Source organism: Mustela lutreola, chromosome 7 (genome assembly GCF_030435805.1).
Source record: "Mustela lutreola isolate mMusLut2 chromosome 7, mMusLut2.pri, whole genome shotgun sequence".
NCBI lineage: Eukaryota > Metazoa > Chordata > Mammalia > Carnivora > Mustelidae > Mustela > Mustela lutreola.
The window spans coordinates 52,337,010-52,459,090 of NC_081296.1; the positions used below are offsets into that span (position 1 = coordinate 52,337,010).

The following is a 122,081-nucleotide window of genomic DNA, read 5'->3' on the forward strand; positions in this document are numbered from 1 at the left end:
CTCAAGTTCAATCTCTTAAGGCTCCTGTCATATGATCATCCTTTATCCATTCATTTCACTAACATTTTCAAAACTTTCATCAAAAATACAATCTAATGTTTTTTTCTCATGAACCCCACATACTGAAAGAGTTTTGCCCACTGCATTTATCAGGTAAAAACTTACTCATTTCCTATTTGTAATTTTTTTTAAAAGATTTATTTATTTATTTGACAGAGAGAGAGATCACAAGTAGGCAGAGAGAGAGAGGAGGAAGCAGGCTCCCTGCTGAGCAGAGAGCCCGATGCGGGACTCGATCCCAGGACCCTGAGATCATGACCTGAGCCGAAGGCAGTGGCTTAACCCACTGAGCCACCCAGGCACCCGTCCTATTTGTAATTAATCAAAAACATATTTGACCACCAGTCAGAGTTCTGATCAGCATGAAGAGTCTAGGGTGCTCTCTCACAGCGCTGGGGAGGGCCATGGGGAAGGGACCTATGGGTGCAAGAGGACCGGGCTCTGGGGGCCTCAGATCAGGTTTGGCCACTGACCACTGACAAAATACAAAGGCACCGAGACATGTGGCAGTGAAACAAGGAATTTGTTTCAATGAGGCCAACACCAGTAAGAACAGAACTAGCATCTCAAAGACTATCTCCAAAGTGCTGAAAATACCTGTAGGTTTATATAGGGAGAATGTGGGAGAAAGGTTGCAGATGGACCATCATGGTCAGGTGGATCATTGTCTTGGGGTCAGTCATGGGCAAGGTCTTACTTCCTTAGGGCAGTCCCTACTGCTTGAGGGGGTAGTTTCAGTTCCCATGGAGGCATGCTTGGCCTGCAGGATCCTTTGCCCGAGTTAAGAGATTAGCTGGAAAGAATTTATCAGTGAGAAAGCACATACTGAGGTCAGAATGGAGTAGCCGAAACCCTCTGTCAGCCTGGTCGAAGCTGCTCCCACCTCCGAGACTACCTTCTCTCTGTGTCAGCCCCAGCCTGGGAACCGTGGTCCTCTTATTTGCACCCCATGGGGCGGAAGCGTGGGCACTTGGGCTATAGCAAGAGTGAGATAATCTCCAGATTTCCCTCTAGGCTCTCACCTTTTATGATGCTAAACCCTGGGCTCAGGAGAGTGGAGGTAAGAGTAGGACAGAAAAACCACAGCACAGCAGGTGATCAAAACCGTCCCAGCTGGTCCCACTGGGCCAGTGGAAGACACTGCTCCCTGTGGGAATGGAAGACAAGCTGGGCCAGAGCAGGGCTGTCTGCTCACACCCAGGTGGCCGGGTTAGACATACTGATGTACCCCATACACATGCGCGCTCCTACACACACTCGCACGCACGTGCAAACAGCATGCACGCATAAACGTACATGTGCCCATTCATCTACACGTGCTTGTGTATGCACACACACATGCACAAACACCCTTATCCCAAGTGTTGTATGCTACACACCACCGAGTTTACAGACCTGCCCCTTCTTTGCCCTGGGTGACCAGCTACCATTTCTTGGCATCTGTCTAGGAGGCCGGGTCTGGGGCATCTTGGTGACCCAGATGTGTCAGCGTCTCTGGGGGTCCTGAGCCCACTGGTCAGCAGCCTGCTTTTTGAGAGCAGACATCAGGCGAGGGCTGCAGGCTTTCCTCTGTAACTGCACTGTTGGGGGTCTCCGTGGCTGCTTCCCATTTACTAATGGCTCATGTATCTTAATTCTCCCGTATCTGCTACAGGATGATGGAGGCCAGCAAAACGGGGGCTTGCGTCGCTGACAGGGAGGAGAAGGGGAGCGAGGGAGTGGGAAGGGAGGGTGGGTAGACGGCAGGGCTGGTGGGAGCAGCGGACTCCATATTGGCCCACCAGGGGAGAACTTGGAGCATTCACATCTGTATCCCCTCATTTACCCTGCACCTCCTGGGCTCGGGAGAGGTTTCTGGAAAAGATAAACAGATGCCGGGGCACCTGGGTGGCTCAGTGGGTTAGGCCGCTGCCTTCGGCTCAGGTCATGATCTCAGGGTCCTGGGGTCGAGTCCCGCATCGGGCTCTCTGCTCAGCAGGGAGCCTGCTTCCCTCTCTCTCTCTCTGTCTGCCTCTCCGTCTACTTGTGATTTCTCTCTATCAAATAAATAAAATCTTTAAAAAAAAAAAAAAAAAGATAAACAGATGCCTAACTAGATGAGGGAGATAAGGGCAGAAGAGAGGAAGGAGGGAAGCAGGTTGGAGGAAGGAAGATGAATAAACCTAAACTAGTGGGAACAGGCCTAGGGGTAGCTTTTCTTTTTACGTGGTAATTTAAAAGGGGCTGGACTGACACCATAGGGCCTGGTGAGAACATTACATTGTGGACATGGCATTTCTTTTCCTTCCTGTTTCCTCTTGTGATGAAATCTGTCTCTGGTATGCTGTGACCCTGGGCAATCTCTGTGACCCTCAGTTTTCCCATCACGAAGGTAGGCCTTCCTTTCCCTCAAAGTGTCACCAAGAGATTCAAGTGACATAATGGAAAAAGAAGAGTGCTTTAGAAAACGAACATGTGTGCCTAATTGCAGGGATGACCTGCTCACCTTAAAGCTGAAAGACAGTGTGGCACCGTGGTTATGGCTCAGGCTCTCAAGTCAGAATACCCGAGTTCCCATCCCAGCTTTTCCCCTTACTAGCTGTGTGACCTCAAGCAAGTTCCTTAACTTCTCTGTGCCACAGTGAGTTCATCTGTGAAGCGAGCAGGCTGATAACAGTATTTGCCTCATAGGTTTAGTGTTATGTGTGTTGACACAGGTGCTCACCCCTGGTCTGTGCTACCTGAGGGAGACTATTACAGTGTGCATTTCTGGCCCACTCTGTTAAACTGAATGCAAAACAAAAGAAAAACAGAGTCTCGGTTAAATGAGCTGTTTTATCTTTAATTTACCAATATTCCTAACGCTACCTATCTGTGTGCATGTTTTAGTTTCACTACGTCACCATTTCATCGCGGTGTTATGACTTGTTGCTTTGTGACTTAAGTATCTTAAACGTTACGTTACTGTTCTTGAATTGGTAATACCTCCGCAGGGCATGTGTTGCCGTGACAGGCAGGTGGCATTCCAGGGCACCCCTGTGCCTGGCTCCTGGTTGCATCCAGTGCCCACTTTGGGCAGAAGCAAAGGATGGGGATTTGAGTGGGGACTTGGCCCAGAGGTGGCAGGTTCACTCCCAGCCCCTGTTCTGGGGACACTGGCCAGCCTGGCTGAGAAGGGCTGCAGGGTCGGAGAGGCAGGTGGACAGGGACCAGGGGACAAGGAGAAAGAAGGACTCAGGAGGGGCGCCTGGGTGGCTCAGTGGGTTAAGCCGCTGCCTTCGGCTCAGGTCATGATCTCAGGGTCCTGGGATCGAGTCCCGCATCAGGCTCTCTGCTCGGCAGGGAGCCTGCTTCCCTCTCTCTCTCTGCCTACCTCTCCATCTACTTGTGATTTTTCTCTGTCAAATAAATAAATAAAATCTTTAAAAAAAAAAAAAAAAAAAGAAGGACTCAGGAAAACGAGAAAGAAGCCAAGTTAGTGTGGAAAAAAAAAAAAAAAAAAAAAGACAGCAAACCAAAAATGAAGTCCTTTAGGCTAAGCCCCATGTCTCCAAACCAAGAGTTAATTTACAGTTTTGGCTCTCCTGGAAATGGAATCTTAAATCAGCCAATCAAGAATTACCTAATGAGCACTAATAGCGAATCTGCCTGACAGACAGACCCCGGTCATCCCCTAAAGGAAAGTGACCTTGCCACAACCAATCCACTTTTTGCGCATACAGCCTCCTTGTTTGTATTCCCTTCTGCCTATAAAAGTCCTTCATTTTGCACAGCTCCTCAGAGCTCCTTTCTCTGCTGGACTGGATGTTGCTTGATTCATGAATCATTGAAGAAAGCCAGTAAGAAGGGCACCTGGCTGGCTCAGTCGATTGAGCAAGCAGCTCTTGATTTTGGGGTCATGGGTTCAAGCCTAGCCTCACATTGGGTGTAGAGATTACTTAAGAAAAAAGAAAGCAAGCCAGTAAGAGCTTTCAAATGTTCGCAGCTGGGGGCACCTGGCTGGCTCAGTTGGAATAGCATGTGACTCTTGATCTCATAGACTTTGATCCCACATTGAGCATAGAGATTATTTAAAAAGAATGTGCTCGGTTGAATTTTGTTTTTTAACAAGAGGATAATTCCAACCTGAAAATAAGAATTTATCTAGAGATTTAATCATTTCTAAATCAGCTAAAATCTATGGGGGGGAGGGCTTGTTGGGATCGAACTAGGTGTTTACCAATGGGAAAAGCTCCCAGATCTCTTTCCTTTTCAAATTGAGCTAAAATTGGCATATGACATTATAATTCAGCATTTGTATGTGCTACAAAGTAATCACCACTGAAGTCTCCTTACCATTATCAGCCTACAGTTGAGTCCCTTTATCCATTTTGCTTGCCTACCCCCTCCTTCTTCCTTATGGTGTAACCACCAATCTGTTCTCTGTATCTATGAGCTTGTTTTTGTTTTATTTTATTTATAGATTCCATATATAATGAAGTCTTACAGTATTTGTTTTTCTCCATCTTAGCATAATACCTTCAAGATCCTTCTATGTTGTCACAAATGGCAAGATTGCATTCCTTTTTATAGCTGAGTCATATCCCTACGTATGTATGGTATAAATACCACATCTTCGTTATTCATCCGTAGATAGGCATTTCGGTTTTTCCCATGTCTTGGAGATTATAAATAATGATGCAGTGAACGTGGAGGTCAGTTATCTTTGATTTGGTCTTTTCAGTTTCTTTGGAGAAATACCCAGAAATGGAAAAGCTGGATCATATGGTAGTTTGTTGTTGTTGTTGTTGTTTTTTTTTAGTTAAGGCATATCCATACTGTTTTCCACAGCAGCTGCCCTAGTTCATGTTCCCACCACAATGCAGGAGGCTTCCATTTTCTCTATATCCTCTCCAACACTTGCTGTTTCTTGTCTTTTTGGTTGTAGCCATTCTAACGAGTTTCAGGTGATATCTCATTACAGTTTTGAATGACAATTCCCTAATAATTAGTGATGTTCAGCAATTTTTTGGCCTGTTGGCCATGTGTAAGTCTGCTTTGGAAAAATGTCTCTTCAGGCCCTTTGCCCGTTTTTTAAATTGGGTTGGTTGGCTTTTTGTTGTTGAGTTGTATGAGTTTTTAAAATATTTTAGATATCAATCCCTTGTCAGATAATATGATTTGAAAAAAATCTTGTCCCATTCAATAGGTTGTCTTTTCATTGTGAAGCAGTTTTCTTTTGCTTTGTGGATGCTTTTTCATCTGATGTAGTCCCATTAGTTTATTTCTGCTTTTGTTTCCCTTACCTTTGGGGTCAGATCCACAAAAATGTCACTAAGACCAATGGCGAGGAGCTTACACAACTATTTTCTTCCAGGAATTGTATGATTTTAGGTCTTACATTGAAATCTTTAATTCAGGGGCACCTGTGTGGCTCAGTGGATTAAGCCGCTGCCTTTGGCTCAGGTCATGATCTCAGTGTTCTGGGATGGAGCCCCGCATTGAGCCCCACATCAGGCTCTCTGCTCAACAGGGAGCCTGCTTCCCCCTTTCTCTCTGCCTGACTCTCTGCCTACTTGTGATCTCTCTGTCAAATAAATAAATAAAGTCTTTAAAAAAAAAAAAGAAATCTTTAATTCATCTTTTATTTATTTTTAAAGATTTTATTTATTTATTTGACAGAGAGTGATCACAAGTAGGCAGAGAGGCAGGCAGAGAGAGAGAGAGGGAAGCAGCTTCCCCGCTGAGCAGAGAGCCCAATGCGGGACTCGATCCCAGGACCCCGAGATCATGACCTGAGCCGAAGGCAGCAGCTTAACCCACTGAGCCACCCAGGTGCCCGTTAATTCGTCTTAAAAAAAAAAAAAAATCTTCAACCTATTTTGAGTTAATTTTTGTGTATGTTTTAAAATAGTGGACTATTTTCATTCTTTTGCATGTGACCATCCAGGTTTCCCAATACCATTTATTAAGGACACTGTCCTTTCTCTTTCGTATTTTTTGGCTCCTTTGTCATAAATTAATTGGCCATATGCATGTGGGTTTAATTCTGGGTTCTCAGTGGTATTCCATTGATCCATGCATCTATTTTCATGTCAAACCAGACTGTTTTGGTTCCTCTAACTTTGTAGTATAGTTTGAAATCAGGGAGCATGATTTCCTAACCTCCAGCTTAGTTCTTCTTTCTCAAGATTGCTTTGGCTATTCAGAATCTTTTGTGGTTCCAAACAAATTTAAAAATAATTTTAGTTCTGGGAGCGCCTGTGTGGCTCAGTGAGTTAAGCCTCTGCCTTCAGCTCAGGTCATGATCTCAGGGTCCTGGGATGGAGCCCCACATCGGGCTCTCAATCAGCAGGGAGCCTGCTTCCTCCTCTCTCTGCCTGCCTGCCTCTCTGCCTACTTGTGATCTCTGTCTGTCAAATAAATAAATATAATCTTTAAAAAAAAACAATTTTAGTTCTGAAAAATTCCCTTGGAATTTTGATAGGGATTGCATTGAATCTACAGGTTGCCTTGGGACATTTTAACAATATTAATTCTTCCAGTCTATGAGCACAGAATATTTTTCCGTTTATTTGTGTCTTCTTCAATTTCTTTGATCAGTATCTTACAGCTTTCAGAGTACAGGTTTTTTACCTCCTTGGTTAAGTTTATTCCTAGGTATTTAAGTCTTTTTGATGTAATTGTAAATGGGGTTTTTCTCTTAGTTTCTCTAACAGTTCACAATTAGTGTATAGAGAGGTCTTAGATTTCTGTATTTTGATTTTGTATCTTACAGCTTTACTGAATTCATTTATTAGTTTGAGCAGTTTTTTAGTGGAGTCTTTTGTGTTTTCTCTATATAGTATTATGTCATCTGCAAACAGTGACAGTTTTACTTCTTCCTTTCTAATTTGGATGCCTTTTATTGCTTTTTCTTGCCAGATTGCTGTGGCTAGTGCTTCTGATACTATGTTGATTAAAAGTGGCCAGAGTGGGCATCCTTGTCTTGTTCCTGATCTTAGAGGAAGATTTCAGTGTTTCACCATTAGGTATGAAGTTAGCTGTAGGTCTGTCATGTATGGCCCTTATTATGTTTGGTCACGTTCCCTCTACACCGGCTTTGTTTAGAGTTTGTCTTGTAAGTGGATGTTGAATTTTGTCAAATGCTTTCTCTGCATCTGTTGAGATGATCCTCTGATTTTTATCCTTCCTTTTGTCAATGTGGCAATCACCTTGATTGATTTATAGACCTTAAGGCATCCTTGCACCGGGGTCCTCAGAGCAGTCTTGGGAGAGAAGGAAGCTGCCCATGGGAGAGAAACAGTCCTGCTCCCACCACAGAGTGCTGGTGGAGAGTGAAGGTACACAGAGTCTTAGCGGGGATCATTAGGCAGGCTCCATTAGATTCACAAAGCACATGCCCCAGACCTAGCAAATCTCATTTGTACTCTACAGAGACATGTGCTGATGAGCACAGGGAGACAGTGGAAGGTTCAGTGCAGCACTGGAAACTGGAAACATTATTTAGCATATCCAGAGATGGAAGTCTGTATCTCCTAGAAAAAGGCCTGGAGGGAACCCAAAGCTGATAATGGTATTAGCCCTAGCGAGGGCCCTGGGCTTGGGCAGTTGAGAGGGAACTTAAGCAACATTTTTTTTTTCTTTAAACAAAGAGACTGTTTCTGGGTATTGCTTGATCTAAATTAATACATTTTTCTTATACTTGAACCAAATTGATCCCCAAAGAGGTGGGACTTGGGCAAGAAGGAGAGAAAGCAGAGAGGTTTGGAGGTGAAGAAGGAGCCATGAGATGATAGGGAGAAAGATGGGTGAAGAGAATATTTAGGACGCTGGTGGATGACAGGCAATCTAATTCATCCTCCAGCTCCTCTTCCAGGTTGTTCTGCAAAGACTCAAACAACTTTTTAATTCACGATTGGATGTTGAGCTTTTCTTTCAAATGGAAAACTGAGATCACCCACAAGGCAGATTGGTATTATTTGGCAGATATTCATAGAGAACCTTCTGTGGTGGAGCCTGGACGTGTAGGGGGCAGTCAGAGCTCCACAGTGACCTTTATTTAGTTGAGATAAATCACTCAAGAAGCCAGAAACAAAGGGGTGTGGAAGCTGAGAGGAGGGAGTGTTGATTCTGTCTGAGAATTAAAAAAGGCCTCATGGAGGTAGAGATGTGACTCTTGAGCCCTGAGGCAAACATAAGAATGTTCCAGCAAAAACTGGGAAAAATGCATCTCAGGCTGTGTTTGGTGGACTTCCTCCCAAGGTTCTAGGTTGTAGTCTGTGGGTTGGAAGAGACCCAGAGAATGTCCTCGTCTGGTGGCCAGTGCTAAAGGTGCTCTGGTGCCAAGAAGCCTCAAGGAGGCTGAGAACAAACCTCAGCTGAAAACCCTGGGTGTCTCACCAAAAACAGTTGGCATCGTGGGGCTCCAGGAGTGGTGCCCTAAAAGGAACGCCCTAAAAGGAATTCACAAGTGAATTGTTTGGAGCAAAAAATAATGTCCGATTCTCTAACTAGTCAGGAGGAAACAAGACAAATCCACACTAGGGAGTCACTCACATCATCCCTTCAGAAATGTCATTGTTGGGGTGCCTGGATGGCTCTGTCCCTTAAGCATTTGCCTTTCCAGGTCCTGGGATTGAGCCCTGTGTCAGACTCTGCTCAGTGAGGAGTCTGAGTCTCCTTCTCCTTCTGTGCTCTCTTTCAAAAAAATATATAAAAATCTTTAAAAAAAGAAAAGAAGGGGTCCCTGGGTGGCTCAGTGGGTTAAGCCTCTGCCTTCAGCTCAGGTCATGATCTCGGGGTCTCGGGATTGAGCCCCGTATCGGGGGTCTCTGCTCAGCAGGGAACCTTTTTCCTCCTCTCTCTCTGACTGCCTCTCTGCTTACTTGTGATCTCTCCCTCTCAGTCAAGTAAATAAATCAAATCTTAAATAAATAAAATAAAATAGAATAAAATAAAATAAAATGTCAGTGTCAGGAAAAACAGAGAAGGCGGGGTCTGTTTTGGAAGAGCAGAGAGTGAAGGGACATGACAGCCGGGGGAGGGTGTGAGCCTCAGTTGGGTCCCGGATCTGGGAAACACAGTTAAGGTGGACGTTGTTGGGACACCTTGGGGACACTGGATTGTGGACTTCATGTTAGAAAATAGCTTTGACTCTTTTTTTTCTTTTAATGATGGAAATAAAAAGAACATTCGCATGATGTTGTTTCCCTGGGATGGGAAGATGCAGGGGAAGAGAATCCATTCTCTTACAAGAAGAATGCAAGTTTGGGCTCCGGTCTTGGCCCTGCCACTGCCTGCCTGTGACAACGGGGACCCGTTGTGGTCAGTGCCAGGAGAGCCCGTTTCAGCCGCAGGCACAGGGACCTGGGCTGCCCACCTGATGAAGCTTTCAAGCGCCGACTGCGCACGCGCAGGAGAAGCCGCAGCCCGTGGGTGACCCAACTTCAGTCCTCTGGTCCCACCAGAATCCTCCACACTGCCAGGCTTTCTGGGGTCTCCCTTGACCCTGTGTGGGGGAGGCAGACCGGGAAGGGGGTGGTAGCGTGCACCCCTTTGCTTCCCTCTGCCACCCCTAGCCCGGTTCTCAGCCAGCCCTGGAATAGGTGCTGTGCTCCCAGCCAGAGGTTTCAACCGCAGGGAGCAGCCTGGAAACATGGTTTAGATTCCCTTTGTTGGTTTCCAGCAAATTAAAATTTATCTCTCAGGGAGGAAATGAGGGGGTTGAGGGTTTTTTTCTTCTCCTTAATGGGTCCTGATGAAGGAAATGAATGCAGAGAGGGAACCAGAAATATGATCTGCCGCTCGCTGGCTTGGAAAGGTCTGGGGGCTCCCTGAACCCTCACAGGGGGCAGCTGGGCACAGGGTGTTTTATTGTATAATTAACCTTGACCCCTCTGGGTTCAAAGAGAGAGGTTAGTTGGAAATAAATCAATAGTCTGGTCTGGTCACTTCAAAGGCTTCAGAACCCGCTGGAAAATTCCATATTGTTTCAGTGTGTAAATTGAAATAGGGTGTGCGGTTCTTTTGGATAGGCAGGGAGGGTTAGGCTTAAAATTGAAATTAATTGTGTATCCACTTCCTTTAATCAAGCAATCATGAGGCTTTATTGTGTATCTTGTTGCAGGGGCGGGTGGGAAGGCCCCACGGAAAACACTTTGTGACCTTCGTGTGGCCACTGGGCAGGGCTCTGGGACAAAAGACATTTCTCCAAGCTTAGGAAGCACCTCTACTCCCCAGCAGAGAGCAGCCTTTTATGCGGACATGTCTGGAACTCTCCAAACCACCAAGCCATCACTGTCCTAACACATAGTATTTACTGAGTACTTACTATGGCCTCGGTGAAGGGGTTTTCCTGGGACTTTTCTCTTCTGATCCCCACAACAATCCAGTTGGGTTAAGTACCATTATTATCTGTGTTACAGAGGGGGCAGTGGAGCTTCAGAGGCGCTAGCTAGCCAGTCCAAAGCCACCGTGAGGTTTCCAGAGTCCGTTTCAGTGCTGTGGCTCAAGGAACGAACATTAGAGCCATGGAAAAGCAGCAGATCACTTGGTTTCCAGTCTCCTTGCCGAAGTCTTCCAGAGAAAGCAGCCCCAGCTGCATTCACCAGAGTCTCTCGGCCTTACATCCCAATCACCTTTACCCTCTCTCTCTCCTTTTCTCCACTGCACACCCCTCCCCCGCTTCCCTTCAGCTTTGCTTTCCTGCTCTCTGTCTTTCTTTCCACAGGCATGTGGCCGGCTCACAAAGAGGTAAGATACTATGCTTGTCCTGAGGAAACTCAAGCAGAGATGGCAGGCAGGCCCCTTGTGCTGATTTGATGCAGAAGGAAGTAGTTCTAGATGAGAGGGTTAAGCAAGGTGCAGAGGAAGGGCAGAAGCAGAAGTGGATTTAACCAGGGAGGATCAGGGAAGACTTTAGGAGGAGGCAGTTTGAAGGGATCTGGAAACAAGGGACCAGTGGAGTGGGATCATTTCAGGCTGAAGGACCATCTTTGCAGAAAGGCCTGGAGGCACCCTTATGCCTGGCACGAAATGGAGAAGCCAGAGGCCCAACTTGAAGGATTGGAGTACATGAAAGGAGCCAAGAAATTAGGCTCTGTTCTGAATAATAATAATAATAACAATAATGATAATAAAAGCAAGCTACCTGGGAGGCAGATGCTGTCCTTGTGCATGGTTTCTAGAGGAGGAAATGGTCCCAGAGGGTCACCCAGCTGGACAGCAGCTGAGTGGGGATTACAAACCCAAGCCTGTGTCTGAGCCACTGAATTACACTGCCTCTCGTGAGGGGGCCTTGAACGCCAGGCCAGAGGTGTTGTACTACCCTGGGAGCAACGGGAAGCCATGGCAGGCTTTTGATCTCACCTACATTTTAGGACATGCCCAACTTCCTCAACTCTCCTACTCTACAGTCTGACATCCCTGGGTCCTCCTCAATATTCAGGAAGAATATCTTCATCTCAGCCAGTTTAGAACATTACCCCACTACCGAGTTCCCCCAGTCCTCTCTCCTCAGCACCCAGATAGCAAGTCAGCAGACAGCATGGGCTTAGAACAAGGAAGCCCATATTCCAGCTCACTTCTCTGGGCCTCAGTTTCCATCTGTTAAGTGAAAGAATGATAGAGAATCCAGCCCTGACCACCGAAAGGCTTTGAGAAGACTCAGATGAGGCAATGGGGGGTATTCCACAAAATGCCACCAGAATTAGTAACAGAGGCCTCATCATTATCACTCAGGACTCCCCAGAGGCTCTTTCCTTTCCCTGAGGAAGGCCCTGGCTATTATTTGATGCTCTTGCTGGTTCCCTTTCCACCCAGAAGGCCACATCAAGGTTTCCTCAGACACATCAACTGTGCCAGTACTCTGACAATCTAGTAACCATTTATTCCCCTATTTCTTGAACATCTACTAAGTGCCCAGCGTCATGCCGCAGACGATAGCTTCCTGGCCTTCAGCCTCAGAGCCCTTTCCCACTTTATTATTCCTCTTCAAAGTCTTCCTTAATCCTGGACTCCTAGACGCTGCATTTTCTTCTGGTTCCACAGCTTGTTGCTGTTACCACCCAAGTGAGTATGTAGATAGTCTGCAGTAATTTTATTCACGCCGGGCAGTCAGTTCACTGAGGGCCTGGCCTGCCTCCCTTGTAGGAGTCTGAGCACATCTTAGCTGCGAGCCCCCATAGCTGTAATCCTCACCCATTCCACAGGGTGGCAGCAAAACCCTCTGGTCCCAGCCCTTCTCCCAGGAGACCCGCTTCCAAGCGGGGATCCAGCATCCAGAAGCTTCCTGGGCTGTACATAGGCCAGGCCAGGTGCAGAGGTCTGTCCCTTCAAGCTTACTTTCGTTTTTACCCCACTCTTCTTCCACTTGGGGTCACCTTGCCCTGCCCACCTCAATTTCTCTTCCTGTAACAGTGGGATCACTTGAACACAAACTGCACGCTTCCCCCTATTACAAACTCACTGAGTCCTTTCAGCTTAAAAAAAAAAAATTATTATTTTTAACTTTTTAATTATTTTTTAAAAGATTTATTTATTTATTTTATTTTATTTTTTTTTTTTAAAGATTTTATTTATTTATTCGACAGAGAGAGATCACAAGTAGGCAGAGAGGAAGGCAGAGAGAGAGGAGGAAGCAGGCTCCCTGCTGAGCAGAGAGCCCGATGCGGGACTCGATCCCAGGACCCTGAGATCATGACCTGAGCCGAAGGCAGCGGCTTAACCCACTGAGCCACCCAGGCGCCCTTATTTATTTATTTTAGAGAGAGAACGAGCCTGGGAGGGGCAGAGGGAGAGGGAGAGAATTTCTGGCAGACTCCCCGCTGAGTGCAGGGCCCCCACATGAGGCTTGATCTGAGGACCCTGAGATCATGACCTGAGCGGAAACCAAGAGTCAGACGCTCAAGGGACTGAGCCATTCAGGTGCTTCCATCTGCTGCTGCTTCTTTTTTTTTTTTTTTTAATGACAGATTATCAAAATGTAATTCATATACCATACAACTCACCCATTACAGTGGGCAACTTAGTAGTTCTTAGTATATTCACAAGGCTGTGCAGCCATCATCACAATCAAATTTAAAACATTCTCATCACTCCAAAAAGAAACCCTGTGTCCGTTAGCACTCATTCCCCATTTTCCCCTAACCCCAGCCCTAGGCAACCACTTGATTCTTCTTGGTCTTTATGGATTTGCCTATTCTGGGCATTTCCTCCAATGGAACCATACGATATGTGGTCTTCTGTGGCTGGCTTCTTTCACTTAATGTCACATTTTCTGGGTTCCCCCATTCTACTGCTAAATAATATGCTAGCATATGGCTATACCACATTTTGTTTATCCGTTCATCAGCTGGTGGACATTTATTTCTACTTTTTTATCACAGATCTTATAGCTATGAACATCGACGTATAAGTTTTTGTGTACACTATACACTGAGGAATGGAACTGCTGGGTCATCTAGTCACTATACGTCCAGCCTTTTGAGGAATGAGCACTGCTTTTCATAACGGCTGTACCATTTTACCCTCCCACGGGCAACGTATGAAGGTGTGGAGTTCGCCATATTCTCCACAGCACTTAACAGTATGTGACTTTTTTATTCTAGCTATGCCAGTGGGAACAGAGTGGTATCTCATTGGGGTTTTACCTTATTTTTTTTTAAGATTTTATTTATTTATTTGACAGACAGAGATAACAAGTAGGCAGAGAGGCAGGCAGAGAGAGAGAGGAGGAAGCAGGCTTCCCACTGAGCAGAGAGCCCGGGGCTTGATCCCAGGACCCTGAGATCATGACTGGAGCCGAAGGCAGAGGCCTAACCCACTGAGCCACCCAGGTGCCCTGGGGTTTTATTTCTTATTTATTTAATGTGCTATTGGCCATTTGCATCTCTTCTTTGCAGAAATGTGTATTCCTTTTTTTAATTTTTATTTTTTTTAAATATTAAGTAATCTCTGCACCCAATGTGGGGGTCAAACTAACGACCCCAAGATCAAGGATTGCATACTCTACCAACTAAGCCAGCCAGGTGCCCCACCTTTGCCCATTTTTAAATTGAGTTACTTGCCTTTTTATCATTGGGTTATTTTTATTGAGTTCTGAGTTCTTCATATATTCTAGATTCAAATCCCTTACCAGAGATATGACTTGCGAATATTTTCTCCCAACCTGTGCTTGCTTGTCTTGGTACTTTCTTGGTGGTGTCATTTGAAGCACCAAGTTTCTAGTTTTGATGATGTTCAAATGTATCTATTTTTCCTTTTCTTAACTGTACTCCTGGCATTATGTTAATTTTTGCCTAATCCAAGTTTACAAATGCATACGTCTATGTTTTCTTCTATGTGTTAGCTTTCACATTTAGGTTTTTGCTCACTTTTTTTAAGATTTTATTTATTTATTTGACCGAGAGAGCCAGAGAGAGCAAGCATGAGTGGGGGAGGGGCAGAGGGCGAGGGAGAAGCAGGTTTCCCACTAAACAAGGAGCCGGATGTGGCACTCCATCCCAGAACCCTCAGATCAAGACCTGAGCCGAAGGCAGACACTTAATGACTGAGCAACCCAAACACCCTGGGTTTTGCTCCATTTAAATTTTGTTTTTTTTTTTTTTTACATGGTGTGAGGAAGGGGTCCAAATGCATTCTTTTTTATGTGCATATCCACTTGTCCAATTGTTGAAAAGTCTCTTCTTCCCCATGAATGGTTTTGACACCCTTGCCAAAAATCAGTTTATATGTGAGGGTTTATTCCTCAGCTCTCAATTCTATCCCGTTGGTCTCTTTGTCTTTCCTTATGTTAGTACCCCACAGTATTCATTACTGTAGTAAACCTTTGTAGTAAGCTTTGAAATCAGGAAGTGAGCCTCCCAACTTTGTTCTTCTTTGTTCTTTGTATTTCTTTCTTTTTTTTTTTTTTTTTAAGATTTTATTTATTTATTTGACAGGCAGAGATCACAAGTAGGCAGAGAGGCAGGCAGAGAGAGAGAGGAGGGGAAGCAGGCTCCCTGCTGAGCAGAGAGCCCAATGCGGGACCTGATCCCAGGACCCTGAGATCATGACCTGAGCTGAAAGCAGAGGCTTTAACCCACTGAGCCACCCAGGTGCCCCTGTTCCTTGTATTTCCACACTATTTTTAGGTTAGCTTCTCAGTTTCTATAAAGAAGCCAGCTGAGTCAACAACCCTTTGAGGTAGGAGCATCTTATCCCGATTTTACAGATGAGAAAACTGAGGCCTAAAGAAGTCAAGTCAGCTCCTCATAGTCGCGTGATTAGGAAATGGCTGAGCCCATTGTTGAGACCTCATCTGTCAGATGCCACCTGGGCCAGACCCCCACCTCAGCTGCAGGGGTTGCCACGCTTCTCACTAAGAGACAGAGCTCAGCATTCTCAACAACAGTGCATAAGCTCTGGGCTACCTCCCGGGAGGCAAAAGGCTGTTTCTGGCCAGTGAGCCACCAGCTGGAGTTAGAAAAGGTCCCCCATAAGGTGGCACATGAGGAGAGCATGGCAGAGAAATCACTCCTTCTCCTGCGGCTCCAGTTCTCTCTACCCAAGCCGTAGCCCCAGTAACTGGGGGGCTTAGTCACGGGAGAGATGGCCCCAAACTTCCAGGCACAAAACTCCCCTGTTGTTTAACCCAAGTTGGTACCATACTAGCCAGGGATTGGCCAAAGAGTTTGTCCTTTGTAGCTTCCCGACAGCGTCCCCAGCATCCCAGTTAGATGTCCTGTTCCTGCTTGCCTGTCTCCAATAGTTCCTGAGTGGGTCGTGGGGATACAAATTGTGTTGTGGGAAGCCAGATCATAAGGCAAGGAAGTAAGTGCAGGGACCTGCACAGCACAGGACGTGATAGGCATTCAGGGGAGAAGGAGCCCTGGGCTGTGGACATTTTGGAGTGAGGGTCAGGGCCAGGCCCTGCAGTGTGGCAGTGGGCACATGGCACAGGGTGACTATCTGTGTCCTTGGGAGATCCAAGTCCAGGGTACATCCCTCTTGAACCCAAGGATCAAGGTCTTCCCCCTCTGGGCAACCTGGCTCCTGTGGGCCTTTTCTCCACCATTCCTCTCCTCTCCCCTTTCGTGCCCTGGGTGGCCCCAAGAGAGCCAGGGAAGCAACAGAGTTCTCAAATCAGACCCTATAAACCTCTTTGTGAGAGGGATGTGGGTCTAGATCTCCCCCTGTGTGACCTTGGCCTGAACCAGCTTTGGATGTTCCCACTCCTTCATTTACCATTTCCAATCCAGATCCCCCTTTCCCCCTCCTGAGCAAGACGACTCCCTGCCCCACCACCCTTTCTCTCCCTGTCCTTCCCTCTAGGCTCTGGAGCACAGTCCAGTTTTGAGGGTCTGAGTAGAAAGGGCTCCGGGCAGGGTGTAGCCATCCCAGGTCCCAGCCCTGGCCCTGCCTCTAACTTCTCTGTCCCCTTGAGCTACTCCTGCTCTGCATCTGTCTCATGAGAGAGACTGTGGTCCTTTCCAGTGCTGGCATTATGAACTCTACCAACCCAGGCTGGTGGAGCTCTTAGGCCCGAACCTGCCTCCTTGGCCCCTTTACTGCTTGTGGAGAGGGAGTAGGCCATGGTATTCACGGGGCCCCCCGTGGCCTCAGGACTGAACACCAGGATCCCTCTTCACTGACGGTAGGGATGTGACCCATAAATAGGGCTTGTGTAGGAGTCAGGAGCACCCCTGTCCTCCTGCAGCCCCAGCAGCAGCCCCTTCTAGCTGGGCCCTCTTGGGGATAGCTTCTTGCTCAGCCAGCAACCCCCCCACGGTGTCCACATGTTCTCCACCTGTCCCCTGAAGGGGTCCTGTGATAGTTTTAGAACTGGTTCATAATGTTGACTGTACTCCCATCGGATAGGGCTGGCCGCAGTGACTTCTAATGAATGGAGCAAGGCAGAAGTGACACCACGTGCAGTCCGCAGTTAGAAGTGATGACACAGCTTTGGCCTGGCTCTCTTTAGTCCCCTGTCATTGGACCCCAGCCACCATGCTTTGAGGACGCCCAGGCCACTTGGAGAGGCCACGTGGGGGTGTGGGGCCCACAGCCAGCACCAGCCACCTAACATGAGAGCCAGCAAGCCTTCAGATGAATCCAGCCACAGGCTTCAAGCCGCCTGATGCCCAGTAAAGCAGACAACTCTCCTGCTGAGCCCCACCCAGACTGCAAATGTCCAACCAAAACAGATGTTAGATCAAGCCACTAAGTTGTGAGGTGGACTGTGACCCAGCATTAGACCACTGGAGCTAGTTGCAAGCCCAGGCGGTGGCTGCTTTCTGCCCCAGGACTGTGTGTGTGTATAGGGACCCGTGTCTTCAGCCTGAGGCCATGGGACTATTTGAGATCAGGAGCCAGATTCCAGGCAGGCACGCCCCCCCTCACCCCTCACCTTCCACTCCCAGCTTTGATGCCTATTTCTGCTAATCTTCCTAATTGGAACCCTGCTTCCCTTTACCTTAGCTTGGAACAGGCCCTGCCTGAATTTGCATGTGATTTGTATGCAATTTGCATACATCTCGGGTCATACAGGGTGGTTTCTTAACATTTCCAGATGCCTCCCTGGGGAAGGTAGTAGCATCTTGGACTCTTGGAGGGAACAGAGACACTGGGGGTTCATCTCATCTACTCCCATCCCTGCAGGATCTGCTTGACCAGACGACAAACCCAGCACCTTCTCAGGCAGCCCTCGGATGGCTGGTGGTGTTGAAGAATTCCTGTGTTACAAAATTCTGCGTTAAGAAAGGTAAGGTATTATGTTGCTATTTGGGCTTGGTTCTTTTCTCTGGGAAAATCAGGGCAAGTCATCCACTTCCCCCAGAGACTCAGGACAGGTACCATGGCGGCCTCAGGCTTCTTTTTCTCAGTTCAATGTCCACACACCATCACTGACCTGCAGGCCTCTTCTACAAGTGCCAGGACAGGGACTTTTAAATGTTCTTTTAGGAGCAGAACCCTGTTTTCTCTCTCATGACCCTGAGGTCATGACCTGAGCCAAAATCAAAAGTTGGATGCTTAACTTACTGATCCCCCCAGGCACCCCCAGAACGCTGTTTTCAAATGAAATCTCACGAAGAGCCCAACATACAAGATACAAGTGGGGTTGTTCTTGTTGAGAATGAACAGGGAGAGTAGAATCTTCCTGCAGAGAGGCTCACCCCCAAACCCCTCGCCACAGCTGGAGAAGCCCAGCTTGCAAACCACTGTCCTGGTTTGCTCCTTGCAAAATGGACCTCTGGGTACAGAGCGCAGCCCTGTAGACCTGTGGAGATTCCCATTGGCCCTCCATTTGCACAGTAGAGGCAACACTGACATTCTAAGCAGTTGTATTGCACCATTGTCCTTTACAAGGCTTGAGGCCCACTGAGACCTCCAGATTTTTGTCAGCACAACCACCTTAAAGCCCAGTCTCTTTTGGCCTATCCTAAGCTTTGTCAGCTCCAGACACCTGACTTCAGGAGCCTGAACTGAGGAGCAGACAGGGAGGAATGGAGAGGCCTGGCCAGGAGTTATGGCTATATGGCCTGGAAAGAGTCACTACAGCCAGATCCTGCTCCTCAGTTGTAGCCTGGAGTCAAAAATAGTCCCTCTTGGGGGCACCTGGGTGGCTCAGTGGGTTAAGCCTCTGCCTTCCACTCAGGTCATGATCTCAGGGTCCTGGGATCGAGCCCTGTATCAGGCTCTCTGCTCAGCAGGGAGCCTGCTTCCCTCTCTCTCTCTCTGCCTACTTGTGATTTCTGTCAAATAATAAATAAATAAAATATTTTTTAAAAAATAGTCCCTCCTGGTAGACAATGCATGAGCAGTACCTGGCTCAGTATGGAGGGACTGGTCTCAGATTCCTCACTGCCAGCTAAGGAGGTACAGAGCTGCGGTCAGAATACAGACCCTGGCACTGGGTGGCCCGATCCGGACACAATCTCTGGTCCTGCCGTAACTGGCTATGTGAGAGTTTAGACATTTCCTTTATTTCTCTTATCCTTTCTCAGTTTCATCATCTGTAAAATATGGTGATGGTAACTAGACTGTCTACTTCCCAGAAAGGTTGTGGGGACCCAAGGACACTCCCTCCATGTGGAGGCCAGGGTGCATGGTGCCTGTAAGTGGTACACAGGGAGCGGCTGTTATTCTGGGCTCTGGCCTTGGGAGGGTCAGCCTGCCCCACTATGGGCCACCCTAATCCCAGCACTCCCACCCTTCCCCAGGACCTGACACAGCCATCAAAAAACTCAAGGTTCACTTTGGCAACAGGACTTTATTCAGTCAAAATGAGTCGAGTGTGACAAAAGTCAGGTCAAGTCAGGCCAGGCGGTTCCAACCCCAGACGACTCTTCCCATGGGAGAAGGGGTTTCCAGGATGCTGGGAGTGCCGAGAGGCCAATGCAGGGACAGAGGGGGTACTGTGTGGGAGTTTTGAGGGCCTTTGGCACAGGCCCAGCATTTGGGAGAAGGGGCAGACTGCCCTTTCCGAATCCACACGGACATGACGCCAGTCTTCTAGGAAAACACCACAAATTCTACCTTCTTCATCTAATTAACTAAACTTGGGGGAGGAGGGTTCCCTAGAGGGTTAGGGATCAGGGACTTTATGGTCTAATCTCAGACTTAAGGAATACACTTATTATTTTTTTCTCCTTTAAAAAAAAGTTTTCCTTCTATTTAAAAAAATGAGTTAACCAAAAATAGGTCTTTGTTTCCTTTTTTTTCCTTCCTACTTTAAGTATTTCAAAAAACACCACAACAGAAAAGAGAAACAAGAAGTCACAAGAACATAAATCTTTAAACACACCTTGTATAAAAATATCTTCCAGCCACATCTGCTGACAGTGGTCGTTCCACTGTCCAGGGGTTGGGTCAGGCCGGCTGTGTCCCATGGGCTAGGGGGCCAGGCCACGTCTGCCAGGGAGCCTCCCGACCCAACACCCACACACAGCGGTCACACACACAGAACATTCCAGAGGACAGCCTGCTCCAAGGGCTCTGGGGCCGGACGGGATAGGAGGCAGGCTTCAGGGCAACACCCCACCCTCGGAAGGCCCAGGCAGGGAGCCGGCTGTGGGGATCCCAGTCAAGGATCAGTTGGCCGAGAGGGTCGAAACCGGAGTGGGCAGAGGAGACAGGGCGGAGCGGTGGCAGCAGCCTGCTGGATGGTGTGTGGAGCGACAGACGTCAAGGAACACATTTCCTCTCATTTTTGGCTTTTTTTTTTTTTTTTTTCACATTTTCTTTGACTAATTCCATCTTTATTTCTGTAGGTCCTGAGAGGCCCACTGTTGGTGACTTAGCCTCTGGCCTCCTCTCTCGGGAAGGGGTAGAAGGTCTCGGGCAGGAAGAGGAGCCAGGAGGAGGGTCCAGTGATACAACACAGGCCCGGAGAGCTGGCGAGCCTTGAGGTAGATGTTTTCTTTCACACCTGGAAATGGGGAAGTGCTTTTTTTTTTCTTTTTTTTTTTTTTTTCTTTTTTCAATTCTGGATAATAATCTGGGGAAGGAGAGGGGGGTGCCCCTATAGGGGCTTGAGGTAGGAATGCATTTGGGGCTTTGTGGGGTGGGGGTGCTGAGGCCACAGCCCAGCTCCCTCAAGAACATTCATTCCGGCTGAGGTAGGTACTGAGAGCCAAATAGCAAAAATCCATCCTGAGAAAACAAGGTCGGTGGAGGGTGACAGTGCCAGGGGCCCTGCCACAGCAAGGACGTGTTTTTGGAGTCTAATTCATCTTTCTTTCTTTCTTTCTTTTTTTTAAAGGAAAACATTAGTTCAGTTCCATGTCATATGGATATGAGGCAGAGGTGAGCAGGGACATTAGTCCAAGGGAGAGGTTCCTGCAGGAACCCCTCCAGGTCCTGGGGGCGGGGGGGAATCCCTGCTGAGGCTACTTTTAGGTCTTGACCCCCTAAGGGTGTCAGGACAGAAATGCTGGGAAGCCCCATCCGAGTCCCACATGACAGGAGAAATCTTGCCTTTGACCTGAGAATGGGGGGTTGCCCCCTCCAGAGCCTGCCAGACACTGGCTACTGTCCCAAGCGAGCTGGCTGGGCAGCTGGTGCCATCGGAGGCCGGGTAGCCTGTCCTTCACCGAGGCGGCCATGGCATACATCCTGGGGTGGCAGGGAGGCTGCAGGGCCTGCGCTGGGGTCCTTGGCTTCTGACACCATCTCCTCCAGAAGGCTGAATCCCTCAAGTGGCAGCACAGAGAACTGGGTCTCCTCACACAGGGCAGGGTCCCCGGGATCCTGCTGGAGAAAGAGCCAGTCCGACCAGCATCAGCATGAGGGTCAGAGCCCAAAGCCCCCAGCCAGAGGGTCAGGCCCTGCCCCCAATCCCACTCGGGACTCTGGGCCACCCTGCCTGGTTCAGGCACTCAGAGAGCAGCACTGGCCCAAGCTCTGTACCTGGAGCTTAGTGAAGTCCAATGACCCTGGCTTATGAGCAAGGTGAAGGGAGGGCAGGACTGGGAGGTAGTCTGAACCTGGGATGGGCTCACTCACCATGGGTCTGGGGCCAGGTCTGGAGTCTGGCCGCCCTGCTGCCCCAGCTGGGGGGAACAGCTGTTCCAGTTCTTTCAAGTCCACACGCTTCTTATCTCGGCCCAGCTGGCCCTGCTCTCCCTGGCCCGCCCCATTCAGTGCCAGGATGCTAGGATCCCTTGGGCTCCGGGGGCCCTGAGGAGGGGAGAGCTGGTTTTCTACATCCTTACACAAGAGGACCCTAAGGGGTGAGCCAAGAATTAGGAGGAGGCTTTGGGGGGGAGCAAAAACAGAAGGCTGGACACAGTGAGCTCCAACTCTGCTTTCCCCTGCGCCAAGGCCTTCTCTGGGCTACCCCCACCCTCCTGCCTGGGACCCACCTGCCCCTTTGGCCGAACAGGAGGAAGAGGACACAGAAGATGATGCAGGTGACCCCGATGTGGATGCCGATGACAATGCCTGTGGTGGACGTCTGGTTACTGGGCTCCTCCTTCCGGCAGTCGCACGGTGGGCTCAGGGCTACGGGCAGGGGAAGGGAGGGAGCTGTGGCTCTCTGGCCCGAAGCCCCTGTGGACACCCAGCGTCTGGGGGCTCCTCCTTCCTCAGCTGTACCTGCCTCCATGTCTACATCCCCTTTGCCCTTGGGACCCCAGCCCAACCTTTTTTGGGGTCTCTTTACAAGTTACTGAGTACTAACTTTGTGCCCAATACTGGGAATAACACTTTTACACCATTGATGAAAGGACCATTTGATCCTTACCATGGCTTTATAAAGTCCCTGTTTTATAGAGGACAAAATTGGAGCTCAGAGAGGTTAAATAATTTGCCCACGGTCACACAGCTAGAATGTCATACCGTCGAATCTCAAACTCAGCTCTAGGCCCTTGTTCTCAAGGGCTCCATGTATGGTTACACTCTCCCACCTTCCCAGTATCCCTGTCCCCCTCCTGCCCCCGCTCCCTCCCAGAGCCTGGCCTCCCTTCCTGAGCACCACTTTTGAGTCCCACAACCCCTCCCCAACCTACCTGTCCTCTCAGAGGCTCCCCTCAAGGACACGAAGCGGACTGTGGCATTGCCCTCCCCGTGGTGGTTGTAGGCAAGCAACTTCACCTCATACACTGTAGTGGGGTCTGAGGGAAAGGCAGTGCTGTGCTGAGTGACCTCCCCAGGCCCCAGTGGCAGCTCTGGTGCAGCAGGGCAACAGAGGTGACCCCTGCACCCCACCTCCTGGCACCAGGCACTGCACTCCTGCCCGGTCCCCCAGCGCGGTCTGCGTCCGGCTCACCAAGCTGGCTGAGGTTGTAGGAGGAGGTGGTTGCAGGCAGCAGGATGGGGCCGGTGAAGGAGGCTCTGCTCGCTGGGCGGTAGAACAGCTTGAAGCCTCCCTCGTGCTGGGCCAGCCGGGGCCACGGCTCCCACAGCAGCTGCAGGGACGAGCTGCCCACGACCCGCACCGACAGCGGGGGAGGGGCAGGGGCTGAGGGCAGAGGAGGCTGAGATGTGAGGGGGTGGCCCCCCGGGACCCTGACCCCACGAGCCTAGCAGTTCCTCTCTGACCCAGGGCCTCTGCTTGCTCAAGGACACCTTTACGTGAAATGGAAAAGGACGCCCCTTCCTCAGGTAGCCCCAGACCCCACTCGGCCTCTGGGCCAGGCTTCCGCTGGTGGAGCGGGGTGAGCAAGCTTGCATGCACTGTTGCTGATTGTGCGGCACCCAGGCCTCACCTTCACCCAGGGTGCTGGTCAGCACAGGGGCAGAGGCGGAGCTGGCCCCCCTCGGCGTGTAGGCCTTGATGTAGAAGCTGTAGGCAGTGGAGGGCTCGAGGTCGCTCACCAGGTGCTGGAAAGTGCTCTTGCTGACTGCCTCCTGGTACTCCAGCTCCGGAGGGTCTGGGGAGGTGAAGGGGAGGGCAGAGTAAGCCACGTGAGGGAGTCCTACCAGCACTGGTGAGATGAGGGCATCCAAGGTACAGGGAGGACAAGGGAGGGAAGGGGTTGGGTCAGGACACTCAGGATTGAAAGGGATGATCAACAGGGACTAAAAAGAAGGGGCTACAGAGTTCCCACTCACCAGCAGCCTTCCTGATGTGCAGGACATAGCCAATAATCTCCTTGGTGTTGACCAGGGGTTCATTCCAGGACACGCGGACCTCAGTGGATGACACGGAGACCGCCTGTACATTGAGGGGGGGCCCAGGCAGCCCCTCAGCCCACAGCACGGTCAGCCTGGCACTGGCCTGGGAGGAGCCAGCACTGTTCTCGGCCACACACTGGTAGATGGCCTCGTCCTCAGGGCCAATTCCAGAAATTGTCAGAGTGCTGCAGGGGGAGGGAGAACCTTAGATCCCAGAGTATCCCTGAAGTCTGGCCAGAACACCCCATTTGAGAGATGGAGAAACTGAGCCCCTCCAGAAGGCAAAGAACTTGTCTGAGGTCCCTCTAAGTCAGGGGCAGACCTCAAACTCAAACCCAAGCCTCAGGATCCAACTTAGCTCTCTTTCCCCACAGAAGGGCAGAGCCTGCTCAGGTCATTCATCCAGGCCCCCTTCCCCACATCTTTCCCTCCATCTTTCCCTGTTCTCACCCCCCCACACACATGCCTGTTGTTGTTCTTGAGCCTGACGTGGCCTCCCGGCCCCAGCACCTGTCCGTTCTTCAACCATGTGACATGAGGGGGCGGCTCACCCTGGGCTTGGCAGGTGAACATGGCTGTGGTCCCAGCTGGCCTGGAGATGGACTGGGGGTGCTGGACAAACTCGGCTGGAGCTGGGGTGGGGGGGCAGAGAGAAGTAGGAGCAGCCATGAGGGGTAGGTGGACGGGGACAAGACAGCCGTGAGTGAGGGGATGGGGAGGGTAGAGGGACAGGGCGGGCTCGTGTTGCACAGGTGTCCAGTCAGATCCTTTGAGAACCCTCCAGGTGGGGCCCGCCCTCCATCCCCTGCCCAGGCTGCAGGAGATGACAAGACAAGCCCCACCTCAACTGGCCCCAGAGAGGCAGACCCAGGAGAAGACTCCATTTTAATGACTATTTAAAAGACTGACATTTATATCCGAAAGCAATCAAGCTGAGCTCCCTGTTCAGGAAATTGTTAAATAAATAAATGTGCTAATAGGTTTGGCTGCACCTCGAAGGCTGTAATGACGGGGAGATGGATGAGCCTCAGCACCAGCTCCCCTCGCCCCTACATGCAATATCCCCCCCTCCTCCAATCCCAGGCCTCCAGCTTCCATTAACACCCGAGAAATGAAATGCTCCATCACTTTCATTTGGACAGATTAACGGCACATGGAATGCTAAACAAACAGGCATTTAAGTTCCTAATTCCCCTATCTCCCACCCCTTCCCCAGCTCTCTGGGCGGCAACCACCCCAGAAAGCCCCTGAATTTGGGATCCCAGCCCAGTCCATGGGGACAGTTGAGCCCCAGCGCAGGAGGATGGACAGGAGGACGTGATCAGCTTCAGAGGCTGACGCCCGCCCCTCCCCCTTTGCCCCCTCCCTTTGCATTGGAGACCAGCCGTGTTCGGGGCAGGAGCTAGGGTGTGAGTGTGAGAATGACAAACACCTGAGAGTGTGCAGGCAGGTGTGAGCGTGCAGGTGCCACATGTTTGTGAAGGAAAACAGGGACACGTGTGAAGAACACAGGGGTGTAGGAAGCAGGAGATTATAAAATGGGAATGACTGGTGGGGGAAATGGCACGGGCACCCAGAGAGGCAAGCAGCGGCCGATAACCTAGACAAGACCTGCATTCCCCTTCTCAGCACACGCCTCCCTGGGCAAGAGGAGGGAGCTGCCTTTTGGCCTGGAGGCCTGGGGAGGGGCAGAGGTCAGGGTTGGGAGGTGTCCAGGGCCCTGAGCTTGGGCCAGGCTTGGTGATGAAGCCAGGAACGAATGGGGCAGGAGGAGAGGGCTGTGGGGCGGGGGAGCTCCGTACCTTGTACCACCAGGCGGCCCTGCGCTGTTCTCCTCACCCGGGTGCCCGGCCTGTTGGCTGCGCAGACATAGACGCCAGAGTGCTGGACCGTCACGTCGGAGATGATAAGATTTCCAGTGCCCAGCACCTGGATGCCCTCCACCCCAATGGGGCGGCCATCTGGGGGTTGGAGGAAGAATGTGGAAGAGGACAAGTGAGGAATAGTCCAGATTGTTTGGCATTCCACCTGTGTTCCAGGGAGCCTTGATCTTTCACTTTGCACCCTTCCTCCCAAGCATCAAGGCATTGTGGAAGAAGCTGGAGCAGCCCTGAAAACTTGCCTAGCAGCAGAGACCTGGGCTCTAATTCTGGCATTTTCAGAGATTCGCGGGCATCCTTCAAGTTCCTTCCCCTAATGGAATTAAGTGGTTTGGATTAGATGGGCGTTTCCCAGCCTGGTTTGTCTCTCTTGAAAATAGTTCCGTGCTCAAATTTTTCATTCCACTTGTGGACTGTCACACTGCCCTTTAATATAAAGGCTCTGAGAAGTCCCACAGCAAAGGGACCTGGTTAAATCTGTTTCCCAAAGTCGTTAGACGTTAGACCACCAAGCCATTCTTTCCTCCCTGTATGCTTTGGGAAATGTTGGACCAGATGGTCCTTGCAGTGCCTATGGGCTCCTCCTAATGGTGAGGCCACTCTTTCCAGCCTCTCCCAGGGACTGGGCCCTCCCCCCACCCAAGGATCAGATTAGCACAGTCAGAATGCAAGGAGACAGCTCCCCATTCAGGCGCTGAAGTGGTGAAATCTACTCCATTATCCTGCCTGCTGCCCCCTCCTTCCCCGATCACTCAGCTGCTACAATGTGGCACAGTCTCCTTGTGAATGCGACCCCACCCCATCCCCTCCAGACTCTCCTTCCCCTAGTGACCTTTCCGCTCAGACAATGTGGGCCCATCTGCACCCTTTCATTTCTCTCCTTCAGCTGCCTAGGGATTTAGGCTGGGGATTTAGGGGGCCAGGCTAGAGACTGGGGGGCCCGGAGACAGGGTGTGACAACTGGCTGAGATTTTGAGGGGTCTGGAGTAGCACTGCTGGGGAGTACAGCCACGGTAATGAGGGCAGGGCCACGCAGGAGGGAAAGGAACCTGGGGGAAGGAGAGCTGCCGAGGGTTTCTGGAGAGCCCGATGCCAGCAAGGCAGGACTGGCCCAACTGGATGAGGTAACCCAGGGAGCTAAGCCATCCACGCAGGGGGAGGGAGAATGTTGTGGGCAGGCCCACCTCCCCAGTCCTGCCAAGCAGAGGGAAGCTTACCCCTCCATAAGGCCCCAGAGAGCACAGACCCCCATGGAGAACAAACAGGATTCAAAGTCCCCCCCACAGCTGGGTGATGAGACTGGCCTCCTAGGGGGTGGGACAGGGGTGGGAGAGGCAGGGGCTGTAGGACAAGGCTCACCCAGGCGGCTCCAGGACACAATGGGGCGCGGGTTGCCCGTGGCGACACACTCAAGCACAGCGGTCTGGTGCACTGTCAGGGTGAGGTTCTCAGGCCCCACGAGAATCACTGGCTCCTTGTAGGCCCCAGAGCCCGAGCCTGGCAGGAAGAGGCCATGTTTTTTAACTTCAGCTGTGACCCTTCCCACCTCATCCTGCCCACAACCCAGAACATGTGGAGTGGGGAACAAGATCCAGCCCGGACACCAGGTCCTATGGGCCAGAGAGGGATGCTAGGGGTCCTGGGGCCTTGCACACCTCCATCCCACTGCTCCAGTCCCTGCAGGGCCCTCTAGCAATGGGAGAGCCCTGGGGTGAGCAGAAGAAGGGCTTCCCCAGGGAGAGCTGAGCCAGAGAGCGGGCTGCATTCCTCCTGAACCCACACCCCAGGGAGCACCGCGCTGTGAGTGGAGGTCTCCAGGGCTCAGCTGAACAGGGATTGATCTGAGAGTGAGAAGTCAGGGGGCTGGTGAGGGGCAGAACTAGTCAGAGCAAAAGACCCTCACCTGACACGGTGAGCCTGGCCCCGTGGCTGACCCGGACGCTGGCAATATTCGAGGCCACGCAGTGGAAGACACCGCTGTCCTCAGCCCGAAGTCCTGTGATCTGCAGGACCCCCTTGGGCAGCAATGTGTACCTGTTTTGAGGCGGGAGGCACAGCTGACCACCAGCACAACCATGGGTACCATCAGTCACAGGGACACTGACATCACAGACACTGCTCGGTCCCCAGGCGCTGTCTCAAAGTCACCGTCATCCTCACAGACACACAGTGGGACTCTCGCGCCAGCCTTGACAACAACCACGCACAGTCCTCATGGATCAATCGACCAGCCTTGAATCTGGGCCGTGCTGGCCACCCAGACACTTGATCTCAACATGGCTGCAGAAGCACCACCCTGGAGGCTGCCCGCCTGTCTTCCCTCCAGTTCTCCCACGAATACCTTACCTCTCGTTGTCCGTGTCAATGGGGACTCTGTTCTTCTCCCACGTGATCAGGGGTTTGGGAAGCCCATGGATTTGGCACTGGAAGCGGGCCACACCACCCTCCTCTCCCACGGTGGCCTGGGGATGCACGTGGAAATCCGACATGGCTGGTGAAAAGGAAGGACGTGTGTATGGAAGAGGCACACTGCTGAGGGGCCAGGGGCAGAGGGGTGGGGGGGGTCACAGTCCCATGTTCTGGAGCCTTGGACCTCACCGCCCCCGCACCTCGGGGAGGGGGGCTGGGAGTTTTCCTGGAGCTGGCAGACACGGGGCAAAGGTTTGGGGCAGGGAGGACACACCATCACTGACCCTGCCTCCCATCAGAAGAGGCATCTCCCCTGGTATATGGCTGGGACATGCTGAGAAAGGTCTGGACAAAGTGTCAGACAACAAGCCTCTAACAAGGAGATCTTGGGCTGGTGATCCACAAAGTCCCTGTTCCCAAGTCCTACTCCCACTGTTTCAGCTGCTTTCAGATGTATCTTTATGAACTCCCCCTAAGGCATCAAAGGCCTGGGTATTATGCTGCCTGGTTTACAGAATAGGAAATGGAGGTCCAGAGAGGGGAAGTGGTTAGTCCCACGGTGCCCAGCGGGGACACCAGTCATCAGACCCTGCTTACCAGCACCCAGCAGCCCCCCCCCTTTTTTTTGCCTTTCCTCAGCAGCCCCATCCCCAGCTCTGGATCCACAGCGTCAGGATGCACCCCAAGAGGGTGAGAGGGTGGTATATCCATCCAAGGTGACAGCCTCTCAGAATACTGTCAGACCTACAATCTGCATTTCAATGTGTCATAAATATTCAGGGACTCCCCTCCCCACCTTTTGGGGATCTGAACTGCTTGAACTCTGGTCTGAAGAGGCTGGGCCAGAGGGGCTATGGTGCACCCCCCCCACACCCCACTTTTAGGCTAGTTAAGTGTCCCTACCCACCCTCATTCCCACCCATCCCCTACCCACCCCCCACCCGGCAGCCCAGGGAAGGTGCCCCTCCCACGCGGGTTCCCAGCTTCAGCACTGGGGCTGCGATTTCATTAAAATCCACTTTGCTTCAAGTGCGGGAAGGCAGCTCACCATCTGTCCAGGCAGGCAGCCCCTCCCCTCCGGCACTCCATCAACTGGGACAGTTGTCCCCTCCCAGAAGGAGCCCTCCCCTGACAGCAGCAGCACTGAGGGCACTGGAGCCCATCCTGGTTCCTACCCTTGGCTCACTGGTGAGGGTGGGCACACCCCATCTCAGGTCCCCTCAATCCCCCCGCTTGTTCTGGACTCCAGGGCAGCCCCCAAAGGCTGAGCCTTTGTGCCCTTCTTCTCAGAGTCTCTCGGGACTGACTCTTCTGAGGCGCATTCTCCAACTCATTTGCATGTGGTTCATTAAATATAAACATGCATAAACCCCCGCCCGGCCTCCTCCTCCTCAGTCGTGGCCTCCTGGGAGTGCAGCTGATGGGTGTGAGCAGCTCCTTGTACACGTGTGCAGGGTTGTGTTTTCTGGGAGGACGTGGCTGCCCACATATCTGGTCAACGTGTCCAGGATATGCGTGGGGGTTTTGTAGATCTCAGCTCCCATGTCCCTTTATAAAGTGTGCTTGGGGGAGGGGGCCCTGTCGGAGCAGGAGGTGGGGGCAAGTACCCTGCTGGTGTCCCCATCAGACTTGGTGAGGGGGTCCCTGGAGAGCACTGTGAGGTCAGCTTGCCCTGTCTCGGGCCAGAGGCTGTGTTTGGTCAGTCCTGGGGCTTGCGACAGGGGGACTGAGGCCCTGCTGGGTGCCCTCTACCACTTCTAGGCCTCAGCCTCCAGGAGGGCAGGGCTGGACATGGGCCTCGAGCGTGGAGAGGGCACCCAGGCTCCTGACTTGGCTGCCTGTACGCCCAGGGCTCTGCCCATTCAGGAGCCAGGGAGCAGCCTGCCCCCTCCTCGCTCCAGCTGGAGAGAGGCTCCAAGTCCCCCAGGGATCTGGGGCGGGGCCTGATGGCTCTGCTGACTACAGATGCCGGCTTATTAAGGAACCGGCTCCTTTTGTGTTGCTAGCCCCAGCCTGGGCTCCCTGGGGGCGCCTGGAGTGAGAAGCCGGGGAGGAGAGGACTAGGGCTAGAGCTGCTGCTTCACAGGGTGCTGGGGATGGAGAAAAATCTGGCCTCCACCGTCTCACCCCTTCCTCCTCCCCCCAAAACCAAACAAGGACAACAGCACGGGCTGAGTATGTGGCGGAGGAAAACGCTCAAGCAGGAAGTGGTCACAGGTAAGAAGCCAACCCAGGACCCTTCACACAGTGGACAACAGGATTCCTAACGGTCCCCTGGATTCTGCTGAGCCCCCTCTGCCCAGGGCTCTCCCCATTTCCCTCCTACCAGCCGCCCCCCGTGCGGTCCCTCCCTATCAAGGCTACTAACTGCGGCTCTCCCTCCCCACCAACATGTCCTCAAAGGGCAGTTTTGCCTTTAAAAGTACCTGAGAAGCATGAATCTGAAAGCCAACCCCTTCGTTTTCTGGAGGGGTCACTGAGCGCAGGCCCTGTGCAGGGGTCCCTTAATTCTCCAGCAACTTTGTCACTTTGTCACTCTCCAAGGGCAGGCAACCCCAGGGTGGACTGCAGTTCAGACCAGCCTCTTCTCTTGGGTTGGGGGTTGGCACCATGTTGCAGGGGGAGGGAAGAGAAGGAGCCTCAGCAAGACGGTCTCTGGTCTCTCGGTCCCACCCCTGGCTACACAGATGTGGCCCGGGAGAGGTGGCTGCAGTAGGAGGGGGTGCTCTTCTTGATTTGAGGCTCCTTCTTGCTTCCCCTTCCTCACCCCCCTGCCCAGCCCTCCAGGCAGCCCTGTCTATTCCTTAGATGTCCAAGGGGGGTTGCCCTGAGACAGGGGTGGCAGCGGTCCACTCATCTGTAAACGAAGGGCCCTTCCAACCAGGACTCCCACTGCCTCCAGAAACAGGCTCTTGTCCACATCCACAATCCTGCATTCACCCCTCGTTCACAGGCAATTTTTTTTTTCTTTAGCAAGTGGGAGAAAGATTCTAGGGGCCACTTGGGTCTCCTCCCATCTCTCAGGGTGGGGCCAGTTTGGTTCCCAAGTCTGTCTGTTTAGCCATCAGAGAAATTCAAATCAAAACCACATTGTTACCACCTTCCACCAGTTAGAATGGCAAAACTCAACAAGGCAAGAAACAAGTGATGGAGAGGTTGTGGAGAAAGGGGAACCCTCTTCTTACACTGTCGGTGGGAATGCAAGTTGGTGCGGCCACTTTGGAAAAGTGTGGAGATTCCTTAAGAAATTAAAAATAGAGCGCCCCCCCCCCCCAAAAATATAGAGCTTCCCTATGACCCTGCGATTGCACTCCTGGGTATTTACCCCAAAGATACAGATGTAATGAAAAGAAAGTCCACATGTACCCCAATGTTCATAGCAGCAATGGCCATAATAGCTGAACTGTGGAAGGAGCGGAGATGCCCTTCAACAGATGAATGGATAAAGATGAAGTTCATAAGCACAACGGAATATTACTCAGCCATCAGAAAGGATGAATACCCAACTTTTACATCAACATGAATAGGACAGGAAGAGATTACGCTGAGTGAAATAAGTCAAGCAGAGAAAGTCAATTATCATATGATCTTACTTCTTTGTGGAACATAAGGAATAGCATGGAGGACATTAGAAGGGGAAAATAGAGGAGGAGAAATTGGAGTGGGAGATGAACTATGAAAGACTATGGACTCCAGGAAACAAACGGAGGGTTTTAGAAGGGAGTGGGGTGGGGGCTGGGTGAGCCCGGTGATGGGTATTAAGGAGGCACGGACTGCATGGAGCACTGGGTGTTACACACAAACAAAGAATCATGGAACACTACATCAAAAACTAACGACATACTGTATGGTGACTAACATAACCAAAAAACCCAACAAGTTTGTTTTTGCCCTGGCTGCTGCTAGCAGGCCACAGAGTCAGAGGGAAGATGTCCTTCGCCAGGTCTCTCTGGGCAGAGGATTTCTGGGCAACCATGGGCACAAGGGCCTGAGGACAGGACCTCTGAGCATGCTGAATCCTGAACCACTCATCCTGGAGACCACAGTGTGACTGGTAAGGGGATGCACAAGCCGCTGTTGTAGCGTTGTGTCCATGCCTGGTGTGCGTGAGGGTGCTGCTGTGACATGTGGCTGTTGATGCTTTTGGTTAGGCAGGGACTATTTTGGGTCCCTCATTTCAGGCCAGGTAATGGGAGGGGTCATGGGCATTGGCTGGAGCCCTTCCGGTGTGAGGGCTAGAGTGACAGGGAGGACAAAGGCCTGCTTGGGGGCCACCGTGGAGAAAATACCTCTGTCCCCCCACAGTGTGGGAAGGACTCTCCCAGTCCCACCCTGCCCCAACCATGGGTACAGCCAGGCGGTGGGGCAAGGGTGGGCAGCGAGAGCCCAATAGTCCATGGGGCTGGAAGGGAGCAGGAACAGGCAGGAAACAGCTCCTGGACACCCCCTATAAATCACCCAAGGGGAGGGGGTCTCCTGAGAGCCAGATCTAGACCAGCTCAGGGAGGGGAGGGAGGACTTGCCTCCTGGTCCAGGACCTCTGGTGAGGTCAGGTCTGGATCTGATTAGACAGGCTCCAGGGGGACGCTGGGGGGCAGGGAAGGGTCGAGGCAGAGTGCTAGGAAGGAAGCTGGCAGCAACCCCCAAGCCGGGCCTCCCACTCTTGGACTACAGCCACACTCCTATCCGATGTATGATGACAAAAGGATCAGCGGGCATGTTAGGATAGAGAGTGCAAAACACACCCTTTGCAGAAGCCAGTGGCACTGGGGGCCTGAGACACCAACTCCCACCCTGGTTCCCCACACCCAGCCAGCTATTCAAGAGGAACAACCACAATCTACAGGCGCCTCCAGAGGCCACCAAAGCCATCCCTTCCTCTTATCTGTTCCCACAGAGGATCAGGGACACCTGGATGCCTGGCCCTTCCTCAGACAGCTCAGGTGATCGTCCGGTTTTTCCTTACACCACAGACATGTCTGAGTCCCCTCTGCTTCTACCCACCAGCCCTCAATGTCCCCTCTAGAGTCACATTTTCCAATACAGCAGCCAGATATTAAGTGCTTGAAATGTGGCCAGTCCACACTGAGATGGGCTATAAGTGAAAAACACGCATTGGATTTCAAAGATTTAGTATAAAATAAAAAGACACTAAGCATAAAGGAAAGGCCAATCGAAACCGTAATGAGATACTACCTCACACCCATTAGGATAGCTACTGTCAAAGCAAAAACAGAAACAAAAAAAGAACAAAACCCCTGAAGATAACAAGTGTTGGCAAGGATATGGAGAAATCGGAACCCTTGTGTGCACTACTGGTGGGGAAGCAAAATGGCACAGCCATAATGGGAAACAGTGTATGGCGGGTCTTCAAAAAATAAATAGTTATCATGGGATCCAGCAATCGCACCTCCCTGTATAGACAAGGATATAAATAAAGAATTAAACACAGGGTCTCAAAGAGACAGTTGTAAAACACAGAAGTTTTATTCGTAACAGCTGAAAAGGTGGGGGCAACCCACGTGTCCATCAATGGACGAGAGAATCAACACCATGTGGTATGTACATACAAAGGAGTATTATTCTGCCTAAAAAGGAAGACATTCTGACACATGCTACCACGTGGATGAACTTGGAGGACATTATGCTAAGTGAAATAACCCAGACACAAAAGACACTGCATGATTCCACTTAGATGAGGCATTTAGAGTAGCACCCTCCTAGACACACAAAGCCAAGTGGTGGCTGCCAAGGCCTGGGGGAAGGGGGAAATGGGAGCAGTTGTTTCATGGAAATGGAGTTTTACTTTCGGAAGGTGAATTCTGGAGATGGATGGTAGCGATGGTTCACATAATAACATGAAGGTACTTAATGCCACTGAACTGCACCCTTAAAAAAGTGGTTACAACAGTAAATTTTAGGGGTGCCAGGGTGGCTCAGTCAGTTAGGTGTCTGACTCCTGATTTTGGCTCAGACTGATCTCAGGATGATGAGACTGAACCCTGAATTGGGCTATGCACTGGGTATGAAGCGTGCTTGAGACTCTCCTCCTCCCTCTGTCCCTCCCTGCCTCCACCCCCCTGCTCAAACAATGCACTCTCTAAAATTTTTTTTAAAAAATTTAAAAACCAGTAAATTTTATGTGTATTTTACCACAACTTGAAAATTGGAAAAATAATTGTAATTGATAGTATTAATTAATAATTTAAAATACTGGGGCTCGTTGGTGGCTCAGTCATTAAGCATCTGCCTTCGGCTCAGGTCATGATCCCAGGGTCCTGGGATCGACCCTCAGAGTGTCAGTCTGGGGCTTCTTGCTCAGCAGGGATCCTGCTTCTCCCTCTGCCTGCTGCTCCCCCTGCTTGTGCTTGTGTGTTCTTTCTCTGTCAAATACATGAAATCTTTATTTGTAAAGATTTTACTTATTTGTCAGAGAGAGAGAGAGAGCTCATAAGCAGGGTGAGCGCCATGCAGAGGGAGAAGGAGGATCCCTGCTGAGCAGGGAGCCTAAGACTCAGGGCTCCATTCCAGGACCTGGCATCACAAACTGAGCCGAAGGCAGATGCTCAGCCTGACTGAACCACCCAGGTGTCCCATAAACAAAATCTTAAAAAAAAAAAAAAAAAAAAGAAATACTGATTACAAGTTCAAATAATATATTTTCTTTAATATTTATTTATTTGACAGAGATCACAAGTAGGCAGAGAGGCAGGCAGAGAGAGAGAGGAGGAAGCAGGCTCCCCGTGGAGCAGAGAGCCCAATGCAGGGCTCGATCCCAAGACACTGGGATCATGACCTGAGCCGAAGCAGACACTTTAACCCACTGAGCCACCCAGGAGCCCCTCAAATAATATTTTAAAGACCTGGTTCACAAAAATGCAAAAAACCTTATTAATAATTTGAAAATGATTATATTGGGGCCCCTGGCTGGCTCACTTGATATAACATGTGACTCTTTATCCTGAGGTTGTGAGTTCAAGGCCCATGTTGGGCATAAAGATTACTTAAAAAAATATATAAATACATAATAAATAAATAAATAAAAATAATGATTATATGTTGGAATAGTAGTTTAGATATATTAAGTAAAATAAAACTGATTATTAAAATTAACTTTGCCTGTTTCTTTCTTTTTTTTTTTTTTTGATAAATGTGACTGGCTCTTAGAAAATTTAAAATTAGCTATGTGGTTCATATCCTATTTCCACTGGACAGTGTTGCTCTAGAAGACAAACAATTTTGTTCTTCACACAACAGCCCTTCAGATACTTGAGGTCTGGGTTGTTCCCTAAGAAACATCTTCAGAGGTAAAACACCCTTCACTCCTTCAAGCCACTTGTGATGTGAAACGACGTCCAGATGTCTTGAGCCCAGAGACCCTCCTCTAGCCAAGCTCTAGGTGGGCAAGAGTAGGGCATCTAGAAATGGCCAGAACCCGGTGGGGCTGGTCTGAGCCTTTTATCACCATAGGACCTTGACCAAATTTCCTCCATGAGCCGCAGTGAGTATCCCTGTGCTGTCCAGTATGGTAGCCACTAGTCCCATGTGGCCATTTAAGTAAAAATTGTATCAAACTGAAAAATTCAGTTCCTCTGACTTACCAGCTACCCTTCAAGCACTAAAGAGCCACAGGTGGTACATTATGGGCCTTCACCAATAGAATATTTGCATCATCACAGAAAATTCCACTGGACAGTGCTGGCCTAAAACCAAGACAAGGCCTCAGACCCCCTAGCTGCCTTCTCTCTTGTTGCCCCTGCTGAGAATCCCCTTCCTCACCACCTTCAGCACTAGCTTAGCATTGCCCCCACTCCCGCCTCCCTCTGCCCTTGGCCACATGGACCCAGATGGCTGACAAGGCCCATAGTTGATCATTCCCTAGCGCTAGCACACTGTGTGACAGAGAAGGCCTCATGCAGCAAGATTTTTAGCTCCTAGTGGGGAAATAGTTGCTAAGAGCTTTTGGAGGTGGTGGGACAGTAAATGGTATGGGCTCTGGAGTCAAACAGAACTATGTTCAGAACTCAACACTGCCACTCTTAGCTGTGTGCCCTTGGGCAAGTGACGATCTCTCAGAACCTCTCTTTTTCCACTTACAAAATAGGAAGGAAAACAGCTCATGTTGCTAAGCCAATGAGATAGATCGTAAAGTGCTTAGCACTCAGTAGAATCTTGAGTGAAAGGGAGCTGAGAAGTTATGGAAAAAGATGGTGGGCTTACGGGGAGAGGGAAGAGAAGTTACCTTCTCCAAGGCGGTGGCCATCTTCCCTCAGAGAGGCTAAGGCCCAGAGAGTTAGTGGTAGGACCTCAAGTCCTCTAGAGAAGTCAGTCAAGACAGAATTTGCAAGGCCTGAATGGTGAGGGGGTGTCCGTGCCAGGGGAGGGGGCAGTCAGGTGTAAACCAAGCTCAGCTTCTTCTATCTCACCGCAGCCTGGGGCTTCACAGAGGCCCCAGTAGGCGAGCTGTCAGCTGGAAGAGGCCATTGGGTAATTGAGGCCTTGATTTTTCTAGTAAAATGTTTATGAAGCCCATAAACTCGTGCCTTTATTGGCCAGGCTCATTCCGGGGCATGGATGTGGCTCTCTGAGGCACAGTTAAAGCACCTGCTGAACTCAGGCACCCGAGGGCTACTCTGGCCTCCGCCCAGACCCACCAGGCAGAGTGACCCCTGGAGGACAAGGAGGCCAGCCAAGTCCCACCTCCAATGTTCCTTACACTCCCCAAAGCACTTGTAAATGTCCTATCTCTAGATTGCACGGGAAGGAGGGAGGTGGTGGCAGAGAACCTTGAGTCCTGGGGATTTGCCACAACCCCCAGTGGGATCCTGGTCTTGTCCTTGGGGTTATCTGGCCCAGGCTCACATTCCCCTGCACTCTGTCCCCATCTCCCTACTATCTCCGTCCCCACGCTGCCCCTTTCACTCTGTTAGGGAAGAACCCCCACATTGACTGGCCATTGCCATTTGGGGTGGGGGAAAGCAGGACTTCAGAAGACTTACATTCACTTCTTCAAGCCTCCAAAAGGAAGTCCGAGAGCGACTTCAGGTCCTGAATCCCAAGAGTATGTTTTGGGGCTGTGGGTGCTTCTGGGGTTGGGTGGACCACATCTGCTTACAAACAGCCCCAGAGGACTGCAATGCAGAGGCCATGCTCGGCTTCACTGGGGGTGATTGATTCCTCTGGGCCTTTGCCTGGTGACCTTGCTCTGAGAAGCCTCTGGATCCCTTTGTCTGCCTCCTCCCCTCCTTAAGCCCGTTACCCCCTGCCTCAGCCCCGAACCCCAGCCCCTCCCACTCCAACACCAGCTCACCACGACCCCCCCAGCCCCAATTCTAACACAAAAGGCAACTTTGTCTTTCAAGTCAGCAGCCATAAATCCACATCACTCCCCTCCTGGCAGCCACCTCTGACAAATGGGGGCCTGGATGGGGAGAGGTGGGGAGCAGTGGGAGGCCAGCCTCGGCTTGGGAAAGTCCCTGCCTCCAGCTGTTGGTCCGCTGCTGTAGAGCATCGAAACTTTATGGCCTGATCTTTGATTCCAGTGGACTGTAAGGCCCGAGGCACAGATGCAGGGGGTGGGGTGGGGGCCATCTGGGGTTTCTCTGCACCTCTGCACTGGGCGTTTACAACCCCAGGGGAATAAAACCTCTCAAAGCCCTACTTGTAATGATTCTGCCCATAATTCGGGGGCTCCTGTTCTTCCTCCAGATCAAGCCCCGAGCTCCTCTTCTCTGCACCCTCCAGCCTCCAGTGGGGATGCATGTGCTGAGGGACAAGCCATGCACCTGCCTTACACATTTAGGGAAGGGGAAGGGAGACAAGTATCACCGACCCCCGCGACCACCCTACCTGTCCAACTGCTAGGATTTTGAAAGCACTACAAATATTTTGCCCTGGTTTCATCCCATATGTCAGACAGTGAGGATGTGTCCTGGTTTGGGGTGTGGGAAATAGAGTCATCTGCTGTGTTTCACGGCAGACCCATGGAGTCAACCGGAAGCATTCATTCGACAGATACGTATTGGCTGCTAATGTGTAGGAGACCATGTCCTAGTGCCACTTTCCTCCCATCCCACAGGCCCTGTCCTTAGGGGTCCCTGCCCACACTCCTAAGAAATATCAGAAGGGTGAGAGCCCAGGGCCAGGATCCCACGATCACGGTAATAACTGCTCTGCAGAAGCCACTGGGTGTCAGAGGTGACATGTGACATCGGCATAACCCGGCAGGTGGGGCCTGCTACCCCGTCTGTATCACATAAGCAGGGAGCTTATGTGATACACCCAGTGACTGATGTTACAGCAAGCATTTGAACTTGGAGCCATCTAGCTCCACACCAAGTGCTCTTTCCCTGCATCACGCCTGGGGTGGGATGGGGTGGGATGGGGCGGGCACCTGTATTCCAACGCTGCTCAGACAGGGCTGAGGATACCTGCATATGCACTTAGAGGAAAATACAACATCCTAGGCCCTCAAGGGCACCGACTCAAAGTCAGAGACGCCCCCTGGCACAGCGGGCTTCCCGCAGGACAAGTTTCCCCAAGCATAGCTAATGCAGATAAGCACCACTATAAGATGGTGTTACCGCCCCATTAATGCTCCCTGAGCCCACACGTTTCCTTAGCCCTATGAACACAAGTAGATGAACAAACCCAGATGCTGGACCCAGGATAGCTCTTCCCCGAGCATTTCCGAATCAGCAATCCAGGTCACCCAGTGGCAGGGCCTGGAGCGGTGGGGCCTGGAGGGCTACTCCCGTCCTCCTGGGCCTCATAAACCAGAGGAGTAATCTATTTTCCTAGTTTGGGGCAGGAGGGTAAAGCACTGTGAAATACCACGGCTTCTGTGGGATGACTGGCAGGGAGGACGACGTGCTCGGAGGAGGAGTAGTTGGGAGACGAACTCAGCCCTGTGCACAACTGGATGTATGATTTTGAGAAAACCAAAGCCCCTCTCTGGGCCGGTTTCTTTCTCTAATATGAGGGAGTTGAATGGAATGAGTTGTAAAGGCTCATCCAGTGTCCACCTTTGAGGCCCGTCTGCTTCTGAGTGCACCAGCCAGCGGTACAGCATCAGGGGCTGGGAGCCAAGTGGGGAATCCCTCTCTGCTTTAGACTTGAGAATGTCCAGGCCCAGCAGAGCCCCTCTCCACAGACTGCACGTCTCTGCCCGTGTCAGGGTCACCAATCTTCCTTATGTAAACCCGCCCAAGCCCACAACATCCTTAACTTCCCGTCGTTCTGGTCAAGACACCGGATCTCTCTCACCTCCCGGAAGGGCGTCTGGTTAGGCAGCCCAGGCTGGAGCTATTAAGTAAATTGCTTTCACATGACCATGAGGACAACTCCACAAAAACAGACACTTCCCCCAGATTTCCAGAGTCATATATTAGGATCTGTAGGGATGAATGCTGCAGGGGTCGGGTAATGGACGGGTGACCATGACCCCAATCACGCCTGCCTCTGTCACAGACTTCCTACGTGGCCTTCCAATACTGACCTTGGTTTTCTCATCTGTAAAATGGCAGTGGGGCAGGACAGACAAGATCATCTCTAAGGCCCATACTAATATTAAGATTCTAGGATAACCCTGGGTAAAGTTGTCCCCTCTGCATCCATGAAAGGACGCTTTCCTATTCTCACACCTTGATTCGATGTTGCTTTTTTGTTTCACAGCTCTACAGAATCTGTTGGCTCAACACCAAACCACAATAGATTAAGGCCTGCAGGTCCCCTACCCCAACAATATTCCAGAATAAGCCTTATCTGTTTGGGGGAAGAGGGAGGATTATATTCCATAAGAGGATTACAGAGTTTCTTGGTTGGTATGGGGCTGTCAACTCTGGGAAATAGACTTATTTGCCCTCTAGTTGTCAGAGGTCTTCCAAAGCCCTAGGAACCATCTTCCACAAAGGGTTTCAAAAGCTTTCCCATAAAATTCAGAGGAGTCACCACATGTACCCACACCCCTAACCTCTTCCTTTCCCTCTCTTACTAATCATCATGCACCAGCTGCCAAGCTATAAACAAGCCAGTGGGCCACTGCCCCATCCTTCTGCCTGTCTCCCCCAACTAACTGGTCACCGAATCCTGATGCATTGTCTCTCTTGCATCCCACTGCCTTGGCTTATTACTCTCAGGTGTTTCTGTAATAGCTTCCCCTCTCAAGCCTTCCCACTTGCAGCCTGCTCTCCCTCTTCTTCCCGCATCCCAAAGCCATAATTATCTTCCTAACTATCCAATATGACCCATAAACACCTTTGGTGGTTCTCCATTGCCTTGAATCAAAGCACTTTCCTTGGGATGCCATTTGATGTCTTTATAATTAGATCATGTTTCATCTTTCTGGCCTCGAAAGCAGGCTAATTCTGCCTTCATGTGGTTTGTACTCTGACCGCGTGAGACAAGCTTGCCTTCCCTGGACATATTATAATGCTCACACTTCTATTTCTTTACTTCTGCTGTCCCCTGTGCCTGGGACACTTTGCTCCTTTCTCTAGCTGCAGCCCCAACGTCCACATCTCCCAAAGGAGGCAGAATTAATTGTGCCTCTCTCCTTGTCCTCACCTGTATTACATACAGTCCATTGTTCACACATCAATCTACCTTCTAGCCATGAGTTCCTTACTGGCAGAGAACAGTATGGTACCTTTCCACCTTGAGTACCTAGAACAAACACTAGGTAAGTAATAAGTGCTCACAAATTATTTCCTGAATGCTGACTTTAAGAATCATATGGCTTGGGGGGTCCCTCCCCAATCATCCTCTCTTCCACACAAGTCCCCACCCCACCACAATCCAGCGTCTGTTCTGGGGCAGGTTACTCATCTACGGGAGTCCCAGCTTCTGCAATGAAAATGAATGAAGCAGTTAGGCTGGGCCACCGTTCTCACACCAGGAGGCTCGCTAGACGCAGATTTCTGGACTCCAATGCCTAGATGGAGAGCCTTTGGTCAGGCGCTGGCGCTCAGAAATCTTTCTCTCTCTTAAAGCTCACAGGGTGTCTCAAATGCACAGCCCGGATTGGGAACCCCTGGTCTGGCAGGTCCTTGAGAATCTGATCTCCTCTAAGGTTCCAGCATCCCAGGAGGGCAGATTCTCAGCCACCACCCCCCACCCCCGCAGTTTTGCTGGAGACTGGCTGATCCCCGCGGTGTGACTGAGATGCCACAAAGCGCAGAGCGGGCGGCGGGCGGGTAGACTGGCGTGCGGGAGCCCGGCCCCTGCGGGGCCCCAGGCTCAGTACCCGGGACGGCGGGCGGGGTCAGCGCCCCAAGCCTGGGGCCCTGAGAGCCGCTCTCTCGGCGGCAGGAGTAAGTGGGACCATCTGCTCCTCTCCTCGGAGGTCAGCGCTTTGTGTCAAGCTCCCATCCCCCTCGCTCCTCCCCCGACCCCCCCCCCCGCGCCCACCCCCGTGCCCTCTGACTCCCCGGACTCCAAAGAAAGAAGCCCTCGAGGTGGTGATGAAAGTGGCAGTGTGATGGGGAGCGACAGTGGCCGCCGAGCTCGGGGTGCGAGCAGCCCGGGCAGGCGGCGGCGGGCGCAGGCCGGGCCGCGAGGAGCGCGGGGTCCCGAGCGCAGCGGCCCGGGGCCGGGCGGGCGGACGGCTCCCGAGGGAGGCAGCGCCGGTTCCCACAGCCGGCCGGGCCGCCGGGCCCCTTTGAAGTGGCCGCAGCTGCACACCCCGACCCGCCGCTAATCCCCGCGGGGCGGGCGCCCTCGCCCCCCCGCATAGCGGTAGTGTCCGCGCTGAATGGCGCTGGCTAATTACCTCGCTCGCACCGCCGCGGGTGAATGAGAGAATCCGGCATTGTGCGCGGCGAATGGAGAAAATAAGACAGCCATTGTCCTCGCACGCCAAACGAGGGTTTGATGTCGCTGGGGCGAGCGAGGCACCATTTCCCGCCGCCCCCTCCCCCCGCGGCGGCGCAAATTCCCCAGCTGGGCCCGGCTCCCGCGGCCAAGGGGAAACTGAGGAAGCCGCGCGGGAGCAACCGCCGCCGGCTCCCTCCGGCCCCACCACCCGCTCCTCACCTGCCTTCTCCACCCGCCGGTTCTTTGGGCGCCTACTGGGCTTGCCCAGCGCTCTCCTCTGCCTCCGAAAACCAGGCTTGGCGCGGCGCTCAGCGGCCCGGTTAAACGTGGTTGGGAACACGTGAGACAACCGGCGAGGAGGCCGCAGCTTCCGGGCGTCGGTGCCCAGCTGCGTGCCACCAACCCACAGGGCTGGGGGAAGTTCGGGGCATGGCTGGGAGAGAAGAGTACGGAAGGCGGGAGAGGAAGACCCGGGAAAGAAGGGGAAGGAAGAAGAGCTGCGGCGAGCCTGGACTGACGGAGGCACTGGCCTCCTCCGGGAGGAAGCTGGAAATGGTTGGAAAAGGGAGGTCTGAATTACAGAGGGTCAGGATGGGGTGCCCCAAGCACCGAGGCCACTGTTCTGATCCGGGGAGAGCGGCGGGCTGATGGGTAAGACTGCAGCTCCAACCACAGGCCGGTGGAAACCCCACTCAGCATCAGGAATCCTACTTGCTCCAGGCTATCTCCCCCCACTTTTTAAGGAGGAAAGGGTGTAAGAGAGCTCAGCTTAGAAAGCAGAACCAAAGGCAATCAAGGTGCAGCCAGATAAGCTGATAAACACATTCTTTATGCATTCAATAGATTTTGTGGGCTACAACGGGATGCCTTCTCTTTACCATCACCACCAAATAAGGTGGGGTTTTTTGTTTGCTTGCTTGTTTTTGGTTTGTTGTTGTTTGGGTTTTGTTTTTAGAAGGGAGTTTGTTTGGGTTTTGTTTTGTTTTTAGGCAGGAGATTTCAGCTCTCAACATCAGGAAGGGTCTTATCTTTCTATCCCTGAGCCCTTAGCTCAGAGGCAGGTAGGCACAGGATAGTAGCTCTTTGAGAGCTGTTGATTTGAGAACTGAGATGCTTTAATATCCCTCAAGTCCACATATCCTTTTCCTGGAAGCATGCACTTCCTAACCCCTTCTGATGGGCTCTTAGACTCTTTCTGCCTAAAGGAAGAATGTTATACACCTGTTCCAATGCCCTTATCAAATGATAAAAGGGGCTGGTCTGTTGCTCTGATCAACAGGAGGCTGTTGGACTGAACCAGTAGCCCTCAGTTAGCACCGATGATTAGATGCTCATCGTGGCTTTCTGAGGCTGCAATCCTTTCTAATGTTTGAGTGGCCACAACTGGATTATAAACCCGTTACAGGCAACGCATAGCCAGACTCTTAAACAGGACCAACCATTTATCTACCTGTTCATCCATCTGAGAATAGAATTTGAGAATAAAATTAAAGAATGGAAAACACTTGTTGAGCCAAAATTCTGCCTTGCTCCAAGCAACCAACCAACCAACCAATCATAATTAATGGTAACAAGCACTAGCTGTTAACAGTGATACAGGAAAAGCATGTTTTTAAAAGAGAGGAGATTGTAGGTATAACTCACTGTTTTTCTGACTCAATCCTGAACCAAGGTTTAATCTAACCCTGGTCTTACCCTCAGATGTGGTAATAATGTTTTTCTTTATAATTCTCCTAGTTCTGTATCTTAGAGTCTTTCTATCCCCTCCAAAGGGTCTACAACCCTAAGCTTGCTGGGCATCACGGCACCCACCTGCTGCTGATGAACTACTCCCCCGCTTAGGCCAATCCGCCTAGTTAGTTGATCTGCCTAGTTAATTGGTTTTGAGAACAACAAAAACAAAACCAAAGGATAATGCAGGGCTGCTGTGGATGGAGTAAATGTGGGAGGCCTGAAGCCCCCCCAGTCTGGCCTCCCTCTTTCCCCATCTCCAGCCCCTGTGCCCCTTCCACAGACTCAGGGACTCTAAGGAATGATGCTTAAAGTCCCCTGAGTTAGAGAAAAAAAAGGATTTATCCAAGGAAACAAGACAGTTAGTAGCAGTTAACTAACTGGAATTAAAAACTTGGGGGGAAAAAAGGTAATTAGTTAGGTAGATCAAAGATCATTTTGATGACATACAGGCTACCAGCTTTACTTTAAAAGACTAAAATGACCATTCAAATAGAAACACAAATACAATTATAACTCTATGTGTGCCTTTATGGTTTGCCCAGATTTCAGTCAGAATGCCTAAATGTCTAATCCCCAGATAAATTATACTTTGTAAAATGATCCACTGTTCAAAAACCAAGAGGAGCCTCCAGGCCCAAATTAGAGACTCAATACTTTTAACTAAAAAAGTGCTTTAAAAAGAAGCCTATTTCTCTTCATATCTCTTCTTTCCCCAAACTGAACACCATAAGCACGTTTAAAAAATGCTCCATGGGTGAGAATTCTGACAGAAAGATAATGAGTATAATAACGATACTGGGCTTTTCCCCCCTTATCCATTTCCACAGCAACATGTGAATATTCACAGGAGGCTTTGTTATCATGGTTATGACTTTTTAAGATAACAGGAAGGCTGGCAGGACATGCAGGGCTAGTGTTTCTGAAGGGGATTACAGGAAGCTGGAGGGCAGAGGGGCGCTTGTTCAAATGGAAACTGGCCTGGCCTGTAAGCTCTTTTCCGGGTGAGGCCACTAGTCTGGCATTCTGGGACCTTCTCCAGCTTGTCTGGGAGGGTGTCCATTCCATGCCCCCTCCTCCTGTGTGACTGAGTACTGGTAGTCACCTCTCCTGCAGTGGCAGGACCGAGGTCTGAACTTGCCAGGCCAGGCCCTTCCCATTCAGCACTAAGGAGTAGCCCCTGTAGCTCAGCTGAATCCCTCCCCTCCCCAAGGTGGCCAGTGGTGGACCTTGGAAGTAGGATGTTTCAAGGAAGGGAACAGAATAGGGAGAGAGAGCCAGGTGCTCTTTAAGACCAGAAGAGGCTGGGATGAGAGCCCTAGGTTACAGTTACATGCAGACAGGACCACTCTCTGCTCAAAAGCTAGCGGAGAATGGCACAGGTAAAACCACACCTGTAGACCCATGAGGAATAACTTCTGATGTAACTTTGTCTGCCGTTCTCCAAACTGGGCTGTTGAGCCCCAGAGGGTAAGTAACCCCTAGCAGGCAGGAGGTATTCCTAGCCTCCCGCTTCATGTACCCACGGCTCCCCATTTGCTCACCCTCATCAGGCACCAACTCCAGGCCAAGCGCTGTGCCCAGCACTGAGGATGCCCATCAAAGCTAGCCCCTCCCCTCAAAGAGTTTGCAGACCAGTGGGGAGGGACAAGCTATATACTCATTGTCCCAGAAAGGACTGTGTACCTGGATTCGCCCCACCCCAAAACAAAGCTGGGCATAAAGTCCATAAAGAAGCATAAAGAGGGGCGCCTGGGTGGCTCAGTGGGTTAAAGTCTCTGCCTTCGGCTCAGGTCATGATCCCAGAGTCCTGGGATTGAGTCCTGGGATAGAGCCCTGCATCGGGCTCTCTGCCCCACCGGGAGCCTGCTTCCTCCTGTCTCTCTCTCTGCCTGCCTCTCTGCCTACCTGTGATCTCTGTCTGTTAAATAAATAAATAAAATCTTTTTTTAAAAAAGGCACAAAGAATGCTTCTTTAATTGATGTAATAAAAACTACATCATTTTATTTTAAGAAAGCCTTGATCCCATCAGTGTTACACTTACCGGCTTACTTGCAATGATCTTGATTTTTGCCACAGTTTGATGGGAAAATTACTGATTTGAGAAGCCAAACCAGAAACACAGCAGAGCAGGGATATCAAAGAGGCTCAATCGTGAGGCTCATTCTATGTGAAATTACTGGTGAGCTGACATAATGGAATCAAGAATATTCTAATCCAATCTGCAAGGGAGACTAAATTAGGGCTTCTCTGAGGTGCTTGAGGTTTGAAATACAATTTCAAGAGACCTCAAAAAATTAGGGTGAAAGAAATTGCTGCAGAAAGAGGGGGATGTTCCAGATAAGCCAGGTTGTTGGGGGAAAAAAATAACCCAAAAGGGGGGCAGTGAGGAAAAAAACAAACCAGATGTGAAGATGGCAAAAAAAGATCCGAGAATTGTTTGTCATGGGCCAAAGACTGGATTTCAATTCCCTAAGATCGTGGCTCTGAGCAGGAGCCCAAATCCCATTTTGCCAATCAGCATGTTGAAAAGAACATCACACCCCTTCTGTCCCAGCTCTGTATACCCAGAACTTGGGGGCAATGCCCTCTCTTCTGGACCTGTTTCCGCAGCAGGGATATGAGAAACGTGGCCAGGAGGCTGAGGAACAGGGGAAAGTAGGATCAGGGTGAATGAGCAAAGCCTGGAGAGCTCCCCGACTCCCCATTCCTGTCTGACTTGGGGTTAGAACACCCCCAAGCACCCATCCTAATGTTCAAGTCTGTCATTCCGTAAAGGCTCTGGGACCCTCTCTGCTTCCTTTGCTCCTAGAGGTGGCCTGCTTAAAGATTTGCCCACAAACTTTGGTCTAGCTCTAGCCCGGGGTCAGAAATCCCTGGCCTACAACCCCAAGCCAACGGGGAGGAGGCCTTGGGACCTCCAGCCCTCCGCTCTCACGCTCCATCTTCCTGCCCCAGACCAGTTCCAGGCCCCAGGTTGGCAGGGGCGAGTCCCTAAGTTACCAGGTAAAATGTCCCTTCCCACCTGGCCAGCGCAGCCCTGGGGGGTAGTGCCCCCGGCCCAGGCACCGAGTCCAGGAAGTGAGAACAGCCGGACACTCACAGACAGCGTACACTCACACACACTTGCACACGCACACACGTCGTCCCTCACACCCACACAGACGCATGAGGCACGGGGCCTCGGCGGCCAGCGACTGGGCGGCGCGGGGTTAATTGAATGCACATTGATTCTGCCGCCCGCCTGGCCCGCCAGGCCCGGCCTGGGCGAGAGGCGGCCGCGCTTGGTGTCTGGGGTGGATCGTCCCTCCTCCCGCCGCGGTGACAACAAGCGGGGCCCGGGGCGGGGAGCGGAGCCCCGGCTGTGGCGCGCGCCCTCGGGAACGCGGCGGGGACGGCCCGCAGTCCGGGGACTTGGGACACGTGCACGACCGGCCGGGGCCGAGGGGGAGCTAAGGCGAGTGAGAACCGCGGGGAAGCTTTTCTGCCAAACTTTGATCCTAACATTTAGAAAAGGAGGCGGCCAAGCCCAGTGCGCCAGGAGAGCCCGAGAGAGGGAGACGGAGGAGAGAGCTGGAGCGAGCCTGGAGAGGGGCGCGGAGGGGAAAGGTTGGGAGGAGGGACGCTGTGCAAGACAAAATCGAGTCAGCGCCTCCAAACCTTAGAAGGGAGAAGGGACTTGAGGAATCTTTTAATCTGGCTCTTTTCACATTGCCTCCCACCTATGAGGAAACTGAGGCACTGTGAACTGACGGGTCCAAAGTCATACAGGGGTGAGTTGAACACTGACACTAGAAAATCCAGAGGTGGGATCCAGGGAGGGCACAGAAGTAAGCATGATGGTGTCTGAGTCAATCCAGGGCCCTCAATAGTGGTGGGGCCACAGGAGGTGTCCCCTCCAAGCCAGTGTAAGCCAGGTACCTCGTGTGGGGCCGGCTTCAGCTCTCCCCCTCTCTTCAGCTTCCTGCCCTGCTAACACCAAAGCCCACTAAATTCCCAATAAAGAGCGCCAGCTGCGTGGTGGCAAGAGGATGGGGAGGTAGGACCCTACACCCCACAAATGCCTGGATCCTACTCCTTCTCTCCCCTTCAAAGACCAAGTAGGGCAGCACTCCCTCCCACTTCCCGCCAAGACAAACTGAGGCCCAGCAGCTTTGGGGGTAGGGAGCAGAAAGCTTGAACCCAGAGCTGAGCCAAGCCTCAGTTCCAGTCTGTCTGCATCTCTCACAATGGCTCTGCTCCTTGAGGGTGTCGGTCTTCTCACCACCGTCCCATGGCAAGAGCAAGTGGAGTTTTATTACAGGTGGGGTCTGGGGACACATTACAGGCTGTCCTTGATTTCTCCCCACAAACTTGTGCAGAGGCTTTGCAGACACAATCCCAGGTGGGAAAGGGCTTGGTTGGGAGGGGGGACATGGAGGCATGCTGGTGGCAGGCAGGGCTGCAGGCCAGAGCACATGCCCCAGGAGTTATCAGCTTCCCCAAACCAAGAGCCTTCAGGCTGGGCATGGGGGCAGGAAGCAGGACTCGCAGCAGCAGCAGCAGCAGCAGCAGCAGCAGCAGCAGCAGCAGCGGTCAGGTCTGTGGGGGGCGACTATGAGGAAACCTTGAGCACCCAGGGAAGCTGCTGGATCTCAAGAGGATGGGTTTTGTGCTTCCCAGAAGTACAATTCCCCTGTTTCTGGCTGTCACCCCAAGACCCAGTGCCTGCTTTGATCCAAGGACCCCAGCAAGAACTTCCCTCTCCCCTTGCCAGTAAGGCTCCCTGCACCCTTCCAGCACGCACAGCCTGTCCCTCCTTGCTGCGCTGCTCAGGTTACCAAGAAGCCTGCTTCGTGAAGCCTGCCATCCAACTCATTGTTCAGTGGGGCCAGGAGGGCGGGGGCCCAAACCGAGACCCCTCCTCCAGGGTGGGGTGGGGGTGGATTCTCCCAGTCACCCCAGCAGACTGTAGCCTTGGGCTTCAGGAGAGAGGCATCCAACCCCAGGAGGCCTTAGGCCACCCTGCCCAGGCAAGGGGACAGCACAAGGACAATCAGCAGCTTGGTTCCTGTAGGCTGATTATGGCTCTTCTCTCCTCCTCCTCTCCCCCACCCCACAGGACCCCTGGGGAGAAGGAGCCTTCTCTAGCCACACCAGTTCCTCTCCTGTGATTTGTTCTGAATTTTCAAACAAAGAGTAATTATGACAGATGTGGAGCAATCAGCGTCATTATGCGGAAACAAGAAAGGGAAAGGGAGCTGAGGGGGCCCCATGGGGGAGGGGAACTTGTCTTTCCTCCTCGGGAAGAAGCAACTCCCACCTCCAGCGCCAGCAGCCCCGGCACCCTCTCAACTTCCTCGCCTGCCAGGAACCTGCATCCTGCACTGGGGCAGAGCAAGACTTCTCTGTGCAGAGCCTGCCAGCCTAACTGGCCCTCCACGCTGTGGGCCTCCAGCAGCGGCTTCGGGCGGGGTGGGGGTGGGGGGGCGTGTAGCCCATCCTGGCCCCGCTGGAAGTGGCTCCCACTTTGGCCAGGGTTCAAGGCTCTGCTCCCAACACTCCCCATCTCCACCCCGTATGTGTCAAGGTACCCGGCTCTATTTCTACAGCAGTAATTCTGATTCTGTTCTCCAGGGACTCCAGCCCCCTCTAAAGGCCCTCAGGCCATTGATCTTTGGGTCTGGCAGACCTGGGTTTAAATCCCAGCTTCCCTGCTTATACTGTGTGCCCTTGGGCAAGTTAATGAACCATCCTGGGCTTCTGTTTACTCATCTGTAAAATAGGACTAGTAATACCTATTAAGGGAAATGTTGTGGGAATTAAGTAAATTAACACACCAAGGCCTTAGGACAGTGCGGCCCCATATTACTAGGAAGACTTCTACTAGTTAGTTCAGTGCAAGTGCCCACACACAGGTCACCCTCGAATCACAAGGCTCAGCATCCAGTGTGCTCTGGAAACTTGGATGCCCCCGAAATACGCCGTGGATGTCAGGAGCCCACACTCAACATTTGCTGGTCAACAAATATCCAGAACCACAATCACAGATAAAGCCTAGGGCAGGGCAGGGCACAAGAAAAAGAGAAATAGATGTATACATGTACCAGCTTCCCCTCGGTGCAGGGAGCACATAAAAAGACCCCTCCCCTCCCCATCCGGAGAGGCACCAGGCCCGTGAGAGAGGTGACATGCCCAGGAGGCTCTCTTACCTGCCCAGGCTGGAGAACCAGCCATGTCCCTGGGCAGGTTACCTACTTGGAGACCCAGTTTTCAAGCCTGTAAAAGGAAAAGCTTGGACCAGATGAGCTCCAAAGCTAGTCCCTCTGCTCTGGATGCCTGTGGTCCCGCTGGAGGCTGGGAAGCCTCCAAGGTCCTAGCTAGGGGGAGATCTGCAGGGTCTTTTGCTGCAGCCTGCAACTCAGGGAAAGGGCGAGGACTCTGTTCTCTCTCACGGTGGTCTGCCCCTCCTCTCCATTTAGGTGGTCTGGTCTCCGTCTGCCCACCCAAAGGCCCTGGAGCCTCTCTTTGGTCCCCCCTTCACATTCCAATGGCCTTGGGGCAGCAGCCAGACCAGAAAGTCCAGTTCCTGCCCATTATCACTGCTCGCATCTGTACTGCAACCCAACACCAGCATTCCAGAGAGCGGCCTGGGGCTGCCCCCACCACCCACCGTGGTCAGTGTCCAGGCTCAGAGACAAGTCTCAAGCAGGGGCCAGTGTTCTCAGGTTCCTCCCAGGGATGGTCTGCCCCCAGGGGGCTCTGGCTTGCTGGGGAGGCCATGGACCATTTCCATGGGGGTCATCTTTAAACCTCACCCTCTCCGTCTCCTCTTCTTATCTCTTTGCTCTGTGCCCAGGACTGAGCTTCTCAGGAGGCTCTCTCCCCCAGCAAAGAGAGGATGGTGGACACAGGGTTGCCACAATTGGAGAAACAGGCAGGAGGAAGGATAGAACACGGGAGAGAGGAGCAGGAGAAAGGACAGGGCGGGAGGAACAGGGCTGAGGACAACAAAGACAAAGATGTTAAGCATGACCCCACAGGAAGGCAGAGGTGGAGTGCAGTCTGTGGGAGAGTGTCAAAGCCAAAATCCAGAGAGGAGAGAGAGAAAAGTGCGTGGGAGAAGCTGGGAGGTGAACCCACTGCATCACACTTTTCTCCCCCTGCCTGAATTGGGTGGCTGGCTGACTGGCCGTAGGCCCATACTCCCCACTCCCTCCATCTCCCTGGGGTCTGGGGTCTGGCCAGGAGCTCCTCCTGCTTGCCCCTCCTCAGGCCTTTGCTCAACCCCTGCCTTTCCACCTTCACTAGTCCCAGTGGCGCGTGTCCAGGCACCCCTTCTCAGGAAGCCACCGGGACTGCTCCCATCTGTCTTCTGTCCTAACCTTATACTTGAGGGCAGTCACAAGAGTTGGGTTAGCATTTCTTGGAGGTGGTGAACCGGAAGCAAGATGAGAAATCAAAGAGTGATCCTTGGGGGGGATATGGAGCCACATAGGCCAGCGGGCTCGGACTGCAGTCAGACTGTTGGCACTGCCTAATAAATAACTAAGAATACGGTGTCAAGTCCCAAGGTGCTCCCATGCCTGCAAGCCCATGAGGTGAGCCCCCACCCTCCATCAGTGGTGACCTGAGGATTATCTTCCTCTTCTCTCACTTCAGCTGGCTGAGTATCACTCCTTGTGGGACCTAAACATCACTGACCATGGTCTCTTGGCCTGTGCCTGTTCTGTCCACTCTAGCCTTCCAGTCTGGCCACAATGCCCAAGGGAAGTGCTTGGAGAAGAGAGGGACCCCAATCCTGGGCTCCATACACCTCCTTCAGGCACACACCTGCATGCTCAGGTCCCCACACAGGTCCATGTGGCAGCACACACACACTACAGGTCTCTCCATTCCTGGATGCAACAAGGCTATGGTCAGAGAAGCTTTGGGTGCCCTAGGTGAATCACACAAGACAGACATTTTTTGAATCACTTGGTCCAGTTTAAACAAAGACAGCCGCGAGCAGTTTGGTTTTCCATCCCACATGCCCTTCTGTTCCATTCTACTGTTTTTGAAGCCTGTGTAGAACAGCCTCCAAGCTGCTGTGAAAAGTCTCACACACACACACACACACACACACACACACACACGCACACTCACTCTCACTCTCTGGCCGGCAGGGACTCTGGAGAGGAGAAGGAAAGGCAATACAAGGAAGCCAGGAGTGAACAAGTCCTTTCTCCCTGGGGGCGGGGAGGGGACAAGGGGTTAAGGGGGGCTGGGGGCCTGTTTCATTTGCAGGCTGCAAATGCCTCTCCTATTCACGGGCCCACATTCCCAGCCAAGGCGCCCGGCCACGGACAATGCCGGGAACAGGAACAGAGGAGATTTGCACATTGTGTTCAAGGGGCCAGCTGGCTGCCTGCGACAGTGGAGCCAAGGTGTGGGAACCAGAAGCATTCGACTTCCACATTCGAGTCCTGCGGGTGGGGGCGAGTGGGGCCCTCCCTCCCCCCTCAGCTGGGGCCAGTGTGGCTAGGGACAGGGACCTCATCCAGCAAGGGACTGAAGTTCAAGGCAGGAGACCCGGAGACCCACGCCTGAAAGGTGCCAAGTGCTTTGGTCTCTGCCTCACACCCCATGTGGCCAGGAAGAGTCTCAGGTCCTCTGCAGATAAACACCCAGCAGCAGGGGCACCTGGGTGGCTCAGTGGTTTAAGGCCTCTGCCTTCGGCTCAGGTCATGATCCCAGGGTCCTGGAATCGAGCCCCACATCGGGCTCTCTGCTCAGCAGGGAGCCTGCTTCCCCCCATCTCTGCCTGCCTCTCTGCCAACTTGTGATCTCTGTCTGTCAAATGAATGGGTAGGATCTTAAAAAAAAAAAAAAAAAAAAACACCCAGCAGCAGCCGCCCACGATCTTGCCGATCTTGCCGGGTGTGCTCTGTTCCCTCACCGACCTGGCCCGCTCCTGAGCTTCTGCTCCTCTGAGCTATGCTATCAATCACAAGGCCAGGAGAGACACACACAGAGAGAAAGCAAGGGAGAAGCAGCAAGAGAAACAAGGGAGAGTGAGCTTTGCACCCGCAGGGCCACATGTTCATTTAGTTTTTACCAAGCACCACAGGCGGGGGACGTGAGAAATACAAAAGCAAAGCCCTTTAGGAGCCTGAAGTCTAGTTGAGGAGACAGATGGAATATCCAGCCACAAAACAGTACTTAACAATGTAAGCAGCCATCACTGAGGGGAAGCTTGAGCCTGAGTGCCACAGGCCATGAATCCACCCTGCCTTAGCTGGGGGAGAGGAAACTGATTGGCTAAGGGACAAACAGGGGCAAGAAGAGACTGGGAAAAGGCCCAGCAAAGGCGAGCATGTCCCCAGGACCGCCTGGATGGCAAACAAGCCTTTACCCCTTGTCTGCTCTGACAAGAATCTGAGTTCAAGCACCCACTTTCACAATAAGGAAAGCAAACCCTAGAGAGGGTGAGTGACTTGCCCAGAGCCACGCAGGAGCCCGGTGTCCGGGCAAGCACCCTTCCATCACACCTCACAGCGGCTAGGGACTGACTGTCCGAGGAGCGTCAGTGGGGTATCAACTGGCATGTGGAAAGGGCCTGACCCTCTCCCATTTGCACCTGACTCTGGTGTAGTTACACGTGAGCTGCAGGAAAGGAGAGCCGGCCTCTGCATTGCCAGCCCGCTTGTCACGCCAGTGACATTTCCCCTGCGACACCTGCTTCCTGCTCCACTTGGTAGGCAGATGTGTGTGATTGAGAGGCAGTTGGTGGGGGCTTCTTCAGGGATACCTCAGCTGAGCTGCCCTTCAAGGAGGAGAGAGAAGCTTGGGCTCCATATACCAGGCCTGAGTGTCCAACCTCCAGGTGACACAGGCCTCTGGGGTTCCCAGCCACTGCACCAGGAACCGCTTCCCTACATAGCCCACTGCCCTACCCTGAAACACTTTGGGGTCCCCTCAATACACTGAGCCCCCCACACAAACTGTTCTCCCCATTAGCTCCAGCCCATGGTTCTTCTGCCACTGGCCCTTTCCCCCAGCTCCAAGTTGGTTCCACAGATCTGGCTCCAGACCCTGATCCCAGATTCACACAACCACAGACCTTGCTGCTAAAAGTGGGTTCCAGAGTAGCTGTTTAAGTTGCTTTCCCTCAGATGGGTTGAGAATGAATCAAGATTTTAGAAGTGGGTGCCTGAGGGTCTGAGAAGTCGGTGGAGGCAGCAGGAAAGACTCCCCCTTGCCTGACCCCACAGCCTCTTCCTAGGAGTCTGGGCTCACCAAGGGCCTTCCTGGAATCCACACAAGAGGAGCTTAGAATCCCGCATTTCTCAGAATAATAATGTTAATATTTGAGGAACACTTTCTAGGTGCCTTGCACAGTGCTGAGTTCTTCACCCAGACCGTCACAGGTAATCCTCATAACATTCTTTGTTGGGAAGTCCTATTTGCCCATTTTGAGGCTAAGGCGTGCCTGGCTGGCTCAGTAGGTAGAGCATGCAACTCTGGGTCATGAGTTTGAGACCCACATTGGGTGTAGAGACTGCTAAAAAATAAGTAAACTTAAAAAAAGTAACCATAAGCAACTTGCATTGGAATTTTAAAAGATAAAATATTATATCTAGAAAATAAAGACTCCATACAGGTAAGTGACTTGTCCATGTCCGTCCAGTGGGGGCAGTAGCTTCTGCAGTTTACCCTCACAGCCACTGCTGGGCCTGCCCTGTGGGGACAGCCCCAGGCGGGGAGGGAGGCCATCCTGGCTCTTGGAGGACTGGGCCACCATCTAGATAGGCTGAACCTCATCCTAAATTAGTGGTCAGTACCTAGCACTGACAAAACTACTTAAGGTCTAGAGGTCAAGCCCCATGCCAGGTTTTTACACCCAATCTACTCATTTCATCCTCCAACAGCCTTGATAGGCTGATAGGGTAATGACCATTTTTTTCAGACGAGGGCTCAAGAGGATTAGTAACTCATCGGTGAGTGGCAGAGCTGGGGTTCAAACCCATCTGGGTTTGCTCCTGCACCACATTCTGCCAACCTTACTGTGTTGCCCACACACCCCCCACACCAGAGATGGTGAATGGCCTGGGGGGCGGGCTCTGCTTTAGCACCTGTGAACCAGCAGGATCCATCAGTATCGCCTGGCCTTTGGCGAGACATGCAGGACCCCAGGCCTTGGCCTAGACCTACTGATTCAGACAAGATCGGGCGCGTTCAGGGTGGTATGGCCGTAGACAGACCTACTAATTCAAAATACAAATTTTATCAGGTTCCCCAGGTACTTCATGGGTACAGTAGCATTTGTGAAGTCCCGCTCTAGATCACATAGATCTTTGCTCCAATTCTCCAAGGGGCATAGGACCAGGAAGTGAAGGGTAGGGCCAGAGGGCATCTGCCTGAGGGGAGTTAAGGGTGGGTCCCCCAAGCATTCCCCCTCCTTGTATCTAGCCCATCTTTTTTTTTTTTTTAAGATTTCATTTTGGGGGCGCCTGGGTGGCTCAGTGGGTTAAGCCGCTGCCTTCGGCTCAGGTCATGATCTCAGGGTCCTGGGATCGAGTCCCGCATCGGGCTCTCTGCTCGGCAGGGAGCCTGCTTCCTTCTCTCTCTCTCTCTGCCTGCCTCTCAGTGTACTTGTAATTTCTCTCTGTCAAATAAATAAATAAAATCTTAAAAAAAAAAAAAAAAAAAAAAAAAAAAAAAAAAAATTTCATTTTGGGGGTGCCTGGGTGGCTCAGTCAGTTAAACATCCCTCTCTCTCTTGATTTCAGCTCAGGTCATGATCTCAGGGTTGTGAGACTGAGCCCAGTCTGGTGCTCACTTCAGATTCTCTCTCTCAGGGGCCCTGAGTGGCGCAGTTCGTTGAGCATCCGACTCTTGGTTTTGGCTCACGTCATGATCTCAGGGACGTGAGATCAAGCTCCACATCAGGCTCAACACCAAGTCTGCTTGAATTTCTCTCTCTGTCTCTCAAATAAATAAATAAATCTTAAAAAAAAAAAAATTTCTCTTGCCTTCTGCCCCTCCCCCTACTTCTCCCCCTCTCTCTATAAAAAAAAAAAAAAAAGTTTTATGTATGTTTATATGTATTTGAAAGAGAGACTGTGGTGGCACCTGCATGGCTCAGTGGGTTAAGCCTCTGCCTTTGGCTCAGGTCACCATCTCAGGGTCCTGGGATCAAGCCCTGCATCAGGCTCTCTGCTCAGCAGGGAGCCTGCTTCCTCTCTCTCTGTCTGCCTCTCTGCCTACTTGAGATCTCTCTCTGTGTCAAATAACTAAAATCTTTTAAAAAAAGAGAGAGAGGGAGAGATTGTGAATGAGAGGAAGAGGGAGAGAGAACCTGAAGCACTCTGGACTGAGCACAGCCTGACCCGGGGCTCGATTCCACAACTGGGAGATCATCATCTGAGCTGAAACCAAGAGTCAAATGCTAAACCAACTGAGCCACCCATGCGCCCCAAGAGATTTTATTTTTAAGTAATCTCTACACCCATCGTGGGGCTCAAACTCACAACCCCAAGATCAAGAGTCACATGTTCCATCTACTGAGCCAGCTAGGAGCCCCATTGCCCATCCCTCTTTGGGGTCGTCCAGGTACACAGACTTCAACAGGTGTAGGCAATGCACATGTTCCCCCTGAGTCAGGTGACACACATATTCTCCCAGGGGCCCTCCAGAGGGATGGCAGAGGGTTTCAGAGGCTAACCCGGCTTCAGCCCATACTCTGAGGCTTGGGAGAATTCCCAGGCCCTCCCAGGAAAGAGTTAAAACAGAACAAGTTGCTCTCTGGCTCCAATAATTCCACTCCCTGGTAGATTTCCCTGGTGTACTTCCTAACCGAATCCCAGTGAGGGAGAGAGCTGGGGGCTGGGAACACAGTCAGGCAGTTTGCTTTCGCTGGCAATGTCTGTAAAATCACCTTTCGATGAAGAATGCCGTATTGGCTCCCATGTGCCTCCTGTATACCAGGCAAATCATGGGATGTGTCAGTCCTTCCAACCATCCCACAAATGTAGGAGTATATGCACATTTCACAGGTGAGGAATCTGGCCCAGAGAGAGGCTAACTTGTCCGGGTCTGTCTCATTATTAACAAGTGTCTCAGTTTGCAGCCTCCAGACCCCAAGCACATGGAACTGCAGGGCAGAAAACCAGACATGCCAGAAGCAGGAATTAGGACCTCAGGTCTTAGGACCCTGAGCCACTCTGTCCTAAAAAGGAGATACTGGGAACAGAAGCCACCAAGGAACCAGCGTGCAATGTAGCCCAGCCTAGTCAGGCCATCTTTTGATGACAACATCTGAGGCCACTGGGATGGAAGAGGGAGCTTTTTTAAAAAGATATTTATTTATTTATTTGACAGACAGAGATCACAAGCAGGCAGAGAAACAGACAGAGAGAGAGGAAGAAGCAGGCTCCCTGCCCAGCAGAGAGCCTGATGTGGGCTTGATCCCAGGACCCTGGGATCATGACCTGAGCCGAAGGCAGAGGCTCTAATCCATCGAGGCACCCCAAGAGGGGGCTTTTCTAGCTGTGGCCTCAGACCCAGAGCTCAGAGGCCCCAGCAGGGCTCCCCCCCACAGACCTGGGCCCCTGTGTGCCCCACTGGTGAATCCGCTGGGTAGACTGTGTGTCTGTGAGTCTTGCTGAGCCTGCCGATTCTCCATTAGCCCCCAGGGAGCAGGCAGGAGAGGCAGGAGCTCCAGAGGGCTCCTCACACCTTTCAGCAAGGCACCCTCCCATGTCACACAACATCTGCAGCGCCCGCAGGCACACGGGCAGGGAGTTATTACCAAAGGAGAAAACTCAGGCAGCTAATCAGCTTTGGAGGTTTCTAGGGACATCAGCTTGTGAAGTGAGAAAAGGAGATCCAGACACCCGGTTGCTTGGTACCCAAGCATTTCCCCATGGGGTCACAAGCCTTGCAGGGGAGAGAGAGGCCATATCAGATCGCTGGTGCTTAGAGGCAACCCCCCAGCTGTCCCCAGGACCCCAAAGGATTAACCACGCTGACCTCACCCACTGGCCCTTCTCCCAGCCCTCAGTTTCTTATACTGTAGTTTAAGGAGACCAGACATCTTGAAGGTATTACCATTTATAGAAAAGCACATTTACAATTAGCTATATATAAACACCTGGGATTTATCTTCCAGAATTCTAGGCTGGCAATGTAGGGGCCAGTGCTGATACACAAGCCGGGGACAGTGTGGGGATCCTCTCCCCAGGAAATCTTACTTCTCTCCCCGGCCAATCTTGGGGGCCCTGCCCTGCATCCACGTCCACGCTTCTCTTCCTCATACCCTGCCATCTGCTGAGAGGCCGCACCAGCCTTCCCTGCACCGCCGAGAGCTGGCGTGGAGGGGTCGCTGAGCCAGAAGTGATTGGGTCTCCAGGTCCAGGGCTGCCTCCCAGCGAGCTCCATATGGGGGCCTGAATCAGCCTTCTTTAGAACAAAGGGGCCATCTTCAACTCAGTGAGAAGCCTCCTGCCTCAGAACGATTCATCACTCACCAGCCATTCCGAGCAACTGGGCAAATGCCTTAAGAGCCAGAAGGAAACTGGCAGGCCCTTAGCGGGGGGGGAGCAGTGGCATGCCATGGGAGGTAAGCAGGACGGGTAGGGCTTCTACTGCCCAGACTGCAGCCCAGCTCCTCTGCCTACTGCAGCGTCCCGGGATCCCTCTGCCTCTTGATTTTCCCATCTGTCAAACGGGGGCAAAGACTGCCTGTCTTCTCCAGGCCATTGTGATAACTGAACTTTCATGCAGAACACCTAGGGGACCCAGCACACAGCAAGGGCTTGGTAACATTAGCTGAAATTATACAGGGCACCCAGGTGACTCAGTTGGTTAAGCGGCTGCCCGAACTCCCCTCGGGTCATGATCTCAGGGTCCTGGTATGGAGCCCCGTCAGCTCCCTGCTCAGCGGGGAGTCTGTTTCTCTCTCAGCCTCTGCCTCCTTGCCATCCCCACTTGTGCTTGCTCTCAAATAAATAAGTAAATAAATAAAATCTTTAAAAAAATAGAATTATTGGGCACCTGGGTGGCTCAGTGGGTTAAGCCGCTGCCTTTGGCTCAGGTCATGATCTCAGGGTCCTGGGATCGAGTCCCGCATCGGGCTCTCTGCTCTGCTCAGCAGGGAGCCTGCTTCCTCCTCTCTCTCTCTCTCCCTGCCTACTTGTAATCTCTGTCTGTCAAATAAAATAAAATCTTAAAAAAAAAAAAAGAGTTATTACCAACACCTTTAAGGCATAGCCTCTGTAAGCAGAGTCTTTAAGGGGCACTCCCCCGGAAGTACAAAGTTGTGAGGTAGAGAACTACCTAGCACTTGCTAAAACTTTCGCCTACTCTCAAGAGCAGTGGTTTTCAAGCCTGACACACACCTTGCCTCACATCCCCAGCTTGCCCCCTTCAAGATCCATAGATAATTCTGGCTTACACAACCACGAGTGCGCATAAATTAAAGAACAACTGAATTTTTGCGGGACAGGGCAGTAGAACACAGCCATCATTTTGTCTCAACTACTTGTGGTCTATCAGTGTAAGCAAAGCACAATTCTAGAACTGAAACACCCTGCCTGGCCCTTTCTCTCCCATGCAAAACACATCAGATGTTAAGTCACCACCACGTGCACTTTAAAGACTTACAATTTTATTGTTAATTATCCCTCAATAAAGCTGATTTTTTTTTAAAGAGGCACATTAGCATGAAGGTGAGTGGGAGTAATGTCATCATTGTGATAACCTTGAAATTAACCTACCATATTTTTTGTAAAATGAATTGTTGACAAGCTTCCGAATATTATTATCCTACCCAAAAGATCTGAAAGTCACCACATAATTTAAAATTGCAATGTAGCCAAATTGCCCTTCAAAATTCTCTTAAATCACCCATAAAGTATGACAGTTGTTTCCTGAGACACGAGCATCCCACTCGATGGACTGGGACATTCCCAGTGCAGCCACGTGGAAGCTAAGACACACCGACCCAAGAGTTGGATAAAGCTTGCTCTCTTTCTCTCCCTCTCCCTGCAGCAGTATTTGGCTGTATTCCTGCCGAATCCCATTCCAGTCAGTTAAATGAGTACAGGATATAATTCCACCGCCAGAAATGACCACTACGTACGTCTCAACTGACCCATGCTGAGAAATCAGTCCTCCAGAAGGCTGCAGAAGAGGGAATTGCTTCCCCTACCCCCAACCCCTGGGCAGACCCTGGATCCCCAGTGTAGGAAAAGACAGTAAGGGTTGTCCACTTACTTGCAGCCTGGATTCGAGCCTTCCGGCTGACCACGAGTCCAAAGCGGTTCTGAGCCACACACTCATAGTCACCCTCATCTGAGGGGCTCCCTCCCTGATCCAGCTGGAAGTGAGGGAGCATCAGGGACCCATTGGCCAGCAAGATGGCGTGGGTACTCTCCAGCAGCTCCACTCCATTCTTCCTCCAGGTGATTCTCACTGGAGGGGTCCCCTCCACCCTGCAGCCCAGCACTACAGGCTGCCCAGGAACTGCAACATCATCACTTGGCTCCATAGCAAAGGCCAGTTCGGCAGAGTGGCCAAGACCTGTATGGGGCAGGGGAGATGGAAGGAAAAGGAGAGGTTAGTGTGAACTGAACAGGCAGGAAGAGCTTCATACACAGGTGGCCCAAGTTCCCAAAACTGTACACCCACCCCATCTTTCAGTAATGTCAGTAGAAATCTCCATTACATATATAATTTTATGCATTAGAAAGTTCTGTCTTGTGCAGTACCTTTCTCAATCAGCAGACCATCTCAGAGAGAGATATTATTTGTACTGTTTCCTCGTTTTACAGACAAGGGAACTGAAGCCCAGAGATAATGAAACAACTTGTCTAGGGTGTCACAATTCATAGTAACACATCTGAGATCCAAAAGTAAGACTGATTCTAACATGGCTGCTACCACTTCTGTGATCACTCTGGCTACACACTGCAGCCTCACAGACTTTCAAGGTCAAAGTGTTCAACCTGTCCTAGCGTCCCATTCCTCATCTGATAGGTACAGGTTAGGCAATGTGCCAGCCCCCCTGCCTCTGCCCTAGGGCACTCTATGTTTTGGTTTATGTGGTTATTTTGCAGTTGTCATAAGGAGAATTGAAGGGTACCAAGCGTCAACTCAGAGTTCCCAAAATTCAGGAAGAGGGAGGTTTCCAGAATCCTTACTCTGACCGACCTCACCGCTCCCGTAGAACAAAACTGAGCTGGAAGAAGAGAAGGGGAACGAGGAGAGAGAGAAGGTGATTGGGGAATGAGGGGGAAGCCCGACAGGAAGCACAAGTGCTCCAATCCCAGGCGTGATGCCAAGTTCCCAACTTCTCCAACGGGCAACTTACCAGACCAGTTATCACCTCACTCCGGGAGGAATGAACCCACCTGGTCTGGAAGCGCAGCCACAGATCCCCTCGTCACTTTTCCAGGGAACTAGTGATCCTGGAGCTGGCCCCTCCCCAACAGACAAGCGCCCTCCCTGGTTGGGGGAGAGGGAAAGTGGGTGGGGAGAAAGGAGGAGGGGGACCCGCCTTACCGATGAATCCCCCAGCCACAGGGATATGTAATAATTTAAGACATTTGAGGGTCATAACCTTTCAAACCCCTACCCACGCTCCCCCTGCCCTGCATTTCAGCCGCTTCAGCCCCCAACCCAACCCCGGTACAGCAGTCGAGGAATAAAGTTTCTCCTAGATGCGGACGCGGTATTCTGCTTCTCCCCAGCGGAGAGGAGGGAGAACACCGCCTAGACCAGCGTCTTCGGAGAACCTGGGGTGGGAGGGGAAGGGCCTAGATGTGCGCTCCCCTCCCGTGAGATGGGCCCATTACAGCCCCTGAGGGAACAGGGTGGTGGTGACGCAGCTCTGGGCAGCAACGCGGGCAGACCCAGAGCCCGGGGTCAGGGGCGCTCTGCCCGCGCACCCTCCCGGGAAGGGCGGGCACGTGAGCGTCCCCGAAGCTCGCTCCCTCTCGGTCGGCTTCTCTTCCCCTTCCCCGGTCGCGCGGTCTCCCTCGGGTCTCCTCCTCCCCACGCGCGGCCCGCCGGGACTCTGCCTCCTCTTCTGCCTTGGTCTCCGCAGAGCACTCCCGGTGCCAGCGCCAACTCTCGACCCGGGACGTGCCCGGTCGGACCTGCCTCCGTCCCCCCGCCCTCTCGCTCGGCTGCGTTCGGTCTCGGCCGCCTCGGGCTACTCTGGCCCGCAGTCGGGCTCCGCGCACCCCGGCCCGACCCCTCGGACGGGACTCGGCCCTGAGGTGCCCCCCTGGTTCGCTTCTCCCTCTCCCCAACTCCCGCCCGCCCGCCTCGCTTCTGCTCTGCGGTGCTCTGTGCTCCTCGGTCTGGGCTTGCGTACTGCCCGAGTCCCGGAGCCTCAGCGCCCCGAATCGGAGTCTCTCCTAGGGGGCCGCGTCCTCAGCATCCTCCTGCCGGCCGGGCAGCCGACCTCGGGGCCCTCTCCCCCGGCTCCGCCCCGTCCCACTCGGCTCTCCTTCTCGGACAAGTCCTTCCCGCCCCGGGTCCGCCCGCAGGGTCCGCGCCTCTCTCCCCAGTTCCGCCCCCTCGCGCCCACCTACTCCCCTCTCGCCCTTCCCGGGGCTCGGTCCGCGGCCGCCCGGGGCGCTCACCGTTGCTCGGCGCGGGCAGCAGCAGCGGCAGCAGCAGCGGCAGCAGGAGCCGGCGCGGCGCGGCGCGCGGAGCAGCCATGGGGCTCTCGGTCCGCTCAGCTCGGCGAAGCGCGGCTCCGGGGCCTCTGGCGGCTCACAGCGTCCCGCGGGGTCGGCGCCGGGGCCGGGGCCGGGGCTCCGGCCGGGGCCGAGCCCGGGCGGCGGCGGGCTGGGGCCACATGCCTGCCTAGGAGCGCCGGGGGCGCAGGGGGAGCGCCGCTTGCGCCATCTTGCACCCACCCCAGCGATCTGTCAGCCTCGCCCGGGGTGCGCGCTCCGCACTCGCACCGCCCGCGCCCGCCCCGCCCTCCTCCCTCCTCCCGCCGCCCCTCTTCCCTCCCCTCCCGGTCCCCTCCCCCAGCCCCTCTCCCCGGAGGCCCGGTCTGGGGAACAAAAGAGCCGGCGAGCGCTTTAAGCGGCCGGACATTCCCGGCTGCGCGGCGGACGCGCCCCCTGCGCTTTGAACTGTGGCTGGAGCTGCCGGCGCGGTCCCGGGCTACTGCGCCGTACCCCCTGACCGCGGGCCAGCCCCGGACTTGGGGGGCCGGGGAAGTGGAGAGAGCCAGCGGACTGTCAAGTGGGTCCGGGCTGCGGAGAAACACTCAAAGCCGTGGGGTCTGCTCTGACCCACTGTTTCTGCTGCACCCTGCACCACCGAGTCCAAGTATATGTTTTCGAGATAAACGCCTAAAAGCTGCACAAACTTGTCAAAGGTTCGGTTTTCCGTGGTTTCTGGTCCTGCCGCCCAAAGGCTAGGACGTTTAGCTGTAAGACTGGCCTCTCTAAACTACAGAGTTCTGGCACTGAGTGGACCGGAGGTGGAAGGAGTAGGAAGGCAGCTTCCCCGAGGCCGTGGGTCAAAAGTAACGTGGGTTTCGACCCCAATACTGCCTGCTGTCTAGCCCAACCAACCCAGGCAGTCACTCTCAGAGGTCATCTGAGAGATAAAGATAATCCTATTTCTCCTGCTCGTTGCCAGGGATATTTAAAGGACACGGGTCCTAACAAATGACCTGGTATCTGGGAAAGCAAACTGAAAGTCGAAACTCCCAATAACATTTCTATGTCACAAAGACGACTCTCAATGTTTCATGTCTGAGAACATGTTAGCCAAGGAGTGCACGAATTTTAGGGAAGATAGGTATGTATTACCTCTTAGGAGATACATACCCATGTTAATGCTCAGAGATCTTGAATCTTGGCCACTTACTATTAAATGATCTTCTGTTCAGTCCAGCGTGATGAGCTAGCTAGTCCATCTATTCCGTTCTAAGATCAGGAGATTTAAAGATGGTCCTCTTTGCCTCACTCAGCTATTTCTTCTTCCAACATTGGACTGGGATGAGGAGGAATAACTAAGTTTCTCTTTTACTCTGGAATCTTGGAATCAGGAATCTTAACCATCCATAAACCTAACTTTGGTGCATGGGCGCCTGGGTGGCTCAGTGGGTTAAGCTGCTGCCTTCGGCTGGGGTCATGATCTCGGGGTCATGATCTCAGGGTCCCGGGATCAAGTCCTGCATCAGGCTCTCTGCTCGGCAGGGAGCCTGCTTCCCTTCCTCTCTCTCTGCCTGCCTCTCTGCCTACTTGTGATCGCTCTCTGTCAAATAAATAATAAAAAAATCTTAAAAAACAACAACAACAACAAAAAACCCTAACTTTGGTGCAGATGAGTAAAAAAGTGCAGGCCTCCAGAGATCAGATAAGTTTACTGCTGATGGGGTTTGTCCAGCCCAGGACTCCTGACTCTCCTGTAGCAGTTGGAAGATGAGTCTAGAAGGCAGAACTTGAGGTATATGAGTGAGCCATGGGAGGCAGTGGAGAAATTCAAGGTTGGAGGACACACCCAAACCCCAAACCAATTTCACCGTGAGGAGGGGCAGGAGTGATGGGCCTCCACTGGCCATAAGAAAGGGAGGGAGGGGGGCTGTCCGGGCCCAGAGTCCTGGACTTCCCTCCTGCAGGGCTTGAATTCTCAACAATCCCTTCTTGGCTTGTCCTAGACTCAGAGAGGTCAAATTGGTGTCCTGAGTTGCTGTCATTTTAAATTCATTTTGACAAGTGTTTAATTCTTCTTTATCACAACCCTTGGTCTGAGAGTGATATGCAAATAATGGCTATTCGCCTGCCTGCAGAATGTGCAGTATCTCTCCCTGTGATCTGTCAATTAACACGGGTCTGGCCCATCAGCCACTTTAGGGGTGGTCCCAGGCAGGGCAGCCTCTGGTTCTTGGTTCCCTCAGTAGAAAAGCATGCTTCCTACCAGGCTCTGGAAAGATCTTAGCAGAAGAGTATCATCCTGAGATGCATGTGGGGCATGCGTGTGTAGTTTTGCGTGTGGCTGCATGCCCATGTTTGAGTTAATGGATCCAAGGGTGTTTGTGAAGGTGAGTGTGTGTGTGCATGGGTCTCTAAGCTTGTAGGCACATATGTGTCCATATGTGTTACCATGCAGCCGTGAGCAACTCTGGAGACCAGAGTTACACAGAAAAATAGTTGTTAAGGCCAAATCTCTGGAGTTGTTGCTCATTCACTTCTCCTTTGCACCCAAGAAAGTTAAAAAAAAAAAAAAAAGCCTATGCCCAGTTGGAAAGAGATTCCCCCAGAAAGCCTGTAAGTTTGCAATCAAAGAAAGCCTCTTTTCTAAGTTTAAGTCTGAAGGGTGGTCTGGTTCTTTCCCATGACCACCTGCTCTCTACCCTCAGAAACTCAGCATTTCCCAGCCTGGCAGGAAATACACTCTCTAGGACAGAAAGGCTGAGGAAATTCTAGTCATTCCACATTTTTGGAAAATAGTTTATTAATTCATTATTGGGACAGATACATGATCAATGCCTTGGCTTAACACTAAAGAATATCATATTTATGAGGAGGAAAAAATGCTGGAAAAAAGAATTAAATAAAATAGCATAAAACTAAATACCGACAAATAAATGAGCAGGTACTGATTACACTTGTCATGCATCAAGAAAAGGAAGGTTTCTAAATGAGACTCAAAAAACACAAGGCATCGATGGTAGGTGACAAAGGGATTAATACCCTGTAAAAGGCCAATAGACTCTTTTCTAATAAAAATACTGCTACAAAGACACAAACCTAACACTTCCAAATTACCCAGAGCCCAAATAATATATAATGCTAGTGAGTAATGGCCACTTTCTTATCAACTGTGAGTTATAGGCAGATACCAGATTTATTACTTATTTGCTTTTGAGAAACAATTTTCCACCCAACCTAATGGGTTATAAATTGTCTCATTTGCAGCTATTTAATTTAAACCAGAACCTCAGTGCCTGTTAAACAAGAACATGAAAAATGACTATGTGGTGTAATGCTAAGAGCCTACTGTTAAAACAGCCATTTGATTCAGGGCAGTTTTTGTTTTTTTTTTTTTCCTCTCCCTTTTGGGGCGGAGGGGAGGCGGGGTGGGGGGGGGGGAGCAGAGCAAACCAGCAAAATAAAAGAAGCTTTTGACCTTCAGAGCAAAGGCAAAACACAGACAGTGGCCTCAGCCATGGTGACGCTGGATGCCAGAGGAAGAGTACAAGCGACAATTCCATCTTCAGGGAGCTACAAGCCAGCAGGAATAATCTTCGCTCTCCCAGCCCCGCTGGAGCAGGGAGGGGAGGGAGATGTAGGTGCGGATGTCAGGCGGGAGTGACACCCGAGTGTAATAAACACAGATGCTGAAAGGGTCTGAGGGAGCCGCAACTCTGCTTGAGAGACATGTCACCATTAAAAAAAAAAAGAAGAAGAAGAAGAAGAGGGGAAAGATAGACTGGTTATTTCTAATTTGGCCCAGAAGCCAGCATTAACCCTTGATGTGCCGATCAGTTAAAAAAGATGCATTTAGGGAGAAAAGCCCCCACATCCTAAGCTCCAAGGAGAGGCTGGGGTACAAAATCAAATAAATGACCTTGTTTTCTCTACACAGGAAATAGAAGTCCAGCTTGTCCCTGTGTGACAGGTCAATGGAAAAGGACTTTAGGATTGAATTTAAAGGGGAAAAAAAAAAACAACAACAAAATGAAATGAGCCAATTACCTTTGTCCTGTGCAAAGGCCTCAGTGCCAGCCCCCAAAGGGTAAAACTCCCCTCACCCCCCATCAATGAGCTCCTGTTCCAGGTGTGCAGAGTGGGAGGGAAGCTCCTGGACTGTGGTGCCTCCCATCCCCAGTCTCCTTCTCCCCTTTCAGCTTCAGCTGGGAAGGAAGAGCCCAAACCCCCTCCATCCAGGAACCCTGCCTCCATGCCTCAAAGGGAGAAGTCACATTCCCTTTTCCCTATCTCAGAAGTCCCCCTGCGTGACTTTCATCACCCAACTCCAAGGAGAATCCTCCAACCTTAATCCCAGGGAGAAAGACACAAGGGAAACTGGAAGATCTTCCCCTAAGAGGGGCAGTCTGCCTGGGGCGGAGGCATATGGTGGCACAAAGAGAAGAGGGGCAGGAGGATGGCCGGTGAAGTGGATGGCGGACACAGAAGTCAGGCTGTGGCCTCAGAGCAGACATGAGGTAGTCATGTTGTTAGGGAAGGGTGCAGAGATTGACCCCAGGCAGGTGAACCACATGACGCAGTCCGGGATGGGGGTGGGAGACAGCAGAGACAGGAGACAGAGAAACAGCGGAGTGGACAGGAAAGCGGATCCCAGAGGAAGAGCAGGGCAGAACTGGGAGCAGGGAGGCTGACTGGAGACAGAGCACAAGAGGAGTGGAGGGGAAGGGAGGGCAGGAGAGCCAGGGCAAAGGATTTCCAAAACCAGGCACTTCCCAAATGACAAAATGAAATGCAGAGTTGCTCTGAGGGGAGCCAGAATCCCCCTCTCAGTTGGGGCAAGAGGGACTGGGCGATGATGGGTAGTGACACCAGCGATGGGTAGTGACAAGACCAATGGGTAGTGACAAGACGAAGATGCTAGGCAACCAGAGCCTACTGCACTCAGCCCAGCCAGAAGGGGAAATGGGCCGGGGCTGTCTTTGTCAGACAGGGCATTGCAGACACTCTCAGAGTGTGTAATAAACAGCTGGGTGACGGAGGTGGGACGCCCACAGGGCTAGGGACTAACCACTCTGGGGCACTATCCTGACCTGGGAGGATCAATTAGGCCACTGGGACCTCTACCTGGCCAAAGTCTCCCAGTTCTCCAGCTAGCGCATACATGTGCACGTCACATAGAGCCATGCCTCACAGGTCCCTCCCACAGGACAGGTGCCAGAGTGTGGGGGGAGTGGATACTCCCATTTCTTCCTCTCCCCACAGCCACAGCCCCCGGGGAGGCTTCAGACACCGTGACGATGCTCAGGAACTGCAGGTACATGGGCATACCTACTCGGCCACATGGGCCATGTCCCATGATCCATCCTAGCCTGCCCCAAACTGCACCCTCTAGGGGAGCTAGGCAGAGGAGGGGACTGGGGCTCTGGGCAGGCCTGGGCTGGTTCCTAGCGGGCAGGGGGCCTTTGGCTGGCAGCTGCTCCCGGGGGCCTCCTCCAGAGCTTCACTGGGCTGGAGGTCTGGGTACGGATAAGAAGCGCTGGCTGCCTCTGGCAGGCAGGTGAGTCTGTCTGGCCCAGGGCTTGCCTGCTCACACCCTCCCAGCTCCCTGTCCAGCCAGTCTACCCCTTGCCCTAGATCTGTGACTCCCGAAGGGAGGGCAGCAGCCTCTGGAGGCAGGGGGTCCTCAGGCTCCAGGTCTTGGAGGTGGAGGTCAAGGTTCCCTTTGGATGCGCCGAAGTCGGAGTGGACGATGACTTCAGCCTCCACCTGATTCCTGCAGGCTGGGGGTGGCTTCTTCCTACCGTTGCCCTGGTCAGAGCCGAGAATGTAAAGACAGGGTGACCATCGCTGAGAGTGATCATCAGAAGAATGATCAACAGGGGCGCCTGGGTGGCTCAGTCGGTTAAGCACCCAGCTCGTGGTTTTGGCTCAGGTCATGATCTCCTGGGTCCTGGAACTGAGCAACCTTTCAGCTCTGTGCTCAGTGGGGGGGTCTGCTTAAAGACTGCCCCCCTCAATCTTTCTCTCTCTCTAAAATAAATATATCTTTTTTAAAAAGTGGCCAACATACTTGGGGCAGAGAGGGACTGACCCCTTTCCCCCAAGCCCCAGAGCACAGCGACTGCTGTCCTCTAAGAGATGATGATCAGGCCTATGTGAAGGCAGGGAGAGAACGGAATACTACGCATTTGCCTTTGCCCAGAGTTCCAAAAGTACCAGATTTAGTCAGAGCCTCAGTGGGTAGGGGGAAGGGCAGAATGCACTCAATCCAGGCCCTCCCTCAGATCCATGGTAATATTGCTGGGACCCACTAAGGCATCAGGAGAGGAGCGATTGTCTTTAACCCAGGTTAGACAGATCCCCGCAAACTGCCTGCACCACCCCCCCCCCCCCCACCTTCGGAGGCTCCAGGGGCCTCCTAACTAGAATTCCATCCCCATGGAAGTTATCATCAGGGGTCACGAGAAAACTCACTACTTGCTCTTCACAAACACAGAGCCCCTTCTCTCCTTTCCTCCCTCTCCCTCCCAGGACACTGACCTTTAGGGCATCATACACCAGAGCCTGCAGCAACAGTGTCTGCCCCGTTCCAGCAGGGGGCAGCAGAGCCCGGGTCAGAGAAGGCATGGCACCTGCATGGGGCAGCTCACAGCCTGCCCAGGAACCTGCCCAGCTTGGCCCACCTGGCTGAGCCCAGGAGATCTGCGAGGGGAGAAAGGATGGGAGCACTGAGGGCTTGGCTGGGAGAGGGGAGCCTAAGAGAGGGAAGTAGATGGAGACTCTTGGCCTCCTGGCCACCTCCCTGGCTAAGGCTCTGGGGAGGGACCAAGAGTTTGGGGGTGAACATGAGGATGGAGAAGTCCTCCTGCAGAACAGTCCAGCACCACAGAGCCTAGAGGTGTCCAAGCCAGGCAGCGTCTCCTTCACCACAAAGACAGGGAAAGAGGGAAGAAGCACACAAGGGTTTGAATAGGTTCCTCAGAGAAGTGCAGGAGGAGCTACCATTGGCGGTGTGGAAGGGACCTGCCCTACGTGAGCCCACCTTATCCAGGTCCTGGTCTCACTTGTCCTTCATACTGCGGTGGGGGGGGGGGGGCACTGGGGCTTAGAGGTTTCTCTAGCTTGCAGGATGAGGAGGGTGGTGTGGCCAAATTGAGTTACCAGCAAACAGTCCACTGTGGGCCCTTCCCTCCTTCTGTGAGAACCAGGATGACCTATTCTGCCAGGGATGGAGGCCCATCTGCTTCCCTACTCTGCCAACCTTTTCAGGGAGGAAGGAGAGAGAGATCCTTTTCCCCAGCAGCTGGCCCTGGGAAAGGGAGGGGAAGGGGGGGAGGAGCGTCTCTAAGGGGTCACACGTTGGACTCTTGCGCCCTCTGGTGTCCCGTTTGGGAATGAGTCGTAGTGTGGGGCTGTGACCCACCCAGGCTCCAGGCTTACCTTTCTTTTGGAGTGACCCCGGCAGTCTGAAGCACCGCCTCCCATAAGGCTGTGCACTTCAGCCCTGTCCTCCATGTCTGAGGGCGGTGGAGACCAGTCCTGGGGACGGGGGTGCACAAGGGACTCCAGTTCATGGGCAGCTGGTGGGCTAGGAGGGCCAAGGCGGGCTCGAGAGTACAGGGCGGGGTTCCCAGCATTAGTTGTGGAGGACAGGCCTGGGAGGGCTTCCCTGGGAGGGAAGACAGAATTGGGCACAGCGGTCAGAAATGGGTGGAGGCAGGCCTGGGATCTAGTCCCGCCTATGTCCTCCGGCAGGTTCCCATCCATCTCTGGAATTTGGTTTCCCTGTCTAGGCAATGATTAAGAAACTAGGTTCAAAACAGCTGTGACATTGCAAATAGAACCTTTCCTCCTCCCCTCCCCGCCCCACCTCCCAGGTCCAGGTGTCTGGAGATTAGGGGTCTCTCTTTCCAAGATGCTGTCAGTGACAGATACAGTGAGAGAAGGCAGCTCGGCCTATGCTGAGGAGGTAGGCCAGGGCTCCCTAACCCACTCCCCATTCTCATGAGGACATCACTCCCAATCCCTTCACTCCAGAGTCTTAGCTTCAGTGGGGCTCTGGGGGTACCTTGGGCAAGTTATGGCCACTTTCCCTACCCTCTCATCTCCGCTGCCCTTCTGGAAGTTTCTCTTCTCTGCAGGCAGACTGGCTCCTTCACCCACCTGTGGGGGCTGCGGCGCAGTCCGGCACACATGCAGGCCAGGAGGCAAAGGAGGCCCAGGCAGACACCTACAATGATGCCTGTGACTGAGTGCACATCCAAGGAGTCTGGCAGGGGACAGAGAAGGGACAGAACAGGTCAAGGCCAGGACGAGGCCCAGGGTTCATAAATCGGGATTTTTCTTTTCTTTTCTTTTTCTTTTTTCTTTTCTTTTCTTTTTTTTTTTTTAAAGATTTATTTATTTGACAGAGAGAGCAAGAGAGAGGCAAGAGAGGGAACACAAGCAGGGGGAGTGGGAGAGGGAGAAGCAGGCTTCCGGCTGAGCCAACAGCCTGATGCGGGGCTCGATCCCCCTGGGATCACAACCTGAGCCAAAGGCAGACACTTAGTGACTGAGCCACCCAGGTGCCCCAATAGACCAGGATTTCTATGGCTTCCTCAGGAGACCACTGGCCTGAGTCTCACCCTCTAGAAACAAAATCTTCTGCTACAAAAAGGGGTCCACCACTCCCTCTCCGACTGTCCTCCCCAATGGACATCTGAACTTCCGGTCCCTCTCTGTCAACCTGGCCTCCCAAAAAAACACACTATGGCTGATTTCCTGAGTGCGCCACAAGAGTGGTTGCACGGGGCCCACACTTAGGATGCCATGCTTGGTTTAAGGTTCTGCTATCACTGTCTTGCAATTCTGATTTTTAAATAAGGGTCCCACATTTTCATTTCACCCTTGGCCCTGCAAATCACATAACCAGTTCTGCTGCTCTCTCCCACCCCCTAAAGTTCGTCCCCTCTCTAAGCCAATCCTCCAATCAAAGCACTCTTCCAAAGAACTAAGCCAGTCTCCCATAAATCTGACCTCTTGACTGAACTGCCACTGAACTACCCCCTTCAGATTTGTCCTCTGCCCACCAAACCAGGAAGCCAGCTGCCCAAAACAATGAAAGGGTAGCTGTGCCCCAGGGCAGGGCCCTGGAAGAGATGACTTTAGAGGTTAACTCCAGGGGCCTCAGAAGACCTCAAGCTGTCCCAGGGTGGACCCATTCCTCCCTTCCTGCCCTCATACCTGAGAGCTTCTCCTGGAGAGTGATAACATCCTGCAGGCCAGAGAAGGGCCCAGGCCCCACCTCTGTGCGTGCCCCCATCTTGAAGAAATACCTCGTGTCGCTCTCGAGGCCATGCACCTCAGCGCTGAAGATGTTTCCTGGAGGCAGAGGAAAGCAGGGCTGGAGGGTTGGGGGCGTGGGAGCAGGATGAAGGGACAGCCTGGAAAAATGAGACTAAGAAGGTCTGCTGTCCCACCCAGGCTCAGCTTCTGCCTGCTTCTCCCAGACACCCATGGAACAAACCTCAGCCACACTCTCACCACTAGCCCAGCCCCTGGAGGGGCTCAAAAAGGGAGAGGGTGGGGAAGCTTTTGCTCAGAGGCCCTGGGGCGGGAGCCCTCACCCTCCGTGGTAAGCAGGGTCCACTGGTGCTCGGGCTGGGTGTGGTTGTTGCTGTAGAGGATGAGATACTCCACGATCTCCCCATTGGGCTCGGTGGGGGGGCACCAGTGCAGCCGAACGGTGGATGGTGTCAGGGGGCTCAGGCGCAGGTCAGATGGGGGCGTTGAGGGCCCTGGGGTACATGGGAGATGGGGAGAGGCACCGTCACTGAGAGCCCCAGCTCTGGGGGCAGCCGGGAGACGGGGGCGTGAGGACAAACCACAAAGCAAAATGAAAATCTGATCTCTAACTAAGGAGTTTCTGGAAAACATTTAGCAGGGGAGAGGTGTTCACTACATTCCTCCCCTCCCAGAAACTCTTTTTCACTCCTTGGAGCAGACCTCAACCTTCCATACCCTGATACTTCCAAAGCTGGAGGAGACTGTCTGGTGTCCAGAGACCTGGGGGCAGAGCTCAAAATTTTCTGGAAGGCTTACATTTCATTTTGAACTCCCATGCTGTTTCTCCTCTAGTCCATGGTAAAGTTTAACATAAAGTAGAGTTCAAAACTATTTATCATTGAAAGTTCCTAACTCTCCTTGCTACCCACAGACCTTCACATAAAATCAGTTGATGCCCTGTATAGCCTTTGTCTGTGTTTGCCCCTGACACAGTTTCTAAGGGTCAAGGCCATCCCAGTAGGAGAAGTACAACCTTTGTGGTTTTGTTTTCAGAGAAGAAACTGATCCTGGGGGTAGGGGTGACTGGGGAAGGGAGAGAAGGAGAAGTAGGGACACAGGTGAACAGTGAGTTGGAAGGGGACAGAGATTTGGGGTTTCAGGGCTTCAAGGCCCAGCAGAGGGTGGGACGGGGACCCAGGGCTCTAAGGCGTGAGGCAGCCACAGCATCACAGGCTGGCAGAAGCCTCCTCGCCTCTCACCCTCTCAGCTCTGGGACCCCATCTGCAAAAGGAGAAAACATCCCCATCTGTCACATAGCCAGTGGTGCTGGGGAGCCAATGACACAAAGCCTCTTCTGAGAGAACCTGGGGCCCCCCAAACTCTTGATGCAGTTTAAGACCATAGCAACTGATGTGATAGGCGGGTGGGAGACGACCTGTAAGCAGCTTTTTCAAGAGCAAACGCCAGGGAGTGCACGGCTTTCGCGCCCCATCCCACCCAAGACAAAGGTCTTCTGTCCATGGGAAAGGGAACAGGGCTAGGGCAGGCAGAACCAGAGAGCCTCTTCCAGGAGAACAAAAGTCATTCGTCTTGGAATGCCATTTCCAGAGGTTCCAGAGCCACGGGGCGTGCACAGCAAATGGTTCCATCCTTTTATAGATGGGGACACAGAGGCCCAAGCTTCCCTGTGGGCGGGCAGGACGTAGAATCCAGGACACCAGCCTCCCTGACCCGGCCCCTTGTCACCAGCTCCGTGAGCTCTTGGCAGTCTCATACAAGAAGCCCCTCCTCGAAGTCTCCTTGTGTTTAGGACTAAGTGATTAAGACCAGCACAGGACTGGCCAGCATGAATGGAAGCCAGGGATAGACAGAAATAGGGTTTTGAGGGACATGTTAAAAAAGAGGGCCATCGGAGCAGGAAGGAGTGGGGTAAAAGATGGGATAGGTGGCAAGGCGGCCACTCACGGTCAGGCAGGGTGGAGCGTTCTACCACGGATCCGAAAGGCCCGTCCATGTCCACGCCGTGGGACTGTACTGCGAACTCGTACTTGGTGAAAGGCTTCAGCCCACCAATGAGAATGTCTTCTCCAGAGCTGCCGAGGAAAGAGATGCGACTGGTGCTCTCAGGAGCTCCCTCCCAGCAGGCCAGGCCTGTCCCAATCTGCTCTGCCAGCCCCAGGCCCTCCCCTGGGTGGGGAATCAACTCGCTGGCCAGTGCGGGGTAGGGGGTGGGGGTGGGGGTGACACGGACACCACCCAGGATTCCTACAGAGAGGTCTGGATGAACGCTGCTCCCAAGGCAGTCTGTCCAAATCTCCAGACTAGGCGCCTGCTCCGGGAAACCTTCCTGGATTCATCCAAGTCATCATCTACCCAAGGATCCATCCCTGACGCATCTTTTCCTTGACTTAATGCACTTCAGCTTCAGCTGTACGTATCTCTGTCTCCCTACTTTGTTTTAGTCTAGCTGTTTTATGTGCTTTATGATGTCTTCAGTATTTTTTTTTAATTTTTTATTTTTTTAAAGATTTTATTTATTTATTTGACAGACAAGAGATCACAAGCAGGCAGAGAGGCAGGCAGAGAGAGAGGAGGAAGCAGGCTCCCTGCGGAGCAGAGAACCCGACGTGGGGCTCGATCCCAGGACTCTGGGATCATGACCTGAGCCGAAGGCAGAGGCTTTAACCCACTGAGCCACCCAGGCGCCCCTGTCTTCAGTATTTTTATGCGATTTTTTTCCTCTGCCTAACGAGCAGCTCCTCAGGGCAGCGGCTCCGCCTCCCTGTCTGACTGGGGACCCTCTCAGGACGACAGCATAGCCGTCTCCTCCCCATCCTGTCTGAGGTTGGAGAAGTGGGTCTGTCCTGCGGCACATTCCCTGAAGTTGAGTGCAAGGCTCTGCTGGGAGTGGATGGGATAGAAGGGACTCCCCTTTTCTACCTGGCCCCAGCAGACCCTCAGTGTGTCCCGCTGTAATATGTGCGCCAGGAAAGTTTCCTGAATCCCTGGGTCCCTCCCCTTGTCCCATCTGCTGCCTCCCACCCCACCCCCCCCACCCCCCCCACCCCCCCCCACCCCCCCCACCCCGGCCTGTGGCAGCGTGGGCGGGCTTCCCCACCTGGTGTAATAGGTGACCAGGGAGGCGTTCCTGAGCCCCCAGGGGCTGAAGCGCACGGTGTAGTTGACAATCTTGACTGTGGTGAAGTCTGGCTTTTTCCACCGAAGCCAGATGGACGTGGAGCTGTTCGATTCCGCGTGGACATGGGCGGGGGGCAAGGGTGGTCCCCTCTGGATGGGCAAGTCTGGAAGGTGAAAACAGGGTGTGAGGAAAGGAGGGAGGACACCCATCCCGAAAGATGGGTAGTGGTTCACAGTTCCAAGGCACTCTTTCTTCACCCTCTGTCTTCTGATCCTGTGAGCTAAGCAGCATCATCCCCACCTCACAGCTGAGGAAACAGAGGCTCCCAAGAATTTAAGTGATTTTTGCCAAGGTCATGTATAAAGCAGACTGTACTACAGAGAGGCAGCAAACGATGGCAGTTAAAAGCACAGACTTGGGAGCCAAGGGCCCTGGTTCCAATTCCAGCTCTGCCACCTACTAGCTGTGCCTCCTGGGAGAAGCTCCTTAACCTCTCTGTGCCTCCATTCCCTATGTCAGTGGGGCTGAGAACAGGACCTCCTTCATAGTGTTGTTAGGAGCATTAGATTAGTTCATTTTTGTTAAACATCCAGAAAAGGGTCTGGCCTATTGTTATGGACTGAATGTTTGTGTCTCCCCAAATTCATATGCTGAAATTTGAACCCATGGTTGAGGGGGGTGGCTCATGAAGGGGATTAGCGCCTATCTTTGTCCATCCGGCCGCTATAGCAAAGTACCACAGACTGGGTGGCTTACAAACAACAGAAATTTCTTTCTCAAGAGTTCTGGAAGCTGGCGTTTGAGACTGGGGTAGCAGCATGCTCAAGTTCTGGTAAGAGCCCACGTGTGGGTGACAGGCTGCCAACTTCTCATTGTATGAACGTATGGAGGAGAGAGGAGAGAGAAGCGAGCTCTCTTGTGACTTTTAAAGGGCCCCACCCTCCTGATCTCATCTAACTTTATTTACCTCCTAATACAGCATACTGGAGGGTGGAGTTTCAACGTAAGAATTGGGGGGAAGGGGAGGGGCACAAACTTCCAGTCTGTAACTGCTCCGTATAGAAGAGCCCACAGAGAGCACTCTAGCCCACCTTCTGCCATGTGAGGACACCGTGAGAAGAGGGCTTATGGTCTACAAACCAGGACATGGGCCCTCCCCAGACACTGACTCTGCTGATGCCTTGATCTTGGACCTCCTCCGGGACTGTGAGAAAGAAAATGTTTAAGCCGTTCAATCTAGAGTATTTTTGTTATGGCAGCCGACCTAAGACCTACACAGTAAGTACTATAGGATGACGTGTTTATTACATAAATACAAAATAACACAAAAGTGGGAACTTTATCTGTATTGTTCACCACTAAATTTCTACAACAGGGTAGTAGACAGTAAAAAAGATTTGCTGAATGAACAAACTGGAATTCGAACAGGTTTCTTGGCTCTGGGTTGAGTGTTCCCTTCGATAAAACACACGGTTGAAAAGCAGCTTGGTAAGTCAGGGGTGAGGGGGTGTCATAATGGACAAGCAGGGTGGCCCACCCAGAGTCACAGGGCAGTGTAATAGAGTGGGCAGACTTTTGTTGGGAAACCAGGGGTCTCAGTTCTAGTTTAAGCTTTATGTGACCTTGGGCAAGTCCTTTCATTTCTCTGAGCCTCCATTCCCTGATGGGCCACATGGGGAGGCTCTCCCTGCCTAGCATAGAGAGACAGGCTGATAGTTTGCTGTAGGTGGATGTGTTTTAAAAAAAAACGTTTAAAGATCAAACCGGATCGGGGCACCTGGGTGGCTCAGTGGGTTAAAGCCTCTGCCTTCCGCTTGGGTCATGATCCCAGATTCCTGGGATCGAGCCCCACATCGGGCTCTCTGCTCAGCAGGGAGCCTGCTTCCCCCTCTCTCTCTGCCTGCCTCTCTGCCTACTTGTAATCTCTATCAAATAAATAAATGAAATCTTAAAAAAAAAAAAAAAATCAAACAGGGTCAGGAGTCGCTGATCAGCCACAAGGTTTCTCTCTGTCCAAACATTCCCGATTAGCACTGCTCATGGGTAATGAAAATCTGGTAGTTCGCCTGAAGGACATTGCATCGACTGAAGTTTCTCTCTACACCAGAGGCTGTCTGGGGCTAGAAGAGGACCTTTAAACTGAGAAGAATGGGTCTGGGGGTGGTCGAAGCTACCAGATGGCTTGACCACCAGGGCTGGACCAGAGGAAAGTGAAAGGAAGCGGCCCACGGACCCCTCGACAGAGCCCTCCTCCCTCTCCTTCCCCAGCCCTCTCACCTGGTGTGGGAGCCTTTTCTGTCTTGCCCTTCCACACTGCCGCGTAGCCATCCTCATGTTTGTTGAATGCCACAAGCTTCACCTCATACAGCCGGCCAGGGGCTGGGGAAGGTCATGGGGGTCACTGGCTAGAGGGACCTGAGGCCACTTTCATCCCCGAGAGCATTCTGTTCCCAGCTCCCATGCCCACCTTGCCCAGTTCCCCACCAAGGCTCTATCTGTTTCGCTCCCTCCCGCAGCCCTCCTCACCTAGCTGGGTCAACTCATACTGCTTCACTTTCTTCTTGAGCCGGACAGGCCCCACATCCCAAGCCTGGTCTCCACGGCCCCCTGGAGGACTCTCGCCATCGGCCTCCTCCTCGGCTCCCACCTCCCGCCAGTAGAGTTTGTAGCCAGAGATCTGGGCGGGGTGAGGGGGCGGCTGCCACGACACCACCAGGGACTCCATCCTTGCCCGGACCTTCAGCTCTGCTGGAGCAAAAGGGACTGGGGGCGGAGGAGCAGGACAGCAAGAGGGAGAGAGAGAAGGAGGAATGAGGAGAAGTAAGCCAGGAATAGGAGAGGAGAGCGGGGCAGGAGGAAGCCAGAAGCAGGAAGGGAGCACTGAGCGAGAGCCTTGCCAGCCTCCCCACAATGCACAGGCCCACGGCCACACCCCTGGAGCCAGGCCTCAGCTCAGCCTAGAGGTAAACTGACAGGCAAGTGGGTACCGAGGGTTGCTGAGGCCGGGAAGGACGGGAGGAGCCATTGGTGTGGGGAGCCTACTTGGAGTCTAAGAGTGGGGCCTTACTATGTGTCAGACACTGTTTTAAGCTCCTTGGGTGTGTATTTTGACTTTATTCTCACAACCCTATAAAATGATAAAAATACTATTGTCTCCATTTTACAAAGAAGAAAACTGAGACGTTAAGTAACTTGTCCAACGTCATACAGACAGTACACATGCGGTTCTGACAGAACGTGGCACGCGTACTATCTACTCAATCATTCTATTACTAGACCTCTTGACAAAACAATGGTCCTACTCTGGAAGCAACTACTATCTGCCAAGTTCCTCTTATGGACTAAACACTTATTTACAATGCATTGGTAATCCTCACAACGCCACCCCCAACCCGTGGCAGTTAAGTGAAACCTCCGAGCAATGAATGGTTTGTTCAAGGTCACGGAGCAGATAGAAGGGACTCTGGAGCCCAGGTTTGTTTGTAAAGGCCAGCCCTTTGCCTAACACCTGGTCTCCCTGGCCCATCAAGCCGGGGAATCTGTGGAGGGTCTCTGACGGAGAGGGTGCTGGGGCCTGTGTTCTAAAGGCACACACACGCCCACATGGTCACACACGCCACCCTTCCTCTCCCCTCAACCCCTGTACCGTGGCTCTGGTTGTGCACGCTGGGCGTCCGGTGCTGCATCCACTGGGAGGGGGTCCCGTAGCCAGCCCCGGTGCCCGCCGAAATCCGTACTCGGTACACCTTGTTGGGCTGAAGGGCACTGAGCGTCAACTGTGTCTCGTTTCCAGGCACCTCGGTGGAGACAACCTGATCTGCTGGGACAGAAAACATGGCTGCTGGGCGGCCACCTGAAGACCCATGACCCCCAAACTCCCCTATGCCAGCTGTTCCACCCCAGATGCTGGTTCCTCAGTGCCCTCTCAGCACAGATCCCTCGGTGCCTGGACGGGCTCCATGGCTCCAGAGTGGACTCCTGGGCCTCCAGCCTGGGCTGATGCAGGTCAACAGCCTCAGCTCAGCATGGAGAGAACCATGGCATGGACACCACACTTCCCCATGAGCTGTTATGACCATCCCCTTATACACACACACACACAGTAGGGTGCAGGCCCAAGGGCTTTCTCTGAAGGCCATCAGGCACTGCCTGCCTCTCAGAGCCCAAGCCTCCTTCCTCACTCTTCCCTCCTTCTTCACTCTCACCCTGACCCCCAGCCACTTGTCTTCCCCCAACTCTTTATCCGTTGCACACCCTCTCCTCTAGATCCTTATATCTGCCCTGACACGCCCTCCCCAATGTTCTGTTTCCCCAAAACGGCAAGCACGCCCTCCACAGCCCTGTCCCGTCTTTTTGAGATAGAAGGGACTCTAGGGATTACCTAGGCTACCTGCCTCATTTCACAGATGAGGAAACTGAGACAGGGACTTAACAGCATTATCCACTATAGCCATAGATGAGGTGAAGCTAGATCCTGGGCCTCCCTCTGTCTTGAGTTAAGCCTGTTTGTCTTTGCCTACACCCAGTACTCACTCCTCTTGTCCAGGTTCCTATTTCCCTATTCCACAGACATCATTTCCTCAGACGTCCCCCGCATCCCTGCTTGGACCCTCAGCTGCTCTGGCCAGCCCTTCGTAGCAACAATTCCCAGCTGGGTGGAGCCCTCACCCTGTGCCCACTTACCTTCCTTCCCCAAACCGTATTCTATCTTGTACTTCACCACCTGCCCATTGCTCAGGCTGGGAGGCAGGGGCAGCCACGCCACCCTGATGTCCAAGGGGTTGGGGCTGGACAGGGAGAGCTGGGGCGCTGCACTGGGGACTGAGACAGAAGAACATCAGGGTGAGCTCTGCTCCACCGACGTGGAAGGTGAGGCCCAGGAGCGGTCAGAGACTTGCCCAGGTCACACAGCAAGTCAGAAGTAGGCCCAGGACCAGGATCTGAGGGAGGAAAGGGAGCCTCTCAGGGGAGCCCCAAACTGGAGATGAGGGGATATCCTTCCCACCCCAAAGCCAGAAAAAGGTTTGGGGCACAATCTTCTACATCCAGTGGGTTCATGTCACCGGCCCCTGCCTGACCAGATGGCACATTGATATTGAGAAGGGACATATGACACAGAGAATCAAGACCTGGACTCAAGTCCCAGTTGTACTACTGACCTTGGGCAAGTCACTCTCATTTTCTGGGCCTCAGTGTCCCAAACTGTAAGTTGGGAAGAACCCTCACCCTCTCCCTCACAGGGCACAGAAGATGACATGAGGCAGATAAAAGTGCCTTGGCATTTTTAAAAAGAAGCGAGCTACCACCCCCAGGGAATTCTCTGGAACCCAAGGTGCCCACTGAAAGTTGAGAGGCCCTACCATCGTCCAGTGTGTGGACCAGTGCTGGGCTAGAGGTACGGCTGGCCCCCAGCTGAGAGTAGGCCACCACGTAGAACTCATAATCGGTGTTGGGTTCCAGGTCCCGAACCTGCAGCTCTGTGGTGTCATTGTTCACTGCAAACTGGTATTCCACATTGTCCATGCCTGGGGCAGTGACACAGGGGCCAAAGGGACTGTCAGAGAGCCACCCTCGAAGGTCTGCCAGCTGGAGGCTATCTAGGGATCCTTCATATTGTCCCAGCCTCTAGAATAATCTGTGTATAACCTGATCATCATATCATCTGAGCTGGGAAGTATAGACTTCTCCAGCTTCTAGTTTCACTGTATTAATTCCTCCACCTGTTAGGAAGTTCTTTCTGGTGTCTACCTGAAGTGACTCCTGCTGCAGTTAATAAACTAGTTCCAGGAATGCTTAGGCATTTTCCCTGGGAGGAAAAGTATTCTCTTCCTCCTCTATCATAACAGACTGTGGACTGGGGGTTAATGAGCCACACACGTTAACCCTTCCAGCAGGGCGTCGAAGGCTATGACCTAGCCCACATCTATGCAGATCTCTCCCGCGGGCTCCCACCCCATCCCTTTATATCCACAAGAGTACCCACCCACGTGGCAACCCTTCCGTCGTCTAACCCGTGCCACCCCACTCGGGCGCCCCCATGCGGGTCCCCAGCGGACGTACCCCGTGCCTTCTGGTAGTGGAGGGAGAAGCCGATGATCTGCTCGCTGTGCAGCTCGGGCCGCTCCCACGCCACCAGCACTGTGGAGCTGCTCAGCGGCGTGGCCGTGACCCGCGTTGGGGCGCTGGGCAGCCCTTCGCGCACCACTACGGCTAAGGGCGCGGCGGCGCACGCGGTGCCTGCGCTGTTCTCGGCCACGCACTGGTAGTAGCCGGCGTCCTGCAGGCCGATCTGCGTGATGACCAGGCTGCCGCCGCCACCCTGCACCTTGACGCGCCCGTTGGGCCGCAGCGGCGCCCCGTCGTGCAGCCAGCGCAGTGCGGGCCGCGGCTCCCCGGCCGCGCGGCACACGAAGCGCGCGGTGCTCGCCCGCGTCCGCGACAGCGCCTCGGGCGCCTGCGAGATGGCCGGGGCCGCTGGGGGCGGGGAGGGGGACGCTGACCGCGCGCTCCGGCCGCGAGGGGCTCTGCCGCCTCCCCGGACGCTCTGGCCGGCTCCCGCGCACCCTCTACTCGCTCCAACCTCTCCCTGAGTCAGCCGGCCCCCAGATCCTCGCGGGCGGCGCCGCTCTACCTCTGCTCCTCCCGGGTTCACCCCAGCCCCGCGCTGGCCATTCTCCTCCTCGCCCCGAATTGTCCCCAGGCCTTCTGAACCTCCCCTAAGTACCCTAGGTCCTCCCGAGCCTCACCACACTCCCTCAGGTGCCGTAACCTCCTTCTCCCCTCCTTCCAGTGTCCCCGGCACCTGGAGACTTCCCTCTCTCCGTAGTTACCTCCAGCCCTGAGCAACCCTGTCCAGTATTTCGTGTCACTCGGACCACACCACTGTCTCTTAACCCTCAGTCCTACCCCTCCCCCCGTGACCTAGGCCCCACTCAGCCCTCCCCTCTCCACCCCCCAATCACCCAAGTCATGCTCTGATCATCCCCACTTTCTCTCCCTGCCTCAACTTCCCCCACCTTATCCTCCAATCTCTTTCCCCCCACTCCCCCGCCGCCAGTCCTCTAGCCTGTCCCCTCCAGTAACCCATCCTAACGAAGGACTTCTCCCGGAGTGCCGGACCCCCAGCTCTAGCCCTTTTTCATCCTCCAGGATCGCCCCTCGATCGTTCTAAGACACCCACTTGCCCATCCCCCGTCCCCAACTTCCCTTCGCTCGCCCTAGCCGACCTGCCCACTCCGCCTCCCCCCGCCACGGCCCAGTTCCCCACCCTGCCTCACCCAGCACGCGGAGCTCAGCGGCGGCGGTGGCGAAGTCGCGCGTGCGGGGCTTGTTAGCGCGGCACACGTAGACGCCCGAGTGCCGGGGCTGCGCGCTGCTGATGAGTAGGTTGGTGCGGCCCAGGACGATGACGTCCGTGGAGATGGGTTTCCCATCTGGGGGAGGAGAGGAAGAATGGTGGACTAGGGCACCGAGGACTGCCCCTGCATCTACACTCTGGATCCGGGGTGGGACGGGGGCCTCCACACCCGCTTAAGAAAACACAACAGTCCCTTGTTTGAACCTCAGTTCCTCCACTTGCTAGAGGCTGACCGTCTCTGAGCCCTCCTGTCTCCGTCTGTAAAATGGAGAGAGGACAGTCCCTAGCTGGAAGGATGCTGGGAGGGTGGGACCCATAAGGTTTGTGAGAAAGCCAGGCACAGCGCAGGCACCCAACAGGTACTCACTACCCTCGTCAGTTATTACTATTACCATTATTAATAAATTCATTTCTGGGGCACCTGGGTGGCTCAGTGGGTTAAGCTGCTGCCTTCGGCTCAGGTCATGATCTCAGGGTCCTGGGATCGAGTCCCGCATCGGGCTCTCTGCTCAGCAGGGAGCCTGCTTCCCTCTCTCTCTCTCTGCCTGCCGCTCTGCCTACTTGTGATCTTTCTCTGTCAAATAAATAAATAAAATCTTTTTTAAAATTTTTTTAAAATAAATAAATAAATAAATTCATTTCTCTCAAGAAGGACATGCTCCTCCTGTATGGTCTTATTCCAAATATTGTGATGAAGACATGGCTGGAAAGGTCTGACCAGAACCAAAGATTGGAATATATGCAAGAATTTTTATCTTGAATCTGAAATGAGAACCATTTTTATTTTATTTTATTTTAAAGATTTTATTTATTTATTTGAGAGAGAGAGAGAGAGAGAGTGCGGGCAAGCACAAGCAGGGGGGAGAGGTAGAAGCAGGCTCCCCACTGAGCAGTGAGCCCCATGCCTGGCTTGATCCCAGGACCCTGGGATTATGACTGGAGACCAAGGCAGACACCTTAACCAACTGAGCCACCCAGGCGCCCCTGAGAACCATTTTAAAAGCCCCTGCTTTCTGAACATGCAAAGAAGATCCAGAGAAGAAATGTAAATGGCCAAGAAACACCAAAAAAGTGTTCAACTTCACATAATCAGAGAAATGCAAACCAAAACACAGATGTTAATTTTCACCTATCAAATTGAGAAATTTTTTAAAAAGGGTAAGCTGACAGAGAAAGGGTAAATGCTGAGAAGGGCTCCACCTTGACTTTGATCCAGGGATCCCATTTGTGGGCACCTATCCTGGGGAGATAAGGACAGGTCTGATCACTGATCATTGTAACAGTGGGCAATGGGAAAGGACTTAAAAATTCAATGGTAGGGGCGCCTGGGTGGCTCAGTGGGTTAAGCTGCTGCCTTCGGCTCAGGTCATGATCTCAGGGTCCTGGGATCGAGTCCTGCATCGGGCTCTCTGCTCAGCAGGGAGCCTGCTTCCCTCTCTCTCTCTCTGCCTGCCTCTCCATCTACTTGTGATTTCTCTCTGTCAAATAAATAAATAAAATCTTTTTTAAAAATAAATAAATAAATAAACTGTTGAATTAAAGTAAGACTTGTAACTGTAAATATAGCATGCTCCCAAACTCAGGGGGAAAATGTACATGTGCGTTGAAAAAAATCTGGAAGAAAATACACTTGTATGTTAACTATTTCAATCTCTTTGAGTGGTGGAATGTTTTCTGTTTCTGCTTTTCCCCAGTTTTTTCCAATGAATATACGACCTTTGAAATCAGAAGGAAACAAAACAAAAAGGCATGTCCTTTCCCTGACTTCATGAAGTTGCTAGAAAAGTAGCAGTGACAGGTGTCAGGAAGGAAGTCCTTTTCCAGCCTTTCTCTTCCCAATCTCTGTCCAGGAGTGCTATTAGCAGACTTTCTGCAAGGGAGTTCCCAGGACCATCCGTGTTGGGATTCTCTGGGACAGCAATTCTCAAATCATCACTGTGCACTCGAATCACAGAATCTCAGGGGACTTTGTTAAGATGCAGACGCCTAGGGCAAGCCCCAGATTCTGCATTTCTGCCTAGGTACAGGTGGCGGGTCCAAAAACCACCCTTTCAATAGCAAGGATCTAAGGCAGTTTAAGATTCCTGGGTCACAACTGTCCAGGCATGAAGGCAGGGAACCTGCAGTTCTAACAAGCTCCCTGGGTCATCCTGATGCAAGGTCAGGATTTGAGAAACATTAATATTAGAACTTCTGGGCAATGCCACAAGCCTATCCCAATAATATTATGAGGGTCCTGCTGGTGCCAAGATCCCTTAATTAGGCCGGTGTCCCAAGTCCGGTGAAGTGTGCGGGTCATGAAGGCCTAAAGCTACTAGCACTGTTTTATCTCATCAGTTCAGTGGGAGGTAAATAGTTGTTCAGTTTATTATTTTTCTTTAAACTCTGTGTATTCATTATATATTCTTTTGGATGTGAGATTTAAAACTTATGGAAAGGAGACAGTATAAGATAATAGACTGAGTCAGGGAAGAAAGGTAAAGAAAGCAGAGTGAAGACTTCTGCCGTCAACTTGAGACAAGTCACTTCTCACTAACAAACAGAAACCAAAATAATCCTTGCTGGGGCGCGTGGGTGGCTCAGCCAGTTGGGTGTATGACTCTTGGTTTCAGCTCAGGTCATGATCTCCGGGATCTCAGTATAGAGAAGACTCTACACTGAGCGTGGGCTCCATGCTCAATGTAGAGTCTGCTTATCCCGCTCTCTGCTCTGCCCCCTCATGTGTGTCCCTCATGCACTCTCTCTCTAAAATAAATAAATAAAATCTTAAAAACAAAACCAAAACAAAACTTTACTTTTTTTCTGTACAGGAGTGTAGGAAGTGGTGTATCAGAAAGAGAACAGGCTCTAAAGTTTGGGCCTTAGCTCTCTGAGCCTCTGTTTCCTCATCCATCCAGTGGGAATAAGAGTCCTCACCCCTGCTCCCTTCCAAGGGCTGGTCTAGGCTCTGGCAGGAGGGTGGGCTGAGTGCTCAGTAGACGGCAGCGACGTGGGGCCAGCAGCCTTCACTACTCTGATAGCCCCTGCTGGAAAGCAGTCCCGCCTGGCACTCAGCGCTTGCTGCTGCCCGATACCGTTGAACCTCTCTTCTTGGGTGTGTGTTTTATTGCCCTCACCCAGATTATGAGTTCAAAGGGCAGAGTCCCTGTCTCTCCCATCTGATTTTTTTTTTTTAATTCATTGTGTCCAGCACAAATCCAAGCACACAAGGCTGCAGCAATCTGAGTGGGGCCGAGGAGCAGCTTTGCAGCCCAGCGGAGGGGGCCTGCTTTCCCCTGACTCCAGCCCTCACACATTCACTTGCAACACTGTTGAGCACACCCTGAGCAAGGTCTCAGTGACGATTTTGTGAGTGGCAGACGCAAAGTGCTTCCTAAAGGAACATGCTACATGGACTGATGTCTAAATCTGTCCAGGTTCCCCCACCCATGCTCAGCCCTGGGAGAGGAGCTCCCACCAATGGAGCAGTCGCCCCTATAGCATCCCACCTTGGGGACACGTGAGATGCCGCACCCTCCTTCCCCATGCCCTTGGGTCCTCTCCCTCCACTTACCCTGTCGGACCCAGGACACAAAAATGGAGCAGTCGCCCCTATAGCATCCCACCTTGGGGACACGTGAGATGCCGCACCCTCCTTCCCCATGCCCTTGGGTCCTCTCCCTCCACTTACCCTGTCGGACCCAGGACACAAAAATGGAGCAGTCGCCCCTATAGCATCCCACCTTGGGGACACGTGAGATGCCGCACCCTCCTTCCCCATGCCCTTGGGTCCTCTCCCTCCACTTACCCTGTCGGACCCAGGACACAAAAGGGGTGGGGTCAGCGGAGGCCACACATTCCATCACCACACTCTGGCCAGAAACCACCGTGGTGTTCTCCGGGGCTGCCACGATGACCACATCCTGCCCCCTGGTGGACGCCAGGGACCCTGTGGAGAGGGCAGGCCAGCAAGCAGCCTTACCACGAGGTGTCTTTACTTGCAGTCCCTCACCTGATGCTCACCTGGTGAGGCAGGTGAGTCAGGGAACAGCCAAGGTTTCATCTGACAGATGGGGAAAGCAGCCTCATAGTTCCGCAGAGTAGGGACTGGAACTCAGAGCCCTCTCTCTTGGAGCCAGGGGAGGAATAACCTGGCGTCTGGCACACCACCCCCATTCTTCCCTGAAAATGGAGCCCACCCTGCTGGCAGAGGATCATCAGGGTCACCGGTAGACTTGGAGCCTGGGGTTGGAGTCAACAAAGTTTCTGGTTCCCTCAATGCCATTAATGCAGTGTGACCTTAGGCAAGTCCCTTCTCCAGAGGGATTTGGGTTCCCTTGTGGAAAAGGCAGGAGGCAGGCTCGAGTTTCCACCATCTTGGCAGCTCCCTGAGCTCTGATTCCCTGCCAAGTTCTCCCGGTGACCTGTCCCCTGGGTCAGCCTGAGGAATACCGGGTGTGTCCAGCAGGTGGCGGCAGAGACTTCCCGGCACAGGAGGGAAAGTGGACCAGACTAGGAGACCTACCAGTCAAGCCACAGGCAAGTAGGGTCCCTGGAGGTGGGAGGGATGAGGTGGGGGATGGGAAGAGATGTGCAGAAGGGCAAGGTTGGGAGGGGGTGCCATGACAGAGGAAGGCAAGTGAGAGGCCCTTGGGGGAGGCCCGCACTAAGATCTGTTGAGCACTTGCTAGGTGCTGGGCACTTTCCACTCTTACCTCAGCTATTCCCACAACCCACCTGAGCTAGACATTTGATAACAGCACAGAGTCGCAGAGATGGTAAGTAGAGAGGCCAGGTTTCAAACCAGGTCTTTCCGACCCCAAAGCCTGTGCCCTTCCTACTGCATCATCCTGGGACAGGAGTTTTTCAGAGAAATGGAGAGAACAGGAGCACCAGACTGCTGGGTACCAGATTTGCAGTGTCCAGCCAGCAGCAAGGGGGGAATCCGCTGATGCCCAGAAGGGCCAGGCCCAGGGCTTCCTGATACTCCTCTTCAGATGCCTCCCCTCCCCTCTCCCCCACCTCTACCCGTAGCCCGGACGCCCCACCCAACCTTAGGGAGCATAGAGCCTCTGTAGGAAAACAGCCCTAGACTGGGAGCCTGGAGTCCGGGGTTCCAACCCCTTCTATCTCTGACTTCCTGGGTGGTACTGCCTTCTCTGCGTTACCTCGCCTCACCTGCCCAATGGCAATTTGAAGGCAGAGCTTGGATCTCACAAGGCACCTGCCAACTCTGAGGTGGCTGATGCCCGAAACCCCTGGGGGTTCCCCCGCCAGGCCTGCCCCTTACCTCTGTGGGCGACACTGAGTAGGGCCTCCTGGCTGAATCGCTGGCTGACAGAGCTGGTGGCCACGCAGCGGTAGGAGCCTGCGTCACTCTCCTGAATGTCCAGGATCTGGAGGACCCCGTTGGGGAGAATGATGAGCCTTGGGAAAGGGAGAGGGCACCTATGAGGTGAACAGTAACTCCGCAGGGAGCTGTCCTGGGTCCCCCTCTCCCCCAGCTTGAACTACCTCCAGCATCTCACTTTCAAGCCTCATTCATAATAAAACCTGCAAATTAAAGCTGTGAGATACCATTTGCACCTTCCAGATTGGCAAAGATCAGAAGGTTTAATAACACACAGTGTGGATGAAGGAATGGGGGGAAGGTACTTTAGTCTTGGTGGCCATGCCCATTGATACACCCTCCTTCAAGGGCAAGTTGGTAATATATTAAAATCAACCCTGCATGTGCCCTTTGACCCAGGAACCCCACTTCAAGGACTATCCTACAGATATTCTCAGACATGTACACAAAAACCTGTTTAATGATATTCACTCCAGTGCTGCGAGGACAATAGCAGAAGACTGGAAACAATCCAAGGGGCCATCTGTAGGGGGGGAGCTAGCTAAATCGGTTTGGGTACATTCGCACAACGGAATGCAAGACAGCTGTTAAAAAGGAGGCAGCTGCATGTGTGCTCTAACGGGATGATCTCTAAAGTGTTTTTGGTGCGGAATGGTGTGTGAGGTTATGCACGCTTACATGCTTGCGCCGAAGTCTCCGTTGAGGGCGGTTGTCTCTGGGGAGGGGACCTGGGATGGGGGTAGGGCAGGCAGTGGGAGACTTACTTTTAATTATACAGCCTTCTATACGGTGTGAATTTGTTTACACCCTGCCTATATTAACTCCTCCCTCCCTGATAAAAATCCCTTTTGTTCAGGCAATATCATCTGACCCTCAAAACAATCTAAAGAGACAGAGGGCATCGCAACCTCCATTTTACTGATGACAAGAAGAAGGCTCAGAAGCACAAGGGCATTATTTCCCCAGGGACTCACAGGTGGAGCCGGATTAAAACTTGAACCCAGGTCTTCCAGGACCAAATCCCTTGTTCTTTTCACCTGCCTGTCTCAGCAGCCATCAGATGGCTAAGGATGCCTGAGGAAGGGTCCCTAGGAAGCCGCACGCAACACACACACTGCTTTGGAGGGGTAGGATGGATAAAGGTGGTATTCTCTACCCTCTTGGTTAGAGGGTTGGAAAGTGGCTCAGGTTAGAAAGGTATGGAGCCCTTGCTTAGGAGACAGTGCAATGCAGGCAAGGCTGTGTCCGTGCAGAGGACACTGGGGTGGTGATAAGCAGAACAGGTTCTGGACCAACTGTGTGTGTCGGGGGTGGTCTTCCTGAATCCTCCACCTCTATCCTTGCAGGGCTAGCTTCTGGCTGAGAGCCCCAGTTTCTCAACAAAGCAAATGATGCTGGTCCCTGGATATAGGCTAGGTCAAGGTTGGAGAGGGAATGAGGCAGCAGTGTGCTTGATGAAGGTCCCTTAGTTCATGGGGAAATGGGTACGAAACCATTTAAATGCAGCCAAGGAGAACTAGCTCAAGGGCGTTGGGAGAAAATTCTGGCCACAGGCCTGGAAACCTGCTGTGGCCCAAAGACTTAGAGAATGCACATAAGCCTGCTTCACTCCCTCCCTCATGCCAGAGGCAAACTCAGCTCTCTCCCAGGGTCTCACCTTCAACTCCAGCAGCTGCCCACATCAGTGCTGGGGCCAGCAGGGGAGAGGAGACATGGAGGCAAAGGGTGGTGGGAGGTAAGATCCTGGCCCAGGAAAATTTGATGGAAAAGGACAAGTGGGGAAGGACAAGTAGAACCCATCTGGGAAATAAGACCTCCACCTCCATCCAGGTCTCCTCCACCTAATAAATCCCGCCTCCAAGACCCTGTTTCAGGCTACGTAGCTGACCTTGCCTGCAGGTTTTCCACCAGAGCAACCCCAAAGTTTCCCAGGCTTTCCATGGAAATTGTGCTCCAGGTACCCAAAAGCTAATACTTCTCTGACAAGGAACATTTCCTTATTATGTGTGGGAAAGGAGGGAGGGAGGAAAGAAGGGGGAAAAAAGGGGTATCTTTCTCAGATATGGTACAATCACTGCAGCCAACAGAAGTTGGTCTGCTCTGCTTACCACCATCCCAGTGTCCTCTGCACGGACACAGCCTTGCCTGCATTGCACTGTCTCCTAAGCAAGGGCTCCACACCTTTCTAACCTGAGCCACTTTCCAACCCTCTAACCAAGAGGGCAATGGAATCACTTTTAGTGTTCATTTAAAATCTTTTCTGTTTTGTTAAAACGTGTTTTTAGGAGCCCTGTCTATGGAAAGATGTCCAAGATATATTGGTGAGTGGGGGAAAAAAGTCACCAAACAGTGTTTATGAAGCAGTTCTATGTTTGGGAACCTGATAAATGATATGTTAGGATATGCTCAGAAAAAGTCAAGGGTGGTAGAGCTTACATCGTTCAGGGAGGTTTCCTCTGGCAGTGTGATTACTGGGAATGCTTATTTGTTGTGTTTAAAAATTGTTTTGAATATTTATTAGGTTAGAAATAGAAAACCTGAAAAACTGAAATTGAATAAATACAATCTCTTTAAAAAATAAATTTAAAAAATTGAAATTGAATAAAAGCATGACCTTAAACCCTTTATTGTGGGAATCCGGGCTCTTAACACAGAAACAGCTGTGACATAGTGGAGAGAGCTGGTTCCAGCAGATGTGATTGTACCAAGCGACATCACATGTCTGGGCCTCAGTTTCTCATCTGAAAAATGGGCTAAATAGTCCTGTCCTGCCTACTTCACAACCCCAGCCCTACTGTGTTGTGAGTTCACAATAGATAATGGACAGAAACACTATCTATGAATCCCAGATTCTAAACACATGTTTAAATGATATAAACTGTACACATTTAAAAGACTGGGAGGAGGGAACAATCCTAAGAGTAACAACCATCTATGTCCAGTTGGTAGGTGACTTTTTCCCATTAAAATGGTATGTTTTATTACTTTAAAAATAATTCAGGGGTGCCTGGGTGGCTCAGTGGGTTAAGCCTCTGTCTTCAGCTCAGGTCATGATCCCAGGGTCCTGGGATCGAGCCCCACATCAGGCTCTCTGCTCAGCGGTGAGCCTGCTTCCTCCTCTCTCTCTGCCTGCCTCTCTGCCTACTTGTGATCTCTGTCTGTCAAATAAATAAATAAAATCTTTAAAAAAAATAATAATTCAGATTGCAAATAAAACAAAATAGCTACTTATAGAATGAAAAGCAACCTCTGTCCAAAAGGAAAGGCTCATTCTCTTTCCAAGCCTATGTCTGAGCCCCAACCCCAAAAGGCCACTTGGAACCAGGGATTAAAGAACACAGCAAAGGGGCACCTGGCTGGTTCAGTTGGTAGAGCATGAGACTTGATCTTGGGGCCATGAGTTTGAGCCCCAACTTGGGTGTAGAGATTACTTAAAAAAAAAAAAAAAAGTACACAGTAGAAAGTTCACAGCTGCTTTGAATTTCAGAAGGGCCAAGGCGCTCCCACCCTGAGCCCTTCATAGATCCACCCAGGGAAAAGGGCCACTGGCCAAGGGTCAGACGAGGTTGACAGACACCCTGGGCCCTGGGAGATGTGTAGGGCAGAAGACTACATTAGGGAGCCTGCAGACTGAGGTCCATTGGTGCCACATTTTTAAAGTGTGAGTGAATGGTGATGACAAAAATGATTGCAAGTGGATCTAGGCAAACATTTTTTATCCCAGCGGTTATGTATTTATTTTTATGGCCACCTTGTATTTATGGTAAGCGTTGCTGGTTTTCCATTTTACTGCAGTGAGATAATGTTCCTTTTCAGCATGTGTTAAAGTTACGGAAGAGAGCTGAGTTAAAGAAATGTATTAAGTAGGTGATTGAATAAATGGCCCAGGAATGGCCAAAATTATAAAGGGGGTTTGTGAGTGCCTGGGATGTGGGAAACATTGTGCTCATTGATTACTGGTTCCCATGGAAGGAAAATTATCCCCTATCATTAGACATTAGTGTAAGCAGCAGGGAATTGCCTTGGGCTCTAGTCCTCACCATCAGTTCTGAAAATACACACCCATACCTTGACGATGTGTTTATTAACTGCACGTGCACACGGTCCCCAAGAAGGCACACGGTCTCCAAACCACTGGGTTGAGTTTATGAATAGCGTATTTGTACATGTCCTATATCTGGGCCTGTGTAAAAATACATACCTTGGGCATAATCAAGTTGCTGTTTAAGACATTTTTTTATTTCCCCTACACAATGTACTGGGACATGTGAGCCTGGCTTATTTATAGCCAAGGATCACTTTTCAGAGGACTTGGGGGCCAGCACTCTCAGAGCCCAGGAACTGGCAGCTCCAGACTTCTGGGAGAGGCCTGTGGCTTCGTAGAATGAAGCCTGAACTAGATGTAGGGAGATAACAGAGCCCTACTGTTTGCTGGGAAACTTTGGGGGAAGTAACGTGTCCACACAGAGCCACAGTTGGTGGACCTCTGAGCCCATCTGTAGCATCAACTTCTCCAGACCCTGCAGCTTCCCTACCCCAACCACCGAATCACAAGAGATTTGTGTGTCATTCGTGCCAGGCCTCTGGCATCCCACACTCTGTTTCCTAGCTGTGTGACCTGGGTCAAGTTACTTCTGTCTCTGATCCCCGGGTCTCTCACTTAACAATCCAGATAATCGTATCTGCCGTAACTATGTATATAGACCTGGAAGGAGGTTCATGACATGTGAAGTGAAAAAAAAAAAAAAAAGTAGAAGTTGCTTTATAATCCCATTTATGTTTTAGAAAAAAGGTGATGGAGCAAAAAAAGAACCCATACAGGGGCACCTGGCTGGCTCAGTCGGTAGAGCAGGTGACTCTTGATCTAGGAGTCATGAGTCCGAGCCCCACACTGGGAGTTTACTTAAAACAAGTAACAGGGGCACCTGGGTGGCTCAGTGGGTTAAGCCTCTGCCTTCAACTCAGGCATGATCTCAGGGTCCTGGGATCAAGCACTGCATGGGGCTCTCTGCTCAGCAGGGAGCCTGCTTCTCCCCCATCCCCCACACCCTGCCTACCTCTCTGCCTACTTGGGATCTCTTTCTCTCTGTCAAATAAATAAGTAAAATCTTTTTTTAAAGAATGCCACAAACAAACAAACAAGCAAAAAAAAAACAAAAAACAAACAAACAAAAAAACCCTCTGTGTACAACATAATCCAAATTTTAAAAGAGGGTATTTATAAACATACAGGGGAAAATTCCAGAGGACAGACATGAAAACTAACAGAGACTTTCTGTGGATGATGACTGTTTCTTCTGTTTTGCTTACGTGAATGTGAAAAAGGCATCTTCCAGGATATAAACTAAAAGTAAATAGAAGAAAATATGGAAATTAAGAAATACCTGCCTTGAAGGATGAAAGGAAGGATTAAGTGAGAAAAAAAAAAGCTCACATTAAGTGGGGCCTATCATGCCTTTCAACAGGGAGCAACTTCTCAGCTCTCTCCTACTCTCTCTGGGGGCTACCAGGAGGGGGCTCTCCCTCTCACTCAGCAACTCCCAGACAGCAGCAAGGGGCCCACATTTGCAAGGCACAGAAGTTAAAATGTCAGCGCCAGAAAGGCTGGGTCAGCACTTCCAAGGTCGCTCCCTAGAATGCTCATTCATGGGATGTTAACGGGGTTGTGGCAAAAGGGGCTGTGGGGCAGATGAATCTAGGAAGTGCTTGCTTCAACAAGTTTAACAGGCTTTCCATACAGGACTTCTCAGAGCCTTGTCAACACCAAGAAGGGGATTTTATAGGCGTTTTTCCCTATGTTATTTGACCACAGAATACTTTTTCTCGAGAAGAACCTTTAGTGACTAATGTTTTCCAAAGAACAGTGATCTAATGCAACCCTTTCATTTTTTTTTTCTTTTCTTTTAATTTTATAGATGGGGGGAATGAAGCTGAGTGAGAGAGCCTCTGCGAGGGGCAACAGGCCAAGCAATCATCCAAATCAGCAGCTTGACCTGCTTCCTCCCTCACAACTGTTGCAGGGATGTGCCCTGTAGCTTATCTACCCAGAATTTTTCCCTACACCTTCCCCCCTACCTAGATGTGGGCACAAGTCAGAGTGATGAGGGAGCAGGAGGCTGGCTGAAGACAGAGCAAAAGCTGGCGCCTTGCACCCCCTCCCTACCTGCTCCCCTCCGTAATATGTGTAGCATTCCTCAGGCACCCCTGACTGCCATAAAACGATAAATAGTTAACTTGCAGGGATCACAATCTGCAGAACAGGAATCTCCCTTGCTCTATAGATGTCCTAGAGATCTACAAACAGGGAGGTTACCTTATCAATAGCACAAATTTCCAGAGGCAAATAACTCTCAGTTCCTGAAGCCCTAATGTCTCCCTCCCCACCATAAACTGAAGGAGGCTGAGGTAGAAGGGAATGTAAATGATAGCAGGATCATAACACCCCACCAAGAATCTCCCATCCCTTCACCACCCCCCCAACTGCAAGGTATATAACCTGCCATCCCTCACAACCCGGAGCAGCACCTCTTCCTGCCCATGGGTCCTGTCCCCATGCTTTAATAAACCACCATTTTGCACCAAAGATGTCTCAAGAATTCTTTCTTGGTCATCAGCTCCGGGCCTCAGCCCACCAAACCTCACCTAGATCCTAGAACTTCATCAAGAGGAGCTGGGACAGATCAACACACTCAAGACAGATTGGTCTGAGGGCAGGGAGACCTGCAAACCAGTGTTTCTGAGCCCGTGGAGCCCTACCTGCACCAGGAGAGGACGAGAGCGGGTGAGCTGGGAGCTACAGCTCGAGAGATGGAGGCAGAGGACTGGGCCGGGGAGAGGGTTCGGGGGACGGGGGGCTGGCAAAGGCCTTGGAGCCACATCTCCAAAGATGTAAGAATCCAAGGGGTGACAACTGCGTGGTGAGACCAGCTCCGAGTCCACAAAAGCAAACAAGCCTCTTGCTTTCTACTTGTGCTGCAGGTACATCTGGGCCTTCCCAGGAGGCCACAGTAAGGGTCAAGTCCTGGGTCTAGCTTCTGCTGCTCTTTGACCCCAGAAACTCTTCCCTGGGATCACTGCACCTACCCACTGTTTTATGGAGAGGGAGGAGGGTAAAACAGGAAGGACCTCCGTAACCCTGTATCAGATGCTGCACCCCACGGGTTGGCATCGAGAGACAAGAGAGGTTCTGCCTCCAGGGTAGAGCTGCCGGAGGAACCCTGCAGACAGAAAGCCTCCCAGCAGCCTCCATGCTCTGCTCTGAAGGAACAACAAACTTCCTGCCACTGACTCACCTGTGGCCTTGGACAATACAGATCTTCTCTCTGGCCCTCAGTCTCCTCTTCAGTAAGGCAGATAAGCTCTGAAGGACCCTACCACTGCTCTCTATTTGAGCTCCGTAGCTTCGTGGTTGGCATTCTTTGCAGGGAACAAAACTGCTTGCCCAGCTTCTCTTTGGGGCCTTAGTGAGGGAAGAGCCAGGCCACAGTTGGCTGCTAAGTCAGTTCGGGCAAATGGAGCTACTGTGGCTCTAAGAATCCTGGTTCCTGAGCACATGACGGGGCTCTCTCTGGCCAGCCTACTGGGACCCTCTCCCCACTCCCCCACAGGATACTCACCGAGGCTCCTCCGGCACTGGGACCTGGTTCTTCTCCCAGGTGATGACGGGAGCTGGCAGCCCTTCAATGTGGCACTCAAACCGAGCAGTCCCATTCTCCTCCACCACCTGAGACTCCGGGTGCAGAGAGAAGCCTGCGAGTGCTGGGGGCAAGGGTGGCGAGACACAGGCAGGGACAGAGGAGCACGGGAAGGGGGGGGGGGCGCACACAGTGAGACACACGTACACACACGCACACGGTGCATGCACGCACACGCAGAAACACGGGCAGTCGGGGGACAGAAACACAAGCAGGGCAAATTCCAGCCAACAGAGACAATTGAAAAGGCAGCAGGGGGATAAGAAGTGGTGATTACTGGTCAGACGCTGGGTCAGAATGAATTGCAGCGCCCCACGCCTAACGTCACCATGATTCAGACCACAGTAAGATGGACATTTCTCCTGGCCTAAAATGATTTCATGGTCATCTGTGCCTCTTGAGAACCACCGAGGGGGTCTGCTCCTGTGCCCCACACTCTAACAAGCCTTTATGGCAGGCTTCCCGGGGGAGAAACACGAAGAGGAGAGGTGGGAAGAAGGTAGCCATACCAGGAAGGGGCCTGCTGAGCAGGATGAGAGGCACGGGAAGGGGAGTGGGCTCAAGGGACAGGCCTGTGTGCAATGACTTAATGGGGATCCCACTTCCCACACCCCAGGCCTCCTGGGTCTCAGCTCGGCCCCCGAGGCAGGCACTTACTGGCGAGCTTGACTACTGCAGCCTGGCTGGCCACCACTCCCAGGGGGCCGTGGGCCAGGCAAGAGTAGCTGCCCTCAATGACCTCTGAGACGCTGGGGGCTGCCTCGTCACTGCCGTCGGGTGCGGGCGGCTGGGACAGCCACAGAGAGCCATTGGGCAGCAGGCGCAGGTGGTCGTGCTCCGGCAGGGCGCCTCCGTCCTTGCTCCATGTGGTGCTGGTGGGGGGTCCGGCAGCCCCCAGACTACAGGCCAGCACTGCAGTTTGCCCTGGGCCCAGGATCACTTCCAGTGGCCCCGCACCACAGCTCAGCTCCACGGTCGTCTCCTGGGGCCACAGCAGCTCCCCTGCACAGAGAGGGCAGGTCCCAGGGCCATCAGCATGTGTCCTCCCACCTCCCCCAGTCTCTAGAGCCTGAGTCACCCACCCAGGGGCTGGGGCAACTCAAAGAATAACAGGTCTCATGGAGAGACCTGAGTCTGGATCCCGGCTCTGCCCCTCCCCACTGTACTCTTGGGCAGTCTGCCACTCTTCTCTGAGCTCACCTTCCCAGTTTCCTCATCCACCAAAAAGCACAGTGCCTCACAACTTTCCTCGTAACAGTCAAAAACGAGAAACAACCCAAGGGCTCATCACCTGGTGAATGGATAAATATCTCACTCAGCCATCAAAAGAAATGAAGTACTGATACTTGCTTCATGGAAGAACTTTAAAAAACTTTACACTAAGTGAAAGAAGCCAGTCACAAAATGATACATATTCTATGATCTCATTCCTATGAAATGTCCAGAAGACGCAACTCCACAGAGACAGAAAGTAGGTTAATGGCTGCCAGGGATTGGGGAGAGGGAAGAATTAGAAGCGAGGGACATGAGGTTTCTTTTTGGAGTGATAGGAATGTTCTGGAACTAGACCATGGTGATGGTTGTACAACCTTGTGAGCATACACAAAACCACTGTTGTGTACACTGGTGAGTTCTGTGGTGTGTGAACTGTATCTCAGTTTAAAAGGACCCAGGAATTCCTTCCTTTCAGGGCTGTTGTTAAGACGCAGGGTAGGAAAAGAGCACAGGACAGTGCCTGGCCTGGCACAGAATTGGCTTTCAGTAAGGTCCTCCTTTCCTGGAACCTTCCAGATCATCTTGACCACGATCACTCAACCTACTGTGCCCCGGTGGCAGGCAGGGCTGAGCACTCCTTCCTACTGCTCGATTCTCCTAGGCCATTCAGCAAGCCAGAACCTGTCTCCAGGGGCCCCAGCAGGGCCTGCAGCTCCAAAGCTATCCCCTGCCACCAAGGGAAGAGTAAGGGGAAAATGGAGGAAGGGAAGTTCATTCCAGGGTCAAGGCAAAAACACACAAAGGCCAATGCTTCTCATTTTAACCAACATGTTGACAAGGCCCAGTCGCCATTATTCACAGAGAAATGGTTGTTTCCCCAGTTGTGTCGACTAGAAGGCTGGCCTGCTGCCTTCCTGTCCCATACAAGCTCAATGGTCCGAGGTCCATTTTCATCTTCTGACCTGACACTTTGCTTAAAGGCGGAATGGCACATCTGAGAGTGAACCCAAGACAGAGGTGAGTACAGTGGCACATCCTTACTATGAGACAGGTCTGGACAGACAGCCTTGGGTGGGCACGCAGAAAGCCAAAGGGGTTGGGAATCAGGCAACCGCTCAGTTCTGGACCTGGCTCTGTCACAGGCCGGCTGTGTGGCCTTGGGCCAGTCACTTCTTCTGAACGTTAGTTTTACTCAAACGAATCAGGTGATGTGTGAGATTCTATGCTGTTAGGATGATTCAGTGAATAGTCACACCTGGATATACCTATTCCTGAGCAAACCTACAGAACACCATCTAGACTCACGTATAAACAGTAGATACACAACCTTCCACACCTGAACACGCACACCCAAGTTTCTGCCACACTTGTCAAAACCCGGACATATCTGTGCCCACACTTAGAACCCTTGTCTGTCCCCAGGCTCTCTTCCCAGCACTCCTGAAGAGAAACAAGACTGAGCGGCAAAGAGAAGTCCCAGCTGGCCGAGATACGGAGGCCAGAGCCGAAGCGAGGCTCTGACACTACTTGCCAAGGATGGAGAGACCAAGGGGGCCCAAACTGGGCCTCTGCCTCTCTTAATTCATCGGGAAGGCTCTACTTGCCCCTCCCACTGCTTGCCTGGGCTCAGCATTACTAATGGGTGCAGGGAGAAGGCAGGCCTTGTCCTCACCCAGTCTCCATTCTGATAGGGGAAACCAAACTGGCATTCATGTCACTCGGGGCTGTTGGTTGTGGTGCAAAGGGCCCTAGACCTTGGGACAGAAGATTTAGTTTCCAATCTTGCTGCTCCACCTACCAGCTGTTTAACTTCTCTGGGCCTTAGTTTCCACATCTGTAAAATGAAGGCGACACTACCAAGCCTGTGTGCCTGTGTGTGAGGAGTAAACAAGATAATGGATGTCAGCGCCATCAACCGTGGGACGGAGCTCATTCTTTAAAGGCACTTCAGAGACTGTCCAAGTATTTGGGGTTTGGGGTTGTTTTTTGCTTGTTTGTTTGTTCTTCTTCTTTTTTTTTTTTAATGCAAGTTTTTTTTTTTTTTTTTTTAAACTGTACCAATGCTAATTACTGTTCTAACAACCAGTCCCTTCTACCTCTGCGGCCCTCGATTCTAAGATTCAAACACAGGGTAGCGGGGAGGCAAGCCCGGGCTCTCAGCCCAGCGGCTTCCAATTGCCTGGTTCCAGCCGCTGAGCACTCAGTTTGCACTTCAGGGGAGAAAAGCCCCACATGACACGAATCCCTGAGCCCTCCGGCGGCCTCCCCGCCCCCCACAGCACGTCCGGGGCCTGGAAAATCCCCTGCCGCGCTGAACAAACAATGTGAACAGTTGGGGCCCGAGCAGCTGCTGGGTATGTCAGCAGCCTGGGCTCTGGCGGGCAGGACGGCAGCCAGAGAGGCCAGTGGCTGGCTGCGGAGCCCAGAGGAGGCTCCGATTCCCTTCCTGAATATTCATGGATCAGCAGATGTCTGGCTTCCCCACCTCTGAGGAGCCCAGCGCCCAACAAGGTAGCACAGAGAAACCAACAAGGATGTAGATGTGCAGAGAACCAGGGTCCCCCTCGGAGAGGACCCTGGTGGTGGAAATGTCCTGGAAGCTGGGGATTCCTCACTGTACGTAAGTGGGGAAACTGAGGACCAGAAAGGGGTGGGGGTCTCCTCTCCCTGGGAGACAGTGTGGGAAAACCATCCTTTGATCTTCTGGGGATGAATCCAGCACTGACAAGAAAGTTGCTCTAGAGTAAGAAAGAGGGTTCTCTCTGCCTCAGTGTCCAGCCCAACTTCTGTGCCCAGGACATGCCCTCCTCCCCGCCCCGCCTCCCCCGCCCCCCAGGCTCAGCTTCAGTGCCAGCCCTCTGTGAGGCCGCCCCTGCCTGTCCACTCCCCCCTCCCAGGAAGCTTTATATGTTTCCTATCACATAGCCACTTTGCAGGTCCCTTCGCCATCCCTCCTCTTGCCTAGATGGACAATAGGGTTTGGGCGGTGGAGGGACAAGCCTTGGTCAGGGTCCTCCTGGGTCATTTGCTATATGGCCTTGGGCCTGCAACTTGTCCTCTTTCAGCCTCAGTTTCCTCAGTCTGAAAAGGAGAAGTCTCCACTATTCTCATTTTTGCCAAAATTCTCCCAGCAGCAGAGGGGAACGTAGGTAGGAGCCTTGCTGATGCCCCAAATGTTTTGATTTTTAAACCTTTGGCACATTTTTGCATTCTTCTCCATTACATAGCAATGTTTCCTTTAACATAAATGTGGTTCCTACACCACCAGATCTTTTCGTAAAAGTGATGCTCTGAGGAGTGGACCTTGTTTGTCCAGTGGCTTCCCGGCCACCCCTTTCCTGCCACCCCCGGCCCACTGCCATGGCTGACCCCCAAAGCCCTTCCCACAAGCAGTTCTCAGCTGTCCCTCCCAGGACTGGAGACACAGTGGACTCTGGCTGCCCACCAGCTTTCTGCCTCGATGGGGACAATTCCTTCTCCTCAGGCTCCTTGGTGAGACCTTGTCAGAGACACAGAGCTTCTATGCTTGGGGGCCTTGAGGCCATCTCTCAATCTTTCCTAACAGATTATTTTACCCACTTACAGGATAAATTAGATTTTATGAGGCCAATTAGAACCCAGACAGAGAGGAGATTTGCGGCTGAGCCCCAGGGCCCGCTCAATGCTGTTTCGTGGGGTTAGTGGGGCCTGGTGTGAGCCAGGGTCCCATTTTCCAGTAAACTCTCAGGAAAGGGGCCAGTGGGTGGGGGAGGGGAAGACTCCTTCCCCCACCCCCCACCTTGGCCACCTCCCTTACCACACACTGATCCCCTCCCACCAACAGCTGGAAGGAGAGCTTGGGACAGTTGCCTGGGACACCGGGAAGGCTGTACAGTTCCCTTCATCTGTGCTCCTGTGAGGCCCAGCCTCAGTGGACTTGACAGCAAAGCCACACTCAGCTCCTGCCTACCTCCTGATCCCTGCGTGCCTCTGTCCCCACTGGACCAAACCACTTTCAGCTCTCTGAGAGCTCACTGCTGTTCCATATATTGTTTCTGCTGCTCCCTCTCCCCACAGTAGCTATGCCATCCCAGGGTCTGATTGAGTTGCTTCTCCTTTTTCTGTCCCATAGGACCCGCGGCACCTTGGCCACTGCAGTTATTACTTGAGGTTTTACACTTTCTTTTCTCCCCTATCAGGCAACAAACTCAGCATCATATCCTAGTCAGCTTTCTAAATCTCTAGTCCCAGAAACAGTGCCTGGTATACAGTAGGTGCTCAATAAATATTCTTTGAACACGTAAGTAGACACGTGGAGACTTTTCCAAGCCTCAATTTCCTTATCTGTAAAAATTACAGGAACTCCCTTAAGGGCTGGATGTGTTGGGAATAATACATGTGGAAACTGCCTATCTGGCAACTAGCAGACACTTGACGAAATGCTTAAAAAGCACAGGGACAGAACAGCAAACTCACACTGAAAAAAACGCTGTACTTCCACATTACCAGGACTAGGAAGCTCACTACCTCACCTGTTCTCCTGCCATATGGCTCATATGATTCAAAATAGCTTTCTTTTGTGCCCACCTTTCTCTCCCTGTATGCTCTGATTAGTTGCTGGAACTTTGTCCTCCAAACTATATGACAAGGTAATGAGCCTCTTATCGAACCATCCAGAAGTCTTAGCTCTGCACCAGCTCACATGCTCAGGTCTGCATCTGAAACAGAGCTTACTGCGCCTCTGCTTCTCTGACCTCAGTGACCCGAAAGCCCCTCAAATCCTGAGGGCATAGCCTCAGCAGTGAGTAACGAACAGCCCACCTAGCCCAGAATACAAGGATTCTATTTCTCTGCATGTCAGGGCCAGAACATTATCTCTTGGGTTTTCTTCCCAACCCCAGCTCCTAGCACGCTCCTCCCACCAGGCTAGGGCTGGGGTCCTCCTCCATCAAAGCTGCTCTTACTCCTCCTCCCCTCTCCCCATCCTCCAGGGAGCTGGGAGCCCCCCAAGCCCACCTGGCAATGACATCTGTTCAACATCTGGAATTCTGTGTCAAGTCTGGTTGCTGTACCTCAGAAACCGTGGAGGCCGAACAGAAGGTAGCGGATGGGGAGAAGCGCAGAAGGGTGAATTCCAGAGCCCAGACTCAGACACACCAACTGAGGGAGGCCAAGCACAAAGCTGGTAACTTCTCATGTGAGGGGGAGGGGGTGCAGAGAGACCAAACTTGGGTATTTGTGTATCAAATCCAGGAAAGGTATGGCTCCAGAAGCCAAGAGACTGGTTCCAGTCCCAGCTCAGTCCCTAGCCATGCAACTTTGGGATGTCACTCAGTTTTCTCATCTGGAAAATGGGTTCATGTTAAAATTATTTCTAGGGAGTTGGGTGAGGGATGGGCTAAGTAGATGATGGGCATTAAGGAGACACTTGCGATGAGCACTGAGCTTTATATGTAAGGTGGCGAATCACTAAAGTCTACATCTGTAACCAATTTTACCACATACGTTAAGTAAGTAGAATTAAAATAAAACTTAAAATTAAAAAAAAATATTTCTAAGTTCCCTTCAGTGCTGACATTGGATGACACTCTAATTGTGAGAGAGCTTAACTTGAAAAAGTTACCTTTAGGAGAAAGGAACTGGTAATTTACACACAACACATGATGAATTGGGCCATGAAACTACCTAAAAGTCAGATAACTTCTGGAAAAAATTCACTGTTAAGAGAAACTTGTTTGACCTGGTTCCTAACCTGGAGATGGAATCAGAGAGGGCCACGCCAACTGAGGTGGGTCTCTGAGTTTCTAGGCCGAGAAAGAGATGGGGGTGAAGGAACTTTCCTGGTGAGGAGAAAGCAGCTGTCATGTTCTGTGAGCCTTCCTATGTAACAGATCTCTGGCACCACCACCCCCAATTCTGATTCAGTGGAGGGGAGAGCCCCACATCTTGCACTGATAAAAACCAGCACTCAGCAGGGGTACCTGGGTGGCTCAGTGGGTTAAGCCTCAGCCTTTGGCTCAGGTCATGATCTCAGGGTCCTGGGATCAAGCCCTGCATCAGGCTCTCTGCTCAGCAGGGAGCCTGCTTCCCTCTCTCTCTCTCTCTCTGCCTGCCTCTCTGCCTACTTGTGATCTCTCTCTCTCTGTCAAATAAACAAAAGTCTTAAAAAACAAAACAAAAAACCCCAGCACTCAGCATTCTACCACTACCCCCAGACAGGAGTCCCATTCCTATAAATCTCCCCAGTTCCCGGTCCCTGGCTGGAACAGCGTTGGGGGACACCAGCCCTGTATTCTGCCCAGTTCAGGTTGCTGAAGTGTCTATTATTCTGGACCTCCCCCTCCCTGTCGGCCTGCAAACTCAGTCTATCCTCAGATCCTACTGATTCTACTTCCTAAATACCTCTAGAAGCCAGCTACCCTGGCCACACCAACTGCCATGATGCTTGTTGCCACCATCCTCTCTTCTGGAATACTACAACAGCCTCCCAGGAATCTGGAGCTTCCTGCCTCCAGCCCTGCCCAACTGATTCTCCACACTGGCTGCAGTGAGCTGATGCAAAACTGACCTTAAAACTTGCCAAGGGGGGCGCCTGGGTGGCTCAGTGGGTTTGGCCTCTGCCTTGGGCTGGGGTCATGGTCTCGGGGTCCTGGGATCAAGCGCCATGTTGGGCTCTCTGCTAGGCGGGGAGTCTGCTTCCCTCTCTCTCTCTCTCTCTCTCTGCCTGCCTCTTTGCCTACTTGTGATTTCTCTCTGTCAAAAAAATAAATAAAATCTTAAAAACAAATAAACAAACTTGCCAAGGACTCACAGTGGGGAGCTTTCAGGCAGAAACTTTGGTGGGGCTTATCAGGCCTTTCAGAAGCCCCTTCACCCTTCACTTTGACACTCTATGGGCTCTGTCCTATCCAGCTCCAACCTCTCCCACTCTCACCCTGTGCTCTAAACTCCAGTCAGAGTTAGCTGCATTCACTGGTCTAAATGAAGTCACCTTGGAGCACCTATACATGTGGTTCATATGGCTCTCCTGCAGGGCTAGCTGACCCTCTGCACTGAGCTCAATTATTCATCACTTCCTAAAGATGCCTTTCCTGACTTTTCCAAACCCTCTGTCAGTCTCCCCCACACCACACTGCAAGCTCTGCGTTAGGGGCAAGGTCTGCCTCCGTATTTACTATATTCCAGGCACCAGGCACATGCTAAATCAAAAAGGGAGCTCAGTAAATATTTGTTGAACGAATGAATGAATGAATGACCTTGGTCCAGATTAGGATGGCTAGTCAGAATGCTATAGGACTGTCTCTAGGCCTGTTAAGCTTTGCACACTCAACGGGTTTGGGAGACTGAGAGCGAGTAGCCTAGTTGCTTTAGCCATGCATACTGCTGCCCAGGGAGCCCCAGCTCAGGGCCCTGCCCCTGCCTTGTGCACTCAAGAGCAGGGAGAGGCCAGGTCTCAGAGGCAAACTGAGCCCCCTGCAGGAGGCCCCACCGGTATACTATAATGATAGAGAGTAGTTATTAGCCCTCATCCCACTAGGCTGGGTGACTCTGAGCCCGTTCCTGGAGCTCCTGGAAGAGCGTTAAGAGGGTAGGCACAACTATTCCTTAATCCCCTGGGCTCCTGGAGGGCTGAGGCCTCTCCCTCACTTCCCCGCCCCCTTCACCTGACAATCCCTAGACTTGAGCCAGGGCTGGAGAGGGGCGTGTCTTTGTCCGGAGAATAGGGGTCCGAGCATTTCCCGGCACTTTCCCACCCGCTGTTTGGGTTTCCTGGAGATGGGCCTGGGCCGGCCAGACGGAGGCTCCTTCCCCTCAACGCCGTCCCTGCCTCCCTCCCACGTGGCCTGGCTGAGTCTCTCTGGAAAGCCGCAGCAGCTGGAGAGAAATCCCCCTCCCCACCCCCACCTCCAAGTCCCTCCCCGACTCGCCCCGGACACATCCTCAGCTCCCCCCTCGGCAGGGAAGGCAAGAACTAAGCGAACAAAGCGGGCAGCCCATCCCCCTCCCCAGCCCTGCCACCTACCTTCCCCAGGGGCCGTCCCCTAAACGCACACAGCACGGAAAGCGAGAGAGCTGGAGTGGAAGAGGAGCCTTAGGCACAGAGCACTGGGATTCCGTCACCCCAGTCCCGGCCCTTTCTCCAGAGTGGATAACTCTCTTACCTCCACCCCAGCCCGGCACTGGGGTGGGGGGCTGGAAGGAGGCCTTGCTGACCTGGGCAACGCTTTCCTGACCTGTCCCTGGTGGGTGGGTCAGGAGTGACACGCGTCCCATCCCGAGAGCAAGTGTTGGACAAGTCCACGAAAGCAACTGGTTTCCTGCCCCCCTCCCCCAGCCCGCTCCGAGCCACGGGTTGGGGGAGCGACACTAACCACCCAACCCCCTGCCCCAACCAGCCCCAGGGACCACACCCACTGGGCAAAGTTGAGTGTTTTATCACCTCTACCCCCAGTCAATCCTGAATCGCCTGCCCAGTCCTCCCCAACCACGGGCAAGGACACTCCCCAAAAGCCAAGGCCAAATATTAGCTCAGACCCATAAACACAATTACACACGATCTCGACACAAATGGAGGTGCTGACACACACCCCCCCACACCCCTCCTCTTTCACGCACTCAACCCAGGGACACGCGCGGGCAAGAGAGCCCGCCCGGTGCAAGCCACCAACCCCGAAGCCACGGCCCCACGATGCCACGGCGCGACCGTGACACGCACTGCGGACACGTACGCCCGCAGAAGCCCCCCGTCCCCACCCTCCGAGCGCGCGCGCACACACACTCACACTCACGACTCCGCAAACCAAGGACACACACCCCCTGCGGCCAAGTGCGTGCCGCAGCAGCCCCCACCCCCCACCCCCGGCCACAGCTCGCAGACCCCAAAGCGCAGGCATCACGGGGACGGGCCGCTCTAGCCCCGCGGCCCCGCACTCGCTCGGGACCCGGGACGCACGCCAGCCCCGTAGCCCGGCTCAGCCCCGGGGCGCGGGCGCACCGACAAGCCGCAGCCGCTCGCGCCACTGCCGCGGCGCCCGCCCTTACCGCGCGCGGCCAGCAGGCAGAAGGTCAGCGCCACGAGCCCACCGCCGCGGCCGGCGTCCCCCCGCGCCATGGGGCCCGGCTCCGGCCGCCGCCGTAGCCGCCGCCGCCGCCTCCCCGCGCCACGGCCGCCGCCGCCGGGGGAGGGCGCGCCGGGCGTCAGTGGCCCGGAGAGGCGCGGCGCCGCGGGCGGGGGCGCGGCCTCGGGGGCCCGGGCCTGAGCGAGGGCCGGCGCGGGGGCCGGGGCTGCCGCCGCCTCGCCCGCCCCTCCATCGCCATCTTGGGCGAGCAGCCGGGGCGGGGGCGCCCAGCGAGTGCGGCCGCCGGGCGGGCCGGGGACCCGGGCCCCGCGCACCGTGACCCCGCGCGGCGCGGGGCTCTGCTCCGCCGGGGTCTGCGCCCCGGTGCCTCGCCCTCTCCGGGTCGCCTTGGGCCTCAGCTGGGCCGCTGGTTTATGGGTCTGTTTGTCCCTTGGACTCCCTGTCTCTAGGTCTCTTTCTGCCTCGGTCTGTCCTTTTCATCTCCCCGTCGCTGCTTCAGGGTCTCCTCCATCTCGGTTCCAGGCTCAGGGGAGGCAGAGTCAAGGTCTCTGCCCCGCGGGCCCATCTTGCCATTCGAGCCCAGTCCGTTATAGCCCAAATCCTGGCCTGAGTCCTCGTTACTGCACAGGCTGCTCCAGGAGACGCACTGAGGACAGGGCAGTATCCTCCTCACCCTCATTTCCATTGCCTTTCCGGGCTGGAAACTTCTTTTGGGTTCCTCCTCTTCCTCTTGGAATAATCAAACCGGCACGAGGGTGCTCTGCCCCAAGCACTACCACACTTAGACCTCTCTACAACCCTGGGAGGGACAAGGAAGGTTTGATTGCTCCCATTTACACACGGGGAAACGGAGGATGGAGGAGGTGAAGTGACTTGCCCAAGGACATGAGGCTAGGGAGCAGTAAATCTAGGATCAGAACCCTACATCCGGAAACCCAGGTTTTCGGACTCAGAAGGTAATTTCCCACTCATTCTTCAATGTGATGCCTTCCCTGCTCTGGCCAGACTGGTTGCCTCAATATCCCACACATTATTCTTGTTCTAAAACCGGGTCAATCATCAGGCTAGGATAGGGAGAGCAGCTCAGATTAAATGACCTGTTTAAGGTCCTTTCCAAGACCAAAATGCCATGATTTGTCATTCCTTAAGTCTCCAGTGTTCCCATGACTTAAAGCCATTTTGGCTCTGTACCTGGTAGGTGCCTTACTCATTTATTGCTAGTTACCCTTAATAATGACCCATACTTTGCAGATCTAACAGAATCTGGCATATATTCATTTATTGTCGGGCCCATTGATTTAGGTGAGTATGCCCACGTGCTTCTCTTAGTGATCTCAGCTTGTCAGCTTGTCAACAAGGCTCGAAGTGACAACAACTTAAAAAAAAAAATTCTTAGCCTATTCTCTCATGAAAAATTGGCACCATCACCGTTATAGTTACTGCAGCATCTTTACTCCTTCTGTTGTCCAATCTCCAGCTCACTTTTTGCCAGCACCAACATTGGCTTTTCCAGTCCCCCGACTTTCTGCATACTGTTCTTGCATTCCTTTTGCATGTTCTTGAGGTCTTTCTCTTCGCATACAGGCCATGTCTTGCAAACCATGGTTTGGGTTCGTGTTCCTTTGCATAATCAGGGAATCATAAATCACACCAAAGCTAGTTCTCTTGCCCCCACCAAAATGGGCTCTGAGTCCAAATACAGAGATGATGTCTGGTGTGGTCTTTTTTTTTTTTTTTTTTTTTATTTTTTTTTTTTTTTTTTTTTTTTTTTTTTAAAGATTTTATTTATTTATTTGTCAGAGAGAGAGTGAGTGAGAGCGAGCACAGGTAGACAGAGTGGAAGGAAGAGTCAGAGGGAGAAGCAGGCTCCCTGTGGAGCAAGGAGCCCAATGTGGGACTCGATCCCAGGACGCTGGGATCATGACCTGAGCCGAAGGCAGCTGCTTAACCAACTGAGCCACCCAGGCGTCCCTGTCTGGTGTGGTCTTATATGGTTTGGCTAGTTTTCCCTGAATTTCTACCATTCCAGAGTGAAGAACATCAATGACCATTTGTTTCTGCTAAAGTAGTCTGTTGGTCATGAACTTCCTAGTCCAGATTAATTATTGTTGCTCATGATGGTGGTGGAGCTTCAGGCAGCCAGGGAGGAAAAGAGCTTAAATTGACATCTTTATGCTAAAGATGCCCAAACATATACCTTCCGCCTGGACCCCTGAAATCCCAGACTTCTATATCTCAACACCTGCTCAGTATTTCGATTGGCTGTCTACTAGGCATCTCGATTTAACATGTCCAAAACAGAGCCCTGATCTTCCGTGCTAAATTTGCACCTCCCAGAGTCTCCCTGTCTCAGGTCCCAGCAGCTCCATCCTTCCTGCTACCGTCTGATCCAAGTACCATCACCTCTCACCTGCGTTATTGCAGGAGTCCCCTCAAAAGTCTCTTTTTCTCTGTCCTTGTGCCCTTCAGTCTTTTCACAATACAGCACGAGTTGTCCTGTTAAAATGTGCAAAAGATTATGTCACGTGTCTGCACAAACCCCACCAGTACCTTCCATCTCAGAGCAAAAGCCAATGTCTTTCTTAAAAAAAAAAGCTTTACTTATTTATTTTAGAGAGAGAGCATGTGTATGAGAGAGAGCATGAGAAGGGGGAGGGATGGAGGGAGAGAATCTCCAGCAGACCCTCTGCTGAGTGACACGAGGGGCTTGATCCCAGGACCCTGAGATCATGACTCAAACTGAAATCAAGAGTCAGATGCTCAGGCGACTTGAGCCACCCAGGTTCCACAAAAGCCAAAGTTTTTTTATGATGAGAAGCCCTGGTGGCCAGTTGCCTCCCTCCATCCTCTAGAGCTCTGCCTACCTAGTTCAGTCTGGAACTCTGTCTCCCCACTCTTCCCATCCTCGCAACATCCCCCTTCTCCTTACCCCCCTTCTTTTTAACATATTCTACGTTTGACTTATTTTATTCTTAGGCTGTCCACTCAACAGAATGAGAGCTTCCTGAGGACAGGGGGTTTTGTCTGCTGGCTTCCCTGCTGAACTGCAAGCAGCAAGACCAGGACCTGGAGCTCTGTAGATGCCAGCGGGCCAACATAAAAGATACAAGTCCCTGCCCACAGGGATAGTAGTGTCCTAAGTGACATGGGTGGTAAGGAGAATGGGAACAAGAGGAGGAACTGTGTGGTCTATGTGTGGAGGGGGAGGGGGTGGTAGGTGAGGAAGAAGTCTTCCCAGAACTATTGATTGTTGTAGATGTTTGACTTGGGTCTTGACAATTTCAAGAGGGTAGAGCTGATGGTGAGGGAAGAAACACACTCTGCAGAGGCCAGTGGTGTGAGAGTCCAGGAAATGGCAGATCGGATAGTTAACCGCACAGATATCCATGGACCAGCCCTTACAGGGCAGAGCCTGCTCTGGGCACCAGGAGCATAGTGGTGAAAAAGATGGTTCTTGCTAGGCTGAGCACCATGAGGGAGACAGACAAGGAGGCAGGCAACTCCTATTATGTGTGATATAGGCTGTGATGGGGTCCAGGGAGGAGGGGCATTGAGGCTGGATCTTGGGGGAAGAAGGGAAAGTTTCTAGAGGAGACAAATACTTGAATCAGTGTAAGTGGAATGTGGCAGGTATGAACTGGGCAGGAGGGCAGGGTGGGAGATAAAGCCAAACAAGAACGCTAGGCTTAGATGAGGCAGGCCATGTACTGTTGCCTGGGGAGCAACTAATCAATTCAACTGTCCGCTGAATGAATGAGTCAACCAACAACATATCACCATATAAAGAGTGTCACTAAATCCGTAAGCCACACACAAAAAAACAATTAATTTCTCTGTATTCATATTTGAACATACAGACTGTGGTGGGGACACCACACCTGTGTAACAGGCTCAAGCCACAGCCAAATCGCTGTAAGGAATAAGAGTCATGGTGCTTGTCTTTCCTCTTGCTTGTGACCTTGCTCTGTGACCTTGCCCAGCTTCCTTCCTCTCTCTGGGCCTCAGCTTCATTATTGAGAAAAGTAAGAGGGCCGATGCACGTTTCAGAGAAGGTCCTCCAAAGAGTTCACGCCACTAAAAATGGATATGGTATTCATCTTAATATCTTTTTTTTTAACTCCATCAATAAAATACTCCATTATATCCCTCCTTTCAAATGGTGCCGTGGAATGCCTCCAAGGGGGTATGGGGTATTCATGAGTAGATAACCACAGATGGCTAATGAGCATGTTCAGGTGAACATCATTAACCACTGTCATGGTTTTTACCACTAAACAGGTTAAATTGTTGTTAATCTTATTTATGCATTATTTAATTTACAGCCATATTGGACCATCAGGAAGTATGAGGAGCACTGATAGCTATACTACAAAAACCTGATGCTGAGGAGAGAACGATAATTTTGCAAATTTGCCTCAGATTGAACCTCATCAGAAAAGAATGATACCGTTTTCTAATCAGAAGTCATTGGTCACGAATATGCAAAGCCAATGTTTAAAACTAAAATCTAATGATAGTTCAATCTCATTTGGCTTTTCGCTTATCAGAAAGGCAGACTGACTGTATCTACAATGTTATTCATAGAGAAATACTTCCCAACAGATCCTAAAATCTCTTATATTTCAGAAATAAATAAAGCTCAAGAATGTTAAAGTTTTTTTGAATGTTAGCACAATATGCAATCATATCATGTAAGCAAGTTTTGTCTTCTTTTGATCCTATACCATATGGTTAGATTTTAGTGTACATTCGATCCCCAAATTTGAGATACAATCTTGTTCATTGACAAGTCATGCTTTTTTTTTTTTTTAATTTAAAATCAGCATGTACCACTTCTTAAATGGGGAAGAGGGTTTTAAAAATCATCAATTGGGGTGCCTGAGTAGCTCAGTGGGTTAAGTCTCTGCCTTCAGCTCAGGTCATGATCCCAGGGTCCTGGGATCGAGCCCCACATCAGGCTCTGCTCAGCAGTGAGCCTGCTTCCTCCTCTCTCTCTCTGCCTGCCTCTCTGCCTACTTGTGATCTCTGTCAAATAAATAAATAAAATCTTTAAAATAAATAAATAAATAAAAATCATCAATTTAGAGGCAACCAGCTGGCATAGTCGGTAGAGCATGTGATTCTTGAACTCAAGATTGTGAGTTTGAGGGGCGCCTGGGTGGCTCAGCGGGTTAAAGCCTCTGCCTTTGTCTCGGGTCATGATCCCAGGGTTCTGGGATCAAGCCCCGCATCGGGCTCCCTGCTCCATGGAGAGCCTGCTTCCTCCTCTCTCTGTGCCTACTTGTGTTCTCTGTCTGTCAAATAAATAAATTTAAAAAATAAAATAAAATAAAATAAATATATCTTTGGGGCGCCTGGTTGGCTCATTGATTAAGCATCTGCCTTTAGCTCAGATCATGATCCCAGGCTCCAGGGATGGCGCCAGGCTCCCTGCTGGGTCAGAAGCCTGCTTCCTTCTCCCTCCCTGCTCTTGCTCTCTCTTGCTATCCCTGTCTCTGTCTCTCTCTCAAATAAAATCTTTTTTAAAAAATAAATCTTTAAAAACATACATAAAAACAAAATCCTTTTAAAATCACCAATTTAATTAAATATGTTAAAATTGCCTTCAATTAACAATATACTGTTATAATTTTTTTCTTAAAATAACTCCTTTTTTTTTTTAAAGATTTTATTTATTTATTTGACAGACAGAGATCATAAGTAGGCAGAGAGGCAGGCAGAGAGTGGGGGGGGGGGGAGCAGGCTCACTACTGAGCAGGGAGCCCGATGTGGGGCTCAATCCCAGGACTCTGGGATCATGACCTGATCTGAAGGCAGAGGCTTTAACCCACTGAGCCACCCAGGTGCCCCTAAAATAACTCCTTTGAGACCATTCTAAAAAAGAAATAACATGTTGGGGGCCCGTCAATGAAGAAGTCGAGAGACCTGGAAAAGTCTCCATCGAGGACCGCAGTTTCCCTTGGTTTGACCAGGTGGATGGGATGCTATCAAAGAAAAAGGACTCGGGGAAGAGGGGAGGATTGGAGCGAGGCACTCAATTTAACATGCTGAGGGGGAGGGACCTGCATGGCATCCAGGCAAACTTGTAAAATCTCTAGAAATGTCATTTTCACCTGAGCAGAGAGATCAGAACTGGAGAAACTATTTTGTGAGCTGAAGCCTCTACCAGACCACCAGACCACCTAGCACACTTGACTGTAACTGTTCTTTATGGAATTGTCTAGCTCTACTTCTAGACAGTAAGCTCCTTGTGGCAGGGACCACATGTATCCTGCTCACTCTTGTTTTCCTGGCATCTAGCACAGTGCACAGCATATAGTAAGATCCCAATTAATGGAGGCCACTGGGTGGCTCAGTCCTTAAGCGTCTGCCTTTGGCTCAGGTCATGATCCCGGGGTCCTGGGATGGAGCCCTGCCTGGGGCTCCCTGCTCCGCGGGAAGCCTGCCTCTCCCACTACACTTGCTTATGTTCCCTCTCTCCCTGCGTCTCTGTCAAATAAATAATTACGACCTTAAAAACAAAAAACAAAAAACAAAAAAACCCACACACACAAAAAACAAACAACAACAACTAAGATCCCAATTAATGTTGTTTTTTTTTTTTTTTAAGATTTTATTTATTTATTTGACAGAGAGAGATTACAAGTAGGCAGAGAGGCAGGCAGAGAGAGGAGGAAGCAGACTCCCTGCTGAGCAGAGAGCCCGATGCGGGACTCGATCCCAGGACCCTGAGATCATGACCTGAGCCGAAGGCAGCGGCTTAACCCACTGAGCCACCCAGGCGCCCCCCCCCAATTAATGTTTTTAAAAGTGAATGTGAGGGCGCCTGGGTGGCTCAGTTGGTTGAGCAACTGCCTTCGGTTCAGGTCACGGTCCTGGAGTCCCGGGATCGAGTCCCACATCGGGCTCCCAGCTCCACAGGGAGTCTGCTTCTCCCTCTGACCTTCTCTCCTCTCATGCTCTTTCTCACTGTCTCTCTCTCAAATAAATAAATAAAAATCTTTAAAAAATAAATAAATAAATAAAAGTGAATGTGAAAAGAAGTTGCTCATTTATCATATGCCATGCCAAACTGATGAAAGCTTTGAATCACTAAGGGAGTCCTCAAGAGAGCATATTACTGTGGAGTTTCCAACAATGTTGGGAAACACTTGCCTGAGCAGCTCTGAGATCCCAGTAGGCTTTGGGACTCGAAATCCAGACCTGAAGGACCACATGCTCTGCAGGACCTACAGTGGGGGTCTGTGGCATTCAGACCATTCTAGAGTAGATAACAAAATCCACCACTGTAGTGATTTTAAAACATGGGTACGAGATCTCTAGCCCTTCTCCCATCAAGAAATAGAATCTACTTGCCCTCCCTTTGGATACAAGCTGGACTTAAGGACTCAGGTCTAAGGGAGAGGATGTGGTGATGGTGACATTGCTTGGCTGCTTGGCTTCTGAGACAGGTCACAAAAGAAGATGTGGCTCCCACCTGGCTTTCTCTGGGGGACATGGACCTGTGAGAAGTCTGGCCACCTTGAAGCTGCCATGCTGCGGAGACCATGAGGGGAGATCACATGGACAAAATAGAGATGCGACAGGAGCCCCAGCTGTTCCAGCCCAGGAGCCAAATGTGGGAGGAGACTTTCTCCCCGTCCAACCCCAGGCCCTGACTACAACCATATAGGAGACCCCGAGACCAGTTAATCCCCAGTACTGGGACACCCAGTAAAAATAACAGATGGCTGCTACTGCTTTATGCCACTGAGTTTGGGGTGCTTTGTTACATAATTCTAGATAATCAGACAGCTGCTGGGGTCTGTCCTGGGCTGGATTTACTGTTAGAACCACAACTGCCTCCCTCCCCGATTCATCCCCTTTTAAGGAAGATACACATATTTTTTAAATATGTTTACAGTATCTTCCCTTCGCATTCAAAAGTATCTCCTGAGTTGTGCCTCTGCTCAAGCCCTCTGAGCCCATGGGAGGCATCTCCTCTCCACCTGACATTCCATAATTCTAGATAATCAGACAGCTGCTGGGGTCTGTCCTGGGCTGGATTTACTGTTAGAACCACAACTGCCTCCATCCCCGATTCATCCCCTTTTAAGGAAGATACACATATTTTTTAAATATGTTTACAGTATCTTCCCTTCGCATTCAAAAGTATCTCCTGAGTTGTGCCTCTGCTCAAGCCCTCTGAGCCCATGGGAGGCATCTCCTCTCCACCTGACATTCCTTTCCACCCCTCACCACTAGATCGCTAACCAATTTATGGACTTATGGGATGTTTTTCCTTTCTTCTTTGTGCTTTTCTGTGTTTGTTTTTTTTTAAGATTTTATTTATTTATCAGAGAGAGAGAGGGGGAGAGAGCGAGCACAGGCAGAGGCAGAGGGAGAAGCAGGCTCCCTGCTGAGCAAGGAGCCCGATGCGGGACTCGATCCCAGGACCTTGAGATCATGACCTGAGCCGAAGGCAGCTGCTTAACCAACTGAGCTACCCAGGCGTCCCTGCTTTTCTGTGTTTTTAACAATATGTCGACATGGGAAATGTGTTATTTCTGGAATCAGAAATATTCAATGTAACTTAGTGGCAAAAAGAATAATCTCCAGTTTGAGATGTTGAAAACGTGCTGGAGATAAATAGTGGTGACGGTTGCATAACAGTGTGAAAGTACCGAGTGCCACTGTACCCTGAAAACTGGCTCGCTGGTAAATTTTATGTTAGGTATATTTTACCATAATGGAAAAATTGTATACAGGCCCTTAACACTGAACTCAAAGTGAGTTCAAAGTGACCACCAGGTTCTCACCCACGGTCTCGTATCTTTCAATAGATCCTGGATTATTTCTGCCTTTTATGGGGATTTCTTCATTTACATAATTAGTTTGTCTCAGTTTTGTGTCTCAGATGACTGGAATCTCCCTGAGGGCAGAAACTGGCATTATACAGGTGATCATGCCTACGGTATGTTTATAAAACAATTGCCTGGAAATCGGAACATATTTCCCTAAAGAACTGACATGACAGGTGATGGCTCTGTTCTTAGACTAGCCAATCAAAACCTCTTTAACTCATTAAATATCTGAAATGCTGTATGTGGGCAATGAAAATATGTTGCAGAAAACAATGGAAATACTGGCAATTAAACAAAATAGAAAAATCAATGGAAAGGGTGACAAGTTTGGGATTGAGTAACAAATATATATATTTTAAAAGAGATAATTATTAACTAGATAAAACTAAGTTCTGCATGAATGAAAATGACTATGTCTAAATACATTTGCATAGTTTTAATGATGTGTAAGCACTGAATATTAGTTTAAGTAAAATTACCGTGGAACTATATTGAAAAGAAGAGGGGGATGGGAAATGTGCATGTTTGGTGAAAATGGGAAGGAAACTAGTTAAATTCTAAGCTTGCATAGTGGAAATGCCACTAAATAATGCATGAAAACTGGAAAAAGTCAGTAACATTACACACATTTTATTTAGAGGATTGTTTTAGAACTTGACTCTATAAAGCTATATGTCTGTGAAATTGGGGTAAAAGTAACCCTAAAAAAGGAGAAAAAGGTGACACAATTCTCTGTAGGGTTCAGTCAGATGCCCTCCTGCCCTGAATCATCCCTCCTTCTCAGTGCTGCAGGCAAGCACTGATCCACGGCCCCACTCCCATCACTGCCTTGCTGCACCCAACAGCTAGCTCCTGTCCTGTATGCTCCCACACACCCACCTCTGCTCAAGGCCAGCCTGCCCCAGCAAGCTTTGGATTCAGATGGTGGCTTTCTGGTACCCCTTTGCAAAAACCTTGCACATCTGGCAAAATGGGGCTGAGACCCGCTCTCTCCCAGGGCTCTGGGTCCTCTGCAGATGCTGAACACACCGACCTTGGCGGGATGGCCACCCCATGCCCTTTTCTTTTAAGTAGGCTCTACACCCAACGTGGGGCTCAGACGCACAACACCAAGATCAAGAGTCGGATGCTGGGGCGCCTGGGTGGCTCAGTGGGTTAAGCCTCTACCTTCTGCTCAGGTCATGATCCCAGGGTCCTGGGATCGAGCCCCACATTGGGATCTATGTTCAGTAGGGAGCCTGCTTCTCTCTCTCTCTCTGCCTGCCTCTCTGCCTACCTGTGATCTCTCTCTGTCAAATAAATAAATAAAAATCTTAAAAAAATAAAGTCGGATGCTCTACCAACTGAGCCAGCCCCGTGCCCCATCGAGTCCTCTTCGGAAGCTGCACCCCCTCCTGCTGGTGACTGTGTCCACCCACAGCCTCTGGGAGCCAGTATCCTCCCTGCCCAGGCCTGTCCTGCCCAACAACCTTTTTCCTCTACACTGTTTCCCATCAGAGCATGTCTACCCCATGACCCGCTCTCTCCTGTAGTCTCTCAGGCAAACGAAGCCTGTGGAGGTGAAGCAAGCAGAAGAGTGAGGGGCAGAGGCACAGCCCCCTTAGCATTCATTATTCAAGGCCCATCACACTCCAGCCCCAACCATCTGCCTGTTCCTTTCATTCCCCCCGCCACACACACACTCAGATCCCCATTTCCCAGTCAGCCAGCTACCTCCCCCACCTGCAGCTTTATCCCTTCATGCCCATGTGTAAGGTGTTCTCTTTGCCTGGGAAGACTTCCTCCCACCTAGGGAAACTCATTCTTCAAAACTTAATCCAAATGCTACCTCCTTTGTGCAGCCTTCCCTGACCATCTTTTTTTCCCATTGCCCAGAAAAAAAATAACAGCTCCTCTTTGTTGAGTGCTATGTGACAGATACTAGGAGCTTGGCATGCATTTTCTCCTATCAGAGCCTGTAGCAACTCCATCTGGTAGGATCATGGTTTGTTCTAGGTTATAAAAGAGGAAGCTGAAGCACAGAGAGGTTAAGTAACTTGCTCAAGGTCACACAGCAGGAATTGATTCAGTGGGAGTAAGGACAGGTCAAAGCCCACACTCCTGACTGCTCTCCTGCTCTGCCTCCTGGGAGCTCACAAAGCACTTGTCATCTTTCATTTACATGGCCATCCCCACATCTGGATTGAGAATCTTTGCAAAACAGAGAATGTGTCTGGCTCCTCTGAACATCTTCAGATCCCTGGATCCCTCACCATGAGCCAGGCCATGGCAACTGTTCAATTCACATTGCTTGCTAATGGATGAGGGAAGCTGACTTAGCATTCCTCTTCTTCACTTGACCTTGGGGAAGATGTACAACCTCTCTGAGCTCTAATTTCTTTCTCTGGGGAGTGGGGTGGGAAAGCCATGGTTGGGGGGGGTGGAATAATACTAATACCTAACTGATGTCTCCTAGCTTATCATGGAAATCAAATTGAACAAGACACTGTCATGAGGAAATACTCTAAGTGGTGGGTGCTCACCGTTAACAAATGGTAGCAGTTGGTACTGAGGGCAATGTGTTACCTGGTCACAGGTAAAACATGGTATTCCTACCTGGGCCTTACCAACAATGATGCCTTCATCCTAATAATGTACAAGCTGGAAGATCAGCTGTTGGCTCAGGCAGGTGGGAAGTATCTGAGGCCAAGGCCAAGTCCAGTCACCCCCATTGCAGGCTTCTGTACCCACCCTCCTTGCTCACATCCTAGAACTTGCTGTTCTCCCAAGATCCTTGGGACTGAGTCATGTTCCTCTCCCCACCCAGCATCTCCCTTCTCCCCAGGGATCAGGCCTGACAACTCAGGTCCTGGAGAGTGGACTGCTTCCACTGGCAGCCTTGCACTCTTTGGAGTGGGAAGGCTGGGGGGGGGGGTGTCAAACCAGTGGCAGGAATGCCACTATCAGCTTTATCAACCACTTCTGCGCCCCCATTCCATGCCAGGCCTGTGCTCGGCACTTTGGTCTCACCTCAAGTCCGTGAAGGAGGTATTAGAACCCCACTTTGTCCAAGATTAGAGAAGCAAAGGGCTTACTCAAGATCACGACTGTTGGACTTGAGCCCAAGTCTATCAGGTTCCAAATTCTCTAGTCTTTCCCATGCTCCCCCTTCTTTCTCTGGGCAAGTTCAAGGAGATTTCTATCCAAGATCCACCCAGGACATGCTTTCTCAGCATGATCTCAGTCCCTGAAGGAACTCAGATTTCAGGCAAATACCATATTTCCTTCTAAAATACATTCCTATTCACATTTTTATATTTCTGATATCAGGATCTTAAAAGGGTAGCATCTTACATGTTGAGAAATTAAGGAGGAGCCCTAGAGACTGCATTCCAGCATCTGTCCAGCTCCCAACTAGTCTTGCGCCTTTTGGGAGAGTCACCTCCCCTGCTGGGACCTCAGGGAGTTTAGTCAGCCTGACTTTGGGTACCAGCTCTGCCACTTCACAGCTGAATGGCTTTGCAGTCTTCTCTGGGACTCAGTTTCCCCATCTGTAAAATGATGGTGGTGGTGGTGGGGGGTTACTGGTTTTTGATCTCTTCTTTTAAACTGCAGAACATGTTTGTTTCCCCAGTCTCGTATATGTCAGAAACTAAGCTGCTGTTGATGAAACAGTGGTTGGAGGGCCTGGAGCCCTGAGGTTTCCTCTACTCCCTCCACTTCTGCTGGAGCCTTTCTGGCAGTCTCAGCCTCCTCACTCTGGCAAATTCCTCTGCTGAGCCTTGGTTTGGGAGAACACTGCTCTGGGAGGTGAAGACAGGGCTGGCAGATCTGAGCTCCAGCATGGACTTGAAGCAGCTGGGATGGCTACAGTATAATCACTCCCTGGCTCTGGGCCTCAGCTTCTCATCTGTGAAGTCAAGCAGTAGGTGAGAGGTTTTCTAAGAATCTGTCCTGGTGTGAACATTCCGTGAACACCATCTTCCATTGCTCTACCTTTACTTTGGCTGCATAGTAGGATCACCTTGGGAGCGCCCAAAAAAAAAGAGAGAAGATAGCAGACCTCCTCCCTGCCTCCCCATGGTGATTTAATTGATCTTAGGAGGGACCCAGATATCAGCATTTTTAAAAGCTCTCCAGGCAATTGTGATAGCAACACTTCTCCAGGCCTAATAGCTCAGTGGGGGACAAAAAATAAAAATTCCAATGACATTTCAAAGAAACAGTCCTAAAAGCTTAACTTAGGGAGAATTTGGGTTTTTGTGGGTTTGTTTTGTTTTGTTTTAGGCAGTCCTATTAGTGAATGGGTAGATGGGTGCCTGGCAACCTAAATAGCAAGGTCAAGATATTTAAAATTTGAAAATTGTTTGAGGGGCATCTGGGTGGCTTAGTTGGTTAAGCATCTGACTCTTGGTTTGGGCTCAGGTCTCAGCATTGTGAGATCAAGCCCGAGCTCACCCTGGATCTCCGCACTCAGCAGGGGTCAGCTTGGGGTTCTCTCTCTCCCTCTGTTCCTCCCCCTGCTAACACTCTCAGATAAATAAATAAATCTTGGGTGCCTGGGTGGCTCAGTGGGTTGAGCCTCTGCCTTTGGCTCGGGTCATGATCTTGGAGTCCTGGGATTGAGCCCCGTGTTGGGCTCCTTGCTCGACGGGGAGTCTGCTCCCCTCCCCCGCGCCTGCTTCTCTGCCTCTGCCTGCTTATGATCTCTCTCTGTGTCAAATAAATAAAATCTTTAAAAAAAAATAAATCTTAAAAAAAAAAAAGAGAGAAAATTGCTACTCAAGTATGTAAGAAGCCATTCCTGCGGGATTGTGTGGTGGGAAGAACTTGCCAAGTTTAAATACAGTGCCTACTCTCAGAATGTGTACTCTAACTGGAGAAGCAAACAGTATGGTGTAAAATTAAGTGTTCAGTCTGAGATAACCTTTACTGAGCACTTATGTTGCACACCAGGCAAGAAGTGCTTTATAGTACAGTGAGCAAATTTAATCCTTACCGCCAATCTGCTGAGGAGGGTTCTGGTACTATTCCTGTTTCATACTTATGATATGGAGGGTCAGAATGTTATGTGAACATGCCCAAGCCCATAAAGCTAGCAAGTAGCAAAAGCAAAAGTTGAAGCCAGGCTCCAGAGCCAATGCTGCTATCATCTTGCCATCCCACTTATCTTGGGGAGAAAATTCCCCAAATCTCTGTAGGATGCCTAGAGGAACCTGGGTCCAACTTCAAAGTATGTGTTCTATTAATTAAAAGAGGAATCCCTCAGGATGCTTGTGGTGACTGAAGAGCCTAGGTGAGGGAAAGCGAGGAAAGGTTATGTGACCCAGGGCCTTCAATTTGATTAGGGACTAGAGCAGGAACATGAGAATATAATGTTCATTTAAGGAAGTGGCAGTGTCCTGCTGGGTGTGTTAGTGAGGCAGGAAGTGAGTTGGTCCTGAGCACCTATCAAGGGAAAGGGCTGTGTCCTCTTCTTCTGTTTGCTCATGGCTTACCAAAGGTATGGCGCCTGATTGTTACTGAATATTTGCTGAATGAAAGTTGAGACCCAGCTTCTTTGAAGTCACAAGGAATTTTTTTTTTTTTTTTAAAGCATGCTCCTTGCCCAGCATGGAGCCCAGGGCAGGGCTTGAACTCACAACCCTGAGATCAAGACCTGAGCTGAGATCAAGAGTTTGACGCTTAACCAACTGAGCCATCCAGGCATGCCCCAAAGTCAACTGGAATTCTTTTTTTTTTTTTTCTTTTCTAAAAGATGTATTTATTTTAGAGGTGGAGAGAGGAGCAGAGGAAAGGGAGAGAAAGAATCTCAAGCAGAATCTGCGATGAGTGCAGAGCCTGATGTGGGCTGGATTTCACCACCCTGAGACCACCACCAGAGCCAAAACCAAGAATCAGATGCTTAACTGACTGCACCACTCAGACGCCCGTCACTTCGAATTCTTCACACCAAACCCAGGCTAGTTAGAGAGCAGCTAGTCACCCACCATGACCTTACAGGTCCTAGACTGAGGCAGAAGAGCAGCAAGAGGAACGAGGAGGAATGGACAGTTGAGAGATAATGCAAAGCAATTAGCTGGCAAGGCATCACATCCTAAGGCACTCAACCAAACTCCACTATGACCACCTATATGCCCAGAGACCAGCTAACATGGAGAGTTCATTCTACAGAAGAGCAGTGTGGTTTCTAGAACCTACCTAGCCAGAGGACCTTCCTGCAAAGAGTTGTTTCCTGTGACTAGCATGTTAACCTATGCCACTTTTGCATGGTGCCAGTCAAGATAGCAGGGGACTGGGCTTGGGGGGTGGGGAAGAGTCCTGAAACTGAATACTAGAAGTTTGTTTCTCCAAACGTCTATTTCAGTAACTCAAGTTTGGGAGCCAATCTAGAGAGTAGCTTTCAGTAAGAAGCACACAGCAAACTCAACAACTCAGCTGAATCAGAGCTGAGCCCCAACTAATCCACTTCAGCGGGAGCTCAACCCCCTCTAGGGCGGCATGGCCAGGGCACCAGAACTGTGGACTGAACCAGGCTGATAAAACATTAAATCTTGGTAATTCCTGGAACCACTCCAAACCCCAAATAAAATTACAATCATGAGATTCTCATACTGCAGTTGTTTCACTGTTCCCCCTCAAGGAACCAAGGGATCAATCATTGTTTCCTCATGACCTCTGAGTGGGTGAGGTTAGGCGGGAGGGAAGTCTGAAGGCTTCACGGCCCTGACAGGACTGGTGCCCTGGAGCCCTAGACACTGGGATGTCTGCACTGCCAGCACAGTATCTGCAGCATGTTCATGGCCAGGTTGAAAGCTGATTTTTTTAAATTTAAAGATTTTATTTTTAAGGGATTTCTACATCCAACATGGGGCTTGAACTCACAATTCTGAGATCAATAGTCACATGCTCTACCGACTGAGCCAGCCAGATACTCCAGAAACATTTTTTTTTAAAAGATTTTATTTATTTATTTGACAGAGTTCACAAGCAGGCAGAGAGGCAGGCAGAGAGAGAGGAGGAAGCAGGCTTCCGTGGAGCAGAGAGTCCAATATGGGGCTCCATCCCAGGACCCTGGGATCATGACCTGAGCCGAAGGCAGAGGCTTTAACCCACTGAGCCACCCAGACGCCCAAACCTTTGATTTTTGATTAGCAATAGATCTAAGCTGAATTAAAGACACCAAGGAAGAGGCACCTAGCTGCTCAGTCAGAAGAGCATGTGACTCTTGATCTTGGGATCAGGAGTTTGAGCCCCACTTTGGGTGTGTGATTATTTAAAAAAAAAATACACACACACACACATATATATGTATGTATGTATATATATATATATACACATATATATGTATGTATATATATATAAGCTTAGGGGAAAAAGAGAGAGGGACCAAGGTAGTCTTTAAGTTTCCCAACTGGAATGCCATACATGAGATTATGTGTATGCTTCAGAGCATCTCAGCATCATACAAATGCCTTCTTGTGTGTGTGTGTCTGTCATGAGGTGGAAACATGAGGAAGCACTGGTCTATAGCAATGCCCTGTTTAAAGATCTTTTTTTAAAAGATGTATTTTTTATTTGTGAGGAAGAGGGGGAAGGGGTAGGGGAAGAGGAAGAAAGAGAGAAGTAAACTCCCCACTGAGTGTGGAGCCCACAACCCTGAGAACATAACCTGAGCTAAAATCCAGTCAGACACTCAACCAACCAAGCCACCCAGGTGCCCCAAGATCATCTTTATTTCTAGTAATTTCTGTATACAAATTAATGTTTTAAGACCCTGGGACGCCTGGTTGGCTCAGTCCATAGAGCACACGACTCTTGATCTTGGGGTTGCGAGTTCAAACCTTATGTTGCGGATAGAGTTTACTTAAATAAGGGGGCATTCAGGGCACCTCGGTGGCTCAGGTCATGACCGAGGATCTGGGATCCAGCTCCACATCTGGCTACCTGCTTAGCAGGGAAGTCTGCCTTTCCCTCTGCCCCTCCTGCTCATGCTCTCTCTCTCCCCCAAATAAATAAATAATAGAGGGGACATTAAAAATAATTTATTATTATTTTTTTTTTAAAATAGAATCTTTTCTTTTTAAGATTTTATTTATTTAT

At 51.6% G+C, this 122,081-nt stretch overlaps 2 protein-coding genes and 1 long non-coding RNA gene across 10 annotated transcripts; 1 reads left to right on the forward strand and 2 right to left on the reverse strand.

Annotated features, from left to right (window-relative positions):
* The first annotated feature begins 13,410 nt into the window (after positions 1-13,410).
* On the forward strand, positions 13,411-22,281 carry LOC131835939 (uncharacterized). 2 transcript variants are annotated; one of them, XR_009355423.1, is made up of 5 exons: positions 13,411-13,606; positions 17,659-17,761; positions 20,271-20,408; positions 20,762-20,805; positions 21,884-22,281. It is a non-coding gene; the product is annotated as an uncharacterized LOC131835939 (long non-coding RNA). The 2 variants fall into 2 exon arrangements; XR_009355422.1 differs by having other exon boundaries at positions 20,271-22,281.
* On the reverse strand, positions 20,403-60,038 carry IGDCC3 (immunoglobulin superfamily DCC subclass member 3). 4 transcript variants are annotated; one of them, XM_059180820.1, is made up of 13 exons: positions 59,686-60,038; positions 27,843-27,987; positions 27,400-27,530; positions 26,856-26,993; positions 25,419-25,577; positions 24,083-24,248; positions 23,554-23,801; positions 23,208-23,372; positions 22,769-22,960; positions 22,509-22,613; positions 21,864-22,002; positions 21,505-21,724; positions 20,403-21,249 (listed from the first exon to the last, which is right to left on the reverse strand). In XM_059180820.1, exons 1-13 carry the CDS (start codon positions 59,957-59,959, stop codon positions 21,028-21,030), a joined length of 2,304 nt encoding a protein of 767 aa, XP_059036803.1. In that variant the 5' UTR covers positions 59,960-60,038; the 3' UTR covers positions 20,403-21,027. The 4 variants fall into 4 exon arrangements, with proteins under 4 accessions (XP_059036803.1, XP_059036802.1, XP_059036806.1 ...); XM_059180819.1 differs by having other exon boundaries at positions 20,403-21,252; positions 59,686-60,037; XM_059180823.1 differs by lacking the exon at positions 59,686-60,038 and adding an exon at positions 41,937-42,302 and having other exon boundaries at positions 20,403-21,252.
* A 4,836-nt stretch (positions 60,039-64,874) lies between these two features.
* On the reverse strand, positions 64,875-105,245 carry IGDCC4 (immunoglobulin superfamily DCC subclass member 4). 4 transcript variants are annotated; one of them, XM_059180827.1, is made up of 20 exons: positions 105,119-105,245; positions 95,540-95,884; positions 94,805-94,946; positions 87,129-87,265; positions 85,647-85,787; positions 81,780-81,935; positions 80,563-80,976; positions 79,863-80,027; positions 79,186-79,323; positions 78,149-78,319; positions 77,029-77,265; positions 76,780-76,881; positions 74,482-74,665; positions 73,329-73,456; positions 71,705-71,875; positions 71,322-71,459; positions 70,260-70,365; positions 69,537-69,765; positions 68,637-68,798; positions 64,875-67,904 (listed from the first exon to the last, which is right to left on the reverse strand). In XM_059180827.1, the coding sequence occupies exons 1-20, from the start codon at positions 105,186-105,188 to the stop codon at positions 67,494-67,496; spliced, it is 3,747 nt and encodes a 1,248-aa protein (XP_059036810.1). In that variant the 5' UTR covers positions 105,189-105,245; the 3' UTR covers positions 64,875-67,493. The 4 variants fall into 4 exon arrangements, with proteins under 4 accessions (XP_059036810.1, XP_059036808.1, XP_059036809.1 ...); XM_059180825.1 differs by having other exon boundaries at positions 70,194-70,365; XM_059180826.1 differs by having other exon boundaries at positions 78,149-78,322.
* Positions 105,246-122,081: the final 16,836 nt, after the last annotated feature.

Bases quoted from the DNA above. Each gene is read 5' to 3' on its own strand.
- IGDCC4 (XM_059180824.1), bottom strand. From the start codon at position 105,188: ATGGCGCGGGGGGACGCCGGCCGCGGCGGTGGGCTCGTGGCGCTGACC. The intron at 95,885-105,118 runs GTAAGGGCGGGC...CTCTCTGTGCAG, and splicing joins CTGCCTGCTGGCCGCGCGCG to GGGAGCTGCTGTGGCCCCAG. The intron at 77,266-78,148 runs GTACAGGGGTTG...CTCCGCCCCCAG, and splicing joins CGTGCACAACCAGAGCCACG to TCCCTTTTGCTCCAGCAGAG.
- IGDCC3 (XM_059180819.1), bottom strand. From the start codon at position 59,959: ATGGAGCCAAGTGATGATGTTGCAGTTCCTGGGCAGCCTGTAGTGCTG. The intron at 27,531-27,842 runs GTAAGGTATTCG...GCCTCAAAACAG, and splicing joins ATTGACACGGACAACGAGAG to GTACACATTGCTGCCCAAGG. The intron at 23,802-24,082 runs GCATGTGTGTGG...CTCCCCCTGCAG, and splicing joins AGGCTCAAGAACAACAACAG to CACTCTGACAATTTCTGGAA.